General features: G+C 62.2%; 5 protein-coding genes across 7 annotated transcripts; 2 read left to right on the top strand and 3 right to left on the bottom strand.

The window, feature by feature from the left end:
* The first annotated feature begins 3,965 nt into the window (after nt 1-3,965).
* On the top strand, nt 3,966-22,183 carry DNPEP (aspartyl aminopeptidase). The gene is made up of 15 exons (XM_073304822.2): nt 3,966-4,070; nt 5,193-5,274; nt 7,575-7,663; nt 7,892-8,005; nt 8,549-8,674; nt 9,110-9,240; nt 9,743-9,827; nt 10,070-10,177; nt 12,214-12,291; nt 12,542-12,625; nt 15,629-15,789; nt 15,915-15,954; nt 16,438-16,539; nt 20,024-20,191; nt 22,061-22,183. Exons 1-15 carry the CDS (start codon nt 3,966-3,968, stop codon nt 22,109-22,111), a joined length of 1,524 nt encoding a protein of 507 aa, XP_073160923.1. The 3' UTR covers nt 22,112-22,183.
* Nucleotides 22,184-36,342: 14,159 nt separating this feature from the next.
* PTPRN (protein tyrosine phosphatase receptor type N) lies at nt 36,343-84,622 on the top strand. Of its 3 annotated transcripts, none has more exons than XM_073304823.2 (23): nt 36,343-36,454; nt 48,813-48,863; nt 49,370-49,483; nt 49,670-49,775; nt 51,471-51,732; nt 52,097-52,436; nt 58,154-58,270; nt 58,518-58,552; nt 64,406-64,755; nt 65,471-65,557; nt 65,939-66,018; nt 66,375-66,439; nt 75,551-75,763; nt 75,932-76,141; nt 77,138-77,285; nt 77,615-77,688; nt 77,944-78,021; nt 78,759-78,878; nt 79,010-79,176; nt 82,368-82,421; nt 82,752-82,816; nt 83,079-83,152; nt 83,668-84,622. In XM_073304823.2, exons 1-23 carry the CDS (start codon nt 36,346-36,348, stop codon nt 83,737-83,739), a joined length of 2,991 nt encoding a protein of 996 aa, XP_073160924.2. In that variant the 5' UTR covers nt 36,343-36,345; the 3' UTR covers nt 83,740-84,622. The 3 variants fall into 3 exon arrangements, 2 of the variants coding, with proteins under 2 accessions (XP_073160924.2, XP_073160926.2); XM_073304825.2 differs by having other exon boundaries at nt 51,489-51,732; XR_012154178.2 differs by lacking the exon at nt 82,752-82,816.
* Nucleotides 84,623-85,897: 1,275 nt separating this feature from the next.
* LOC140895360 (dnaJ homolog subfamily B member 2) lies at nt 85,898-101,631 on the bottom strand. Its single transcript, XM_073304827.2, is given in 11 exon segments — nt 85,898-86,578; nt 87,701-87,916; nt 88,177-88,247; nt 88,975-89,059; nt 89,062-89,079; nt 90,135-90,224; nt 91,538-91,657; nt 93,522-93,575; nt 96,430-96,539; nt 97,140-97,239; nt 101,521-101,631. Coding segments are annotated over 11 exon segments (957 nt in total). The 5' UTR covers nt 101,603-101,631; the 3' UTR covers nt 85,898-86,567.
* A 5,477-nt stretch (nt 101,632-107,108) lies between these two features.
* LOC140895902 (uncharacterized) lies at nt 107,109-113,659 on the bottom strand. Its single transcript, XM_078847978.1, has 6 exons — nt 113,588-113,659; nt 112,993-113,113; nt 112,368-112,478; nt 111,709-111,814; nt 109,819-109,889; nt 107,109-109,099 (listed from the first exon to the last, which is right to left on the bottom strand). Exons 1-6 carry the CDS (start codon nt 113,657-113,659, stop codon nt 108,561-108,563), a joined length of 1,020 nt encoding a protein of 339 aa, XP_078704104.1. The 3' UTR covers nt 107,109-108,560.
* Nucleotides 113,660-121,246: 7,587 nt separating this feature from the next.
* LOC144929123 (dnaJ homolog subfamily B member 2-like) lies at nt 121,247-132,556 on the bottom strand. Its single transcript, XM_078847979.1, has 4 exons — nt 132,492-132,556; nt 126,836-126,945; nt 122,745-122,798; nt 121,247-121,374 (listed from the first exon to the last, which is right to left on the bottom strand). The coding sequence occupies exons 1-4, from the start codon at nt 132,554-132,556 to the stop codon at nt 121,247-121,249; spliced, it is 357 nt and encodes a 118-aa protein (XP_078704105.1).
* Nucleotides 132,557-136,437: the final 3,881 nt, after the last annotated feature.

Below are 136,437 nucleotides of genomic sequence, written 5' to 3' on the forward strand. Positions count from 1 at the left end.
GGACTCCGTCACTCGGCTGTCCGACATAATAATTGGGCAAAGCCATATGAAGTAATGCAGGATTTAAAAGAAAGCCCAGGGGCCTTTCTACAGCGTATTCGGGACACCATTCGACAGAACACTAATGCAGACCCCGATGATCAGGCAACTGAGTCAATTATTAAGGGAATTTTTACGAGCAGAGCAGCCCCTGATATTAAGAGAAAGTTACAGAAAAAGGAGGATTTAATGGGTATGACCATGGCACAAATTTTAGAGACTGCAAACCGAGCTTATAGTCTGAGAGAGACAGAGAAGGAGAGAAAGCAAGTGAGATTGATGGTAACAGCGGTACAGGCCGGCACTAAGAGAAGTGGCCGGGGAGGAAGGGGCCGTGGACGCGACCGTCCGGGCCTGCAGGAGAGACGACTGGGTCGCAACCAGTGTGCCCTGTGTCGACAGGAGGGACACTGGAAAAATGAGTGCCCAAAGAGGAAAGAAAAGGGGGGTGCCCCTATGATGGCGATGGTGGAGCAGGAATAGGGGTGTCAGGGGAGACGGACCACCCTACCCCCGGAACCCCGAGTAAAGATGCGGGTGGGAAGCTCAGAAATAGATTTTTTAGTGGACTCTGGAGCGGCCCGAACTGCCGTAAATCAGCCTCTTCAGTTGCCAGTAGCAGATTCCCTTACTGTGGTGGGAGCCACAGGCAGGGACACCAAGTGCCCAGTGTATGCCCCAGCGGAATGTGCTTTGGGAGACAGGACTATATCCCACAAGCTGGTATACCTCCCTGAGTGTCCAACCCCTCTGCTGGGACGGGATCTACTTTGTCGCCTCGGTGCCACCCTGCATTTTACTGAGGACGAAATAACCCTTACCTTACCCCCTGAGAATGCCTGGATCATGACCCTTGCAGTTGAGCCCTCAGCCATGCAAGCCCCAGAATGGAGCCCGTGGGAAGACCAGGTGTACCCCCTCGTGTGGGCATCAGGGATTCCAGGAAAGGCCACCCACCAGACCCCTATTACTATTCAGCTCATACCAGGGAAAGGCCCAGTGCAAGTAAAACAGTATCCAATCAAGAGGGAAGCCAGAGAAGGTTTACAGGAAACTATAAATCAATTCCTAATGTATGGTATTCTCCGGGAATGTCAGTCAGCCTGGAACACTCCCATTCTACCCGTACAGAAGCCTGATGGCACGTATCGGCTGGTACAGGACCTAAGGGCAGTCAATGTACGGGTTAAGACTCTGCACCCTCTTGTCCCTAACCCGTACACCTTATTGGCTTCTATAGGGGGACAGTATACCCATTTTTCAGTCCTTGATCTGAAAGATGCTTTCTTTACCATCCCAGTTGCCACCCCATCACAGGAGATCTTCTCCTTCGAGTGGGAGGACCGAAAAAGGGTTAAAAAGCAACTTTGCTGGACAGTGTTGGCCCAGGGATTTAAAAACTCTCCCACCCTTTTTGGCCAGGCTCTGGCCAGGGACCTACAGGAGTGGGATAATGAGGAGGCTCTCCTTCTGCAGTATGTAGATGATTTGTTAATTGCCACTGTGGGCCAAAAACCCTGTCTTAAAGCCACCGTGAGCCTCCTGAATTTTATTGGACTTCGGGGATATCGTGTAGCACGGAGTAAGGCTCAAATTGCCCTCCCAGAGGTACGGTACCTCGGGTTTCACATACGGCAAGGGGAGCGTCAGCTTTCAAGCGAAAGAAAGGAAGCTATCTGTCAAGTTCCTACCCCAAGTAACCGTAAGCGGCTCAGGGCATTTCTGGGTATGGCAGGCTTTTGCAGGATATGGATCCCAGAGTTTGGACTGTGGGCTACACCCCTGTACGACTGTGTAAAAGGAGCAGATCATGACCCCTTCTATTGGACCCCAGAGGCTGACAGGGCATTTAAAATCCTGAAAAGAAAATTGATGGAAGCCCCGGCTCTGGGCCTGCCAGATCTCTCTAAGCCATTTCAGTTGTATGTACATGAACGAAGGGGGGTGGTCCTAGGAGTGCTCACACAGCTGTTAGGAGCATGGACGCGTCCTGTGGCTTATTTTTCTAAGCAATTGGATCAGGTTGCAAAGGGTTGGCCGGCATGTTTACGGGCGGTCGCAGCTACTGCCCTATTGCTTGAGGAAGCGAGAAGCTAACATTGGGAGGGGTTATGCAAATCTATACTCCCCATATGGTCCGAGCCTTATTGGATGCAAAGGGAGGGCTTTGGCTCACCCAGGCTCGGATTGCTCGGTACCAGGCTAAGCTGTTAGAGAACTCTGAAGTCACCTTACAGCCTTGCCCCTCCCTTAACCCAGCCACCCTCTTGCCAGAAACAGAGGAACAGGAACATGACTGTTTAGAGATCATAGATGTCCAGTACTCCAGCCGTCCGGATTTAAAGGATGTACCCCTCCCAAATGCAGATTATGAGTGGTACACTGATGGTAGCAGTACTGTAATAGATGGGCAAAGGAGGGCGGGTTATGCTGTTGTGACCTTCATGACACTGTGGAAGCTGAAGGTTTGCCTGCTGGGACCTGTGCCCAGCTTGCCGAACTAATAGCCCTGACCCGTGCACTTGAACTGTCAAAAGGAAAGCGGGTCAACATTTTTACTGATTCAAAGTATGCTTTTGGGGTGCTGCATGCTCATGCTGGCCTATGGAAGCAAAGGGGAATGCTGACAGCCCAAGGCTCCCCAGTCAAGTACGGGCCCCAAATCCTCCGGCTCCTAGAAGCCGTACAACTCCCCTCGGAAGTGGCGGTGGTACACTGTAAAGCCCATCAAAGGGAAGATCAAGATGTGGCCAGAGGTAATGCCCGGGCAGATAGAGAGGCTAAGCATGCTGCCACCCTGCCATCCCCTCAGGCTGAGAACGCCCATATGCATGCCCTTATCCCATCAGGAGGGGAGCTTCCAACCCCTCAGTACTCTGGGGAGGAGAGACAGCTAACCGACAAACTCAGTCTCCGGGAAAAGGAGGGATGGCTCCATTCCAGCAGCCCCCTCCCTCCCGCCGAGCCCCCTAAATCCCCTCCCCCAACAGCCCCCCTCTGTCCCGTGTCCTCGGTCCAGGCAAACAGGCCGCCTGGCCCCCTCTCTCCTCAGCCCTTTGTCCTCCCACTGCCCAGACCCGGCTGCTCCCAAGCTGGGCTGGGCCTCCCGGTCACCAGACCCCGGGTCCCCCATCTCCAGGCCGGTGTCGGGGAACATGGGGTGGCCCTGGGTGGTCTGTGGGGCAGGCCAGGGGGCCTATGTGGTGTGGACATGGGAGGCAGCCCGGGGGGGGTCGATAGGGTGGTGGGAAGATATGGGGCAGGCTGGGGGGTATATAGGGCAGTGTGGGGACATGGGGCAGGCTGGGGTGGGGTCTATGGGGTAGTGGGGGGACATGGGGGGCAGCCCGGGGGGCTCGATAGGGCGGGGGAGAGACATGGGGCAGGCTGGAGGGGGGGTGTGGGGCAGGCTGGGGGGTATATAGGGCAGTGTGGGGACATAGGCCAGGCTGGGGTGGGGTCTATGGGGTTGTGGGGGGACATGGGGGGCAGCCCGGGGGGCTCGATAGGGCGGGGGAGAGACATGGGGCAGGCTGGAGGGGGGGTGTGGGGCAGGCTGGGGGGTATATAGGGCAGTGTGGGGACATAGGCCAGGCTGGGGTGGGGTCTATGGGGTTGTGGGGGGACATGGGGGGCAGCCCGGGGGGCTCGATAGGGCGGGGGAGAGACATGGGGCAGGCTGGAGGGGGGGTGTGGGGCAGGCTGGGGGGTATATAGGGCAGTGTGGGGACAAGGGGCAGGCTGGGGTGGGGTCTATGGGGCTGTGGGGGGACATGGGCAGCCCAGGGGTGGGGGGCAGGCTGGGGGCCCCATCTGGCAATGGGGAGACATGGGGCAGGTCCGTGGGGCGAGGGGGGCCGGGGGGGCTCCACGGGGCGGGGGGGGGCTCCGGGGGGGGCGATGGGGGCGGTCCATGGGGCGGATCTATGGGGCCCGGGGCTGTGTTTGCTCCTCCCGGCCCGCAGGGGGCCCCGGAGCCCGCCCCGCTCGGCGCCGGTGTCCGGGGCGGAGCCGGGGCCGGGATCATGCAGGTGCCGGGGACGGAGCCGACCCTTGGGGACCCCCTGGCGCGGCCCCGGGGGGTCCCACGGGGGGTTCGGGCTGGGCGCGGTCCGGGCGCGGCCCCGGGGGGTCCCACGGGGGGTTCGGGCTGGGCGCGGTCCGGGCGCGGCCCCGGGGGGTCCCACGGGGGGTTCGGGCTGGGCGCGGTCCGGGCGCGGCCCCGGGGGGTCCCACGGGGGGTTCGGGCTGGGCGCGGGCTGGGTGTGGCCCCCGGGAGGGTCCCACGGGGGGTTCAGGCTGGGTGTGGCCCCCGGGGGGGTTCGGGCTGGGCACGGTCCGGGCACGGCTCCCTGGGGGTTTACACGGGGGGGTTGGGCTGGGCGCGGGCTGGGTGTGGCCCCCAGGGGGGTTCCACGGTGGGTTCGGGCTGGGCGCGGTCCGGGCATGGTCCCTGGGGGGTCCCACGGGGGGTTCAGGCTGGGCGCGGGTTGGGTGCGGCCCCCAGGGGGGTCCCACGGGGGGTTCGGGCTGGGCGCGGGCTGGGTGTGGCCCCCGGGGGGGTTCGGGCTGGGCATGGTCCGGGCACGGCTCCCTGGGGGTTTACAAGGGGGGGTTGGGCTGGGCACGGGCTGGGTGTGGCCCCCGGGGGGGTCCCACGGGGGGTTCGGGCTGGGCGCGGTCCGGGTGTGGCCCCCGGGGGGGTCCCACGGGGGGTTCGGGCTGGGCGCGGGCTGGGTGTGGCCCCCGGGGGGGTCCCACGGGGGGTTCGGGCTGGGTGTGGCCCCCGGGGGGGTCCCACGGGGGGTTCGGGCTGGGCGCGGGCTGGGTGTGGCCCCCGGGGGGTCCCACGGGGGGTTCGGGCTGGGTGTGGCCCCCGGGGGGTCACACGGGGGGTTCGGGCTGGGCGCGGGTTGGGTGCGGACCCCAGGGGTGTTCGGGCTGGGCACGGCCAGAGGCTGCCGTTGGGACGAGGTTGACTCGCGACCCGTTGGTGCCGGGTTGGTCCGTGGGCGATGCGCTCGGGGGCCCGCCTTGGGGCTGTGTGCCATGGGGCTGTGTGAGCCCGGTATCGCCTCACCCGTCAGTGGGGGGCCAGGCAGGGGGTCCCTCCGTCCCTGTTCGCCGCAGTAACGCGCCCCTGTGCCCACCAGGCGTCCGTGGCCAAGGACTCCGTGCAGGCGGCGGCCCAGAAGTTCCTGAACTTTGTGAATCGGGGCCCCTCCCCCTACCATGGTAAGGGGCTGGGGGAGCCTGGGGGAAAGGGGGTTGCGCCCGCGGCGGGGCCCCCCTGAGCCTGCAGCTGCTGCCCTGTCCAGGCTGTCACCCCATCGACAGAGAGCTGCCCCCTGGCAGTGCCTGTTGGAGCTGGACGGCAACACCGAGCTACCCACACCCCTCCGGGGGCCCCTTCGCCCCCTCCCGGCTCAAGCCTCTATTCCCATGGGGCTGGTGGGGGTAGCAGACACTCCCCAGCTGGTGGGGTAGGGGGAGAGACTGGCCAGACTCACCAGGGTGTTAAACCTGGGACACTGCTGCCCACGCCCGGCTCCTGGGCACCGGGCCCATTTCTCACACTGCCCTGGCACGGCTCCCTCCGCACCCCGGTGTCGCAACGCCTGTTCTCCTGCCCCAGGCTGCCCCCCTCCGCCCCCCGCCTCTCTCCCCTAGGTGCCCGCTCCCCCTGCCCGGAGCCAGGGCCTGCAGCCAGGCAGGGGACGCGGCAGGGCTGCAAGGAGCCAGCGTCCCCACTTGTTTATCAGAAGCCTGCGGGACGCGGCAGGGTGGAGTCCCCCCATCCCCCCCCGGGCAGCAGCCGCAGAGTGTGCAGTCTGGGGGGGTGGGGGGGAAGGTTTGGTGACAGAGCAGGTTGGGAATTCCAAGCCGGGGGGCTCCCAGTGCCAGCTGCCCAGCCCTGCTGAGTGCATGAGGATCCGGGGTGGCGGGGGTTTGGGGGGGAGGCTGTTTCCTCCTTGCTCCCCACTCCCTGACCCGAAGCAAAGTCCACTCCCAGACTCTTATCAGCACAGGCAGGGCCGATTCCCCAGGTGCTTGGCACCCGAGCCAGGTGCTGTGCGGGGGGAGCTGCCCTCTTAACCGCCTGCCCCGACTGGAGAGTCTGCACTCCCCTGCAGAGGACCCTGCAAAATCCCTCCCCTCCAGACAGTGGGGCTGTGGGGCTGAGTGGGGATGGCCCAAGGGGGCGGGGGCTGCGATGCCCATGCGCTGCTCTGTATGGACCCTTCTCACACCCGCTCAGGCACAGCACCCTGGCGAGGCACCGGCTGGCAGAGGAGCAGAACCACTTTCCTGCCGTCGGTGCCCACTGCCCCCTACGGGGGAGGGGCTGGCATGGCCCAGGGATGGGCTCAGTCTCCATGCTGCCCATTGTGACGGACTTCCCCGGGGTGCAACCTGGAACTGGGGTACTGCGGAGTCCTCTGTCTCACCAGCCTGGGCTCCCTATCCCACTGTGATGCTGTGACAAGCTGCAGACCCCTCCAGGTCCTGCACTCACACAGCCATCCCCAGGCAGGCACGCGCTTTGCTGAGTTACAGGAATGCTTCTCCTACCCACTCATGAACCCTCAATAGAGAGGCCCCAGCCAGTGCCCCCCAGCTTCCCAGCTTTGCGCCCCAGAACTGTACCATCAAGCCCTGGGCAGAAGCCTGGCCAGTGTTAGTTATGACCCAGTCCACCCCTACCTCCATGTGGAGGTGTCCTGCACCAGCCCCTGTTCCTGAGCAGATTTCCCTGCGCGCACTGTCTTAGGTAAAAAATACAAAACAGATTTTTTGACGACAGAAAGGTAGATTTTAAGTGATTCTAAGCAATAAGGGGACAGATCAGAGTAGATCACCTAAGAAGCAGAACCAAACGGCAAGCTGCGAGTTATAAACTAGAGAGGATTTGACCCAAGCATCCCACTGGTACAAGCGGCTCACCAATCTTCCATACACAGGCTGGGATTCCCTCCTTCCGCTGGGCCCCCTGCCCCCACACAGTCCTTGGTTTTCCAGGCATCTTTCCAGGAGCTGAGTTGAGGGGGGAGTGATGCCAGTGATGATGTCGCTTCCCCCCTTTTATGGCTTCTTCCAGCTTGCTGGAAAGATCCTTTGCTAGGAGTCCAACAGTCCCTGTTGTGTAGTCGCTCTCCGAGGGGTTTCCACTGTACCCAGTTCCTGTGAGTGTGTGTTCCCCTCAGTGGGCCGTCAGCACCGGTTGGCCTTTTTATTGTTGCACCTGAAGGGCTGCTGGTGGATGTTTTTAAGCTCCCGGCAGGTTTCAGAGGCTCACACGGATACAATTCGGACTCCAGATACAATGACAGCGCATACAATCCAACGGGAGAGTCATGGGCAACAGATCAAGACTTTTAAAATGACACCTCACAAGGCAGACTTCGTACCAAACGCATCATCGTCCTATCGCTGTGGCAAATCTGGGGAGGCCAGGGTGTTGCTTTGGGGTGCAGAACGGTAGACTTTAAGTGACTATAAGCAGTAAGCGTGGCGGTTTGTGTGGTTCCCCGCAGTGGTTGCCGAATGCCGGAGCCGCCTGCTGCAGGCGGGGTTCTGGGAGCTGAAGGAGGCTGAGCACTGGGACATCCAGCCCGAGCACAAGGTAGGGTAGGGGGCTGCCTAGGGCACGGGCTGGGGACATGGGGTGCTCTTGTTGCCCTGGCCTGTGGCTTTGGGGGCACAGTGCATTTGTGGGGGGAGGGGGCAGCTTGGTGGGGTGGGCCCAACTTCTCCCCACCTCCAGGAAAGGGCTGAGGGGGCCCTGGCCCCGAAGCCATTGGGATGGGCTTAGGCCAACACCACCACTGCTGCCTCTCCCCTTTTCTCTCAGTACTTCGTGACCCGGAACCACTCCACCCTGATCGCCTTCGCCGTCGGGGGCCGGTACCAGCCTGGCAACGGCTTCAGTCTGATTGGCGCCCACACGGACAGCCCCTGCCTCAGGGTGAGGGACCCCTCGCACCCGGGACGCCAGCTGCCTCCTCCCGCCCCGCCCCGGTTCCCCTGGGGCGCCTCCAGCCTCACCCGGCCCGCCCCGCCCCGGTTCCCCTGGGGCGTGTCCAGCCCGACCCGACCGGCCCCGGTTCCCCAGCTCCACCCGTGCTGGTTCCTCTGGGGCGCGTCCAGCCTGACCCACGCTGGTTTCCCTGGGGCTCCGTCCTTGCCTGCCCCATCACCCGCCACTCCCTGGCCTCTGCCTGGATCCCTTCCCCCGGGTCCCTCTGGAGCACCCCCTACCCTGCCGGGTGCTGGACACCCAGCCCTGCCCGGCTCTGGGGCCTCACCCAGGCTGGGATTGCCGTGGGGCAGGATCTCATGGAGCCTCGCTCTCCCGCCCCCAGGGCCTGGCTTCATGCCCATCCCAGAGCCCCGTCCTTGGTGGCCTCCCCACTGCTGCTGCCAGGGCCCGGGGGGCTGAGCCAAAGGTGCCCCCTCATGAGCAGTGCCCGGCCCGCTGGCTGGTGATGGGCTGCTGGCTCTCGCACAGGTGAAGCGTCGCTCCAAGAGAGGCCACGTGGGCCTGGTGCAGGTGGGCGTGGAGACCTATGGAGGTGGGATTTGGAACACGTGGTTCGACCGGGACCTGACTGTGGCCGGGCGGGTGATCGTAAAGGTGAGCCTGGGCTGGGCTGGGAGCCGCTCCCGGCCCGCAGCTCCGTGTCTGCAGGTCACAGCTCGTGGTGGGATCCACTCCCGTCCACGCATCCCGGATCCTAGAGTCCGTCTGTCCATCTGTCACACCCACGCTCCCCCTCGGAAGTCAGCAGGTTCCGACTCCCTACCCCACGCGGGGAACACACACCTCCCCCGTCTGCAGGGATATGGGCAGGGGTCCGGCACTGCCGCCCTCTTCACCCCACATGGTGGGCAGCTGGGCAGGCAGGTGCAGAGGGAACGCCCCAGGCAGGCAAAGACCCTCACCCCATGGATTAGATCCTTCCAGCCCCCATCCCTGCCCTTCCCCTGGAGGAGGGCTGACTCCTGTGGGTGGGCATGGGGAGGTCCCTGGGAAGGGCTCCCTGACCCGCCCTCCCTGCTGTGCTTTCAGGAGCTGGCTGCGGGGCGGCTGGAGCAGCGGCTGGTGTGGGTGGAGCGGCCCGTCCTGCGCATCCCCAACCTGGCCATCCACCTGCAGCGCAGTGTCAACGAGAGCTTTGGGCCCAACACGGAGCAGCACCTGTGAGCCGCCCCCCGGGGCTCGCCCAGAGCAGGAGGGTTCAGTGGGGCAGGCGTCCCCATCCCACGCCAGAGCATGGGCACTAATGTTCCCCGTGCTCTCCCCAGGGGCCTGGCCCGGCTGTGTGCCGAGAGGGCTCCACGGCCTGGCGGAGCTTCCTGCTCTTGCCCTGTGTGGTGGGACCCTCTCCAGCCAGCTCACAGCCCAGGTGTTCCCGGAGCACATGCTGCCAGGTCTGGGGGGCTGCCTGGGAGGCGCAGGGTACCGTGGGGGGCACAGAGATGGGGGGTGGATCGCAGGCCTGGGGCAGGGCTTCCCCCTCAGTCACTCCCAGGGCATCGGCGTCTGACACCCCTTTCTCTGCCAGTTGGCTGGTGAGCCCCCGGGGAGCAGGGCAAGGGCGCGCCCGGGGAAGGGCTTGCTCTGGCGATTGCCCCAGGATGTGGGAGCAGCCGAGCAGGGTTGGAAATGCCCAGGTGACCAACCAAGCCCTTTTCCCCGCAGGGTGCCCATCCTGGCCACTACCATCCAGGAGGAGCTGGAGAAGGGGGCACCCAAGGCTGGGGCTCCCTGCACTGCTGATGCCCAGGTGAGGCAGGAGGTCCCCTGGGGGTGTCAGAGCCCAGCTCCCCATCATGTGGGTTTGTGCACCGAGTGTCCCCTGCTCGGCATGCCGGGGGGCCCTGGGACAGGGGAAACCCAGCCAGGAGCTGCAGTGTTCCTGGGAGAGTCGGGGGGACTGGGGCCGGGCGGTGCTGCCCTGCGGGGACGGGGGTCTCGTGGCCTGTCCACAGCATTCACCTCCCCTGGGGGGCTCTGCTCTCTCCCCAGACGGAGCGGCATGCCCCCGTCCTGCTATCCCTGCTCTGCTCCCAGCTGGGCGTGAAGCCGGAGCAGATCGTGGAGATGGAGCTGTGTCTGGCGGATACGCAGCCAGCGGTGAGTGACCAGGACCCAGCCGGGGGGGCCAGGCAATGGCAAGGCAGCGGCTTCTCCCTCCAGCCCCAGGCTGACTGGCACAGGGCTGAGGGTAAAATCTGCTGCAAGGGTCCCTGCCCTGCTGGTGATGAGCTGCCTGGGTTGGGAGGAGGCAGGGACCATCCTTCATGTTGTCACAGATCCACAGGATCGGGGCTATGCCCCCAGCTTTGGGTCAGTCCCTTGGTGTGATGGGCCAGACCCCCCAGGGTCCCACTCTTTCCCTGGGATGACCCACGCGGCCTCCCCACCTCCTAGGCTGGACCTGTGGGCGCCAGCCTCCTGCTGCACCCCGCCCAGCAAGTCCAGCTGAGACACCTGGGAGGGAGCAGTGCGCTGCTCAGGAGGAGGGTGCCTCCCCCAGCCCCATAGAATCAGAGATCAGGGCTGGAAGGGACCTCAGGAGGTATCTAGTCCAACCCCCTGCTCAAAGCAGGACCAATCCCCACTAAATCATCCCAGCCAGGGCTTTGTCAAACCGGACCTTAAAAACCTCTAAGGAAGGAGATTCCACCACCTCCCTAGGCAACGCATTCCAGTGCGTCACCACCCTCCTCGTGAAAGTTTTTCCTAATATCCAACCTAGACCTCCTCACTGCAACTTGAGACCATTACTCCTTGTTCTGTCATCTGCCACCACTGAGAACAGCCTAGATCCATCCTCTCTGGAACCCCCTTTCAGGTAGTTGAAAGCAGCTATCGAATCCCCCCTCATTCTTCTCTTCTGCAGGCTAAACAATCCCAGCTCCCTCAGCCTCTCCTCATAAGTCTTGTGTTCCAGACCCCTAATCATTTTTGTTGCCCTCCGCTGGACGCTTTCCAATTTTTCCACATCCTTCTTGTAGTGAGGGGCCCAAAACTGGACACAGTACTCCAGATGAGGCCTCACCAATGTCGAATAGAGGGGAACGATCACGTCCCTCAATCTGCTCGCTATGCCCCTACTTATACATCCCAAAATGCCATTGGCCTTCTTGGCAACAAGGGCACACTGCTGACTCATATCCAGCTTCTCGTCCACTGTCACCCCTAGGTCCTTTTCTGCAGAACTGCTGCCGAGCCATTCGGTCCCTAGTCTGTAGCTGTGCATTGGGTTCTTCTGTCCTAAGTGCAGGACTCTGCACTTGTCCTTGTTGAACCTCATCGATTTCCCTAGGGAGGAGGTGGAGTCTCCATCCTTTGAGGTGTTTAAGGCCCGGCTTGACAAAGCCCTGGCTGGGATGATTTAGTTGGGGTTGATCCTGCTTTGAGGACTAGATACCTGCTGAGGTCCCTTCCCACCCGGATAGTCTGTGATTCTAGGAGGCACACTGGACTGCTGCAGACACTGCATCTGTGTGGCCAGGGTTGCGACTAGGCTGCCTGCTCTGCTGCTGATGGTGACGTGGGGTCCCTGCTCTTGACCTCCCCGCGGGGCTCCACCGTCCCCCACTGTCCTTCCCGCACCAGCTCCCTCCTGGGGCCAGTGTGGCTACTGTGCACTTCCCCTGGGAGCAGCCTCTGCTGCGCCCCCCCAGCCTTCAGGGCCTGGTGTCTGCACTCCTCAGGCCGAATGTCTGCGGCCCCCAACCTCTGGGAGTGAGCGCTCGGGAGCCTGGCATGGAGGGACGCCCGCGGCTCATCCACACGTGCCCTGAGGTCCCAGCCAAGCCAGTCCCCAGCTTGTGCCCGCCTCGGAGGCTGCCCCCCACTCCCTGCAGCAGAGCCCCCAGGGCAATCCCCAAGCAGGGCTGGGGTCAGTCCTCAGGCGGTGTGCAGCTGGGGCAGGAGCCGGGCTCCCCAGGGTGCCGGTACCCCTGCAGCCCCGCTCCTGGAGGGTGGGACTTGCCCAGGGCGTGGTGGGGCAGCGCCCAAGCACCTGGCTCTGTGCATGCGTGCAGGGGCCCAGCCGGGGCGCCGGTGGGAACTGGGCCCAGAGCCCTGCTAGGATGGGACTGCCCGGCTCCACCAGGTCCCCCAGCCCGCATGACGGACTCCGTTTGCTCGCTCCCTTTCAGACATTAGGTGGCGCCTTCGATGAGTTCATCTTCTCCCCCCGCCTGGACAATCTGCACAGCTGCTACTGCGCCCTGCAGGTGAGTGGGGGCTGCCCCGGGGAGACTGTGCCCCACCCCAACCCCGACTCTGCGCTCCTCTCTGGGGTCGCGGCTGCACCCGTCTCTGGGGGGCGGGGTGTCAGCAGGGCCCTGTGGGGACTCCCCTTCTGGCAGGACGGCGGCGGGGCCAGGCACATGTCGGGGTGGAGGGGCTGTTTGCCCGGCGCTTGCTCGGCCGGTGGCTCTGTGGGCTCTGCCCCAGGAATGCCCCATGTTCTGTCCCCTGCAGGCCCTGATCAGCTCCTGTGAGGCTCCCGGCTCCCTCTCCCGGGAGCCCAACGTCCGCCTGATCGCGCTGTACGACAACGAGGAGGTGAGCGGACGTGGGGCGGTGACGTGCTCCAGCTGAGAACTGAGCTGGGGGCGGGGAGATTGGGAGGGGGGAACCTGCACTCTTCCCCCTCCTGAAGCACTTCACAGCACAGCGCCCCCAGCAGGGCAGGGACTGGGAGGAGCAGATCCATCTTCTCTCCCCCCCACCTCCACCCCAACCCCCACGTCCGGAGATTCCCAGGGCAGCCACTGCCGGTGCCTTTCCCTGCACCAGCCGGGCAATAGCCCAGGCACACTCATCCCATGTTGGGTGTCACGGACCCCCAGGATCAGGGCCAGGGCCCCAGCGGTGAGAGAGGCCCCCAAGGGGTCTGTCTCCGCCTCCAGGAGAAGCCACGCAACTTCACCGCCTCCTGGGGCTGGACCTTTGGGCCTGTAGCCTCCCTGCACCCCCACCATGAGCTCCAGGCAGCAAGTCCCCCTGAGACAGACCCCGATGGAGACTTGTACCATCTTGGGGGGCAGCACCCCCTCCCCCAGGATCTGCAGGGACACACAGCCAGCGCAGGCCAACAGGCGGGTTAGTCACCTGGACCAACACAGGGACACCTTAGCTCAGCCCAGAGAATTAAAGGTTAAAGCATCGTCCGTTCTGGTCAGCCAGCGCCCATCCCAGCTGTAGTGAACCCCACTGTTCAGACTCCATCTGTCTCTGTCTGGCCTCCTTGGGCAGAGTCCAGGTGAGCCCTGACTCCTGCCAGCAGCCTGCTCTGATCCCCTACCTCACTCCTCCCCCATCCTCTGTCCTCAAACTGGAGGATGTTCCCCAGCCTCCCTGGGGGGAGGTCAGGAAATCCACCCCCTCTCGGGCGCTGGTTGTGGGTGCCAGTGTCCTGTGACTGGCTTTGCCATTGTGTCTTCTGGGATTCCCCATTGATATGGGGTCAGGCTCCACCAGTGTTTTTTAATGACCCATCCCTGCTCAGACAGCCAGGCGACATGCACATGGATGTCTCTTAGCCTCCCTGAGAGCAAACCGTCCTTCCCCTCCACTACTCCTGGGGGAATTCTGTGCCAAAAAATTAAAAATTCTGTTCACAATATTTTAAAATTCTGCATATATAATACACATACACAATATAATCACAGCAGTTTCAATTATTTTTGGTAATTTATTTCAAAATACTTGTCAGCAAGTATGTCTGTAACAATACAGACAACAAAAAAGATTCAGGAAATGTTTTTTGACAAATAGATTCCTTACTAGGCATATTAATGCAGGACTCTGAGTAATAATTCATTTAAACTACAATACAGAACTGTATTTCCCACACCCCTCAGAAGCAGTGTAAAGGCTTGGGGGAGTCAGAGGTAACGGAGGAGCTGAGGTAGAGGGAAGTAAATTGCTGGGAAGGAGCCTGGGTGTGAACTTGGAGGGTTGTTGAGTATGGGTGTGAAAAGTATGGAACAGGTTTTTTGAGGGGGCGGGGAGAGACTGTTAGGGAGCTTCCCCCATGCAGACCCTGGCTAACCCCTAGCCTTTCCCATTCAGTCAGGCACATGTGCCGCTGTCCCCATGTGTTCTTGCACCCCTACTCAGACACCCACTCCCCACATCCCCATGTGGTCCTGCACCCCTCCCCCTGTCCCCATGTAGCTCTGTACCTCCTCCCCTTCCCCATGTGTCTCTGTGCCCCCACTCAGCCACCCCTGTGCCTATGTATCCCAGTACTCCCTCCCCCGTCCCCATGAGTCTCTGTGCCCCCCAGCCACTCCCCTGTTGCTATGTAGCTCTTTGCACCCCCTCCCCCCTGTGGCCCTGTGCCTCCACTCCCATTTAGCCCCTGCCCCAGTCTGTCCTCCCCTGCTAGCCCTCATGAGCCCCTGTATGACCATCCCCCAGGCACCCCACGCTGTCCGTCTCCGCAAAGCTCCTGTCTCCTGACCTGGCCTGCTGTGGAGAAGGCAGACTCTTTTTCTTCCCTCGCTGGCTGGGAGCTGCTGCTGTGTTCTGTCACCACAGCACTCTCTGGTGGGCAAAACATGGAAGGGCAGACGTTATTTTCTGCGGGGAGCTGCTGCTCTGTTCTTGTGACACAGCGCCCTCTGGTGGGCAAAAGGCAGAACTGCAGCAACATTTTGGCAGAAGCTTTTTTCTGCACAAAAAAATTTAAAAATATATGCATGGCTCATCAATTACGCACACATGCATCAAGTTCTGTCCCTAGGCAGGGCCCTGCACACCTGGCTGAGTCCCCAGGCGTGTCTGCCTTCTCTCAGTGGGTCAGTTGTGTTGCTGATGGTCCTTAATGGGCCACCCAGCAGGCTAGGCAGAGCTGACCCCAACTTGTCTGGGGTGTCCCCCAGAAGCAGAGCACAAGTTTGAAATACAGACAGTACAGAGCCAATATTTGTAACTTTAAATACAAAAATGATACCCACAGACAGACAGCATCATCCTAACCAGCAAGTCATAACCTTGTCTTAAACACTATATTTGACCCCCTTTGTACAAGATTTGGTGCCACTACAGGACCTTGGTTGCAACGATGGTCTATACGGTCCCAGTTCATGTCAATAACGTCACTGGAGGGAGCCCAGGGCCGGGCTAGCAGGGGGCTGCGGGTCGGGAGTGAGGGGCACTGGCAGGGCTGTGGGGGAGCCCAGGGCCGGGCTAGCAGGGGGCTGTGGGTCGGGAGTGAGGGGCACTGGCGGGGCTGTGGGGGAGCCCAGGGCCGGGCTAGCAGGGGGCTGCGGGTCGGGAGTGAGGGGCACTGGCGGGGCTCTGGGGGAGCCCAGGGCCAGGCTAGCAGGGGGCTGCGGGTCGGGAGTGAGGGGCAGGAGGCTGGCGTTGCAGCCGCAGAGGGAGGTGCGTTCCCACGGAGTGGGGATCTGGCTCCTGCTGGGACGTGGGGCCAGGAACAGCCTGGGGGAAACGGGGCGCCGTTCCTGTGTGGTCCTGGGGCAGGCCGCGAATGGGCTGCCCTGGGGGTGGGTCCGAGGCCCCCTGCTGCCAGCCGCGCTGACCAGGCCCTCCCTGCAGGTGGGCTCGGAGAGCGCGCAGGGCGCCGAGTCCCTGCTGACGGAGCTGGTCCTGCGCCGCATCTCGGCCACACCCCAGAACCTGACGGCCTTCGAGGAGTCCCTGGCCAAGTCCTACCTGATCAGCGCCGACATGGCCCACGCTGCCCACCCCAACTACCTGTGAGTGACCGGGGGGAGCGGCACGGGAAGGCCTCGCGGGGGGAGGGCAGTTTGCCCCCAGGGCTGGCTGGGGAGCAGATGGGGCCTGGGGGCAGCCCAGGACTAATGCTCCGCTTCTGTTGCAGGGACAAGCATGAGGAGAATCACCGGCCGGCCTTCCACAAGGTGAGTGCAGCCCCCTCCCTGCGGCAGGGACTGGGGGCTCCCTCGGGGCGGGGGCTGGGGGGAGCTCTCCCTGCACCCCCTGACAAGGGCCAGGCTCTTCAGATCCAGGGCCCTTCCCCAGTGCTTGCCTTGCTCCGGCCAGCTGGGGATCAGCTGGGGCCCCCGATCCTGGCTTGGCACGAAGCCCCCGTCTGCTGGCTGCTCTGAGACCGCCGCAGCCTGTGCTGAGCCTTGAGCCAGCCCCCCGCGGGGTTCCTGGGTGTGTGGCCCAGCCGGCGCCCCATTGGGCTGCAGAGCACGGGCGCTCCAGGGGATTGGGGAAGGACCTCAGCCTTGCCAGTCATGGGACACCAGTGCCGCACCCCTGCTCAGGGAGGCCGAGGGCAGGCAGCTTTGCTGGGAACTGGGGCAGGTCCCGCTGCCAGGGGGTGCTGCTCTCCCAGCTAGGGGTCAGGGCCAGGCTGAGTCTGGATGTTTGCACAGGGCCCCGTGATCAAGGTGAACAGTAACCAGCGCTATGCCTCCACGGCTGTCACCGAGGCAGTGATCCGGGAGATCGCGGGCCGCGTCGACGTCCCCCTGCAGGTAAGTGCCCTGGCCCTGGCCAGCCTGAGCGCCGCCAGGGGATCCCACTCTTGTGGGCTGTGGCCATGAATCGGTCACACCCCGTGGTCACTGGCAGAATGGTCTCCCTGCCTGGGGAATCTCCAAGTCAGGGAACCACAGGGTCTGGTCTGTGCCCAGCCTCCCAGGAGTGCCCCAAGGCCCCCCCACACTTCCACAGGGCCAGCCTTTGGCCTGCACCACTCCCAGACTGCCTTCGGGCACCGGTGATCCCTGCTCTTTTCATGGCTTCCTGCAACAAGTCCAGCCAGGCCAGACACCCGCAGGAGGCTTTGTTCTCCCCTTTGGGGTGCAGTGCTCCAAGCCAGTGTCTGCAGTGAGGTCAGGCAACCCTGGGGGTGCAGTGCTCCCAGTCAGTGTATGCAGTGATACCTGGCAGCCCTGGGGGTGCAGTGATCCGAGACAGTGTCTGCAGTGAGGCTGGACAGCCCTGGGGTGCAGTGCTCCCAGACAGTGTCTGCCGTGAGGCCTGGCAGCCCTGGGGGCTCAGTGCTCCCAGACAGTGTCTGCAGTGAGGCCTGGGGGCTCAGTGCTCCCAACTGGTTTCTGCAGTGAGGCTGGACAGCCCTGCAGACATCCCAATCCCTGCTCTGTGACTGAACCAAGGGAGCCTCGAGCATCTGGGACAGGAGTTTGTTCAGCCCTTTTCTTCAAAACCCGCAGTGAAGGGGATTCCCCAGCCCCCCTTGGGAGCCTGCTCCGGAGCGTGACTCCCCTGAGCATTGGAAAGCTTTTCCCGGTCGCTAACCTCAGTCCCCCTGGCTGCAGGTTCAGCCCACTGCTGCTTGTCCTGCCTTCTGGACACGGAGAACAACCGGTCCCCGAGCTCTTTCGAACAGCCCCCAACGAATTGGAAGCCAGTTCTCAGGCCCCTGCAAGCTTCCTTTCTCCACACTGGGCATGTCCAGGCTCTTTAGTCTTTGCTCACAAATCAGGGTTTCTAAACCTTTGATCAGGTTTGTTGCTGGGCACTGGGCTCCCCCCATCTTTCCTCACGGGCAGCGCACGGAGCTGGGTACAGCGCTGCCGCTGAGGCCTCACCATGCCAAGCAGAGCAGCACAGGGACCTCCAGTGTCTACACACGATGCTCCTGTTCGCCGTTGCATCGCTTCCATTGTGACCCCCAGGCCTTTTCAGCAGTGCGACCACTGAGCCAGTTAGTCCCCAGTTTGTACTTGTGCATCTGAGTTTTCCTCCCTACGCGTGGTACTTTGCACTTGTCTCTATTGAATTCGTCTTGTTGATTTCAGACCAGTTCTGCAGTTCTCAAGGTCGCTTTGGATTCTAATCCTGCCTCCAAAGTGCTTGTGACCTCTCCCAGCTTGGTGTCCTCTGCACATTTCATAAGCATCCTCTCCACTCCATTATCCACGTCATGACTGAAAATATTGAATAGTGCCAGACCCAGGGCTGACCCCTGCAGAACCCCACCAGATCCACACTCCCAGTTTGACAATGAACCCTGGATAACTACTCTTAGGGTATGGCCTTTCAGCCAGTTGTGCACCCCCCGGATAGTAATTTCATCCAGACCACATTGCCCTAGTTTGTTTAGGAGAATGTCACGTGGGACTGTGCCAAAAGCCTTACTGACATCCAGATATATCCCGTCCACTGCTTCCCCCAGCCACTGGGCCAGTGACCCTGTCAAAGGAGGAAGTTCAGTCGGTTTGACGTGATTTTCTTGGCAAATCCATGCTGGCTACTCCTTATAACCCCAGTAGCCTCCAGGTGCTGACAAACTGATTGTTTCATAATTTGTTCCAGGATCTCCCCAGGTCTGGAAGTGAGACTGACGGGTCTGTAACTCCCCAGGTTCTCTTACTCCCCTTTTTACATGTCTTCCCTTCTCCAGCCCTCCAGGAGCTTTCAGAAATAGTTGCTCACCGTTCCGATTGCTTCGGCTAACTCCTTAAGTAGCCTCGGCTGAATGTCACAGCCCCTGCCGGCCTGGATAAGCCCAACTCCTCCAAATCGTCACGAACCTGCTCCTTCCCTCTGCTGGCTTCGTCCGTCCCCCTTGTTGCTCACAGTGATTGTGTGGAGTGTCTGGTCACCGTGAACCTTTCTAGTGAAGCCTGAAGCAAAATAGACATTAAACACCTCAGCTTCTTGAGCACCAGTTACTGGTGCCTTCCCCGCTCGGCAGAGGACCTGCCCTTGCTCCGAATGTGTTCGCAGCCCCTCCTCGTGCTGCTTGTCATGCCCCTGCTCCGTGAGCTCAGCCTGTGGCTCCGGCGTGGGCTGTTCCATGCTCCTTAGTCATCGGTTGGGTTCTACTTTTTGTAGGGTTCTTTCCTGAGTTCCTGGGGATGGAAGCCCCCCGTGCCCTGCTTCCCTAGCTCCCCTGGGCTGGCCTCCCCTCCTGCCTAGCCTCTCTTCGGACCCCTTCTGCCTTTGTTCTCCAGCCCGGCCTGCCGAGAGGCGTGCAGGGCAGTAACTTGCCGTAGTCAGTGCTCGGTCACTGAGGTTTCCGTTCAGAGATGCTGGTTCCAGCCCAGGCAGCCTCAGTGGCTGCCCCCGAATGCCTGGCCTGCTCTCCGTGTCCCGGGGAGCCCCCGGTTCTTCCCCACCATGGGGGGGCGCTGCCAAGGGGATAGGCCCAGAGCTGGAATAGTCCCAGGTTCCAAGGCCAGAAGGCACTTGGGGGACCATCTCTTCTGACCCCCTGTACGGCACAGGCCGGAGAACAGCCCCACGGTCGTCCTAGAGCAAGCTCAAAACATTCCCACACTCGTCTGCAGGGGGTGCTGGTGCACGTCCCTTGTTGCCCCCCGCTCCCCCCCCAGTGGGATGGCAGGGCTGGGGGACGCCCCTCGTCCGTGGGTGTCTGTGCGGCGGCTCTGCCGCTTACACCCCATGAGGGGACCCGCAGTGCTGGCTGCAGAGCCGAGACCCCCAGGGCTGAACGCGGTCCGAGGGAGAGGACACCCCAGCCCGAGCCAAGGGCCGGCAGGGAGGGAAGCGATGGGGCCAGATGCTCCCATTCCCCAGGGGCTGGTTCACCCTGCACTGCCCCTTCCATGCCATCCCCTCCCTCCTTGCTCGCCGTGGGGTTTCTATAGCAACCAGGAGGGGTCTGCGTGCCCCCCCACCCGAGTCACTGGGGTAGCAGGGCAGCCCAGGGAAGCCCCCCAGATGAATGGCTGCCCGGCGAGGAACCTCTGCTCCCCTGCTCTGTTGCCCCCTCCCCTGGGGCAGCCTGGGGCGGGAGGGGGCAGCGCTGAGGGGCTCACAGCCCGCCTGCTCCAGGATGTCGGGTCTGCACTGAGCCCCGAGGGTCGTTATCTGGGCTCGTCAGTGGAATGCCAAGGCCATGGTTAGCTGGGAGCCCAGCCTGCCTGGGGCTGCTCCCCAAGGCACTCATGGGGGCTGAGGAGTTGGGGGAATGGTCCTTACTCTTCCCCCCACCCCCCGCCCCCCCTGTTCTTCTGCCCGTCCCAGGAGTTCATGGTGCGGAACGATGTGCCCTGCGGGACCACCATCGGGCCCATCCTGGCCTCCCGCCTGGGGCTGCGGGTCCTGGACATCGGCTGCCCGCAGCTGGCCATGCACTCGATCCGCGAGATGTGCTGCACCTCCAGCGTGCTGCAGAGCATCACCCTCTTCCAGGTGAGAGCACCCCCTGCGCCCCACCCCCCTGCAGCCCATCCCCCCACCCCCCTGTCCCCCCACAGCCCACCCCCTGTCCCCCCTGCACCCCTACAGCTCCAGGGACTGCAGAGCATCCCCCTCTTCCAGGTGAGAGCACCCCCTGCGCCCCACCCCCCTGCAGCCCATCCCCCCACCCCCCTGTCCCCCCACAGCCCACCCCCTGTCCCCCCTGCACCCCTACAGCTCCAGGGACTGCAGAGCATCCCCCTCTTCCAGGTGAGAGCACCCCCTGCGCCCCACCCCCCTGCAGCCCATCCCCCCACCCCCCTGTCCCCCCACAGCCCACCCCCTGTCCCCCCTGCACCCCTACAGCTCCAGGGACTGCAGAGCATCCCCCTCTTCCAGGTGAGAGCACCCCCTGCGCCCCACCCCCCTGCAGCCCATCCCCCCATCCCCCTGTCCCCCCACAGCCCACCCCCTGTCCCCCCTGCACCCCTACAGCTCCAGGGACTGCAGAGCATCCCCCTCTTCCAGGTGAGAGCACCCCCTGCGCCCCACCCCCCTGCAGCCCATCCCCCCCACCCCCTGTCCCCCCTGCACCCCTACAGCTCCAGGGACTGCAGAGCATCCCCCTCTTCCAGGTGAGAGCACCCCCTGCGCCCCACCCCCCTGCAGCCCATCCCCCACCCCCTCTGCCCCCCCACACCCCACCCCCTGTCCCCCTGCACCCCTACAGCTCCAGGGACTGCAGAGCACCCCCCTCTTCCAGGTGAGAGCACCCTCTGTGCCCCACCCCCCTGCAGCCCATCCCCCCACCCCCTCTGCCCCCCTGCACCCCACCCCCTGTCCCCCTGCACCCGTACAGCTCCAGGGACTGCAGAGCATCCCCCTCTTCCAGGTGAGAGCACCCCCTGCGCGCCACCCCCCTGCAGCCCATCGCCCCACCCCCTCTGCCCCCCCACCCCCTGTCCCTCCACACCCCACCCCCGAAGCCCTTCCCCCCACCCCCTGTCCCCCTGCACCCCTACAGCTCCAGGGACTGCAGAGTATCCCCCTCTTCCAGGTGAGAGCACCCCCTGCGCCCCACCCCCCTGCAGCCCACCCCCCACCCCCCTGTCCCCCTGCACCCCACCCCCGTCCCCCTGCACCCGTACAGCTCCAGGGACTGCAGAGCATCCCCCTCTTCCAGGTGAGAGCACCCCCTGCGCGCCACCCCCCTGCAGCCCATCGCCCCACCCCCTCTGCCCCCCCACCCCCTGTCCCTCCACACCCCACCCCCGAAGCCCTTCCCCCCACCCCCTGTCCCCCTGCACCCCTACAGCTCCAGGGACTGCAGAGCATCCCCCTCTTCCAGGTGAGAGCACCCCCTGCGCCCCACCCCCCTGCAGCCCACCCCCCACCCCCCTGTCCCCCTGCACCCCACCCCCGAAGCCCATCCCCCCCCACCCTGTCCCCCTGCACTCCTCTGCCCCCGACCCATCCCCCCGCATCCCTTCCATCTCAGGGTGCTTCCGGGTTAAGTACCAGGGTCCCCTGCAGCCCCTGGGTCCCCACCCCACACATGTGCTGACGCTCTGTGGACATTCAGCCAGGTCCTGCTGCCCTTGCCCCCCCTCCTCCCCCCGCTCCAGCCCCTCCCTGGCCATTTTCATCCCTGAATGGTTACCATAGCAACCTGCAGTGGCCTTGAGTCAGTGATTGGTTACTATGGCAACATCATCCAGCACGAAGTGAGTAGCTGGTTGCCATGGTAACGCTTGTATAACTGAACGGGGAGCAGCTGTTCCTCCCCCAGCCCCCCCCCCCCCCCCCCCCCCCCCCCCGGGCTCCCTGGCTGGTCTGACCCGGCCCTGGCCCCAGCCCTGATCTCTGCCTCTCTCCTTCCAGGGCTTCTTCAGCCTCTTCCCCGAGGTGAGCCGCGGCCTGCTGGTGGACTGAGCAGCGTGGGGTCGGGGGCTGAGCCGGGCCCTTCCCGAGCCGCCCGGGGGCTATTAAAGTGCATTCACCATTCACGGAGTGTGGCTCTGGGTGGGGTAGGGGAGCGGGAGTGATGTCATGAGCTCCCGCGGGGGCTGCGAACTTCCCCCCAGGAGTGCCCGGTGGGATAACTGGCGTCCAGACCCCCTGAGCTGCTGGCCTCTCCACCCTGCCTAGGGTGGGAAGTGGGCGCCCCCCCCTATCCTGGCCAGTTTCAGAGGAGGGGACCCCCGCACGTGTGTTTTGACCCACACAACCAGACCCTGGCTGGTTCATCAGCACCTGGTCCCACCTCGGGGGGAGCAGGTGTTAGTGGGGACCCTCCCCCTCAGGAAGGGGCAGGAGGGGAAGAGAAGAGCCCCCTCCCTCCAAGCCCCCAGAGGGGGAGGAACTGGGGGAATCACAGACTGAACCCTCTGTGCAGAGCAGGGACCCCCCCCCCCACCACCACCAACCCCCTTTGGGGTGGCAGAGGGAGATCGGCCTGGCCTGGCTGCTGCAGACCTGACAGCTGCTCTCTGGGCCGGCTTCACCCGGGGGTCCTGGCAATTTGGGGAGCGGTGGGGGGGGGCAGCCCCTCTGGATTGTGGCAGCTCCTGGAGCATTTGAGCTTTCACCGAAACCAAACCTCGTTCCGAACCTGCAGACCGTTGGAGTGGCTGGACCACAGCTGCCAGGGCAGAGCCTTCTCCCACCCCCAGCCAGTCCCAGGGGCTCAAGGCGGGGCGCCTGGCTGCAGAGGTGGCTGCTGCTGGGGCTCCCACCCCTGAGCTGGCCGGCAGTAGGGAGGCGCAGTGGGGAATGGGACATGACTGGCACTCGCTGGTCCGCTGGCTGGAGCCCCAGCACGGGGCCGTGGCTTCCTCTCTGGCTTCAGCCGCCCTGAGGGGCTGTGCAGGGCCCCCTGCCTCCCTCTGGGAACGCCAGCCTGTCCCCTCCCCAGAGCCCAGCTGGGACACAAACCCACCCCTGCAAACCAGGGGCGTCACCGTGCAGACACAGGACTAGCTGGACCCGAAGCGAGACATTCAGGCAGGAAAGAAGTTTTACGGGTGAGAGGAATTTACTTGGAACTGCTCCCCGGGGGCACGGCGGGTTCTCCATCCCTGACCTTAACATCCAGAGGGGCTGTGTCCCTAAACCAGCTGCTCTAGGGGTGATTGCAGGGCAGGTCGCTGGCCTGTGCTGTGCAGGGCTCAGACTACATCCACAGTGATCCCTTCCAGCCTTGCGATCTGTGTCTCTGTCTCTTTAACTCTGGAACCTAATGATGACAGGTGAAAGGACAGACTTGTTAGCTGCTGCTCCTGGCGGCAGAAACCTCCAGCTCCAGTAGGGCTGCTGGGGGACAAGCTGCGACTCTAAAGGGGCAGGTCCCAAAACGTTCAGTCCCTAATACAGGAGAGGGGGCAGCTGGGGAGAAGGGAGCGAGGGTGCCTCTGCTGGGGGGGAATCGGAAGGGCCCTGGGTCGTTTTGGGGGTCTCAGACAGGCAGGGGTTGCACGTCCGGAGGGGAACGTTTGTTTCGAACTGCCCTGGGAGCCGGTCCTGGTGCAGCGTCAGCGTGGGGGGCTGCTCGCCCTCGGCTTGTGGCTTGGCCCCCCAGGGTCAGAGCGAAGCGGCACCCTTGTCCGTGCCCCCCAGCCCCAGGGGAGTGGTTTAGCGGAGTACCACTGGGCACGGGGCCCCTCAGGGACAGAGCGGGTGAGGGCCCTGCTCTGGCCGTGCCTCCAGGCTGAGCTGGCAGGACGGGCGAGCCACGGCTTTTGCTGTGCATCCTGCTCCCAGAATGAGCATCCCCCTCCCACGTGGGGGGGAGCCCCCGGTTTAGAGCCCCCTTGGGCCGCAAGCTGGGTCGATGTCCCAGCAGCCAGGGCTTGGCAAAGGGCTCTCTCTCCTTAAGGGCCGAACGTTTCCCCTCTAGAGACGCAGCCTCGTCCCCTTGGGGCCCGGAGGTTTCTGCTCTGTGATCGGGCAGGGATGGGGTGAGCCGCAGCTACTCCCCTCCGCCTGCTCTCCTGGCTTCGCTCAGCCCCAGCTGCTGGGAGCGGCCCTCGGGCGGTGAGCTCTGGGCCCTGGCCTGCAGGCTGTGGGGCAGGGAGAAGAGGCCAGGAGGGTGGCTGCCTGCTCCTTGACCCTTCTGGCCTCTTGGCACCAGGTTTGATCCCCGGAGCATGGCTTGCTGGGAAGCCTCATCCGCTGGCTGCTTTGCTTGCCCTGACCTGCCCCAGCCCAGCGCTGCACTCGCGAAGGAGCCGGGGGCTGTAGGTCACTGCTACGGTACCGGCCCCCGGGCTGCGCAGGGATCTGGACGTGGCCGTGACGCTCTATGAAATCGGCAGCCGCCTGCAGCCGGGGCCGTGCGGACGCTCCGCCGTAACAGCCAGCAGCAGCTGCGGGCAGACGCTGGTCTCCTTGGTCCGACCTCCGGGCGCCAGGAGCGTTGCCTTGTGTCCGAAAACAGGAGCGTCCGACTCCTTGCCTTGGACAAACCCCTGGCCGGCGAGCTCAGGGGGGCAGGGCCTGGCTGTTCTGTGAGCGGCTCTGGCCACGGGTATCAACCTCGTCCTTCAGGCATAAACCCAGCGGTGGCGGACGGGGCGCCCTGCCTCGAGTGCCCCTCGCCGCCCACGGTCCTGAGCAACACACCACTCGGGGGGCCAGGCTCTTGGGGGTGCGGATTGGCAGTGTCTCGCCCCTGTGCCCCCAGGTGCAGGGGGCTGCATTGCCCACTGCCAGGGGCGTTTGCCAGCCAACAGCCTCCATGTTAACTGCTGAGCTGTGGGGCGACCCCCAGCCCAGCTCAGCTGCTTGTGGGGTGCCAGATCAGCGCAGGCCGGAGCAGCCAGACACGGGAGCTGAAAGACGCTCCTGGCTTTAACTGCTCCTTTCACCCTGCAGCGTGGGGTGGGGCAGCAAGGATGGGAGGGAGCTGCTGTAGGCCGAGACTCTCCCTCCTGTCTAACAAAATTCCTTGGTCCTGTTAGACAAAAGCCGTGTTCGGCGATTCCTCCCCTCGTAGGGCACCGGCTCGGCCCGGAGGGGCCACCCCTGAATGGCTCTGCCAGCCGCTGGCTCTGAACCTGCCTCCAGCCACGTGCCAGTATTCGGACATGACCTGCCTGGCTTCTCAGCCCGCCTCTGCCCCTGCCCGTGCTCGGCCATCGCCCGTGGCCAGGCCGCGTCCCAGCCCTGGAGGCGAGGAGCCGTTGGCTAATGCTTGTAGCGGGCCAATTAGTTCCGTAGAGCGGCCGCTCGGCTCCAGGGAAGCTGAGAGGCTCTTTCTGTTTCCGGCTCTAAACTCCTCACGTTGATTCCGCTCGCCTTGAAAAGGGCAGGACCTCCCTGGGGCAGGGTCGGGTGAGGGGTCCGGCTTTGGGGTCCTCTGAGCTAGGGGTGTCTGAGCTACATTCCCCTAGAAGCACCGTGTTCCCAAATCAATTGGTTCTGCTTTGGGCACCCGCCGGAGCTCCAGCTGCGGCTCAGATCAGGCCCCAGCCGGTCTCAGTCGCTCGGCATTTCTCCCAGCCGCCCCTCTGGGGGCGCAATAAAGGCAGAGCCTGGCTTCTAGACCAGCCTGGCTTGGAGACTGGCACGTACTTGTGCACCAAGCCCAGGTTATGGTTATGGAACTTGAGCTGCCCCAACGTGCTGTGAGTTCAAACCCTCCCTGGGGCAGATATTGGCAAATGATCTGTAGACAGCTGCCAGTGCTCCCGGTCCCTGTCCCCCCTGCAGTGGGCAAGCCCTTGCCCAGGGAGGTGGTGCTGGCCTGCACTGGGCGTGGGGCCTGCTAGAATCTGTATGAAGATCCAGGCCTGAGGTGGTCTGTGGTTTAATAGGGATGAGGCTCTCTATTTATATCACTGCCTACGAGCCCTCATCATGCAGCAGAACCCCCGTCCGCCGTTCAGACGGAGAGCAAAGGGGCAGGTCCTGCTCCAGCAAGCTGACGCTCTGAGGAAGAGACAAGAGATGGGGTGGACAGCTAGGGAGTGCCAGGAACAAGGAGCTTGGCAGCTTGGCAGGCTGTGGGCTCAGCACACTGCAGCCTAGCGAGGTCGTTTCTGTCGGGCTCTTGGCAAAGGAGCGCTTTGAGGAAGGTGGACGATGAGGTAGCTTTGGGGGTGTTTATGGGGTGCACCTCTGTGACCCAGGAACTGCTTGGAGCCAACTGGCAGGGGGCATGAGGGGTGCACAGGGGTTTGCAGGTGTCCTCTGGGTCTGATGGCTTTAGAATAGTGTGCCGCAGGCTGGCATGGGGGCTCTCCCAAGAGCCCGTAAAGCTCTGGTCACCACAGTCAGTGTGACAGGTAGGTACAGCTAGTCACAAAGTGATGTATCTACCCTGGAAGCCGCGTTCTTAAGGTGTGCGAATTCAGACGGGTCACCAGCAGGTGACAGACAGGTCCTGGTTGGGCAGGGGTAGGAGACACTCCTCTCCCTGGCGGGTCCTTGTCCACTGTGTGTCTCACAATGTCAGTCTGTCCACACAGGGAACCCCCCGGCTCATCAAACCTGCAAAGTTGGCAAGAGACCACAAAACCAAGTTATTGACATAAACTCTGACCGTGTAGATCATTGTTGCAATCAAGGTCCTGCAGTTGCACCAAATCTTGTACAAAGGAGGTCTAGGACGGTGTCCATGGAGAGGTTGTGATTCGCTGGGTAGGATGATGCTGTCTGTATGTGTGTACCATTTTGTAGTTGACGTTTGGATATTGGCTCTGCACTTGTATCTCAATGTGTTTGATTCTAAGTAGCCTCAGGGAAGCATTTGGTCAGCTCCTTGAGCAAGGGCAATTCTCAGTAAGTGCCCAATCAGGAAACACTTAACTGACAATGGACTTTGGGAGACGCCAATCCACACCTGAGCCTTCCTGGGAAGGTTCAAACTCACATGTAAACAATGGCATCCCGGCCTGCAAACTGAGTCATGCTCGGACATGTGACTCGCCCATGTGACTCCAGACTCCATCTTCCTGCTGTGATCTTCCACAGTCAGAACAAAGGGGTCCTTCCACAGGGCAGAGGATATAAAAGGCCCTGAAAACCCCTCCATCTTGTCTTCAATCCTGCTTCTGACCTCTGAAGGAACCTTGCTACAAACTGAAGCTTTGAACCAAGGACTGAAGGACCCATCCCAGCTGGGGATGTTCTCCAGAGACTTGATTTAAACCTGCCGTTTATTCCATCACTGCTACAAGCCTGAACCAAGAACTTTGCCGTTACTGTATGTCATTGATTCCTTTAACCAATTCTAGCTCTCATCTCTATTTCTTTCTTTTTGTGGATAAACCTTTAGATTTTAGATTCTAAAGGATTGGCAACAGTGTGATTTGTGGGTAAGATCTGATTTGTATATTGACCTGGGTCTGGGGCTTGGTCCTTTGGGATCGAGAGAACCTTTGTTCTTTTACTGGGGTGTTGGTTTTCACAACCATCTGTCCCCATACCGAGTGGTGCTGGTGGGGATACTGGGAAACTGGGGTGTCTAAGGGAATTGCTTGTGTGACGTGTGGTTAGCCAGTGGGGCGAGACCGAAGTCCTCTCTGTCTGGCTGGTTTGGTTTGCCTGGGTGGGCATAGAAACCCCAGCCCTGGGCTGTGACTGCCCTGCTCGAAGCAATTTGTCCTGAATTGACACTCACCGTTGTGTCCCGCCAGAGGCAGCATCGTTCAAAGGGGTAGGAGACACTCCTCTCCCTGGCGGGTCCTGGTCCACTGTGTGTCTCACAATGTCAGTCTGTCCTCACAGGGAACCACCGGCTCATCAAGATTGCGAAGTTGGCAAGAGACCACAAAACTGCCAGGAAGAAACACACAACGGGAGGGTGGCCTGTTTACGACAGGTCAGCGAATCAGGCTGGTGTCTCAGGGGGCTGCAAGGAGACACTTCGGTCCCTGCAGTGAGGAGCCAAGCTGAGAGCATGGCAGTTCGTGGATGAGGGATCCCAGCTGTGGTGATGAGCCTCGCTGCTGAGCAGTACTACAGGACGTGACGGTAGCAAGTCGAGGTTCTGGGGTGCGTGGGTAGCCAGTGTGTGTGTGTCAAACAGAGCAGTGAGCCCAAGGCGTCCCTGGCATGCCAGGGGCTGTGCAAGCCAGGGGCATCCAGTGGACCAGGAGCTGAGCACTGCGGGGCCGCTTGCAGGGCTTGAAGGTTGGTGTGTGCGCATGGCTAACCTGCAGAGGGACAGCAGGGCCGGTGAGGCCTGGAGGGCTGGCCTGGTGGGGTTGGGGGCTGACCCCTGGCAGGAACAGCCCGGGAGGGAATGGGAGACGATGAGGGGGCGGCAGTATTCTGCAGGCCAGGCAAGTAGCTGATGTTTGATGCAATGGAGAGGAGCGAGCTGGGGAGGGGGCAACAAGAGGGGTGATGTGGTGAACGCGGCGGGCCAGGAGAATGCCTGTCGCTGGGTGGGGCGAGGGAACGTGGGATCAGGCCGGAGAGACGCACGATGCAGGCAGGGAGATGCTGTCGCGTTAGCAGGGGCCTGGCAATGCCGCCTGCGGCATTAGGCTCCGAACCTGCTCAGGGGGGAGGTGCTGAGGAGCCGTCGCGGCTAATGGGTTCTTGGACGCTGTCGGCCGGCTCGGCAGGATTAGAGAGTCAGCGGGAAAGGTCGAAGGCCGATTTCAGCGGATACGCGCACACCCACAAAAACACATCGCCAGCGCGCGTCCCTGGCAGGCCCAGCTGGGCCCTGGGGGAGAAACTCTGCCGGAGAACGGACCCCAGTGTTAGCGGAGGCTGGTCCCCTCAGACAGAGCCACGGGATGCCCACAACGGGCGTGGGAGTGAGCTGCCACTCGCAACATCCAATAATTATTGTCTGATTCCCGCATTGCCCGTCCTGCCCTGCCCCATTGTCAGCTTTGCCCTGTCCTGCCCCATTGCCCATCCTGCCCCATTGCCTTACCCTGCCCTGCCCCATATCCTGTCCTGCCCCATTGTCAGCTTTGCCCCGTGTCACGGAGTCCCTGGGCGATGCTCTGGAACTGCTCCCCATGAAGCCAGTCAGGACTCTGGGGTAGTCGCCTTTCTGTGAGCAGCCTGTCTTCAGGACACACAGCTCACCCGGCTTCCACCTTCCTGGGTCTGACCTCGGAGCATTCAGCATCCTCTGCCCCTCCGTGTGCTTCCCCCCAGCGAGTCCGCTCAGGCGGGGCTCCTGGGGAAGCCAGAGGGTCCTGCACCCCAACTTCGCAGTCAGACGTGACTCTCAGCCAGCCAGTAAAACAGAAGGTTTATTAGACGACAGGAACATGGTCTAAAACAGAGCTTGCAGGTGCAGAGAACGGGACCCCTCAGCTGGGTCCATTTTGGGGGGCAGTGAGCCAGACAACCACGTCTGCACTTCACTCCATGTCCCAGCCAGCCCCAAACTGAAACTCCCTCCAGCCCCTCCTCCTCTGGGCTTTGTTCCTTTCCCGGGCCAGGAGGTCACCTGATTCCTTTGTTCTCCAACCCTTCAGCTCTCACCTTGCAGGGGGGGAAGGGCCCAGGCCATCAGTTGCCAGGAAACAGGGTGTTGGCCATTCTCTGTGTCCAGACCCCTGCACACACCTGCCCTCTAGGGCTTTGCAATGATCATACACCCTTACCCCACCCCCTAGATACTTAAGAACTGCATAGGGGAAACTGAGGCACCCCCACAATATTCGGAGGAAACATTAAGAACAGGCCCACTTCGTCACACCCCGTCCTGCCTGTCACGGAGTGTGGGGGAGTCCAGGCCCTGCACCCCTCTTCCTGGGTTCCACTGAGACTCTCAGCCAGCCAGTAAAACAGAAGGTTTATTGGACACCAGGAACACAGTCCAAAACAGAGCTTGTGGGTACCCCCAGGACCACTCAGTCACGTCCTTCTGGGGGAGCAGGGAGCTTAGACCCCAGCCCTGGGGTTCCCTGTGTTCCTCCACCCAGCCCCAAACTGAACTAACCCCCCCCAGCAGGCCCCCTCCTGCAGCCTCTGTTCACATTCCTGGGCAGAGGTGTCACCTCCCCGTCCCCCTCCTGGCTCAGGTGACAGGCTCTCAGGTCTCCCATCCCCAGGGCACATTCCCAGGTCAACACTCCCCCCTCCCTGCTGCGTCACATCTCTCCCCCCTTCGAGACTGAACTGAGCGGGGTCACGCTGACCAGTGACCTGGGGAAGTTCGGGGCCCCCTCTCCGGGACAGCGCATCCGCTATCAGGTTGGCACTTCCCTTCACGTGGACCACGTCCATGTCGTAATCCTGCAGGAGCAGGCTCCATCTCAGGAGTTTGGCGTTGGCTCCTTTCATCTGGTGCAGCCAGGTCAGGGGAGAGGGGTCGGTGTAGACGGTGAAGTGTCGCCCGAAGAGATAGGGCTCTAGTTTCTTGAGGGCCCACACCATGGCCAGGCACTCCTTCTCGATGGCCGCGTAGTGTTGCTCCCGGGGCAGCAACTTCTTGCTCAGGTACATGATGGGGTGTCTCTCCCCCTTTTCATCCTCCTGCATTAACACCGCCCCCAGTCCCGTGTCTGAGGCGTCGGTGAACACCACAAAGGGCTTGTCAAAGTCTGGGTTTGCCAGAACTGGGCCACTGACCAGAGCCTCCTTCAGCGCCCGGAAAGCCACCTGGCACTGCTCGGTCCAGACCACCTTGTCTGGCTTCCCCTTCTTGCATAGCTCAGTGACGGGGGTGGCTATGGCGCTAAAGTGGGGCACAAATCTTCGGTAGTATCCTGCCATCCCAATAAAGGCTTGGACCTGCTTTTTGGTGTGGGGAGCGGGCCAGTCTCTGATCACCTCCACCTTGGCTGGTTCCGGCTTTAGGCGGCCGCTCCCCACCCGATGGCCCAGGTAAGATACTTCCGCCATCCCCACCTTGCACTTCTCCGCTTTTACAGTCAGCCCAGCCCCCTGGAGTCAGTCCAGCACTTGTCTAACCTGGGACACGTGGTCCTCCCACGTCTGGCTAAAGACACAGATGTCATCAATATACGCCACGGCAAAACTCTCCATCCCCCTCAGGAGCTGGTCCACCAGGCGCTGGAAGGTGGCCGGCGCTCCCTTGAGGCCGAAAGGCAGGGTCAGGAACTCATAGAGCCCCAGAGGGGTGATAAAGGCCGATTTCAGTCGGGCATCTGCATCCAGCGGCACTTGCCAGTAGCCCTTTGTAAGGTCCATGGTGGTGAGGTACCGAGCTCCTCCCAGCTTGTCTAGGAGCTCGTCCGGCCTGGGCATGGGGTAGGCATCAGATACAGTGATGGCATTGAGCTTCCGATAGTCCACACAGAACCGGACCGACCCATCCTTTTTGGGGACCAGCACCACCGGCGAGGCCCAAGGGCTGGCAGATGGCTGGATCACCCCCAAAGCCAGCATGTCCCGGACCTCTCTTTCCAGGTCCTGAGCAGTTTTCCCTGTGACTCGGAAGGGGGAGCATCTTATCGGTGGGTGTGACCCTGTCTGCACCCGGTGGACAGTCAGATTAGTGCGGCCAGGCTGGTTGGAAAACAGCTGTCGGTACGGATGCAGCACCTCCCTGACCTCAGCTTGCTGGGCAGGGGTTAGCTGATCCGAGAGGGGAATTGTTTCCAGGGGGGAACCAGCTCTGGTCCCAGGGAATAGATCTACTAAAGGGTCATCTCCCTGCTCCTCCCACTGTCCACACACGGCCAACACCACATTCCCCCTGGCATAATATGGCTTCATCATATTCACATGGTACACCCGGCGGTGGTGCGCCCGGTTTGACAGCTCCACCACATAGTTTACCTCATTGAGCTGCTTGACGACCTTGAAAGGGCCCTCCCAGGCGGCCTGTAGTTTGTTCTTTCTCACTGGGATGAGAACCATCACCTGATCCCCGGTGGCGTAGGCACGGGCCCGTGCCGTGCGGTCATACCAGACCTTCTGCTTCCTCTGGGCTCTGGCCAGATTCTCCCTGGCCAGGCCCATGAGTTCGGCCAGTCTCTCTCGGAAGATCAGGACATACTCCACCACTGACTCTCCATCGGGAGTGGCCTTCCCCTCCCACTCGTCTCTCATCAGGTCCAGGGGGCCCCTCACCCTCCTGCCATATAACAGTTCGAAAGGCGAAAATCCGGTAGACTCCTGGGGCACCTCCCTGTATGCGAACAGCAGGTGAGGTAAGTACTTGTCCCAGTCCTGCGGGTGCTGGTTCATAAAGGTTTTCAGCATCATCTTTAGCGTCCCGTTAAACCTCTCCACCAGCCCATTGGACTGGGGGTGATACGCTGAGGCCCAGTCGTGCCGGACCCCACATTTCTCCCACAAGCACCGGAGCAGGGCCGATATGAAGTTGGAGCCTTGGTCTGTCAAGACTTCCTTGGGGAACCCCACTCGGCTGAAAATGGTCAGGAGCATCGGCCACGGTGTCGGCTTCAATGGAAGCTAAGGGCACTGCCTCGGGGTAGCGGGTGGCAAAATCTACCACCACCAGAATGTATTTCTTCCCCGACCGGGTCGTCCTGCTGAGAGGCCCCACGATGTCCATGGCCACCTTCTGGAAAGGCTCCTCTATGATGGGCAAAGGTCTCAAAGCCGCTTTCCCCTTGTCCCGGGCCTTCCCCACCCTCTGACAGGGGTCACAGGATCGGCAATACTGCCGGACCGTGGTAAAGACCCCGGGCCAGTAAAAGTTCTGTAGCAACCTCTGCCGGGTGCGCCGGATTCCCTGGTGCCCTGCGAGGGGGATGTCATGGGCCAGGGACAGGAGCCTGCGGCGATACTTCTGGGGGACCACCAGCTGCCTCCTGATCCCACAGGACTCTACTTCCCTTGTGGGAGCCCATTCTCGGTACAGGAACCCCTTCTCCCACAGGAACCTCTCCTGGCAGCCTCTCCTCATGGTCCGTACCACACCAAGGTCGGCCAGGTCCCTGAGCTTCCGCAAGGAGGGATCTTTCCTCAACTCGGCCTGGAACTCAGCGGCTGGGGCAGGGACGGGGCCCGGTTCCCTCTCGCTGGCCAGGTCTGAGGCCTCCGCCTCTCTGAGCCGTGCCCCTCGGCGCTCCCTCCCCACCAGGGTAGGGTCCTGCGCCTCCGGTGTGATACCCTCCCCGAGGTCAGGGCGCAGTGCCCCTCGCCGGCTCTGGCCACGCGTCACAACCAGGGCGGCCTGGGGCTTGCTTGGCCAGTCCTCTAGGTCTCCCCCCATCAAAACTTCAGTGGGCAAATGGTGGTGTACCCCCACATCCTTGGGGCCCTCCCTGGCCCCCCATTTCAGGTGTACCCTTGCCACGGGCACCTTAAATGGGGTTCCGCCCACCCCTGTCAGGGTCAGATAGGTGTTGGGCACCACCCGATCTGGGGCCACCACCTCGGGCCGGGCCAGCGTCACCTCCGCGCCCGTATCCCAGTATCCATTGACCTTCCTCCCATCCACCTCCAGGGGAACAAGGCACTCTCTCCGGAGGGACAGCCCCGCACCCACCCTGTAAACTGAGCACCCTGAGTCCAGAGCCTCCAGCCCTCTGGCGGAGCTGGCCTGGGGTACTCTTCCCTCCGGGGCAGGTGGTAAACTGGTAGGCCCCCTTTCCTGGGTCGTCTGCCCCTCGTCCAGCTGGGTCCCTACCCAGTTAACCCTGGGTAGGTTGGGTCTGCTCAGTCTGTCCCTGAGCCCGGGGCACTGGGACCGTACGTGGCCTCTCTGGCCACAGTGATAGCAGCTCCGGTCACGTTGGTCCCCTCGAGCGGGTCGGAGGGGCACTGATCATACAGTTGCTCCAGTACGATTAGGTCAAGCAGGTCCTCTTTAGCTCGGGCCCCAGCTGTCCACTTGCGGGCATATCCCTGCATCCGGTTGGCCCGTTGTAGGTAGGTGACCTCAGGCGTTTTACGCTGACTCCGGAACCTTCTCCGGTACATCTCGGGGGTCAGCCCAAACTCACGGAGCAGGGCCTGTTTGAACAGTTCATAGTCCCCTGCCTCCGGCCCTGTCATCCGGCTGTACACCTCCACGGCTTTGGGGTCCAGTAAGGGGGTGAGGAACTGGAGCCTGTCTGCAGGGTCAACCCTGTGCAGCTCACAGGCATTCTCAAAGGCCGTCAGGAAGCTATCCATGTCCTCCCCCTCCTTCCGCTGGGCCAGGAAGCACTTATCAAAGCTCCTTGCAGTCTTGGGCCCCCCCGCACTCACCGCAGCCGGGGCCCCACTGCTCTTCAGCCTGGCCAGCTCCAGTTCATGCTGTCTTTGTTTCTCCTTCTCCTGACGCTCCCTCTCCTTCTCCTCCTGCTCATGTTGACGTTGTTTCTCCTCATGTTGACGTTGTTTTTCATGATCCTCCAGCTCCCTCATTTTCATCTCCCTCTCCCATTCCAGCCGCCTCCGCTCCAGGGATGGGGAGCTCCGCTGGGAGGATCCCCTCCTGGGTGCCGGGGTCAGGGTGCCCTCGGTATTCGCTGGGCTTCCCCCAACCCCTCCCCCAGACATAGGTAGGAAGGGTCTCGGGATGTCCTCAACAGCAGTCTGACCCCTCCCAGCCCAGTCAGGCCCCAGGGCCCACGCTGCGTCCACCGGGCGGCTTCCCTCAGGGACAGGGATCGGGTCATCCAAGCGATCCCTCTCCTCCAGCTGGGCAATCAGCTGTTCCTTGGTGGACCTCCCGATGCGCAGCCCCCTCTGCCTGCACAGCTCCACCAGGTCGCTCTTCAGGCGTTTAGCGTACATCTCCCTGCTGGCCACTCGCAGGCCGGGCAGCTTCCCACGGTTTCCAGGAAAAGCCCCTCGTGTGCCAGTCCTTCTCGAGGTCACCGACTCTTTGCCAGGGTCGAGCTGCAGACTCCTCCGCCCCTGGGACCACTCGCTGCAATCCCCCGGGGGACCCTGTTACTGCAAAAGTCCTTCTCTCTGGTCACACATTCCTAGGGGTTAACCGCCCCCCGAAACCGTCTCTCTCTGAATCTTCAGCACGCCTGGTCCCCGTCAATTCCCCTTCGTTTTACTGCTCCCCAGTCACTTACTGCAGGAAGCGCCGTTCACGGGGTGCAGTAGATCCCACCGCTGCCACCAGTTGTCACGGAGTGTGGGGGAGTCCAGGCCCTGCACCCCTCTTCCTGGGATCCACTGAGACTCTCAGCCAGCCAGTAAAACAGAAGGTTTATTGGACAACAGGAACACAGTCCAAAACAGAGCTTGTGGGTACAACCAGGACCCCTCAATCACGTCCTTCTGGGGGAGCAGGGAGCTTAGACCCCAGCCCTGGGGTTCCCTGTGTTCCTCCCCCCAGCCCCGAACTGAAACTAAACCCACCCAGCAGGTTCCCTGCTGCAGCCCCTGTTCACATTCCCGGGCAGAGGTGTCACCTCCCCGTCCCCCTCCTGGCTCAGGTGACAGGTTCTCAGGTCTCCCATCCCCAGGGCACATTCCCAGGTCAACACGCCCCCCTCCCTGCTGAGTGACATCCTCACACTGCCCCATTGCCCTGCCCCATTGCCTTACCCTGCCCTGCCCCATATCCTGTCCTGCCCCATTGTCAGCTTTGCCCCGTCCTGCCCCATTGCCCTGCCCCATTGCCTTACCCTGCCCTGCCCCATTGTCAGCTTTGCCCTGTCCTGCCCCATTGCCCATCCTGCCCCCTTGCCTCGCCCTGCCCCACTGGCTGCCCCACCCCATGGTTTCCTGCACCCCCCAGACAGGGGCAAGCAGGCTTGGGAAGCCCCCTGGTCCCACTCCTGGGAGTCCAGACCCCAACCATCCCATTGGCCCACCTGGTGTGAGGGCATGTCCCAGGGCTGGGCTGTGATTGGTCTGTTACGCAGGGGGCGGGTCTCTTGTGCCCTCCGCCTGGGCTGTGGTTGATGTCATCGGCAGTGGGCGTGGCTCCTCGGAGAGGGGCGTGTCCTATGGCCAAGTGCGCTTGGGGCAGCCCCAGGGTTTAACCCCGCTTGCGAGAGGCGGTTGGTCCCTGTGTCGAAGGGCGGGTCTCTAGCGAGCACCGTGATTGGTGTATCCCAAAAGGGGCGGGGCTATTCGCAAGGGGCGGGCCCCTGCACAATTAACTTGAGCCAGAGGGGCGTGTCCGGGACGCAGGTTGCGATTGGCTCCCCGCTTGGGGGCGTGTCCGAGCGGCAGGCGGCGAATGGTGGTTCCCGAGGGGGCGTGTCCGGGCGCCGGGCTGTGATTGGCCCCTCCCGCGGGGGCGGGGCCGGCGCTGGGGCGGGGCGCGGCCGGCCGGCGGGGGGCGCTGCGGGCCCGGCATGGTGCGGCGCGGAGCGGCCACGATGGGGCGGCGGCTGCTGCGGGCGCTTCTCTGCCTCCTGCTCGTGGCCGGCCGCCTGCTGCGGGCCGGGGGCGCCGGGCCCCACGGTGAGGGCCGGGCCGGGACCCATGGGGGGGGCTGAGCCGGGGGGCGCCGGGACCCATGGGGGGGGCGGGGCTGGGCTGGGGGGACCGGGACCCACGGGGGGGGCTGGGCTGGGCTGGGCTGGGGGGCGCCGGGACCCATGGGGGGCTGCGCTGGGGGGGACTGGGCTGAGCTGGGGGGCGCCGGGGGGACCGGGACCCATGGGGGGGCTGCGCTGGGGGCCCCGGGGGGACTGGGACCCATGGGGGGGCTGCGCTGGGGGGGGCTGGGTTGGGCTGGGGGGCCCCGGGGGGACTGGGACCCATGGGGGGGCTGCGCTGGGGGGGCTGGGTTGGGCTGGGGGGCCCCGGGGGGACTGGGACCCATGGGGGGGCTGCGCTGGGGGGGGACTGGGTTGGGCTGGGGGGCCCTGGGACCCATGGGGGGGGTTGGGCTGGGGGGTGCCGGGGAGACCGGGACCCATGGGGAGGGGCTGGGGGTCGGGCCGGGCACCGGGGAGCCAGACTGGCGGGGGTGGGCTGGGGAGAGCTGAGCTGAGCTGGGGGGACTGGCCCGGCCAGGACCCACGGTGAGACCTGGGCTGGGGGAGGGCTATCGGGGCAGCGTTGGCTGGGAAGCCGGGACGGGGGTCCGGCGGGGACTGGGGCTGGGGGGAGGTGGGTTACAGCCAATGGGGGCTGTGTGAGGGTCGGGTGTGGTTGCTCTCTGGGCACCCAGCGTCTTCTCTCTGCTGGACCCCCATGCACGGGGTGCTGCTGCTCGGACCCCAACTATCGAGGCGGGGGGGAGAGAGAGAGAGAGGTCGTCTCTCTCCCCCCGGCCTGTGGACTGGGCCCCCAGCAGTGCATGGATTGGGGGGGCCAGCTGTCGCCTATGCACTTGCCCTGCGTACCTGGGCTGCGATGCTCCATTGTGGCTTTTGGGGGGGGTCACTGTGTGCATGTGGTGGGGGAGAAAGTGGGATCCCCTCTGTGATGTGTTGAGAGTCCCAGGGCTGCACCCCCCAGGCTCCCTGCACTGCTGTTAGCTTCCTCTCGGGGAGCAGAGTCAGTTCGGTGGTGATTTCCCTCCCAGGCCCCTGGGCTCTGCACCCCGGCTCATTCCACACTCTGGTTTCCATCCCAGGCTGGGCAGAGCCCTGGGAAGTCGCTGGCTGCCCAAGCAGGAGTGACCCCATGGGCTGCACCTGGAAACCCTAATCCTGCTCCCCTGAGGGCTGGGAGCACGGGCAGCACTGACAGGGATGAGGGTTGGGGGGCCAGATCCAGCCTGAGTCTTTGCAAACAACCCCCAAGGAATGCAGCTAGGAGCACAAGCAGAGCCCAGACTCTGGGGGTGGGATGAACCTGCCCCCCCACCCCCCAATTCCAGGTATCTAGCTGGACCCCCCTGCTCCCAGCAGGACAATGATGTCATCCCTTTGCGTGGCTGCCTGTCACGAGGCACGTCATGGAGCTCGCAAGCCCAGCCCTGTGGACCCCCTTAGCTCATCGCTCGCCCTGCTCCTTAGGATGCTCTGATCTTCTGTCTCAGGCATTATTCCTCCTCTGCTCAGCTGCAGACGTTGCTCGGTCCCTGCCTGCCAGCGCTGGGGGAATGCCTCCCCTTCTTTGCTGACGCCATCCCAGCTGCTTCCTTTTCCAGCCGGGCTGCCGACCCCCTGCCCTTCGGTTTCCAGCGCGCCTCTCCTGTCCAGGGCCCCGTCGCCCTGCCCAAGGCTTCTTCCCCTTTGTGGCATCAGCTGCGGGGTCCAGCTGGGCGCCTGCACACAGAGATACGCAGGCTGGTGCCTTCCCTCGCCGGGCGAGGTCCCTGGAGCCCAAGGGGTTTCGTGGCAGGTGCCGGTGACGCTGCTCTCGGGGGATGTGCCAGACGCCCCCTGCCCAAGCAGCCTCTCCTCTCCACCCCCCAACCTGGGGCTCTTGTGCCCCAATGGTGAGAGCCGAGCTAGGGGGTGCCAGGCCTGCCGATATTTGGGTTCCCCGCAGTAGTGGGACTGAGCTGGGCTTCCTGTGTTTCCCAGGCCTGCTGCTCAAAGGGCCCAATCCGGAGTCCCCTCCACGATGCTAGGGATAGAGCTGGAGATGCTCGGTGCGTCTCTGTCTGCCCGCAGGGCTGGGCTGTCCCCGCCAGGCCCCTGTCTGGGCTGGGTCTCGCGTGGGGGCTCTCCTTGTGCCCCAGCGGGGTTTGTTCCTGCACCGCCCAGCTCTGCTCCTTCCCGTAACACACTGGCCAGTAGGTGCCAGGGGGCTCCCCCAGGCCTGCCGCTCTCCCCTGAGGGCTGCCCGCTGCCCAGGGAGCGCCTGTGAAATGGGGTAGGAGCCAGTGCCCTGAGTGTATCTAGACCTGTGCTGGGAGCTCAGGCAGGTGGTGCGTCTGGGACCCCGGGACTCAGCGCCCCTGTGTGGAGCCACCTGCAGCCCTGCTGGGCTCTGGCTGCTCCTGACCGGGGGGTGCCTCAGCCCTGAGCCAGGGGAGGCTGTTTGAGGGGAGCAGAGAACAATGGGGATGCTGCCTGAGAGGAGGTGGCAGAGATGGGGGACAGAGGAGCTGGAGAGGAGGGCCGGCCGGAGCTGGGATCTAGAGCGCTTTGCAGCCAGGGCAGCTCTGAGCTGGATGCAGTGGGTTTGCTGGAGGCACGGGCGTTGCTCACGGCAGTCCCTCGGCGCAGGGGTGCGGCTGGAGGCCAGGCTGTGCGGGGACCCGTGCTGGGCTTGGGAAGGCTCCAGCCTCTGGTGAGGGCAGAGAGAGTCCGGTGGCGGCTGGGGCCCTGATGGTGAAATGTTCCATGTCTGGTTGGCCCTGACGCCCCCCACCCACCCTGCTCTCTGGGGGCAGAGCTGGGCAGCGAGAGGAGTGACGGTGCGTCCTGTCTTAAGGGCATATTTGGCACATGCCCCTGGGTAAAGAGTGGTCTCTGCCCAGCACCCCAGGGTTCCTTAGAGCCCTCGGGAAGGGGGGGTGAGGCTTTGGGGCATTGGAGGGGGGGTGTAGAGGGAGGGAGTGCTTGGGCAGACCCAGGGTGCAGGGGGCCAGCTCCAAAGCTGCCCTGCACTTTATCTTCCTCCTCCGGGACCTTGAAGCCTCTAAAATCCAAATATTGTGGACATGACGCCCAGCAGGCTCGAGTCGGCCTGAGTAGGCCGGGGGCTTGGCGTACCCAGGCTGTGTAACCAGGGTGCCCACCGCATGCCTGGCTCTGCCCCTGCAGCGTCTTCTGGGGCCATTCCTCCTCCCCTCAGGACAGGGAGGGACCAAGCCGTGTTGGCTCCCATGGGAACGATCATGGGCCCGTCGGAGCCTGGCACAGAAGGTGCTGTGGGCCCCACCGTTGGTGTGGGGCTGGGCTGGGGGTGTGACTGGCGGCTGAAATTGCTCTCATGTCCTGTAGTCAGTTCTGCTCCCCTGGTGATGCCCTGGGGTGTGTGGGGGAATGAGGGGCCGGGGAGCCCAGAGGATGCGGTGGCCTCACTAGACTGGGGGCACCTTGTCTCCGAGCAGGGCACCCGGGACCTTATGGAGGTCGGGGAGGTGCTGTCCTAGTGACACCGAAGGGCAGTGGGGCTCCGTTACTCCCGGCTGACCCTGAGCCCCTGCACAGAGGGCGTGAGCAGGCTGTGGGTGCAGGCCTGTGGCCTTCAGCCCGACCCCCTTCCAAAGCCCCGGCTGGGCTGGTGGCTGTCCCGGGCTGGCCGTGTGAGAGAGGTGGGCGTCTGGACAGCTTCAAGGACTCGCCTCTGCCATCGATCGCCCGTGGGAGCTGCCCACAGGCCCTGTGCGCCGGGACAAGCCAGCGTGGGGGTGGGGGGGCAGGGCTGCTAGCTCCTCCCCGGCTAGCTGTGAGGTGACTAGAAAAGGGGCATCTTCCGGGTCATGCCAGCCTCTCCCTGTCCAAGATGCGGCCTGGCACCCTCGCTCTGTCTTTGGGCTGGCACAGGCCCCGGGGCTGCGGTGGGAGGCTGGAGCCAGCATCCCTGGGGCAGGACAGGCCCGAGTGCTGCTCCCGGAGCCCCGTGTTGCTCCCCTGGCGGAGATGCTGCGGTGGGGGGCGGTGAATCCCCGCCCTGGGGTGGAGGCAGGTGGCCGTACAGAGCGCGGTCAGCCCAGCAGCCCTGTAGCCCCCTCCTGCGCTGGGCTGCCATGGGCGGATTCTCCTGCCTCGGGAGGCCGCTGACTCACTGCTGAGGATGTCACAGCTGATGCCCTGCGTCTGCCTGTGACTCACCAGGCCCCGGGCACCTGGGCTGCTGCACGCTCCTGTCTCTGCTCAGCTCTGCCCTGCCTGCTCGCGAGGGTCCCAGGTCCGATCGGGTCCCAAACGGGGCTCGCTCCCTCCGGGGGACCTGCCCCTCTCCCGAGCCATCTGCTGCCCTGCGTCTCGCTCACGTGGGGCAGCCATCTCCTCTTCCACCGGGAGCTCGCTGCCACCACGTCTGTATGGCTAGGCTGCCCCAGCCCCGCAGCAGCTGGGTGCCCACCTGGCACAGGAGCCTTCGGAGGGAGCTGTCCCCTGGGCAGGGAGGAGGTGACTGACTGCGGGGGTGCACCTGTATTCCGGTGGGGTTGGGCTTCTCCTGGGGGTTTCTGCGGGGGCTGAGGGCAGTGCCCCGGTGGGGGCTGGGGCAGAGTCTCTTGTACTTGGCCAGGGTGGGCATGTAGCTCTGTCTTTAGCTCTGTGTTTTACTCTGGCTTGGAGCACCTAGGTCACTTGATAGTTCGCTGGGCTGGCTCCGGGGGGCTGTGTTGGGGTGGGGGGCCTGGGTGCAGCGTGTGTCTGGGCTGTTTGGGTTGCGGGGGATGTAAGGGGAGATCCCTGCAGTACCCCAGGCCTGCAGCTGTCTCAGGGACTCAGTGTCCTATGGATCCCCCGTGGTTCTCCCTCCCTGCAGTGGTGGTAGGAGGGGTGGGCAGGGCTCCCCTGTCTGTCTGGGGATTCCCCGGCTCCTGGCGTGGCTTCCCCTCCCCCCTCGGCTAGAGCCGGGAAGGGCCCATCTCCCTGGTGGGTCAGCGCAGGCTGTCCCCGTGGCCACCTCCCGATGCCCTGCTGGCAGCTGCCAGCCCTCCCCAGTCTCCTTCGTAGCCTGTGCCCCCCTCGTGCCCCAGCTCTCTGGGGGCAGGGGTGCAGAGAGCTGGGCCCTGGCCTGGCACGGGCAGAGCTGTGGTGAGCTGGGGGCTGTGTCAGCAATGTGCCAGGAGCCCAAGGGCCACCCCAGTGGAGCGGATTGCAGCCCCAAACCCCCCAACCTGGAGAGTGTTGTGGCCTGCAGATTGGCCAGGCTGGAGCATTGTATTCTGGGATTTGGGGGGGCACCCCTATGCTGGAGAGGAGGCGACTTTGCGGGGTGCTTGGTCAGATCGATTTGGGGCCCCCATTGAATGTTCCTGGTTCAGGAGGCGTGAGCGGGCAGCTGGGTCGCGCCCTGTGCCAGCCCCCCACGTGAGCTCAGGAGAGTAGCTGGCCCTCTTCCTGCGCAGCCAGCTAGCGGCCCCATCCGGGGCGTGCCTGCCGGAGACACGGGAAGGGACCCGCGGGGACGGGTGGAAACGTGGCTGGGAAGCGTCCGTCAGAATGGCTCTGGGGCTGGCCAGAACCCCGGGATGGGAGATGGCTGGGACAGATGGGTCGTCCCCAGCCCTGCCTGGGGCTGGGGCTGGATTTTGATGGGTCCAGCAACAGGGCTCCGGGAGTCGGAGGCGCCTGCCAGCTCGCTCCTCCTGAGGGTCCATCGCAGGCCCTGCTGTGCAGCCTCCTCCCACAGTGCCCCGGTCACCGTCCCTGCCCCAAGGGGCGCCGGCTGGGGGCGTCAGGAGGCGCATGGGACGCCGCAAGCTGCTGCTCTTCGCAGAAGGCCTCCCTGCAGGCGAGCCCAGGCTGGGCCAGTCCGTCCTGAACCCGCGGCAGCTGCTGGCACCCCAGGCCCTGCTGCTGGCTTTGGTTGGTGGGAGGCTGGGCCTGGCCAGCTGGGGTCTGCAGAAGCCATCAGGCCACCGGCCCCGGGGGGCCCTGACTGCCTGGGCTCCTCCCAGCCTGAGCTGTCTGCCCTAGCGTGAGTCGCGGCATCGCACATGCACCCAGCGCTGCAGTCCCCTCGTGCAGCACGTGCTGGCGTGCGGGGGCTGCGTTAATGGTGACACGGGAACCAGGGCTTGGATGTTTTAGCGACTGAGTAAATCCCTGGCAGGCAGCAGGGGCTGGATTGGCCCCCCCGGAGGCTGACGCTCTACCGCCCGGGGTCAGGTCCGAGCTCCAGCCCAGGCTCCCCGGGTGAGACCCTGCCTGGCTCCGTTCCTGGTTCCCAGCTGTGCAGTGGGGTAACGAGCCCTTCTCCCGCCCTGTGTGCCTTGCCAGCTCCGGAGCAGGCCGTGTCCCTGTGTGTACAGGGCCTGGCGCCGTGCGCTGGGCTGCTGTTGGCAGAGTGCAGGCCATGACGGAACGGCCAGTCCCAGGAGAGCAGGGACTCGGCGCGGGATTTAGGGGGCTGCGATCCAGGGCTGTACGGGGAGGGGAGCAGGAGCAGGGAGGGGATATCCCCTGGGGAGACCTGCCCCCGGCGGCCGTAGGTGGTGGTTGGAGGCTGCGGAAAGGTGCCCCCCGAGGAGTGGGAGGCTGGCGGAAGCGCTGGCCGGCAGCAGAGTGAGGTTCAGTGTGTCGCGAATGTTGACGTGGCCGTGGTGGCTCAGCCTGGGCGGGGAGAGGCGAGCAGGTGCCAGGGGCTGGACGCTGAAGCTGGGCAGACTCCAGGCTCACCAGGGCGGGTGGCCCTGGTGGGTTGCGATTCTCCTGCCCTGGTGCCTTCACGCCGCCGTCCCGCTGCTCGTTGGCAGCCTGGCTTCCTCCGCCCCGCCGGGGAGGGAGCACCGCGGTTCAGGGCAGCCGTTTGTTTGCTGGGGCTGTGGTAGCGTGTCGGGGCCCCGTGGTGCTGGGCGCTGCATGTCGCTGAATGGAAGGGGGGTCCCTGCCCCACAGGGGTCGTGGCTGGGCCTATTGTGGGGCCCTGGTTTGTTTCACATGGGGCTGGGCAGTTCAGCACCATGGGCAGCTCCCAGCAGGCGGGTGGGGGGGGCTTGGCTCCTTTGCCATGAGACAGGCCTCGTGTGCGGTGCTTTGGGACCTGATGCCCCCGGGGCAGACGGGCCCTGCGCTGATGCCCCCGGGGCAGACGGGCCCTGCGCTGATGCCCCCGGGGCAGACGGGCCCTGCGCTGATGCCCCCGGGGCAGACGGGCCCTGCGCTGATGCCCCCGGGGCAGACGGGCGCAGCAGGCCTGTGGTGTGTCTCCTTTTGGAGAGGGGTGAGCCGCCAGGGGTCAGCACACACAGGAGACCCTGGGCGATTGATCCAGGGCAGGGTCACTCGCGCCAGCCCTTTCCAGGGGGCTTGCTTGCTCCCTGGCACTGGAGCTGCTGCCCCTTCCCTTGGGGAACGTTTCCCCAGCCGGCTCTGGCTCCTGGCCAGGGGCAGCGGGCCCCCAGCCCTGCCCCTGGAGGGATTCCCAGCCGGATCCCTCTCCCTGGGAGCTGCAGCTTGAATTTCCCATTGCTCCCGTGTCCAGTGCCCTGGCTGTGTCTGTCCCTCCCGCCCCTGCCCTGTTTAGCCCCTTGGAGGGCAGGCCCTGTCTGTGGGGATGGGGCCCTTCTGCTGCATGTGGCAGCAGTGCCGGGTTCAGTCGGGCTCCCAGGCGAGAGCCCGTGTGTGGGGCTGGGTGTCCCGGGCAGAGCAGCCCCAGCCTGGCGCCCAAGGCCGGCGGCAGAGGGGCGCTTTGCTCCAGGCCGGCCAGACCCCTCCCGCCAGCTTTCTCATTCCTGCCTTGCTGGCCCTTCTCTGGCTGAGTCATCGGCTGCAGCTGGGCTGAGGGAAGCGGTGGGGGGGGGGGAATCTGCCCATCAGGCCCATGTTGTGCCCCCCCCCCACTCCTGACGCTGCTCTTGTGAGGGGGCAGAAGGGAGTGGGCTGGGCTGGCAGCTTCTGCGGCGGACGGCAGCTGGTGCGTTGTCTCTGCCCCTCCCCATCCCTGCGTCAGGCAGGCCCCCTCTCCTCATGCTGGGCCAGCAGGCTACTGAGTGACGTGCGTGGGCCAGGCTGTGGGAGCAGCCCTGCAGCGACCCGAGCCTGGCTCCCCTCCGAGGTCCAAGCCCCCTGTGTCCCCACGTCTCTCCCCGGCCTGCTCTGGCTTCCCCATCTCTGTCCTGTCCCCTCTTCCCACCCGCCTTTCCCTGCAGCTTCACATGCTTCCCCCTTTCCAAGCCCGGGCCTGCCCTCCGCCAGCACCTCCCCACGCCACTCCTCCTTTGGCTGCATGGGGCAGGCCCTGTCCGGCCTGCCTGGCGGTTCCTTGGACACACTGGCGAAGGTCTTGTCTTGGCTGTCCCCTGCCCTACGGGGAGATGTGGGGGTTGAGCCCCCCAGGGCCAGCCACAGGTCTGATGTCCCCAGTCCTGCTGGGGGGACAGTTATCACACCCTTCATTTCTCTCTCACCCTCTGCCCTGTACTGACCTCCCCAGCCTGGGGGGAGGGGATGGGGGGCAGCTCTCGAGCTGGGTTGGGCTGAACCCTGGAGAACAGGCTGCAGGGACCATCCTGCCTCGGGGCCTCGGACAGAGCAAGACACAAGCTTGCCCAGTTGGGGGCTGGGGCCCCCCTCGCTGGGCACTGGCACCAATCACAGGGTCAGAGCTCTGCCCCCAGGTTTGGGACCGTCTCTTGGAGGACCCGTCTGTGTGCCAGACCCCTGAGGCGTCTCTTCCTCCAGGGTCAGCCACATGCCCTCCTGCGACTGAACCTCTGGGGCTCCAGCCCCCCTGCTTCCCATGGTGGGCTCCAGGCAGCGAGCCCCACTGAGACCGACCCTGGGCAGAGACTTGTCCCCGCGCAGGGATCAGTGTGCCTCGCCCAGCGTCTGCAGGGCCACGCAGCCAGTGCAGGCGGAAGTCAGGTTTGTTACTCAGCGGGACGCAGCACAGGGAGGCCTGAGGTCAGGCCAGAGGAAGGAAGGTTAAAGCACCGGGCACCCAGGTCAGCCAGAGCCCAGCCGCGCCTCGGTCAGTTCCCAGGTGAGAGCCCCCAACTCCCCCCTTCCCCGGCCTTGTTCTCCAGCTGGGGGATTGTGCTCCGCTTCCCTGCAGAGCGGGGGTGCGCACAGTGGGTGTCGTGGGTGTCGGTGTCCTGTGACTGGCTTTGCTGTCGTCTTCCCGGGGTTGGGCTGGGCCAGTCCTTGTTAATGCCCCATCCCGGCTCAGGCAAACTGTCCTCCCCGACTGTACCAGTGCAGCATATCGGGGCCCCCTGCCCCTTGGGGACTGAACGGAGCAGGGTCGCTCTGAGCAGTGACCTGGGGCAGTTTGAACCCACCAATGTTCAGTGGTGTCGCGGCATCTTTCCCCTGCCCTCGGTCACTGTCCCGTCCGGCACTTCCAGGCCTCTCCCAGCTCCGTTGCTAATCACTGAACCTTACGCGGCTCAGAGCAGGGTCACGTCCTCCCTCCGGTCGGGTCTGGCTGACGGCACCAGCAGGGCATGGGGGGGTTCCTGCGGTCCCCCAGCCCTTTTGCCACCACAAAACCTTTGGCTTTGGTCTGCCAGGGTGTGAGCGGGGCAGCGACCCCCCCACCTCCATGGGCCAGCCGTCCTGGCTGCAGTACACAGTGTCCTTGCCCCTAGGCTGGGGTAGGCCGTGACCCCAGGAGCATTTGGTCTTGCCCCAGGGGCTGAGGAGGCCGGGGTGCAGGGTTCTCCCTCACATCGGCAGGCCCCCGAACGTCAGGGCTATGCCTATGCGAGGAGCCCATCTCCCCTCTTGGGGTTAACCTGCTGCCCTCACCCCCAGGACAGAGCCCTCCCCCCATGGGCCAGGTTTCGGGGTCTCTTGGGGAGACCCTGCTGTGGCCACCCTCGGACCAGGCGTCTCTGGTACCAGCAGCAGTCTTACAGCGGCTTTACCCTTCGCTGCTGCCCCCCGGTCTGCGTGACCCCTCACCGGGGTCGGTTGCTCCCCCACCTTTGGGTTTCCCTGAATCCTGCTTCTGGGGTGCCTGCTCTGGGTCCCTTTCCATGGACCCAGGCTTAGGCCAGTCCCCTTGGGTCTCTTTCCATCCCCAGACCTACTGTCCCCAGACTCCTCTGCCAGCCGACCTGCCCTGCCAGACCCTCGGGCTTCCTGGCCACTGGCCCCATGCTCAGCTCGTGGGGACAGATCTCAGACCTGCTCCAGCCCAGCCGGGTTACACTGATCCTCTGGCATGGTGACACTGACCCCAGGCGCAGAGATTCTCCCTGCAGGGTCGGGGCTGACATCTTTGCACACCCCAAAACCGTCTCCCATATGCCCCAGGGGTCCACTCCAACCTACGCATGGAGCCTTTGTAAACAGCTCCTAGTCCCCATCTCCACCCATCCGTCTGGCCGTGCGCCCCATGGCTCCGGGGCCAAGTTGGGGGTGAGATAGTGTAGCCCATCCACAGAGTCAGCCTGGTTCAGATCACAAGCCAGTGAAGCAGGTATCGATATCTCCCCTCTTAAACTGGGGCAGCAGTTTGGTATCTAGGCTGCCCGTGGAATTGGTATCCTGGGGCCTTTCCTCACTCACCCCTTGGTGGGATCTCTTGCCCCTCGGCTTCTCCAGCTCCAGTTCAGGCTTTTGCTGGTTCTCTTGGTTCTTCCACTGTTCTTCCTCATGCTCTCGCTCCCTCTCGCCGTCAGCGAGCTCCTTTGCTCTCCGCTCCAACACCCACCACTTCAGATCTATTGGTGGGGAGCCTGGTTGAGCTTAATCAGTTGTGCCTTGTTGAGCTTACCCATGTAAACCTGTGCAGGGAGATGGTTATGCGATGCCCTTCTTAGGGAGGTGGTTATAGGACATTTCCTTTGACTACCCTTGTTTTACTTCTGCAAGTCACTTATTGTAAAATACTGCTAGTGCATTCAGCATCCCACTGCTGCCACCAACAGTCATGGATCCACAGGATCAGTGCTATGACCCCAGCCTCGGAACAGTCTCTTGGAGCAACCCCTTCCATGCGCCAGACCCCCTGGGGGTCTCATTCTTCCTTCAGGGTTAGGCCTTGCGGCCTCACCGGCTCCTGAGACTGAACCTCTGGGGGTCCAGCCCTCCTGCTTCACGCTGCAAGCTCTGTTCAGCGAGTCCCACTGAGACGGACGCCGTCCACTCTGCAGGGGTTACCGCAGCTCAGCCAGTGGTTGCCGTGGCTCTCGGGCAGCCTACGTCACAGGCCATCTTTGGGCGGTGCTTTAACCTTCAGTTCCCTGTGCTCCCCTAAGTCCGCTCTGGTCAGCCCAGAGCCCAGCCCAGCTGCAGTGACTCCCTCGGTCCAAGCTGCGTCTGTGTCTCCATCTCACCGTCCTGGTCAGAACCCAGGTGAGAGCCCCTGCCTCCTTCCAGCCGCCAGCCCTTTGTCCTGGGGGATTGCGCCCAGCCTCCCGGCTGAGAGGTGGGGAAATCCCCCGTCCCCCATGCTGTTTGCTCGAGGCGAATGTCCTGGTGACTGCATTTGCTGTTCTCCTCTGGGATTCTCCACTGACCTGGGCCAGTCCCTTGTGATGACTGAGGCTAAGAATTAGGGATAGTTTTAGTAAAGGTCAGGGACAGGGTCATGGGCAATAAACACAAATTCAGGGAAGCCCGTGACCTGCCCCTGACTTTCACTAAAAGTAGCCCTGTCAAAATAGGGAGGGAGGAGAGTTCAGCACCCACTGCTCCTGGGGCTCCAGGGTCCCCCACTGCTGCTGCGGTGAGTGGGAGCAGGTCCCCTGCGCAGTGGCTGGGAGCTCTGGGGTCCCCCCACCGCCCGGGGAGGCGAGGAGCTCCAGGGTCCCCACAGCAGGGCTGGGTCTGGAAGCTGCAGGGGGCCAGCTGGGAGCTCCTGGGTCCTCCTGCTGCCCAGTGGCTACCAGCTGCGGGCAGGGGCCCCCCCAGCTGATAGCTCTAGCCCCGGGCAGAAGGTGTCACAGAGGTTGCTGGAAGTCACGGATTCCATGACCTCCGTGACATAATTGTAGCCTTAGAGATGACCCATCCTGGCTCTGAAGGCTGGGGCCACCCACACCTGTCTCTTAGCTTGCCCTGAGGGCAAATGGTCCCCCTCCGCCCCCACTGGAAAACAATGCAGCATATAGGGGAAACTGAGGCACACAAGATCATAAACATTTCCCATAACCTTTGTCACAGGCAGCTAATGGAGCAGGGGGGAGTGGGGGGTCAGCATGCCGTGTGCCCACGCAGTGCATGTTGGGGGTGGAGTCGCTGGGGGGGGTCCTGCCCCTGGAAGGCTCCCCCCACTCCCTCCCTACATGCTGGCTGTTTGTCTGTTTGGGGGACGCTAACTGTCCCCGTGTCTGTCCCAGGCTGCCTGTTCGACAGGAGACTCTGCTCCCAGGAGGAGGTCTGTGTGCAGGGTAAGTGACCTGGGGCCCTGGGAGGGGGGGGCCGGCCCCCTATCGGCTCGGTGTCGGGGAAGGGGGGCAGTGCCCTGTGGCTCGGTGGGGTGAGGCTGAGTCCTGCCGCGACCTGGGGCCTTGCTGTGGTGATGCCCCAGCCGTGAAAGGCGACCCCGGGGGGGGGGAACTGCTGAGGCTGCAGCACCTGGTGCAGGGGGGGCCCGAGGGGGCAGGTGGAAGACAGGTTAGGGTGGGGTAAAACTGCCCCCAGCTCCCCTCCTCCACCAGTGACTTTGGGCTGCCCCGTGGGGCCGGTGCTGGCTGCAGTGTCCTGCCCCCACCACCACCTTGGGCGGCCGGTGGCTGCTCCGTAGCAGGGTGAATGAGGGGGGGGAACCAGGGGCCAGGCCCACGGCCCCCCCTCCCCCCCAGCCTGGCCCACCGGAGCTGAGCTCACTGCCCCTGGGCTCCCCTGGGCCCAACGCTGAGCCCCCAGGCTGGCACCCTCTCTGCTCTGCTCCTAGATGGCCTGTTTGGGCAGTGCCAGGAGAGCGCGGCCCGCGACAGCCCCTACTTCCAGGTCACCTCGCCCGTACTTCAGCGCCTGCAGGACGTGCTGCACCGCCTCACGGCCCAAGGTGAGCCCCGGCGGGCGGGGGGCTGGGAGCAGGGTGGGACCCAGGTGGCCCTGGGGCAGGGGCAGGTCAGCCTGGGCGGTCGGTGCCAGGATGGCCCGTTTCCTCTCGCCACGGCGACTCCCTGGGAACTGGCTCCCGCCCCTTCGTCTCTGTGCTCTGACTGGCTGCCTCTCTCCCCGCGGACAGGGCTGTCGTGGCGGGATGACCTCACGCAATACGTGATCGCCCAGGAGATGGAGCGGATCCCCAGGCTGCGTCCGCCCCTCGCACGGGAGCCCGCGGCCAAGGAGAGGTACGGCTGGGCTGCCCGCCCCGCCCCAGGCCAGGGGCACCCCAGAGCCTGTGCCACCCTCCTCCCAGCAGCTCCCACCCCACACGCAGCCCTACCAGGGTGGCACGAAGGGCGCAGCTGGGTGTCATGTGCCCGCTCTGGCTGGGGCTCCCCCCCGTTGGTGGGCATTGCTTGCTGCGGCTGAGTGAGCTGCTGGCACCCGCTGGGGAAGCAGCAGCCAGACCCGCGCCCTGGGGAGAGCTAGGCACAGCAGGGGATCTGTGATGGGAGCGTCTGGCTTACCCCAGCTGGCCCCCACAGGGCTCCGGTCCCGGGGCTTCCCCAACCCCTGCTGCCCAGGGCCACCCCCAGCATTCAAAAAGAGAGCCCCTCTCCTGCATCCCACAGCAGCTTCCTGTGTGACCCCAGGAGCTGGCTGGTCAGGCACAGGAGCCTGCTGTGACGGGTCGATCCCCTCCGAGTGATGTACTGGGGTCCCACTGAGCCCGCCTGTTCCACCAGCCTGGGCTCCCTCACCCTGTCCTGCTGAGCCAGGCCCTCAAGCCCCCTCCAGCAACACGCAGGCAGGGACATGCCCAGCTGCAGAAAGACACAAGCACTGAGATCTGCTCTGCATGGGAAGAGTCAGCTTGAGGATTGCCCAGTACTGCACCCCAAAATTGTATTGTCTTGAGCTGCACAGAAATCTACACAGTGTAAGCTCATGAAAATCACCCCCTCCCTCGATGTGGAGGAAGATATGCACAGCTTTTAGGAGCCCCCCCCATGAATTGCTCAAACTGGTTTAAAGAAAACAAAACAAGTTTATTAGCTACAAAAGAGAGATTGTAAGTGATGATAAGGGATTGCAAACAGATCAAAGCAGATCACTGAGCAAATAAAGCAAACACGCAAACTAAACTTAACACACTAAAGAAACTGGCTACAAGTAGTCATTTCTCATCCTAAATGTTGTTTTAAGGAGGTTGCAGAGTTTCTGCTCTTGCTTGCAGCTTAAAACTCCAGGTATTTCTGTCACAGGCCAGACACCTTTTCCGGCCCGGGCTCAGCTCTTCTCCTCCCCTCAGTCCTTGTTTTAGATGTTCTCGGCCATCATCCTGGGTGGGGATTCAGTGAAGAACTGACCCTGATTAACTTCTCAGCCTTAAATAGGATTTACATATGGCAGGAATCCTTCGTTTCCCAGTTTGTTCCCCACCCCCTACTAGTGGAAAAATACCAGCAGCCCAAGATGGAGTCCAGTACCAGATGACATGATCACATGACCCTGCCGTGTCAAAGCAGCTTCTCAGGAAGTTGGGAGGTTAGCACCTTCAAAGTCCTGTCGTTCTCCCTGATGGCCCATCCAGGCTGATGGTATTCTGTCTGGTGGGCGTTCCCCCGATGAAAACCCACTTGTAATTGTTACATAGTCAATATTCCTAACTTCAGACACAGAAATGATACAGGGATACCCACTGGATAATCCCATTCAGTAAATCGCAGCCTTTCCAATGAGAGCTCACATGAGCCATCTTGCATAAAACATATCTTTGTTATGCCATATTCACATCATAACAATCTCTCTACGAAGAATATGGGGCATAGGGTCATGCCTGCAGCCTGTGTTTCCAGGGGCCCCAGGCCCCTGCTCTCCTGCTTCTCGGGGGTAGTGGGGAAGAAGGGGGAGCCCAGCCCCGCCATGTCACTCTCCAGGGCTGCTGTGTCTCTAAGGTTCTCACCACTGCGTGCCGCTCCCCGGATGGCCCTGTTCCCATCACAGCCCAGCCAGCCGGGCAGTGCCCTGCATATGGCTCCACGCCTGCTGCCCGCCAGCACCGAGAAGGCCCCACACCTGGAACCACAGCCCCCGCTACCCCCCACCCTGCTGCAGCGATACCTGGAGCTCCTGTTGCTGGGCCCCCCACCTGAGCTGGGCTATGAGGAAGGACTGCTGCATCCCTATTCGTACCACAAGGTGAGTGGGGGGCAGGCCACCTTCCTCCGGCCCTGACGCGAGCCCAGGAGGCCTTGGGTGGGTGGGGCAGAGTGGGACAGACAGACGCAGATCAGACAGACACCCTAGGCAGGCCCAGCCCCCCATGTTCCTGATGGACACAAGATTCTGTCTCACCAGCTTGTCTAAACCGCTGTGCAATGTGGCTGTTAACCAGTGGCCACACCCCGCCCCAGAGGTGGCTGCATCTCCGCACTGGGCGAGGGGTCCCTCTTCTCTAGGGTTTTGGGGAGGATGTTGTTAGCACTGTAGCCCATGGTAGATTGCTCTCCAGGGGGGCTGTTCCTGGCACTGAGGGTGTGATGGTTCTGTGCTTTGGTTACAGTTTGGCTACCAGGATGGTACACAGCAGCTGAGCCCTATCCAGGGCAATTCGGCCAGGCAGAGCCCTGAGCTCCCTGCTCTCCTTGGCAGGGCCCCTGCCCAGGCCTCCCAAGCCCTCTTTGGGGCCAGCCCCATCCCTTCCTATGGGGGGCAGCCAGGGCTGGATGGAGGGCACCTCTTCCAGGACCTGGGCATGTTCTACTCGCCGAGAGAGAAGGCGATCCGGTTGGCCCCTGCCAGCACGAGGGCCCAGCACAGCCAGGGGCTCCCCCGGGACTACGCCGAGCCCGATGAAGAGAACAGACAGCAGCAGCCAGCCCTGGGTCCCCAGGTGCAGTCAGGTAACCCCTGCCTTCCAGCCAGTCACCCACAGACTCCTAGGACACCTGGACCGGCCCAGCCAGGGGTTTGTCCAGCTTGTTCTGACAAGGGAGATTCCCCAGCCCCCCTTGGGAGCCTGCTCCGGAGCGTGACTCCCCTGAGCATTTGAAAGTTTTTCCTGGTTGCTAACCGCAGTCCCCCTGGCTGCAGGTTAAGCCCATTGCTGCTTGTTCTCCGTGTCCAGTAGGCCGGACTATTGATCTCCGGCCTTTTCGTAACAGCCCTTAGCATATTGGAAGCCTGTTCTCAGGCCCCCCTCAGTTGCCTTTTCTCCAGACTAAACATGCCCTGGTTTTTAACCTTTCCTCAGAGGGCAGGTTTTCTAAACCTTTCATCAGGTTTGTTGCTCTCCTCTGGACTCTCTCCAATTTATCTGCATCTTTCCTAAAGTGTGGTGCCCAGAACGGGACACAGGAGTCCAGCTGAGGCCTCGCCAGCGTTGAGCAGAGCGGGACAGTGACCTCCCATGTCTTCCATACGACGCTCCTGTTAATGCACTCAGATGAGACTCGCCTGTCTCACAGCTGTATCACATTGCTGATTCTTCTTCAATTTGTGATCCAGTGTAACCCCCAGCTCCTGTCCAGCAGGGCTATCACTGAGCCAGTTAGTCCCCAGTTTGTGCTGAGTTTTCCTCCCTACACGTGGTACTTTGCTCTTGTCTCTATTGAATTTGTCTTGTTGATTTCAGACCAGTTCTCCAATGTCAAGGTCGCTTTGGATTCTAATCCTGCCTCCAAAGTGCTTGTGACCTCTCCCAGCTTGGTGTCATCTGCACATTTCATAAGCATCCTCTCCACTCCATTATCCACGTCATGACTGAAAATATTGAATAGTGCCAGACCCAGGGCTGACCCCTGCAGAACCCCACCAGATCCACACTCCCTGTTTGACAATGAACCCTGGATAACTACTCTTAGGGTATGGCCTTTCAGCCAGTTGTGCACCCCCCGGATAGTAATTTCATCTAGACCACATTGCCCTAGTTTGTTTAGGAGAATGTCACGTGGGACTGTGCCAAAAGCCTTACTGACATCCAGATATATCCCGTCCACTGCTTCCCCCAGCCATTGGGCCAGTGACCCTGTCAAAGGAGGAAGTTCGGTTGGTTTGCCGTGATTTGTTCTTGGCAAAGCCATGCTGGCTACTCCTTCTAAACCAGTTAGCCTCAAGGTGCTCACAAACTGGTTAATATTTTGTTCCAGTATCTTTCCAGGTATCAAATTCCCTGGGTCCTCCTTGTTCCCCATTTTACAGACAGGGGCTGTGTCTGCCCTTCTCCAGTCCTCTGGGCCCTCACCCGTCCTCCAGGAGTTCCTGAAGATAATTGCTAAGGGTTCAGAGATGGCTTCAGCTAGTCCCTTAAGTAGCCTGGGATGAATGCCTTCAGGCCCTGCCAACCTGAATACATGCAACTCCTCTAAATAGACTTTAACCAGTTTGTCCCCTATTTCGGCTTGTTCCTTCCCCCTTGTTAGTGATAAATATGTTGAGTGTCTGGTCATCATGAACCTTTCTAGTGAAGACTGAACCCAAATAGGCCTTAAACACCGCGCTCGTCTTGATGTCATCCGGTATTAGCTCTCCTTCCCCACTAAGCAGAGGACCTGCACTTGCTTCTGTCTTTCTCTTGCTCCTAATGTATTTAAAGAACCTCTTCTTGTTGCCTTTTATGTCCCTTGGTATCTGTAACTCATTTTGTGCCTTGGCCTTTCTGATTTTGCTCCTACTAGACTGTGCTGTTCCTTTGTGCCCCTCCTGAGCAATTCATCCATGTCTCCGCTTTTTGTAAGATTCCTTTTTGAGTTTCGGGTCATTAAAGAGCTCCTGGGGGAGTCACATTGGCCTCTTACAGTTCTTCCCATCTTTCCTTTGCATCGGGCTCATCTGCAGTTGTAACGTGACTATTGTCTCCTGGGAAAACTGCCAGCTCTCCTAAACCCCTTAGAGTCTCTGCCCATGGACCTCACCTCCCATTCTCTGCGTTAGTTCACGTCTGGTTTCTGGAATCCATTGTCCTCGTTCTGCTGCTCTCTCTCCTCCTTTCCTCGGAATCATGACATCTCTCCTTTCATGATCACTGTCACCCAAACTGCCTCCTCCTTCAGATTTGCTACCAATTCCTCCCTGTTGGCCAGAATCAACTCTACAAGGGCTGTCCCCTGGGTTACTTCCTCCACTTTCTGAAACAAAAAGTTGTCCCCCAGACATTCCAAGGATTTATTAGAAATGTTGGTGTCCCGGATCCCCACGATCGGTGCTATGCCCCCAGCTTTGGAACAGTCTCTCGAAGGAACCAGTTGGTGGGCCAGGCCCCGAAAGGGTCTCACTCTTCCTCCAGGGGAAACCATGCGGCCTCACCACCACCTGAGGCTGAACCTCTGGGGCTCCAGCCCCCCTGCTTTGCAGCGTGAGTGCCATTCAGCAAATCCAGCTGAGACAGACCGAGGCAAGACTCCCCGGGATTAATGCCCCTCACCCAGCATTGGCGGCTACAGCGCTGTTGAAACAGTCAGGTTTTCGTTCACTGGCACACAGCACAGGATGTCCTTCGGTTGGGTCAGGGAAAGGCCGGTCAAAGCATCCTCCCCCTCCCTTCTGGTCAGCCCAGAGCCTGGCCCAGCTGTCGTGAGCGCCAGGTTCACCTCTCTGGCTCTGCCCGACCTTGCTTACTTGATCCTCCAGCAGCCAGCTCTTCTCCCCCTCACCCCTTGCCCGTCCTCTGTTCTCGAGCTGGGGCCTAGTGCTCAGCCTTCCTCCGAGGGCGGGGGGAACCATCCATCACGCTGTCCTGCTGTGACTCGGGCGTGGGGACCAGCCTCAGGGCAGGTACAAACCCCACATTGGCTGTGAGTTCCATACTGAGAGTTCGCCAGCCAGTTAAGTGTGAATGCCTTGGGCATGCTCACTGCCCAAACGGGGCGTGGGATCCATTCTGCTTGGGTACCTCCATCTGTCTGCCTCACCTCTGTGCCAGATGCTCCCTGACACCAAGGATCGCAGCCCTATTCCTGCTACACCCAGTCCCAAAGCACCAGTCACTTATCTCAGGTGCAACTTGTCACGGATTCCCAGGTCGTGCCCACTCTTGGCCCCGTGCGGTTCCTGGGGGGAACCCCTGCCAGTGCGACAGCCCTTCTCAGAGGCCACTCTCTCTCTCGGGGGTTAAGCCCCTCCATCTCCTGGAACCGCACCTTTCTGAGCATTAGCACACCTGTCTCTGCCATGGGCCCCGTCGCTCTGGACCCCTGGGACCTGCACTCCCAGAGGGAATAATCCCCCCCCCGCCCCGCCTTGGTCTCTAGACCAGAGTGACTCTCAGCCGGCGTAACACAGGAGGGTTTGAGCATCTGAACACAGCACAGGAAACTCTCTCCAGCCTCCGGCCTGGCCTCCCTCAGCCCAGCACATCCCAGTCTCTCCTGCATCCAGGGGGGTTCTGCCTGCCCCCTCCCTCCAGCCCAGAGCCCCCCTGCTTTGCAGCTGAGATCACCAGCCCCAAGCCCGCCCCCATCCATTGTCTTCTCTCCAGGTAAACAGGGTCGCCTGGGCCCCCTCTCCCTGCTTCTGTGCTCTGGCCCCTCTGGCTGGACCTGGCTGGTCAGGTCACCGGGGTCCCCTCTTCTCAGCCCATTGTCCTCCCGCTGGCCAGACCCGGCTGGGACTCCTGAGCTGGGCCTCCCGGTCCCCAGTCGCTGGGGTCTCCGTTCTCCAGGCCATTGGCCGGGGTCCCAAGTTCCCTCGCCGGCCCTGTGTCCCAACAAACTCCCTCTCCCATCCCCTCGTTAAACCCGTAACACCCAGGGAAACTGAGTCCCACCCCCTCTGCATGCAACCCACAGGAAAACCAAGAAAACACTTTGTCACACAACTAAGCTGGGGTCTCTCACCAAAGTCAATGCTTGTAGCCAAGCCTCTAATACGCGATCTACTGATCTATTAAACAGGCAAAGGAAACGTGTTATTTACAAGGTTAAAGCAGGTAACCATAGCTACACCAATGGTTACCATCTTAAGTTTCCAAAGGTAATAGAAACTGCGGTAATAAGCAAGGTCTGTATGACCTTCAGTGCTAACCCCAGCTAAGTGGCTGGGGGTCATTTGCTGATGCCTAGAAACCTTGCCCCGCAGGGTCCGAGCGGCCCAGAGATCCGGCTCCTCCTGGGGCGGGGCTTTTATTCCCTTCCTCCCATGTGCTCTGAGCTGGCAACTCAACTGAGGGGAGGAATCCACTTGCACGACTCGTCCCCAGTGGGAGGGAAGAGCAGAGCGACAGGCTTTTGTCCTTTCACATCCCTCAATAGTCCGTCAGGCGTCAAGGGGCCTTCCCTGGTGGCAGGACCTAACACCTGCTGTCGGAGACCGGCCCTTCGCACGAGTTACTGTCTCTCCTGGCTGGTGATTGACACACTCCCAGGCTCACAACACAAATGCTTAACTACCACCGTACCGTATGGGATGCACTTGCGGTAAGTGAGATTGATGCTGGCAGCCACTCGCCGGCAATCCATAAACACGAAGCAGAACGCCCTCCTCAGGCTTCTAATGCCTGTTTTACCAGCACTAATGCACAGGGGAGCCAAGCCGGTTCCAGCCACGGATTTGAACCATGGGGATCTTGCCGTGAGCTGGTACCAGTTCAGCCAGTGTCACGCCGTCTCCCCCTGGGTTTGTGGTTGCTAGATGTCAATGGCCCAGTGACTGGATTTGCCATTGTCTTCTCAGATTCACCATTGATTTGGGGTCAGCTTTGGACAGTCCTTTTCCAGTGACTCAGCCCGGCTCAGAAGAGCTGGGCGCCATTCACTCCTATGTCTCAGTACAAACAGTCCTCCCCAACCCCGCTCCCCCTGGGTAGCCATGAGAAATATAGGGGAAACTGAGGCACACATCAGGCTCATAAAATATTCCCATTTGTCACAGTTGGGTTTTGCCGTGTGATTTTTCCAGCAGATGTCAGGGTAGTTAAGTTCCCCATTACTACGAGTCTTAAACAGCTCTTGCATAAAGCTGCGAGTCTGTCACAGATTCCGTGACTTTCCGGGGCCTCCATGACTTCCGCAGCTGCCAAAGCGGCTGACCCCAGGGCCGCCCGAGCAGCAGCAGCCCCTGGGGGTCTCAGGGTGTCAGGGGACAGTCAGCCTCTTCTCCCCCCCCCCCCCCCCGCCTCCAAGCAGGGGCCAGCTATCAGCCCTTGGGGCAACCCAGCGCAGCAGCACCCCCGTGGCCCCAGGAGCTGCTAAGTTTTAGTCAACGAGTATTTATAGTAAAAGCTATGGACAGGTCACTGGCATGAATTTTTTGCTTATTTGCTTATTGCATGAGACCTGTCCATGACTTTGACTAAATCTTAGCCTTAGTCATGCAGCTCCCTCTCCCCTTCCTCCTCTGGGCCCCGGGGTGGGGGCTCTGCCCTGCCCCAGCAGGTGGCTCCTGTCCCTCCCCCCCCCCCCCCCCCCCCCGGATCCTGACCTCTCTGGCCCAGCGAGGGCAGACACTTGGCTGAGGTGTCCCCTCCCGACCCAGGCCACGATTTCTCTCACCTAGCAGGCATTCCCTACTCCTCCCTGTCGCCTCCATTGAGTCCAGCCCCCTGCCAGCTGGCAGGTGCCTGGCGCTGGGCTGCCTGTTGCTCCGTGGGCAGGATCCCAAAGCGAGCGCTGTCTCCCTCCCGCAGATGCAGCCCTGCAGAGACTGGTGGCGGTGCTGGCCGACTACGGGGTGGGGCTGCAGGACCTGAGTCCCCAGCAGCTCGGCAGCCTCTCCACCCTGCTGCAGCTGCTCCAGCACCCCGGTGAGTGGGGCTGACTTTGGCAGGCGGGAGGATGGGCAGTGGGGCGGGGGGCAGAGAGGTGAGAGATGCCAGCACTACATCTACTGTGGGATGTGCTGCCGGTTCCCCCCAGGAGGGGGGGAGTACGTTGCCCCATCCTCGAATCTGCCTGATTCCTCCCCCCGCACCCCGGGTGCTTTCTTTGTGCCTGGAGCAGTGCGTGAGCCTTGGTTGTGCCAACACAAAATGTCCTTTTCTCTCCCGGCAGGTGGCTTTGGCCAGGAGGCTCCGGAGGCCAAGCGGGTAAGTCCGGCCATTCCCTGCCGCACAGGGCAGCATCCCAGCCCCATTCCCAGGGCTGTGCTGAGACTCGAGAGGCCTGTTGCTGGGGGGGTCTGTCATGGCGATGCTCTGGAACTGCTCCCTACGAAGCCAGGCAGGACTCTGGGGAAGTCTCCTCTCGGGGAGCAGCCTGTCTGCAGGACACACAGCTCCCCCGGCTTCCCCCTTCCTGGGTCTGACCTCGGAGCATTCAGCCTCCTCTGCCCCTCCGTGCGCTTCCCACAGCCAGTCCACCCAGGCGGGGTCCTGGGGGGGGGGGGCCCAGAGGGTCCTGCCCCCCAACTCCGTAGTCAGACGGGACTCTCAGCCAGCCGGGGAAACAGAAGGTTTATTAGCCGATAGGAACATGGTCTAACACAGAGCTTGTAGGTGCAGAGAACAGGACCCCTCAGTCAGGTCCATCTTGGGGGCAGGGAGGCCAGACCAGAGGTCTGGGCCTCCCTCTCTTTTCCCCATCCAGCTCCAAACTGAAACTCTCCAGCCCCTCATTTGGTTTGCCTCTTTCCCAGGCCAGGAGGCCACCTGATCTTTGTTCTCCAACCCCTTCAGTTGGCCCCTTTGCAGGGGGGAAGGGCCCAGGCCATCAGTGGCCAGGGAACAGGGTGTCGGCCATTCTCTGTGCAGACCCCATCACACTGGCCCTCTAGGGCTCTGCCACAATCACACCCCCTGATCCCCCCACCTAGATACTTAAGAAAGGCATAGGGGAAACTGAGGCACCCCCACAGTATTCGGAGAAAACATTAAGAACAGTCCCGCTTCATCACAGCGTCCACAGCCCCCAGTGGTCAGGAAGGGTTCACAGAGTCAGACATCTGAAGGCCAGCAGAGACCGTTGTGGCCACCTAGCCTGAGCCCTGCCCTGAGTTCAGGCCTGTCTGAGCGAGAGCAGGTGGCTTAGAAAAACATCCATCCTGGATTCAGAAACTGCTGGTGATGGACAATCCACCCCGGCCCTTGGTGAGTTGTTCCAGCGATTAATCACCCTCCCTCTAAACACTGGTCTGACTGCCAGTCTGCATGTGTCTAGCTTCAACCTCCAGATGCTGGGTTGTGTTAGATCTTCCGCTGCTAGGCAGACAAGCCAGTGAGCAAATATTTGTTCCCCATGAAGGTACTTACAGACTGGGATCACGTCATCCCTGAAGCTTCTCTTTGTTAAGCTACGTAGATTCTGCTCCATGAGTCTGTTGCTCGAAGGCAGGTTTTCCAGTCCTCTAATCCTTCTCGTGGTTCTTCTCTGCCCCCTCTCCAATTTATCAACATCCTCCTTGAGCTGTGGGCACCAGAACTGGACACACGATTCCAGCAGCAGTCGCACCAGTGCCCAATACAGAGGTAAAATCACCTTCCTGCTTCTCCTCGGGATTCCCCTGTTGATGCAGCCCAGGATCGCATTAGCTCTTTTGGCTGCGTTGGTCACACTGGGATCTCGTGTTCAGCTAAGTATCCGCCGTGACTCCAAGTCCTTTTCAGAGTCCCTGTCCCCCAGGATCGAATCCCCTATCCTGTAAGTACGGCCGACGTTCTTTTCCTAGATATCTGACTTCACCTTTGGCCTTATTAAAATGTGTATTGTTGTCTTGAGCCCAGTTTACCAAGTGATCAGATCACTCTGTATCAGTGACCCGTCCTCTTTGTTATTTCCCACTTCCCCCAATTTCTGTGTCTGCTGCAAACTTTATTAGAGATGGATTTTATGTTTTCTTCCAGGTCAATGATAAAAACCTTAAATAGCGCAGGGCCAAGAACTGATCCCTGCAGGACTCCTCTGGAAACCCACCCGTTTAGTGACTATTCTCTATTTACAGTTATATTTTGAGACCAATAAGCTAGTTATTAATCACTGAATGTGTGGTCATCTTAACTTTATATCCTTATCGTTTCTTAATCAAAATGCCCTGCGGCACCGAGTCGGAAGTCTAAGTAGATTACATCCATGGTATTACCTTTCCAACCACACTTGTAATACCAACCAAAAAAGATATCAAGTTAGTTTGACAGGATCTATTTTCCATAAAGCTCCGCTGATTTGCATTAATTACATTGTTACCCTCCTTCAATTCTTTATTAATCAAATCCCATTATCAGCTGTTCCTCCATTATTTTTCCTGGGATTAATGTTGGACTGACATGCTGTCACGGAGTCCCCGGGCGATGCTCTGGATCTGCTCCCCATGAAGCCAGGCAGGACTCTGGGGAAGTCTCCTCTCTGGGAGCAGCCTGTCTGCAGGACACACAGCTCCCCCGGCTCCACCTTCCTGGGTCTGACCTCGGAGCATTCAGCCTCCTCTGCCCCTCCGTGCGCTTCCCACAGCGAGTCCGCTCAGGCAGGGTCCTGGGGAAGCCAGAGGGTCCTGCCCCCCAACTCCGCAGTCAGACGGGACTCTCAGCCAGCCAGTAAAACAGGTTTATTCGACGACAGGAACATGGTCTAACACAGAGCTTGTAGGTGCAGAGAACAGGACCCCTCAGCTGGGTCCATTTTGGGGGGCAGTGAGCCAGACAACCCCGTCCGCCCTTCCCTCCATGTCCCAGCCAGCCCCAAACTGAAACTCCCTCCAGCCCCTCCTCCTCTGGGTTTTGTCCCTTTCCTGGGCCAGGAGGTCACCGGATTACTTTGTTCTCCAACCCTTTAGCTCTCACCTTGCAGGGGGGAAGGGCCCAGACCATCAGTGGCCAGGAAACAGGGTGTCGGCCATTCTCTGTGTCCAGACCCCTGCACACACCTGCCCTCTAGGGCTCTGCAACGATCATACACCCTTATCCCCCCACCTAGATACTTAAGAACTGCATAGGGGAAACTGAGGCACCCCCACACTATTCAGAGGAACCATTAAGAACAGTCCCACTTTGTCACACATGCCTATAATTACCTGGGCCATCCCACTTACCCTTTTTAAATAGAGGCACATTTGCTTTCTTCCAGTCTGCTGGAACTTCGCTGGTGTTCCAAGAGTTATGGAAAAATCAACATTAATGGTTCAGTGAGCTCCTCATCTAGCTCTTTTAAAACTCTTGAAAGCAAACTGTCCAAAGCTGCTGAGTTTAAAAATGTCTGACTTCACTAGCTGCTGTTTAACATCCTCCTGAGTTAGTGTTGGAATGTAAAGTATTTCATCACCATGTGATATGACTACATCATTTTCCCTCCCCCAAATACAGAACAAAAATGTATTGAACTTCTGCCTCTTCTGCATTATTATTGACAATTCCACCACTTCCATTTAGTAATGGACAGATATAATTGTTAGGATTCCTTTGTTTCTAGTATACTTAAACTCTTTATTATCCTTAACTCTGCTGGATGTACATTATTCATGGTAAAAAGAAAAGGAGGACTTGTGGCACCTTAGAGACTAACCAATTTATTTGAGCATGAGCTTTCGTGAGCTACAGCTCACTTCATCGGATGCATACTGTGGAAAATACAGAGGATGTTTTTATACACACAGACCATGAAAAAATGTGTGTTTATCACTACAAAAGGTTTTCTCTCCCCCCACCCCACTCTCCTGCTGATAATAACTTATCACAAGGTGATCTAATGTGCATACACATTGTAAGGAGAGTGATCACCTTAGACAAGCTATTACCAGCAGGAGAGTGGGGTGGGGGGAGAGAGAACCTTTTGTAGTGATAAACACACACTTTTTTTCATGGTCTGTGTGTATAAAAAGATCTTCTACACTTTCCACATTGTGCATCCGATGAAGTGAGCTGTAGCTCACGAAAGCTTATGCTCAAATAAATTGGTTAGTCTCTAAGGTGCCACGAGTCCTCCTTTTCTTTTTGCGAAGACAGACTAACACGGCTGCTCCTCTGAAACCTCTCATTATTCATGGTGTCCTTTTGCTTCCCTTATTCATTTTCTACAGTGCCGAGCTTCTGATGTATAGTTCATTAGTGTCAACTTCTCTTTTCTTCCCTGTTTTATATTTTTAATAGCTGCCTTCACTTCCACTGTAAGCCAAGTTGGTGGGTTTTTAACCAGTGCAGTCTTCTTTCTTGAATTGTAGCTTTTTGAGCATCTAGTAAAACATTCTTAAACCATTCACAATTATCATTCACACTGTTCTGTTTGAACGCTTTCTCCCAGCTGATTTGGCTCGTAATTGTTTTGAGCTTTATGAAATTGTCCCTTGTTAAACCGCTGGGTATCTATGTTTTACCGGTTCAGACTTTATTCTGTTGGCACGTAACAAATGTGATCAAGTCCTAACTTGTACCTAAGCTGCAACTAATTTTTATATCTTTGATCATTCCTCTTTGCCCCTCTGGGTGAGGCCTAATGCAGAATTCCCCCATGTTGGATTCAGCACTGGCTTGAGTTAGGAAATTCTGTAATGTTTAGAAGTTCTGAGGATATTTTAGTCCTGGCAGCACGAGACAACCAGTGTGTGTCCTTCAGACTGAAGTCCCCCCATGATCATGTGGCTCTCTTCCCTAACTGGGTGCCTGAGAAGCCAGTCACCCTGTTCCCTAGTGGGATCTGGGGCTCTGCAGCAGACACCAACCAACACCCCATCTTGTGCTTTCTCTCTTAGGCTATTGAGCCATAAGCATTTGATATCGGAAAGAGGTCATGCTATTTTTGACAGTGCCACTCCCCCTCACCTTTGGGCCACTTGATCCTTCCTCAGTCGGTTGTAACCATTGTTTTTTGCCATGCCAGTCACCCAAATCTTCCCGCCAGTCAAAACAACTGGATCAAATTTATGCTCACAAATGAGCAATTTCAGTTCCTCTGGTTTGTTCGCCAGGCTCCTACCCTTGGTGTCCAGGTAGTTAAAGAATTTCTGCTCTTCATGTCCTCTGGTGTCTTGGCGAGGATGTTCTCAGCATCACAACTCTGTTCTCATTTCCTCCCCGTTGTCATCTTCCCCTTGTTAGTTTAATCCCTTCTTGACTACTCTAGCCAGCCTGTCCCCAAAGAGATTGGCCCTCTTTCTGCGGAGCTGGAGGCCAGCCAAACTCTGCAACCCTGTCTCCTAGCACCTAGCCAGCAGTTCACCCCCAGAATCTTCTATTCTGTCCTACTTTGCTTGTAGGACAGGCAGGATCTCCGAGAAGATCGCTTGGATGTTCTTCAGGGAACTGGAAGGGCCTGTGTAATCTGTGTGAGATCCCACCGAGCTCTGTCATGAGAGCGGACCGTCCCCGTTGACTGCAGAAACCTGTCAGATCTTAGCGACATCTTGCAGCCTGGTTCCGGGAAGGCAGCACATCGTCCTGTGGTCCTCCTGGCCCTTGTAGATCTTCCTAGTATAGAATCCCTGACCAGGATCGTCCATCTTCCTCGGACAGTTGGAGAGCTTTTTGTGGGCAAGCTTAATTTTCTTCCCGGTTGGGCCAAGCAGCCTTCCACAGGTGTGTCCTGTACCGCCCTCCATTCCCTTGGACCAGCTGGCTCTTCAGAGGGGTCTTCACAGTCCAGTGCCCCAGGGGCTGGGCCTCCGGGCCCCAGGGTGCAAACAGAATGGGTTTGCTGAGAGCAAACTAGCCCGAGTGTGCTCTCTCCATCTGCAAATATTTATTGGCACCCTGTTACGGGGAGCGGCAGGCTGAGATTCGAGGGCGACAGCAAAACTCCAGGGTGAGTCTTGCACAGCATCTCCTGCCACCTGTCCCAGCCAGAGCTGTCTGCCTCCTCTGAGAGGTCTTGCCAAGGTCACGAGGAGACTGGGATTCTGGCCAAGGGCTGGGTGAGGGGAGGTCACTGGAGCTGTGAGGCCCCATTTCCCCAGGTGGGGCAGACTCTGCCATGAGCCAGGCCCGGCTGCCCCGTGGGTAACGTGCCGCCCTCTGCCCCAGGTGACAGAAGGGGAAATGCAGCACGGAGAGGAGCCGGAGCCGCCCCCCTCCACGGTGCCTCCCCCTGAGAATCCAGCCAGCGCCTCCTCCTGGACGGAGGGGCCGAGATGGGAGGAGGCGGCTGGCCCGGCGTGGGGCAGTGCCAGGCCTCCGGCGGTGTCCCAGGCTGAACCGCAGGCCCCGGGGCAGGCTGCGCCCAGGGACCCCGCCGCGGGCGACGTGCTCCGTCTCCACAAGCCAGGCCCAGTGGAGAAGAAGAGCTCCACGGAGCCGAGGGGCCATGGCGGGAAGGGGGAGCCGCTGGAGCCCCGGCCTGCTGAGGAGTACGGCTACATCGTCACCGACCAGAAGTGAGAGCTGCGGATGGGGGCTGGGCTGGGGGGTGAAAGGGCCAGAGCATGTGGCTTCCTGGCTTGTGTGGCTGCCCTGCCTGTTGCCGTGGGGGGGGCAGCGTTCCCGGCTCTGGCCCCTGCCCCGGTGGCCGGTCTGCGGACGATTCTCCGGGGTGCCTGCAGGCAGGACCTTGTTCCTCAGGCAGGGGGTGGCACCTGGTTCTGACTGTCGGGGTTCTGGCGTGGCCCCTTGTCCTGCCCCCCGGGGGGGCTCTGCAGGGTGCGGTGCGTATGGGGAGCTTGTTCCTCGGGCAGCGATAACGCCTGGTTCTGACTGGTGGGAGCAGCCCAGGGGCCGTGCGACGTGCGGGCCGGCAGCCCCTGCACACGATGGCCACACATGCAAGCTGGGTAAATGCTCCTAACCCCCAGCTCACACGTCCATGCACCAGACTCCTCCCCTCCCTCTGGAGATGGAGAAAGCACCCCCCGCCCGCCTGGCATGCCCGCCTAGCTGCCCCCTGACCCATCTCCACGCCCCTTCCTTCCAGCTCCTCTGCACGGCGGGGGCCTGGCAGGGCTGGGACCCCCCGTTGCTGGCTTGCTCAGACACCCAGCCGGCCACCCTCGGGGCCCTTGACCCGCCTCGGATGCTGGGGGAGGTTGTGAGCGCGGCGTCTCCTTGGGGCTCCCAGCCCGTCCGTGAGCTGTGCCCATCTCTGCTCCCCTCCAGACCGCTGGGCCTCGCTGCCGGCGTCCGGCTGCTGGAGATCCTGGCCGAGCACGTCCACCTGTCCACGGCCAGCTTCATCAACATCAGGTGGGGCCAGGGGCCGCCCCAGAGGGGGCGTCAGCAGAGTGTCCAGTGTGGGTGGGGGGGGGCAGAGCAATACATCCTGGGAAGGGTGTGGCATCCCTGGAGGGGGTGGGGTGATAGGGGCACTGTGGGGGATGGGCTGGCTTGGGGTGAGTGCAGTGGGGGGCAGCATGGGGCCAAGGGGTTGAGGTCTCACCCCAGTTCATCTGCAGTTGCTGGCCCCTCTTTGCAACACGTCAGCAGCTGCCCTGCCCCCAAACTCCGTGGCTCGGTTAGGCCAGGCACAGGGATCCGGGGTGGGGTCTGGGTGGGGGGCATGGCCCCCTTGGCTGGGGTCTGGCCCCTCCCTGGCTCGTGACACCCAGGCCTCTCTGCTCCCTGCAGCGTCGTGGGCCCTGCTCTCACCTTCCGGATCCGGCAGAACCACCAGAACCTGTCGCTGGCAGATGTGACCAATCAGGCCGGTGAGTGGGGTGCGGCTGGGGGCTCTGGGGGCTAGGCCTGCACCACCTAGGTGAGGGGCGGCTGCGTGGGGCACAGGCCAGGGCCCCAGTGCATGGAGTGGGGGGCTCAGGTGGGCGGGGCTGGCCCCGAGGCGAGTGATTCACTGATCCCTTCGCCCACGGCCCCTCCCAGATGTGAGTGCCTGCTGTGATCTGCGCCCCACGCTGCAGGGCAGGCAGCGGGGGGTGGGCCTGCGCCCAGATGGGAGCTGGGAAGCAGGGCGATGCCCCCATGATCCGGGGCAGGCCCTCGGCGATTCACCCCACTTGCGTCTGCTGGACCCGTGAGCTCCCCCCGACCTCTCCGCTCTCTGCAGCGATGGTGAAGTCGGAGCTGGAGGCCGAGCTGGGGCTGAAGATTGTGCAGACGGGCGTGGGGCAGGTAAGGCAGCGACCCTGCCGGAGACGCACGACGGGCTCCCCACTGAGCAGCTGAGTGACTGGGGGCATGGCCATGCCCCAGTACCAGCGTCCTGGGGGTTGGAATCTTGGGCGGGGAGGGGTAAGGCTGAGTCTTGGTGCAGCAGGGCGTGGGGCTGTGTGACGAAGCGGGACTGTTCTTAATGTTTCCTCTGAATACTGTGGGGGTGCCTCAGTTTCCCCTAGGCAGTTCTTAAGTATTCAGGCGGAGGGATCGGGGGGTGTGATTGTGGCAGAGCCCTAGAGGGCCAGTGTGATGGGGTCTGCACAGAGAATGGCCGACACCCTGTCCCTTGGCCACTGATGGCCTGGGTCCCTCCTCTGCAAAGGGGCCAACTGAAGGGGTTGGAGAACAGAGACCAGGTGGCCTCCTGGCCCAGGAAAGGGACAAAGGCCAGACAAGGGGCTGGAGAGTTTGAGTTTGGAGCTGGCTGCGGAAATGGAGGGAGGCCCAGATGGGGCTCTGGCCTCCCTGCCCTGCAAGCTGGACCTGACTGAGGGGTCCTGTTCTCTGCACCTACAAGCTCTGTTTTGGGCTGTGTTCCTGTCGTCTAATAAACCTTCTGTGTTACTGGCTGGCTGAGAGTCCCGTCTGACTGTGGAGTTGGGGGGCAGGACCCTCTGGCCCCCCAGGACCCCGCCTGGGCGGACTCGCTGGGGGAAGCGCACGGAGGGGCAGAGGAGGCTGAAGGCTCCGAGGTCAGACCCAGGAAGGGGGAAGCCGGGGGAGCTGTGTGTCCTGCAGACAGGCTGCTCCCCGAGAGGAGACTCCCCCAGAGTCCTGCCTGGCTGCGTGGGGAGCAGTCCCAGAGCATGGCCCGGGGAGGCCGAGACAGGCTGTCTCCTGGGGTTGCGGGGCCAGGTGTGTGGCAGGGGCCAGGGCTGTTTCCTGGGGCTGGAGCAGCCTGTGCAGGGACCCCAGCTCCTCCACTTCAGGGTTTAGTGCCAGGAGATCAGACCTTCTTCCTGTCCATCTCTGGGTCTGGGGCTCCTGGAGTGCAGCAGGGGATGGGGCCCTAAACCATGGCCAAGCTGTGGGGCGGGGGGGCAGGCTTTGGCGCTGTGAATGGCCTGAATCCAGCCCTGGCTCCCACATCCCTGCCTAACAACGGGTGTTGAGCCTTGGTCCCAGGCAGGCCTGGCAGGGTTGGGGTGCAGCAGGTGCTGAGCCCCTGGTGGGGCATTCGGAGGCATGGAGCTGGCTCCTGCCCACCGTGGCCCAGCCCCAGCTCTCCCCGGGCGGGGCGGAGGGAGGGGGGTGTGGTGTGAGCTGGGAGCACCCCTGAGCGTGCAGAGGGGTGGGGGATGCCTGGGGGCCAGGCCACTCACCAGCCCCTTTGTGCTGGTCTCCAGCAGGAGGTGAAAGGGGGTTTCCTGCTGCTGAGCCGGGCCCCCCTTCGTAGGGGGGCTGAGCGTGGGGCTGCTTGGGCTGAGCTGGGGGTGCCCTGGCCATGGAGGCAGCCTGTCTCCATCAGCAACCCGTGGAGCCCTGGGCCTTGCCTGGCTTCCCCGGCCCTCCCGGTGACCCCCAGCGCGAGGCCCCCAATTCCCTTCCCCAGCCGCTCGTGACTGCGATGGGGCTGTTTGCACCCCCAGCGACGGGGGCTGGCATACAGGTAACCCCAGCCCCCAGGGGTGAGGCCTGACTGGCATGGGGCAGGGCCCCCCAAGGGCCAGGGCCTGGCAGCCCCCAGCAGCGGGGCGGCACTGTCGCCCCATTGCACAGGCTGGAGCCAGGGAGCTGGGACTTGAGCCCAGGTCTCTGGGGTACCGGGCTGGTGCCCTTCCAGGGGGCCATTCTTCCCGTCATCCCCCGTGGCCCTGTTCCCACCCACTCTTAGAACATAAGTGACACGAGTTTGCGGTTCTCAGCACAAACCTCCCTCAGCTCTGTTGGGAGTGGGGGAGTACAGATGCCCCCTCATAAGTGAAGCTGGGGCGAGCCCCACAGTCCCATGGCCATGAAGCCAGTCCCCCTGCCCTGGCTGAGCTCCGGGATGTACCCCGGGCCCCTCTGCTTGGCACCATGCTCTGAAGCAGGGCTCTAGCCCTGCCCCCCCATTGATTGAGGTGAAAATCCCACAGGATGGGGGCTGGCCTCAGCAGAGCCTTGAGGAGTGGGGCAGGACTCGGGGCAGTGTGTGCAGTGACTGGCACAGCCAGCCAGCCTCTGACTCTCTGGGGAACGGGACAATTTCCCTTGCGGCAGCACGGACTACGGAGTCCACTAGCCCCTGCCCTGGGAAACACCCCTGGCTTATGCTGGGAGGGAAGGGGCCGAGGTGCATGTCCCAGCTGGGTGGGGGAGAATCAGTTTCTGGGGGGATGCTGATCTCAGCGCAGAGACGTCTCCTGCAGAGGAATGGCTGCCGTCACCGCTCCCCTCCGCACCGGGCACCACGTGGGCTGAGGGCTCAAAGGAGGGGCCTGGGGGATTTGCTCTCTGGGCACCAGGATGGTGGGGGTGGAGATGGGGCTGGATGAGTTCTCAGGCTCCTGTCCTGGGGCCAGAGATTTGGAGCAATGGCCAGAATATCCTGAAATGAGGCACGGGGGGGGGCTGCCATGGCAAAGGGGGTGGCCTGGGCAGACTGGCACTTGGGATACATGTCGATGATCCGCACCTACCCCATGGGGCACAGATCACTTACATTAAAATGAAACTTCCCTGCCATGGCCAGCTGCCTGCATGCTGCCAGGTGTCACTGAGGCAGAACCCCATCTCTGTCGGGGTTCCCTCCCCCTGGGTGTGGGCTTTGAGCCCCCGGGGCCATTCCTGCCCCATGGTGTGATACTGCTCTTCTGCCAGGCCTGGTTCTACCTGTGGCTTTTCGACAGTCTGCTCATCCCTGGGACGAGGCGGCCTTGCCCTGTTCCTGTGTTGTCCAGCCCCAGCCCCTCCTGGCCTGCTGGCTCTCCCCCATTCCCGACCCCTGGTTCCTGGGCCCTGATTCTGTGGGTGGTGCGAATTTGCCCCTGGCCCAGCCTAGCTCTGCCTGCATCACTGGGGCCAGGCAGGGCTGTGCGGGGATCTCAAGCAGCCTTTGATGTGGACGTTAGTGTCTCAGACCAGGGCTTATTCTGCTTTGGGGCAGGGCTGTTTGCGCCCTGGTTGGGGTCGTGCCAAGGGAGCGATGCCGTAGCAGTGGGTCTTGTTTGCGGTTGGGGTTAGTTTCTGACCCACCTCGTGCCCTCTGGAGGGGTTGGGCCGAGGTGGCGCTCTGCTCAGGGGGCGGTGAACAGGGGGCTGGGAGACTGGCCTGGCTCTGCTTGGTGGCAGTGTGTGTGTGGGGGGGTGGCCTGGTCCCTGTGGCAGGGGCCCCGCCCGGTTCTGCACCAGGTGGCAGGGTCTGTATTCCTGCAGGGTGGGGTTTCGCCCTGGTCAGTGTGGTCAGTGGTTGGAGCCAGCCCTGCATCTCGCTCCTGGCCCGGGGCCCCGGGCTGGGGGCTGTGGCCCCGGGGGCTCCTTTGGGATGGAGCCAGCCACCTGCTGAGTGCTCTCTCCGTGCTGCCCTTGCGAGGCCAGGGCCTGGCGCTCAGGGCTGTGTTGTCGTCATGTGGCTCCGGCTGTTTCTGAAGGGCCCTGATTAGCGCCCTGCAGCCTGGGGCTTGCTGTTGTGGAAGAAAACAGACTCCATTCTCAGGCTGGAAGCAACAAAATCAGAGACCGCTTTATCCGAGCAATTGCAAGGGAAGAATACAGCGGGCAGAGAGCATCTCTGCCTCGGTTTCTTCAAAGTACAAGCAATATCTTACAAGCATTTATACGTTTTAGTGGCATGCATTAATTAAAAACATTTGCAGTTTGTTTATGTTATAAGGGCCAGTCTCCTGCCCCTTCCTGTATTTTTTTACTTTTGTTTTTAAAACATTGCTATTTTAGGGCTGGGTCATGCTGACTTTACTCTGCTATCTTCCCACCCGCTTCTGACGTGAGTCCTGCTTCTACAGGTCCCGATATTAGGCTAAGACTTACCATGACAGTTACTCTGTTTCTTACAACCAAGAGGCCTATGTTTAAATCCTTTACCCCTGTTTCCACACTGTGAAGTTGGAGTGGGCGCCGGTCCCGCGTGAGCGCCGGTGGGCTCAGGCCAGGTCCACACAGCGGGTGATCCGTCGGAGTGGCCAGGGCACGGTGTTGAGGGACGTGGCTTAGAGGCTCGGTGGGGCCAGCCCTGCTTTACTGCTTTTACCCAGCCACTGATTTGGCTAAAGCATCAGCGAAGCTGGACATGAAGCCACTGGTGGCCTGGGCGCTTGGTCCAGTGGTTAATCGCCTGCCCTGTTAACAGGTTGTACCTCATTTCCCTTTGGAATTTGTCTGGCTTCAGCTTCCAGCTGTTGGCTTTTGTTCTGCCCGGCTCCACTAGATTAACGAATCCGTTAGCACCTGCTGCTTCCTTCCCATGAAGGAACCTTCACACTAATACAGACTTTCTCCCTGAGAAACAAACCTGACCAATCCCTGCCTCACAGGTGCTCTGAGAAACAAACCAGAGCCACTACCTGGGTGTGGGGATGCCCAGCAACAAACCCGGGGCATCGAACCCAGGGAAAGGAGCTTCTGCCTTCACGGATTTTAAAGACGCTCCTGGCTCAATCTGGGTCCCTGGCACAACCCGTCTGTTACAGCTGCACAGAATGGGTCGCGAACCCCAGAGACCAGAGAGAGGCCAAACAAGAGCAAATGGCTAGAAGCTGAAGCCAGACAACTTCCGGTTAGAAATTAGGCACCCATTGTTAACAGTGCGGCTGATTAACAAACTCCCATGGGCAGCGGGGGCTTCTCCAGCTCGCCGTGGCTTCACATCCGGCCTGGTGCCTTCCTGGCAGCCGCTTTACCCCAGCCAGGCTATTGGGCTCACTACGGGGTGCCTGGGGGGGAATCCTTGGGTCAGGGCTGTCCAGGAGCTCAGGCCAGCTGATCTCGTGGTCCCTGCTGGCTGCTGGGAACAGGATCCAGTCCAACTCCCGGGGATGACACGGCGGTGGCTCACACACCACCGTGCTCTCCCCTGGAGGAGGCTGCAGGACAGCTGGCTGCTGCTCCTGCCCGCCCTGACATGGGTGTAGCTGTTTGGACCTAGAGCGTCCCTGCTTTGTGCAGCGGGGTAGCTGGCCTGGCTGGGTCCTGGGGGCTGTGCCGCTTGGAGGGCTCCCAGGCTGTGCCGAGGATGGGGTGTGAGCCCCTTGGCTGGTGGGAGGTGGGACATCGGGATCTCTAGCTCCCACCCTCCTAGGGAAGCGGTGGTGGGAGCCCTGCAGTGCACCAGCCCCTGAGGGTCACACTCACTGGGGTCAGCCCCTTGGCTTCCCCGCCTCCTGGGTCGGAGCCTTCAGCACCCCTGGGTCACACCGTGAGCTCCCCTCAGCAAGTCTACTGGGTTGAACACCTGAGGGAGCCTTGCCCACCCTGAGGGAGCAAAGCACCCCCACCTCCCTGACTCTGCAGTGACTCTCCGCCAGCGGGCTACAACCAGGAAGGTTATTGGATGTCTGGACACAGTGTAGAGTCCTTAGGTTAACACAGTGACAGCAGCGTCCAGCTGGGTCAGCCTGAGCCCAGAACCCTCCAGCCCCTCTCCCGTCCCCGTGGAAGAGCATCCTGCTTCCAGAGGCCCATACGTAACAGCCCCAAAGGGCCCTCCTTTTTCGTGTCTCTGGGTGAACGTGGTCACCTGGCCCTCTTCTTTAGTCCTTTTGTTCTCCATCTAGTCCCAGCTGGCTAGTTCTCCAACTAGTCCCAGCTTGGTGCCCCCCCCGCCCCCCGGCATTAGTGGATAGATACCAAATGGCCAGGCCATGGTCTGGGCCCAGACTCCAGACAGCTTTTTCCCCTACCTAGTTAACTGTGCAGCACATAGGGGAAACTGAGGCATGCACAGTCCTCAAACAAAATATTATGAAAAATTCCCACTCCGTCAAGGGGTCTGTGGTGTGAGGGGAGAGGGCCCTTCCCCCAAGGATTGTCACCTTGGCAGTGCATCAGCTGCCCGAGGATCACCCCAGCTCCCCAAATGGGGCAGGTCTCAGGGACTCCACTGCCCAGCGCAGCCTGAGGGGAAGGCCCCAGAGTGGGCACTGTGGTGCTCCGGTGATGGTGCCCCGGGAACGAGAGCCGGCTCGTTGCCAAGGGCTGAGCAGCTCTGGGTGAATCCTCTCGCTGGGCGCTCCATTGCTCGCTGCAGGGCCCTGCCTGCAGGGAGCCTGGTCTCTGTCTGGGCACAGGGGCAGCACACCTGGCATCTCACCACTGGGCCCAGTGGGGTGGGGCCAGCGACGGGAGCAATGCCAGGCTGCGGAGAGGACAGGCAGCCTGGACTGGGTGCTAGGGCCAGGGAGATATCTCAGGGGCTGCGGTTGGGGTGTATTAAAGGGGGGCTGCAGTGACGGAGGTGGGGCAGGAACAGCAATGTGCGAGGCCTTGGGGGTTGGGGGGAGGGTGTGATGCTGTCACGCGGGCGATGCTCTGGAGCTGCTCCCTACGAAGCCAGGCAGGACTCTGGGGGAGTCTCCTCTCGGGGAGCAGCCTGTCTGCAGGACACACAGCTCACCCGGCTTCCACCTTCCTGGGTCTGACCTCGGAGCATTCAGCCTCCTCTGCCCCTCCCTGTGCTTCCCACAGCGAGTCCGCCCAGGCAGGGTCCTGGGGGGGCCAGAGGGTCCTGCCCCTCAACTCCGCAGTCAGACGGGACTCTGAGCCAGCCAGTAAAACAGAAGGTTTATTAGACGACAGGAACATGGTCTAACACAGAGCTTGCAGGTGCAGAGAACGGGACCCCTCAGCTGGGTCCATTTTGGGGGGCAGTGAGCCAGACAACCACATCTGCCCTTCACTCCATGTCCCAGCCAGCCCCAAACTGAAACTCTCTCCACTCCCTCCTCCTCTGGGCTTTGTCCCTTTCCCGGGCCAGGAGGTCACCTGATTCCTTTGTTCTCCAACCCTTCAGCTCTCACCTTGCAGGGGGAAGGCCCAGGCCATCAGTGGTCAGGAGACAGAGCGTGGAACATTTATGTACCCTGGCCCTTTGCTCTGCAACAATTACACCTCCTTATCCCACCCCCTAGAGACTTAAGAACTGCCCAGGGGAAACTGAGGCACCCCTACAGTATTCAGAGGAAACATTAAGAACAGTCCCGCTTCGGCACAGATGACACAAGCCTGAGGGGGGCAGGGGGGCGGTTGCTGGCAGTGATGAGGCAGGGGAGCTGGGTTCGGATTTCGCTGGGGGCTGACAGTGGGCAGGGGAGGTGGACAGGAGGGGCTGAGGGGGGAGCCCTCAGAAGAGGGACTTGGAAGCTCAGGGAGTCAGGGGAGAGGAGCCCAGCAGCATGGGTCCTCCCTCTGCCCTCCTGCTGCCCCACCCTGCCCCACCCCCGCCTCCTGGGAGGGCAGATCAGCTGGGCCTGAATCCTGAGACAGAAACAGCCGAGCGGATGCGGGGGCTGGCTCAGGGGGGGGCGGGGAATGGGGCAGGGACCTGTCCCCTCTCGGGGGCGCTGGCTCCCGGCCCCAGGCTGGGGCCTGGCTGGCTCAGGGGGGGCGGGGAATGGGGCAGGGACCTGTCCCCTCTCGGGGGTGCTGGCTCCCGGCCCCAGGCTGGGGCCTGGCTGGCTCAGGGGGGGCGGGGAATGGGGCAGGGACCTGTCCCCTCTCGGGGGCGCTGGCTCCCGGCCCCAGGCTGGGGCCTGGCTGGCTCAGGGGGGGCGGGGAATGGGGCAGGGACCTGTCCCCTCTCGGGGGCGCTGGCTCCCGGCCCCAGGCTGGGGCCTGGCTGGCTCAGGGGGGGCGGGGAATGGGGCAGGGACCTGTCCCCTCTCGGGGGCGCTGGCTCCCGGCCCCAGGCTGGGGCCTGGCTGGCTCAGGGGGGGCGGGGAATGGGGCAGGGACCTGTCCCCTCTCGGGGGCGCTGGCTCCCGGCCCCAGGCTGGGGCCTGGCTGGCTCAGGGGGGGCGGGGAATGGGGCAGGGACCTGTCCCCTCTCGGGGGCGCTGGCTCCCGGCCCCAGGCTGGGGCCTGGCTGGCTCAGGGGGGGCGGGGAATGGGGCAGGGACCTGTCCCCTCTCGGGGGCGCTGGCTCCCAGCCCCAGGCTGGGGCCTGGCTGGCTCAGGGGGGGGCGGGGAATGGGGCAGGGACCTGTCCCCTCTCGGGGGCGCTGGCTCCTGGGGCCTGGCTGGCTCAGGGGGGGCGGGGAATGGGGCAGGGACCTGTCCCCTCTCGGGGGCGCTGGCTCCCGGCCCCAGGCTGGGGCCTGGCTGGCTCAGGGGGGGGCGGGGAATGGGGCAGGGACCTGTCCCCTCTCGGGGGCGCTGGCTCCCGGCCCCAGGCTGGGGCCTGGCTGGCTCAGGGGGGGCGGGGAATGGGGCAGGGACCTGTCCCCTCTCGGGGGCGCTGGCTCCCGGCCCCAGGCTGGGGCCTGGCTGGCTCAGGGGGGGCGGGGAATGGGGCAGGGACCTGTCCCCTCTCGGGGGCGCCGGCTCCCACCCGGATCTGGAGTGACTCCAAGCTGCGGCCATCTGCTGGCAGCGGGCTCTCGTCCCCCGGAGGGGTGCTCCGGGCCGGGGCCGGGGCCGGGATGGGGGGGCCGTCCCTGCGCGGGGCTCCCTCCCCAGCGTCAGCCGCACCCGCCTCGGCCCCGGGCATCGCTGCAGCTGGCATTGCGCCGTTGCCACGGTAACTCCAGCCTGCTCCCCGGTGCCCCGCTGAGCCGGCCTGTGTGCGCTCCTGCCCGTTCCCATGGTTACCTCCCCAGGCCGGAGCAGAAGGGACAATGGGGCTCCCCCTTCCTGGCGGGGCTCCCCCGCCCTGCTCCTCCCCCGCTGGCGCATGCAGCCTCGAGACCCGCAAGCTGCGGGGGGCTAGCCGGGGGGCTCAGGGCCTGCCCCTTGCTGGCTCTCGGCCCTGAGCTCTCTGCAGAGCCCGGGCCCTCCTCCCGCTGTCTGGCCCCGGGGCGTCTCCTGACTCGGGGGGTCCCCCCCGCCGCGCAGGGTGCAGGGGCTGACTGCTGCCCGGTGGGCCCCGCGGTCACCCCCGGCCCCCTGCGCTAACGGTGCCCCCCCCGCCCCCAGCGCAATGAGGCCGCCCCGTTCCCGCACCCCTCGCACTTCGGCGACACCTTCCACTCGGTGCTGCTCACCTTCCTGGCCCTGGCCTGCGTGGCGGGCGTGGGCATCGCCGCCGGCATCGCCGCCTGCCTGCGGCAGCACGCCAAGCAGCGCGAGAAGGACCGGCTGGCGGCCCTGGGGCCCGAGGGCACCGGGGACAGCACCTTCGAGTACCAGGTAGGGCCCGGGCAGCGCCGGGGGGGGGCGGGGGGGGACACAGCGGGGACCGAGTCCTCGGGGCCTGAAACGGCCGGGGCTTGGCTCGGAGGGGCGGGCTGGGCGGGGGGGTGGGGGATGCTGCGGGCTCAGTGCCGAGGGGCAACTGATCTCGCCCCCGCCCCCCAGGAGCTGTGCCGGCAGCACATGGCCGCCAAGTCACTCTTTGGCCGCGCGGAAGCCCCCCCGGCCCCGGCAGAGAACTCCCGGGTCAGCAGCGTCTCGTCCCAGTTCAGCGACGCCCCCCAGGCCAGCCCCAGTTCTCACAGCAGCACGCCGTCCTGGTGCGAGGAGCCAGTGCAGTCCAACATGGACATCTCCACCGGCCACATGATCCTGGTGAGCTGCGGGGCGGGGCGGGGCGGGGCGGGGGGAGAGGGGCGTGGGGGGGGGCGTGCACTGCCCCCTGCTGGAGACGGTGAGCCCCGGGGTGTGTGTCCCCGTCCCCGTGTGTGTGTGCACTGCCCCCTGCTGGAGACGGTGAGCCCTGGGGTGCGTGTGCACTGCCCCCTGCTGGAGACGGTGAGCCCTGGGGTGTGTGTCCCCGTCCCCGTGTGTGTGTGCACTGCCCCCTGCTGGAGACGGTGAGCCCTGGGGTGTGTGTCCCCATCCCCGTGTGTGTGTGCATTGCCCCCTGCTGGAGACGGTGAGCCCCAGGGTGTGTGTCCCCATCCCCGTGTGTGTGTGCACTGCCCCCTGCTGGAGGAGATGAGCCCCGGGGTGTGTGTCCCCATCCCCGTGTGTGTGTGCACTGCCCCCTGCTGGAGACGGTGAGCCGTGGTGTGTGTCCCCATCCCCGTGTGTGTGTGCACTGCCCCCTGCTGGAGGAGATGAGCCCCGGGGTGTGTGTGTGCACTGCCCCCATCCCCGTGTGTGTGTGCACTGCCCCCTGCTGGAGACGGTGAGCCGTGGTGTGTGTCCCCATCCCCGTGTGTGTGTGCACTGCCCCCTGCTGGAGGAGATGAGCCCCGGGGTGTGTGTGTGCACTGCCCCCATCCCCGTGTGTGTGTGCACTGCCCCCTGCTGGAGACGGTGAGCCCTGGGGTGTGTGTCCCCGTCCCCGTGTGTGTGTGCACTGCCCCCTGCTGGAGACGGTGAGCCCCGGGGTGTGTGTCCCCGTCCCCGTGTGTGTGTGCACTGCCCCCTGCTGGAGGAGATGCCTCCTGCTGCTGGCCCAAACGTCCCCGCCCCAGGGGCTCCCTCCCCTGCCCGTGTGGCCTCTTCTCTGCGTCCGGCCCCAGGGAGGCTGCCCTCCCCACGGCCCGTCGCCCTGCCTGGGTGGGCCCTGCCCGGCTGCGCTCCCAGCCGGCGCTGACCCGCGAGCCGCCCCCACAGGCCTACATGGAAGACCACCTGAGGAACCGGGACCGGCTGGCCAAGGAGTGGCAGGCCCTGTGCGCCTACCAGGCGGAGCCCAGCGTCTGCACTGCCGCCCAGAGCGAAGCCAACCTCAAGAAGAACCGCAACCCCGACTACGTGCCCTGTGAGTGCCCTGCCCCCTCGGCGCGCCCCCCTCCCAGCGGGCTGTGACCCAAAGAGCTGCCAGCCCAGCCGGTGTCGCACCAAGGGTCCTCGGGGTATGGTGGGGTCTGACACGGATAGAGGGGGCCATACAGGCTGGGGGAGCCCAGCCAGCGGGGGCATGGGGGTGTGCCGACCGGCATGGCTTGGACAGGGAGAACCGGTTCTCTCCCCTGCCCCCAGGAGCAGAGCCGCGGGCAGATCTGAGGCCCAGCGGATCCCGGGGTGCATGGCCCATGGCCCAGCCCCGTCTTGCTCGCTCACGGCTCCCCTTGTGCGGTGATTTCCCAGACGACCACGCCCGGATCAAGCTGAAGGCCGAGAGCAACCCATCCCGCAGCGACTTCATCAACGCCAGCCCTATCGTAAGTGAGAGCTCGCCTGGGCCCCATGTGCCGGCCCTGCCCCCCAGCCCGCCTGCCCCGGGGCGACCGGGGTGTTCCTCAGAGCGGGGTTCTCCCCGTTACACTCGTGTACGCACCCCTCTCCCCGCCCTGTACCGACACTCGTGTGTGCCTGCTCGCCTGGTGCCACCTGAGGTGTCCGTTTCCTGGGGGGCCCCCGCTGCACCCCCATCGTGCTGTTGAGGGAAGTGTCTGACGCGCTGTCTCCTGGCCCAGATTGAGCACGACCCGCGGATGCCAGCGTACATCGCCACGCAGGGGCCCCTCTCGCACACCATCGCCGACTTCTGGCAGGTGAGTGCTGGCCGCCGGGTGCTGGAGCGGGACCCTCCCCACCCCTGGCTTTGCGGCGTTAGCCCCGGCTGGGCACAGAGGTGCCCACAGCAGGGTGCTGTCCAAAGTTCCCTCTAATTTTTGGCAGGCCGCGTGCACACAAAATGTCTTCTGTGCAAACTGTTGTGCGTCTGTGCGTGCGGGGTTTCACCGTGTGCCCGGGGCTTCGGTGCTGTGTGGGCACACACGCGCACAGCTTGGAGGGACCGGTGGCCCTGTCCCATCGGCACTGCCTGGCAGGGGGCTCCCCTTGCATCTGCCCTTGCTCGGCTCTGAATCCCCCTCCTGTCAGTGGGCAGGCTCCCTGGAGCGCTGGGTCACAGGGCCTCAGGCAGGCATGTGTGAGGATGGCGGGTGAGCATCATCTGGGCCGGACCTTACTGTGCCCTGGGGTGCCCCGGTTTCCTGAGCCAGGGGCAGGAAGCAGCAGGGAGGTGCCCAGTGCTGGCTGCTGGGGGCCTGCTGGGGCTGCTCCCCCAAAGAGAGCCCAGTCCCCTTGCCAAGAGGACCCAGAGGAGTCTCTGGACAGGCTCAGCAGGTGCAGGCTGGGACCCCAGGCTTTGGCCGCTGAGCTCTGCCCTCCCTGGGCTCCTCGCAGTCCCCACTGGCTCTCCCAGCAGAGCCCCTTCAGCCAGCACCCCTGAGCCTGGGCCCGGCCTGCCGGCACCCGCTGCTGACGGCATGTGCCCTGCGTGCAGATGGTGTGGGAGAACGGCTGCACGGTGATCGTCATGCTGAGCCCGCTGGTGGAGGACAGCGTCAAGCAGTGCGATCGGTACTGGCCCGACGAAGGCTCCTCCCTCTACCACATCTACGAGGCAAGTGGCGGGGTGGGCGGGGGCATGGCCCATGGGGTGCAGCGGGCAGAGCGCAGGCCCGGCTGAGCGTGCAGCCCCCGGGACGGAGCTGGGGCTGGCTGGGCCGTGACTCCCTGGGCCTCTCCGTGCAGGTGAACCTGGTCTCGGAGCACATCTGGTGTGAGGACTTCTTGGTGCGCAGCTTCTATCTGAAGAACGTGCAGTCGCAGGAGACCCGCACTCTGACCCAGTTCCACTTCCTGAGCTGGCCAGCCGAGGGCATCCCCACCACCACCCGCCCCCTCCTGGACTTCCGCAGGTAAGGGGCAGTCTCCTCCCAGCCTGGCTAGGAGTGGGCCGGGCCGCAGGCTCAGGGCAGATGGGCTGGCAAAGCCAGGCCTGCTTTGGGAGCCGTCAGGGAAAGCACCGGCCTGGGTCCCAGGGGTGGCTCTGGGAGGGGCTGGTGCTCAGCCCTGTAGGATGCCCAGTCAGCTGGGGCCCCAGGGGCAATCAGGGCAGCCAGGGCGCGTGGATGCCCACTCGGAGGGGGCTGTGCTTGTAAGTCCCTCGGGGCTCCGTGGGTCTGGGAGGCTGGGGAGCGGTGTCACGGAGTCCCCGGGCGATGCTCTGGACCTGCTCCTCATGAAGCCAGGCAGGGCTCTGGGGAAGTCTCCTCTCGGGGAGCAGCCTGTCTGCAGGACACACAGCTCACCCGGCTCCACCTTCCTGGGTCTGACCTCGGAGCCTTCAGCCTCCTCTGCCCCTCCCTGCGCTTCCCACAGCCAGTCCGCCCAGGCGGGGTCCTGGGGGGGCCAGAGGGTCCTGCCCCCAACTCCGCAGTCAGACGGGACTCTCAGCCAGCCGGGGAAACAGAAGGTTTATTAGACGACAGGAACATGGTCTAACACAGAGCTTGCAGGTGCAGAGAACAGGACCCCCTCAACTGGGTCCATTTTGGGGCCAGTGAACCAGACAACCCCGTCTGCCCTTCACTCCATGTCTCCAGCCAGCCCCAAACTGAAACTCTCTCCAGCCCCCCCTCCTCTGGGCTTTGTTCCTTTCCCGGGCCAGGAGGTCACCGGATTCCTTTGTTCTCCAACCCTTCAGCTCTCACCTTGCAGGGGGGAAGGGCCCAGGCCATCAGTGGCCAGGAAACAGGGTGTCGGCCATTCTCTGTGTCCAGACCCCTGCACACACCCGCCCTCTAGGGCTCTGCAACGATCATACACCCTTACCCTATCCCCTAGATACTTAAGAACTGCCTAGGGGAAACTGAGGCACCCCCACACTGTTCAGAGGAAACAGTCCCACTTTGTCACAAGCGGGTGTGCCGACTTGCAGAGCTGGAGCTGGGCCAGCATGGGCCGGCCGTGAGAAGTGGGGAGGGGACCCTGACAATGGTCCTCATCCCAGTCTCTGCCTGTGGGCGATGGGGAAATGGCGGAGGGAAAAGGCCCTGAATGTCCTGGGGCAAACTGCCCCCGAGCAGCATGGGGCTCTGGCCAAAGGGCATGGGAGTGCGGGCGGGGGACGGTGCCCTGCCCTGCCGTTGGCGTGGGATGCGGAAGCGGGAGGAGTTCTGAACGTTCTGGCAGAGAAACCAGGCCCTGGGCGAAGGGCCCGGAAAGACTAGGGTGGGGGCCAGCTCAGCTATTGCAGCTGGGGCAGAGAGAGCTGCTCCCTGCGGGAAGCCCTGTGGGGGAACAGGGAGTCTGGGGGGGCAGGGGATGAGACCCTAGTTCCCCACTGCAGATGGGAGCCCAAAGCCTGGTTTGACCTGGGCCTGCGTGCACAGGGGCCTCCCACCCTGCAGCGAAGGGAGGTGAGTCCTGAGTTCTTGGGCTTTGTTGGCCCCAGCCAGAGGGTCGCAGTCCCCTCTTGGGGGCTGCATGGCTGGGGGAGGGGATTGCTGGGGGGCAGGACACTGGGCTCTCCAGACCCAGGGCTCAAGGAGGATTCTGGACTGGGGGGGGGTGCAGTGGAGCAGGCCCTCCTCTGGGATCCCGATGGCTGGGGGGTCTGTGAGGACCCCTGCCCTGGCCCCAGGGCTGGGCCAGAGGAGGCCTGCAGCCAGAGGAGGCCTGCAGCCAGGGCTTTGGCTCAGTGCTTGGGGGGCGCTGCAGGAGAGCTAGACCCGCAGGGGGGCCGGTCTCCGCGGGTGGGGCACGGTTACTGCGCTCCAGGCTGGCAGGGAGGTGATTTCCAGCCCCTGCCTGCTGGGCTGGGCCCTGGCGGGTGTGGCTGGTGGGTACCTGGGCTTGAGGCATGTCTCCCCCCATAGAGAGCAGGCCCGGTTCTCGTACCAGCCTCTTGCTGACGAACGGTGCCGCGCGTCTCGGTTAGCTTGGGGCAGGAGTGCAGGCGGGGGGCTGTGGCCATGGGTTCCCCCCTGCGCCCGCTGTGGCATTGGGTGTGGGGAGGAGAGTGGGCGCAACCCACGGCACTCAGAGCTGGGGGAAGCAGGGCGGGTCGCGGGCACCGCCCCTCCCTGGCGTCCCGTGGGGCTGACGGTGTTACCGGCTCCCTGCCAGGCGGGGTCTGCAGCCAGCCCGTCTCTGGCTCTAACTGCTGTCAGAGACGCGTCTTCCCCAGGCCCCCCCCAGCGCCAGGCGTGGGGGTCTGCGTGCGCCACATCACCGGGCTGGACCGGAGAGGAGCACCCGCTGCTGCGCCACCTTGGCCTCGGGGGTGGGGCGGGGGGCGGGCTGTGTTTTGAAGCCTCATGTTGGTTGTGGCCGTCTGTGCTGCCCCCGGGCCCCTCTGTGGGGCAGGGCCCCACAGCCCGGCTGGGATCTCCGCGCGCGCGGTCTGCCCCCTTCTCTCTCTCGTGCAGCTGCCAGTGGCATTTTTGTGATTTGCAGCTAGTAATCTGGGTCCAGTTGCATAGTCACAAAAGTGAGCATTGGCAGCCGTGTCTGCTGCATGGAGCCCGGGCCCCTGGACTCCCGCCAGCGCCCCACTTCGGTGCAGAGCGCCGGGCACGGGACGCTGCTGTGGGCCTGTCTCCAGCCCCCGCCCCACGGGGCTGCTCCCCGGCAGAGACCGCGGGGGGGGGGGGGGGGGTTGCTAGAGCCCACGTGCTCCAGGGAGCTGGGCTGGAGGATCCGCGCCCAGGGCCGGGGCTGGCTCCCCTCCCCACCCGTCTGTGAATGCCCTGGCCCCCTCTGCTGCGTGCGGCCTCCTGCAGAGACGCCCCAGCCAGGCCTGTTGGGAGCCGGGACCCCAGCCCTCCCGGCCGGGGCAGGGGAGAGTGTGCCCGTCGCTGCAGGAACGGCCCCCGGGGTGAGGCGGCTGGGGCTGAGCAGCGGGCAGAGCACATTGCCGGCCCCACCATGGAGAGCCCTCGGCTCTGGGTCCTTCCCACTGGGTCGCCAGGCCCCAGGACGTGACCCCTGACCAGCCCTGTGTGTGCCCCGGGGCAGGGCTCTGCTCTGGGCTGCGGGGGTCTGGAGGCAGGGCTGGCTGGCTGGGCGCTGGCTGTTCTCACCTGCTCTCTCCTTGTCCTTGCAGGAAGGTCAACAAGTGCTACCGGGGTCGCTCCTGCCCTGTCATCGTGCACTGCAGGTAACGGCCCCTCCGTCCGCGTTGAGCGCCGCTCGGCCCTGCCCGGGGGGCCACGGCTGCCACCCTGCCTAGGGCAGTCTCCATCCTAGCAGGGGTTCGCTCACGCTGCCCCCTCCGCCCTCCGTGGGACGCCCCACCCAGGCTGGCCTGGGGCCCGTTCCCCTGCCAGGGCGGGCGAGGGAAGAGCATATGCAGCACAGTGGGGACCCCCGAGAAGCCTACAGTGGCTCTCCCCTCCCCCCACCACCCCCATACTGCTGGGAGCCAGGTGTCCCCCCTGTGCAGTGGGTTGAGGGCGCGTCCCTGGAGCTGCGTCTGTGTCTCTTCCAGTGACGGGGCGGGCAGGACCGGGACCTACATCCTCATCGACATGGTATTAAACCGAATGGCCAAAGGTGAGTGCGGCCGTGGCCCCCCCAGCCCCCCTGCGTCCAACACGCGTTGGAGCCTCATGTCGCCTGGTCCTGGCGCCCAGCCCCGGCCCCGTTCTCCCTGGCCCCCCCATGCTGCCCTGCCCTCGGCACCTGTCCCTCTGGCCGTCCCCTAGCTCTGCCCCTCGTCTGCTCTGCCCCGCATCCTCCCCTCCACATCCCCGCATGTGCTCCGGGGCCCAGCCCTGGCTGCGGGCCCCCTGACCCCTCGTGTGCTCTGCCCTAGGCGTGAAGGAGATTGACATCGCTGCCACGCTGGAGCACGTCCGCGACCAGAGGCCCGGCATGGTGCAGACTAAGGTGCGCCCCTTCCCCGAGCTAGGCCCAGGCCAGCACCCCCAGCAGGTCAGCCCCGGGGCCAGCCCAGCCCCCCTGCAGGGAAGGGGCAGGGCCCCCCTATGGGGCAGTGGCGGGCGGGCATACAGCCCTTCTCCCCTCTGACATCGCTCGCTGCACCCAGACAGCACCTGGCCCCACAGCCGCTGTGCCCCCACCCAGGCACTGGCTAGTGCTCCCAACGGGGGCAAAGATCCTGGGCCGCTGGCTTCCTTCCCAGCACGGGGGGCACAATGGGGCTGCCCCTTCCCAGGGCGGCGGGTTCCTCCATTCTGCTGGGGCCAGCCTCCAGGAAGCAGGGCCCTGGCGCTGGGCAGCCCTGGCACTGGGCGGCCCTGCCCATAAGCTGGGTGGGCACTGGCGGCTGCGGGCAGCACAGGGGAGTGATGGCCGGGGGGGGCACAGCCCTGCCCCCTCACACTGGGCAGGCACTGTGCTCCCCTGGGGTGGGTCTCACCACCCTGCTCTCCCCTCGGCAGGACCAGTTTGAGTTTGCGCTGACGGCCGTGGCAGAGGAGGTCAATGCCATCCTGAAGGCACTGCCCCAGTGACCCGCTCACCTCGCCTCTGGCCCCCTCACGCCCGTGTGCTTTGAGCGCCCGCCTGCCGGGGCTGCTCGCCCGTGTAACGTCGTGTCTGTGATGCTGGTCGTCTCCCCCGTCCGCCCTCGCCCCCCTGGGCTGCCCGGGCCTCGTCTGGCTGCCACCTCCTGCTGGGAGCGGCTGGGCCCGGAGGAGGATTCATGCTGACAGCAGGCACAGGCAGCCTGAACCCGCGGGGGGACGGGGGCTGCACCGAGAGGTTAAGATGGGACCATGCTGCCCCCCCCACAGCTGCCCCTGCATGCCCAGTGCCCACCTGCCTCCTGTGTACAGGTGCCCACGCACTGCCCCTGCCACGGGCTCCTCCCCGTGTGTGTGTCTAGTCACGCTGCCCCCGCCCAGCCCCCCAGGTACCCAGGCCCTGCCCACGGCCAGGGAAGGTCTGACCCAGCACGGGGCGGTTCTGAGCTCTGCCAGGAGCCTGCAGCTGCTGGGCCGGGAGGGGCCTGGGAGCAGCCGCTGCCTTTGCTTCTCCTACCCCCAGGAGCTCTGCGCCCTTCCTCTGGGGGCGGGGGCCCTGCAGCTCTCGCCAGGCTGGCCCCAACCTGCCCAGCTCCTGTCCCTGCCCCTGCCCCCCCCCCGTTCCCAGGGCAAGAGGTGATGCAGCTGGAACAATCCTTGCTGGGCTGAGGGCCCCCCTGCTCTGCTGATGCCAGGGGCCCACCCAGCCAAGCCCTTGGGTGTGGCAGCCCGGCGGGGGAACCCTCCCCTCCCCCCAACACCCCCTGTGTGGGTCAATCAGCATCAGTTGAGCAGAAGAGAAATTTCTAGAGAAATATAATTTTGTATCTTGATGTGAATAAAGTTCTCGTGTCGCGTTTGTGCAGCTGCAGCCCAGCCTGGCCTGTCTCTGTGGGTGGTTCCCTGCCTGGGGCTGTGCCCTCCCTGCACCCTCCAGCCAGGACCGTCTCTGGGAGGGGGTTACTGTGCTGAGGGCAGGGTTGTGCCCCTCTGTGACAAAGTGGGCCTGTTCTTAATGTTTCCTCCGAATAGTGTGGGGGTGCCTCAGTTTCCTGGCCACTGATGGCCTGGGCCCTTCCCCCCCCAAAGGTGAGAGCTGAAGGGTTGGAGAACAAAGGAATCAGGTGACCTCCTGGCCCAGGAAAGGAACAAAGCCCAGAGGAGGAGGGGCTGGAGGGAGTTTCAGTTTGGGGCTGGCTGGGACATGGAGTGAAGGGCAGATGTGGTTGTCTGGCTCACTGCCCCCCAAAATGGACCCAGCTTTTTGAGGGGTCCTGTTCTCTGCACCTACAAGCTCTGTGTTAGACCATGTTCCTGTCGTCTAATAAACCTTCTGTGTTACTGGCTGGCTGAGAGTCACGTCTGACTGCGGAGTTGGGGGGCAGGACCCTCTGGCTTCCCCAGGAGCCCCGCCTGAGCGGACTCGCTGGGGGAAGCGCATGGAAGGGCAGAGGAGGCTGAATGCTCCGAGGTCAGACCCAGGAAGGTGGAAGCTGGGTGAGCTGTGTGTCCTGCAGACAGGCTGCTCACAGAAAGGCGACTTCCCCAGAGTCCTGACTGGCTTCATGGGGAGCAGCTCCAGAGCATCGTCCGGGGACTCCGTGACAACTGTGCACAGAATTTTTATTTTTTGGCACAGAATGCCCTCGGGAGTAGCACTTCGCACCCCAGCCTGAGCAAGTCCTTGGATAATTTGCAATTATGGAAAGAAACACCTTGAGGGCAAACATGTGAGAGGAACAGATTTAAGTTTCTAGTTTGACATATTTAAGAACAGGCTCACTTCATCACACCCTCACTGCACCCACCCCCCAGGGTGGGGGAGGCAGCAGTTTGAGCAGATGCCAACTTGCTCCATACCCCGCCGCCAGCAGCCGAGAGCTGGGGGTTAGAGCTAGGCAAGGGGCCCCGGGTACCCCCCTGCACCAGTCCTGCCAATGGGAACAACCTGGACCTACCCTCCCCCAGGGAAAACTCTGCTTGAGACTGGGGACCCAGCCTGGTGACTGGCCCAGCCCCAGCCCCCCCAGGGCAGAATTTCCCAGGCCTGCCCTGCCCCTCTTGTAGGAGCTTAATCACCCTCCCGCCCCACACAGGGCTCCAGCCCCTGCCCTCCCCCCTCAGAGAGCCCCCCTCACACACCGCCTCTATTGCAAACAGTTTATTGACTGACAGCAGGGTCCGCTCCCTGGTGGCTGGCGCAGCCCCACAGCAGCAAGGGGGTTGCACAGCAGGACCCGCAGGGCACAGGCACCCTCCTTCCACCCCCCTGCATCCGCAGCCTTAGAGCAGCTCCTGCCCAGCTGTAAGGGGAAGGGGGGGTGGGGAGGCTGCTGGAGTAAGTCTCCTCCCCCTGTGCAGGCCCTGAAGGAGAATCCTCCATCTCTTCCAGCTGCAGCTCCCTCCCCCATGGGGGTTGGGGGGGCCCTTACTCCTTCCCCTGGGCTGCCTCCATCCCTGCAGTCAGCCCTCTTCCAGCTGCAACCCCCAGCAGAGCAGGACTGGGCTGGAGGTGCCCAGGGCTCTGTCCCCCAGCCCCCCTCCCACCGGGGCCCCCTGGCACAGCTGCCCTGCAGAGCTGTCAGGGCCCCACGGGCAGGGCATTGCCCCGTCAGGCCCCAGCACAGATGCCGTGCCCCCTCCTCACTAGCTACAGCCGACTACACACTGCTCAGCAGACAGTGACAGGAGAGACCCCCCACTACGCAGCCCGGGGGTACTGGGGGGGAGGGGGGGAGTGCGGAAACAGAGCGATGTCCGGGTGTGACCAGCCTCCCTGGGCGACTGCACATGGCAGGGTCCCCGCGGCGCGTCCCTCAGAACACACCTGGGGAGACAAGCAGAGGGGAGGGGGACGGACGACACGGATGAATCAAGCCTTGTGAGCGTGACAGCCAGGGCACGTGCAGGCCAGGGCACCAGCGCCCCTCGGGCTGGGGGGCTCCAGCCCCATTCCTGGGGCAGGACTCACCCGAGGCTCCTGCCAGCCCGGGTGCTCTGAGGCGCAGGAGGGAGGGGTGCTGGGCCCTGATGCCCCAGCTGGGTGGCCCCTGGCCCTGTGGAAGTGGGACAGGGGTTACCTGGGGGGCAGGGGTGTCAGGCAGGGGCTGCAGCCAGAGCAGTGGAGGTGGGGGGTGGGGTAAGCAGCAGGATCCAGAGCAGCAACAGTGAGGGCAAGAACGAGCACCCAGCCCCTGCCCCCCAACACCCCTGTTACCTTCCTTGCAGCATCCCCCGCCCCCCGAGGGACACCCTACCCCGCCTCCTCTAGAGCAGCCCTGGCGAAGGACCTGAGCCCACACCCCTGGGCAGCCCTCCCCTGCCAGGCCGTGACCCCTACACCCCTCCCAGACAGCCTGGCCCAGCAGGGGGGTTCTGGGAGGAGACCCTAGGGGCAGACCAGCTCCCACTGAACCTGGGCAGGTCCTCGCACACAGCTGAGCCAGGAGCAGTGCTGGCCTGGGGGAGGGACACCCCCTGCGGGGGGGATGGGGGGACGGACGGACATGGCATGGACAAGCAGCTGAGTGTATGACGGTGCCAGGGCCCCACGCGACCCCCCCAGGACGCCCCAGGGGAAGCGTTGGGTCCGCGCCCTGCGGGGGCAGCTCCTCGCTCTGCAACGGCACACACCAGAGGGAGGCTCCTCTCCAGCCCTTTACTGAGCCCCCCGGCCCCGCTGGGTTCTCAGGCAGCCCGGCGCCTCTGCTCCCCTGGGGCTGGGATCCTCCAGCTGCCCGGGCCCCCAGCCCCAGCCCGGTTCACAGCAGGCGACAGTGGGGCTGCTTCGGCTTGGAAGCAGGCTCTGTCCCCGCTGCTGGCTCGGGCGCTGCCCCCTCCTGCCCGCCCCCTGCCCCCGGGCTCTGTGTCCGGCTCCCCTCGCTGCACCGGCTCCCCCCTTGCGCCTCCTGCTGGGCGCCGCCCTGCTGCCTGCTGGCGCCATGCACACCTGCTCTGTGCTGCCCCGCGGCCTCCATCTCAGACAGGCTGTAGGCCATGGCCAGCTGCAGATCCTCGTCCTCCTCCTCGCTGTCCGTGTACAGGCAGACCGGGGACGAGCCGCGGGGCCGCGGCGGTGCGGGGGGCGAGTGCGAGGCCCGGCCCGGCAGAGCCTGCTGCTCCCGGCGGCTCAGCTCCAGCCCCAGCGCCATGTCGTCAGGGACACCTGACGGGAAGGAGGCACAAGGGTCAGGCCCCAGGCACGCTGTCCCCGGGCCTGGCCTGGCCGTGGGAGGAGGGGGCTGTGCCCCCCGGAGACACAGTTCCTAGGCCTGTCCCCGTCTGCCCAGTCATCTGATCTGGGTCTCAGTGCCGCTGTCTGTGAACTGGGGAGAACCCTGCCCCACCGCCTCCCAGGGGGCAGGGCTCAGCCAACATACAGGGGGCACCCTGGTCCCCAGAGACCCCTCCCACCCCACTCCTCACCGTTAACGTGGATTGATTTCAGCTGCCCGTCCTCTTCCACCTCCACCCGCTCCTGCCCGTTCTCCACAATCCTGCAGAGAAAGAGCCAGCACAAGTCACCCAGCCGGCCAGGGCGGCACCCCACGGGGCAGATTCGGGATGGGGTGGGGCACTGTGCGGTGCCATCTAGGGACTGTGCCAGGCTACGGGCTCCATGTGCGTCGGGGGCAGCTGCCACCTCCATTCTGGTCTTCTGACCTCGGGCACGAGCTACGCTTCCCGGGGTGCAGGCTGTTGATTTAAAGTGCTCTCCCACCCAGCACTGCGGCGACAGGTGGCCTAGCAACAAAGCCTCCTGGTAGGACGCTGGGCTCCCCGGCTGGGGCTGATCGAGGCGTCACCCGCAGAGGGGCTGGGAGGTTATGAAGGGCAGACGCTGCGCTGTTCGGGGCCGGGTCTTTGGCCATTGACAGCAGGTCAAACAGCAGCTGCTGCAGGAGCCAGCAGAGATGGGGGGACCCTGCCTGGACACAGCTGGGCCCCAGGAAGGGTGGGCTCTGGCGTGGCGGGACATGGCACTGGCTGGCCCCATGGAGAGTTCTGGTGTGGGGGGACACCATACTAGCAGGCCCCATGGAGGGCTCTGGCGTGACGAGTGGTGAGGCACCAGCCTGGCTGGCCCCATGGAGGGCTCTGGCATGGGGGAAGGTGGGGCACCAGCCTGGCTGGCCCCATGATCTGGTCCCCTGGAGCAGCTGCCGTGTTGCTGGGAGACTGGCTGGCTTGGCCATGGCCCAGTCCCCAGTGGCCCCTCCCTACCTCTTCGTGGTGATGCGTTTGCCATTGACGAAGGTGGTGGAGGTGGAAACCGAGCGGAAGCCGATTCCGGGGTCGGTGCCAGGCTGAAGGACGAGGAGAAGAAATCTGAAAAACAGGGTGACAACCTCACAGCAGGAGCCCCCAGCCTGGGCCAGGCCCCAGGGAGCCTCAAGGGATCACAGGGGTCCTTGGCCAGTTGTGAGAGGATGACAGGGTGGTAACGGGTCAGCCAGGGGGATGCACTGCAGTGAAATGTCTGTCCAGGAGTCACAGGGTGTGATGAAGTGGGACTGTTCTTAATGTTTCCTCTGAATACTGTAAGGGTGCCTCAGTTTCCCCTAGGCAGTTCCTAAGTCTCTAGGGGGTGGGATAAGGGGATGTGATTGTTGCAGAACAAAGGGACAGGGTACATAAATGGCGACACTCTGTCTCCTGGCAACTGATGGCCTGAGCCCTTCCCCCCTTCAAGGTGAGAGCTAAAGGGCTGGAGAACAAAGGAATCAGGTGACCTCCTGGCCCGGGAAAGGGACAAAGCCCAGAGGGGGGGGGCTGGAGGGAGTTTCAGTTTGGGGCTGGCTGGGGACGAGGAGTGAAGGGCAGACGGGGTTGTCTGGCTCACGGCCCCCCAAAATGGACCCAGCTGAGGGGTCCTGTTCTCTGCACCTACAAGCTCTGTGTTAGACCATGTTCCTGTCGTCTAATAAACCTTCTGTTTCCCCGGCTGGCTGAGAGTCCCGTCTGACTGCGGAGTTGGGGGCAGGACCCTCTGGCCCCCCCAGGACCCCGCCTGGGCGGACTGGCTGTGGGAAGCGCAGGGAGGGGCAGAGGAGGCTGAAGGCTCCGAGGTCAGACCCAGGAAGGTGGAGCCGGGGGAGCTGTGTGTCCTGCAGACAGGCTGCTCCCCGAGAGGAGACTTCCCCAGAGTCCTGCCTGGCTTCATAGGGAGCAGCTCCGGAGCGTTGCCCGGGGACTCCGTGACACAGGGCAAGACTGTTCTTGAATCGCCATAGCCGAGGGGAGGTGGTTTGGGCCAGCCAGGGATCTGGCACCGAGGGGAGGAGGAGCGACTCGGGAGAAAGCTGGAGCTGGGACCACACAGGTGCGTGCGGCAGGTGCCCAGGGAGGACGGTGCTGGCAGCGACAGGCAGGCTGCCACCTACCTGAGGATGCCGGGAAAGACGAGAAGAAGGAGCCTGGTCCGGGGTGTCCAAGGCCAGCTCCCCGCAGTTCTGAGAACGGCAGCATCTCATCTGGAAGGCAGGGATCGTGGCGTGAGCACAGCCCGAGACTCTCCCTCGCAGGATGCCAGGCAAGGCCGCGCCAGCCACACAACTCCAGAGTGCAGCCAGTCCACCCTGGGGGCAGGACACCCATGGGCCCCAGAGCAGCAGGCCCCAAAGGGGGCTCTGGGGGGCGGTCTCCGGAGGCCTATGGAGCTGGCTCTTCCGTGTGTCCAGCTGCTGAGTTGCAGGAAGAGAAGCTGAAGATCCAGCAGCCCCCGGCTAGAGTGGCTCTCCTGCCCCGGGCGCTGAGGGATCAGGCCCACACAGGGGGCAGGGCCTGGGTGCTAGTCGCTCTGACAGGGCCACACGCTGCCGAGGGCTGGCAGCCAGCGGGCACTGCTCTGGCCTCTCTCAGTTCACGTGTCCTGAGGCTCCCTGCAGCCCTTGGGAGAGGATTCCCGATAGGCAGCCTACCTGCCCCCCTCATAACGGCAGCATGCTGCTTCCAGCCGCCCCCTGCCAGCACCCGCAGCGAGCCCTGGGCCAGCAGCTAGGGCACGGCCCTGGGACTCGAGTTCAATTCCTACCACAAGCCTGGGCCCAGCACCTAGGCCAGCTCCATCAGTCGTCGGTGTCGACCACCCACCGCCAGTCACGGCTCTTCACCCTTCCTCACGGATCAGCCCCTCCCACGCACGGATCCTTCTGTCCTGTGTATTCAGCCCAGGAGCAAGCGGGGCTGCCTCCCGCATCATGGACGCTCTCCCCCAGCGTCATCCCCGGCTGCATCGGAGCCAAGCCTCCCCAAAGCGACCGAGCCCAGACCACCAACACTTCCCAGCCTCTCTCCTTCAGCTACCGGCCTCCCTCGCTCCTCCCCTGCGTCCTCTGGCACAGGGACCAGCGTCTGCTTGGACCGGGCCTGCTGAAAGCGTGGGACAGTCCTTGGATGGCGTCACCGGCCTCCGCACCACCGGCACGGCAGGCACTGGAGGAAGCTGCTGCTCCAGCTGTGGGGCAGGGAGCCGACGCGGTGGAAGGCACCGTACTAACCGGAGGGGTCACAGCTGCTCCTCGGCTGGCGACTCCTGCCCCTGCTGTCACCCAGAAGTTCAAACTCAGCCCCTCCCGAGCCAAAAGCCCAGGCCACGCCACTTGAGTCAAAAGCGAATCTCCATGAGCTTTCAGCAGTACAGGACCCGTGACACACAACATAGCCTCTGGGGTCTCTCACCAATCCCCACTTCTCTGGCCACAAAGAATCAAAACGTGCACTGGGTTGGGCCCACTCTCCCCTCCCTCCTCCAGGGCCCCCAGGAGAGCTGTGGGCCAAAACTCACCAAAGAGCTCAGAGAAGGGATCCCGCCCGCCGAAGAACTCCCGGAAGACGTCGTGGGCGCTGCGGAAGGAGAAGGTGAATTCGGGGACTCCTGCGCCGGCTCTTGATCCCCCAGGCCCTGCTGGGGAAAAGCAGACACAGGACGCTATCACCGAGATCCCAGTCTGAACCGCGTGAGAGAAGCAGGCTGGGGTCCCCGCCCGCTGGAGAGACGCGCCAGGTTAAAGGTGCTCTGTTAGCTTGGGGCTGTGAAAACTACAGGTCCCAGCATGCAATAGGACATGACGCGCTCCCAGGGCCGCTCTCTCTCGGGTTCCCCTGCAAATATTTGTAGTGGGTGCAATTTGCCCCTGGGTCAAGAGCCGGCACCCAGCCCAGGGCAAGTTCCACCCCGAACGCCTGCAGCTCTGAGGGGTGGGTGGAGCACAGACACACCACACCACACCGGGGGGGCCGCGAGCCCCACGGGGCCGCACCTGGGGGGGCTCGGCCGCGCAGAGGGTGGGAGGCCCTGCTCGGGGGGGCCGCGAGCCCCGCAGGGCCGCACCTGGGGGGGCTCGGCCGCGCAGAGGGTGGGAGGCCCTGCTCGGGGGGGCCGCACCTGGGGGGGTCGGCCACGCAGAGGGTGGGAAGCCCTGCTCGGGGGGCCGCGAGCCCCGCGGGGCCGCACCTGGGGGGCTCGGCCACGCAGAGGGTGGGAGGCCCTGCTCGGGGGGGCCGCACCTGGGGGGGCTCGGCCGCGCAGAGGGTGGGAGGCCCTGCTCGGGGGGGCCGCACCTGGGGGGGCTCGGCCGCGCAGAGGGTGGGAGGCCCTGCTCGGGGGGGCCGCACCTGGGGGGGGTCGGCCACGCAGAGGGTGGGAAGCCCTGCTCGGGGGGCCGCGAGCCCCGCGGGGCCGCACCTGGGGGGCTCGGCCACGCAGAGGGTGGGAAGCCCTGCTCGGGGGGGCCGCACCTGGGGGGGCTCGGCCGCGCAGAGGGTGGGAGGCCCTGCTCGGGGGGGGCCGCACCTGGGGGGGGGTCGGCCACGCAGAGGGTGGGAAGCCCTGCTCGGGGGGCCGCGAGCCCCGCGGGGCCGCACCTGGGGGGCTCGGCCACGCAGAGGGTGGGAGGCCCTGCTCGGGGGGGCCGCACCTGGGGGGGCTCGGCCGCGCAGAGGGTGGGAGGCCCTGCTCGGGGGGGCCGCACCTGGGGGGGCTCGGCCGCGCAGAGGGTGGGAGGCCCTGCTCGGGGGGCCGCGAGCCCCGCGGGGCCGCACCTGGGGGGCTCGGCCACGCAGAGGGTGGGAAGCCCTGCTCGGGGGGCCGCGAGCCCCGCGGGGGCCGCACCTGGGGGGGCTCGGCCGCGCAGAGGGTGGGAGGCCCTGCTCGGGGGGGCCGCGAGCCCCGTGGGGCTGCACCTGGGGGGGCTCGGCCGTGCAGAGTGGGAGGCCCTTTTCGGGGGGCCGCGAGCCCCGTGGGGCCGCACCTGGGGGGGCTCGGCTGTGCAGAGTGGGAGGCCCTTTTCGGGGGGCCGCACCTGGGGGGCTTGGCCGCGCAGAGAGTGGGAGGCCCTGCTCGGGGGGGCCACGAGCCCCGGGGGGCCGCACCTGGGGGGGCTCGGCCGCGCAGAGGGTGGGAGGCCCTGCTCGGGACGGCCGCGAGCCCCGTGGGGCTGCACCTGGGGGGGACTCGGCCGCGCAGAGGGTGGGAGGCCCTGCTCAGGGGGCCGCGAGCCCCGTGGGGCTGCACCTGGGGGGCTCGGCCGCGTAGGGCTTTGCCGTCTTGCTCATGCCCACGGTGTGCGGGCGAAGCGTGGCTGTCCCTTAGGCTCCCGGCGAGAGCTGGCAGGACAGCACCCCGTTGTGGGCACACGCCACGCAACAGCAGAGGCTGGGATTGTCAGACTTTATTCCCCTCAGCCCAGATTTCAGGAGCAAGGTCCCCCTCCCTCCCCGATTTCAGCTCCCCCAGGCCAGGCTCCTCCCCCACAGCACGGCCAGCTCACCTGCTCCCATGAGGCCTTCCTTGCCATAGCGGTCGTAGATGTCACGCTTCTCCTCTGCGGGGAGAAGAGGAAGAGTTAGCCGGCCCCCACCGCTCCAGCAGGGCTGGGCTGGGGAAGGGGCGGCCCCTAGCTAAGGGGGAGCATCTCCCGCTGCGTGGGCAGGTGGCATCGCCAGCTCTCGTGCCATTGGGAGTACTCCTAAAGCCCAGCTCTTGGAGTCATGGGATGGGGCAAGACTGTCAGCTGCTGTTTCCTCCCCTTCCTGGCTGCAGAGCAAAGCCTGGGGGGACGGCAACCCCCAGGGCTCAGACACAGGGCGCAGATGAGAACCCAACACTTCCTTTGAAAAGTCTGGGGATTTTCGACCTAGTGTCGTTGCTCTGGGACCCTTGGGGCTGGTGTGGGGGGTGGGTGGGGCTGTCCCTTGGCCGGCTCTTTAGGTGTCCCACTCCAGGCTCACGGGGTCTCTAAGCAGCGTCGGATCTCAGCGGCTCCAGGCGATGTGATCTAAGCCAGCCCCCCTAGATCCATGGGATGCATGGGGCTACCCCAGGTCTGGGGGCTCAGCAGCGAGGGCCAAGCTCCGACAGCTCGCCCGGGATAAGAGCGAGTCTGTGGGGAATGAACGAATCTAGCGAGTCGTGCGCAATGCATGGGGCTGGACATGGCCAGAGAGTCCTGGGGACCCCTCCCCGCACCCCGACTACAGCCCCCAGGGAGAGAGGCAAAGGAACACGAAAAGGTGCGTGTGGCTCTGAGAGCAGAGGGTTAACAAGAGCCTCTCCCGCAAAGAGAGGTAGAGAGGCGCAGACTGGCCAGACTCCCCCCCCCCGCCTTCCCCCTGAGCAGCTCAGGGGGCGCAAAGGGGGCTCCGGAAGCTCAGCGTTCCCTAGTGCAGGGACCGGGCCTGGCCCGGGGGGGAGGGGTGGGGCAGAGCGCACCTGTGCCGGGGATCCTGGGCAGAGGGAGGGGCCCATTGACCACAAGTAGGAACAGCCGCGGTCTCTGTGCACCCCTGCCCTGCACCGGGGCAGGATGCAGCTGGGCTGGAGGCTGCTTGCAAAGGGGCAAGAAACCAGGGCAGCAGCTCTGTCCTGCCTACAGCCCAGGGGCACACACACAGCTGGGCGCGACGGGGACACCGTCCATACAGAGCACAGCAGCTCCCCTAAACGCCAAATGGGGGAACCGGCTGGGCAGGATCTGGGGATCCCCATGGATCACACGCCGACTAGGTCCACAACGGGACGCGGCTACGGGAAGGCTGCTCGTGCTGGGGTGTGTTAACGGGAGCGCCATCCGTAAGGCACAGGAGGTCATTGGCCCGCTTTGCTCGGCACTGGGGAGGCCTCAGCAGCAGGGCTGCGGCAGGGCTGGGGACCGCACGTCAGGGAAGATGTGAACCAGTCGGAGAGCAACAAACCTGATCAAAGCTTTAGAAACCTGCCCTGTGAGGGAGAGTTAATACCTGGGCGCGTTCAGTCTGCAGACAACACGACGGAGACCAGGCTCCAGGTCCGTGAAGGGCTCTTCTCTAGAGGAGGGGGATTAAGGGTCTGTCTATGCTGCACTCTAAGGCTGGGCTCTGACCCCGGCTCGAGCCCACGTTCCGTCCACACACACACCAGTCAGACAGCTCAGCAAACCCTCAGGGGGTGAGTCACAGAATCATAGAATATCAGGGTTGGAAGGGACCTCAGGTGGTTATCTAGTCCAACCCCCTGCTCAAAGCAGGACCAATCCCCAATTAAATCATCCCAGCCAGGGCTTTGTCAAGCCTGACCTTAAAAACTTCTAAGGAAGGAGATTCCACCACCTCCCTAGGTAACGCATTCCAGTGTTTCACCACCCTCCTAGTGAAAAAGTTTTTCCTAATATCCAACCTAAACCTCCCCCACTGCAACTTGAGACCATTACTCCTCGTTCTGTCATCTTCTACCGCTGAGAATAGTCTAGAACCATCCTCTTTGGATCCACCTCTCAGGTAGTTGAAAGCAGCTATCAATCCCCCCTCATTCTTCTCTTCTGCAGGCTAAACAATCCCAGCTCCCTCAGCCTCTCCTCGTAACTCATGTGTTCCAGTCCCCTAATCATTTTTGTTGCCCTTCGCTGGACTCTCTCCAATTTATCCACATCCTTCTTGAAGCGTGGGGCCCAAAACTGGACACAGTACTCCAGATGAGGCCTCACCAATGTCGAATAGAGGGGAACGATCACGTCCCTCGATCTGCTCGCTATGCCCCTACTTATACATCCCAAAATGCCATTGGCCTTCTTGGCAACAAGGGCACACTGTTGACTCATATCCAGCTTCTCGTCCACTATCACCCCTAGGTCCTTTTCTGCAGAACTGCTGCCGAGCCACTCGGTCCCTGAGTCGGAGCCCTAGGGCCCTGCTGGGCGAGGTCCAAGCCCTGTCACTTTGCAGTGTGGACGCAGCACAAGCCCCAGCCCCGGGTCAGAAGGGCTGCAGAGTGTGGTGTGGCCGCCTTAGCCTGGCTGAGAGAGCCGGGCCCGGCCCTGGTTTGCCGCACAGTGGGGATGCTGGAGTCCACGGCCCAGCCCCGGGTCTACACTGCAGGGTGGACACCCCAGTCGTGCTGCACGTCCACTGCAGGCTGCACAGGAAGTGCCGGGTTTGATCTGCCGCACGGGGCACTTGGGGCAATTGCGGGAAAAGTTTCCAGCACTCCGGGGAGCTACACTGAGGAGCAGGCTTCCCGGGGGCCACTGAACCCCCATCCCTGGAGGTTTAAGCAACAAACCCGTCAGGGCTGGGCTACGGCCACTTGGCCCTGCCGTGGTGCAGGGGCTGAACTAAGCGACCCCTTGAGGTCCCTTCTAGCCCCATGGCTACAAGCACCAGGTGTCCCGAAACGAAGCGGGAGGGGAGACACCGGCCCCTTACTGTCCGACAGCACTTCGTAGGCCTCCGCGATCTCTTTGAACTTCCGCTCGGCGTGCTCCTTGTTCTCCGGGTTCTTATCCGGGTGCCATTTCAGCGCCGCCTTCCTGTACCTGCACAGTGCCCAGGGATAGTCGGTGACCCCACAGCTCTGCCGTCGGCAGGTGCCATCCCCCCCCCCCCCCGTGCCAGCCAACCCCGAGACCAATCGATGGTGCACAGCCACCCGTGCCAGGCTGGACCCCACCGCACCAGGTTCCCGCCAGCACCCGGGCACAGCCTGGTGTCCAGGGGCTTCCTTAGAGAGCTGCTCTTAGCTCCTGGGACACTCCCTTTGCCCTTGAACAGCCCCCCACCATCTCACCCTGCCCCCCCCAAGCAGGGCCTGTGATCACAGCGCAAGATCGGGGAGGGAGATGGGGCAGGTTGCTGGGGGGGGGGTGCAATGCCAACTGCCCACGGATGGCCTGTCGCCGCCTTCGCCCAGCCGTGGAAGCGAGGCCCGAGGGGAAGGGACTTGGCCAAGCTCGCAGCTGATCAGTGGCAGAGCAGGGCCGGATCCCAGGGTTCCCGAGCACGAGCCCAGGGCCCTCCCCACTAGGCCCCACTGCCCCTTGAGCGCTCGTCCAGCCCCACTCTACCCTGAGGGGGGCCCCGGCAGGGCAGCAGCTGCTAGTGGAAAGCAAAGTGACTCGGGCGGGGGCAGGACTTACGCCTTCTTGATGTCGTCCGAGGAGGCGTTTCGGGGCACGCCCAGCACTTCGTAGTACTCCACCATGGCGCCTGTCCGTCCGTCAGGGGCCGGCGGTGCAGCTGGGGAGGAAGGGCAACGTCAGGCATACCTGGAGATGCCCGGGGGAGCAGAGCGAGCGGCCCGGGACTGTGCTGGCTGCTCAGGACAGAGCATCAGCCAGAAACAGCCGCCCGTCCCCAGGTCCGGAAGAGCAGCAACTGGGCTGTCTGTCCCCTGCCAGAGAGGGCCAGCCCGGCAAACGCAGAGACCCACTGGGGCCCAACAGCGCTACCAGATCCGGAGGGGGACGTCCCACCCCCTTTGCTCAGGCAGCAGGCAGAGTGGGGACACTGGGCCCCATCTGCCCTCAGTCCCTGCCTCCCAGCCGATGGGCTGTCGTGCCGAGCAGCGTGTCTGAGCCAGGACGGGGTCCCCCGGCTCGCCCCCTCACTTTGACACTGCCGCCCCTCCTCGGGCTCAGCCTCTCTGCCCCTGCCCGGGCAGCGGGAATGCAAGGGGGTTATTTGTGGCACAGAGGCTGGCAGGCCCCACCCACGTCAGGCGCCGGCAGCCAGAGCCCCAGGGGCACTTGTCTCTGTCACAGCCCGAGCGCAGGGACGGCACCAGCTGCCGAGTCTTCAAGGGACCCTGCCTCTTGGCACCCCAGAGGGTCCCAGCCCTCCCAGAGCCACTCGGGGGCAGGGCTATGCTCCACCTATGCAACTGCAGGACCTCAGCCCCACTGGGCCACCCCCTCCTCACCCGAGTCCCTCGCCCTTGCTGAGCCGAAGGGAGGTGCCTCCCCGCGGGAGGTTTGCTTCTGCTCCTCTCCATGTCTGACCCCCCCCATTCTCCCTCATGTCTGACCCCCCCCATTCTCCCTCTCCACCATGGGGCTCCCCCCACACTGACCTGCCCACAGGGAGACACCCCAGCAGCCAGGGCCAGCCACCCCACACCGGCTCTTCAGGGAGCAGCAAAGGGGAGGAGCAGAGACCAGGCTGGCTGCTTGTCCCACCCCAGTCCCTCAAAGCACCCAGCTGCCCTCAGGGTCTCACCCCAGGGGGGTGGGGGGGGATGTTAATCAGGTGCCCGGGAGAGCTCCCTGTGGTGATGACTGGGGTAGCTGGGGTGGGGAACTCTGGGGCCGGCATTCGGGCACCCCCTCAGCACATGCCCCCACCCTGCCCGGCCTCCGGCACTGGGGGGGTGACGAGGGGGGGGTCCCTGCTAGAACCCGCTCCGCAGCCGGTGGGGGGGGGCGCGGGGGCACTGCCGGCGTCAACCCATACCAGGGAGCCCAGGACCACCCTCCCCATGTGCCTGGGCAGGGCCCAGCCCGACGGGCCCCGGGGGCCATCACCACAGAACACCGCCCCTCACCACGGGGGCCCGCCCAGCTCAGCATTCAGGCCCCCGAGGAAGTGGCCGGATTTATGCAGAGGGGCCGAGCGCCCCCAGCCCCCATCGCTCCCCCCCTTCTGCAAGTCTCTAGAGCCCAGGGTTTTACAGGCAGTTTACTCCCAGTGGGAGTTAGGCACCGACATCCCGTTACAAACCTGGCCCTTGATGCCTAACGAGGGAGCTGGGGGGCTGGAGGCCAGGCCTAGGTGGGAGTCTCAGCCTTGGCCCGTAGGGGGTGCTGCAGATGCCCTCCCCGGCTGGACGGGGTCAATGTGGGCAGGGAGGGGGGGGGGGACTGCGCAGTGAGCAGGGGACCAGAGAACAGGGAATCTCACCCCGGGACAGAGCGGGGCCCAGCCCCTCCCTAGTCAGCCTGTCCGCATTAAGGAGCTTAGCAGCTACTATGAACATCTAATCCCGCCGCCACCCGCCACCCGGGAGGAGTAAGAATAGCTCTGCCGGGAGGGGAGGCTGCCCGCCCCCGTCAGTGACCCACACCGGGGTCGAGGGCAGCGGAGGGCGCCTGGCTCCTCAGGAAATCGGGCCATTTGTTTACTTGGGGGCCCTGGCCTCAGTCACAGCTGTGAGCTTTCCCCACGGCAGCCAGTTCCACAGGTTAGTTCTACGCTGCAGCCTCCTCCTGGCTGGCACTCCTGCACCCCTGAATCCATTTGACCTGCAGCTGCCGTGGTCACGGCCCCGGCCTCTGAACCCCTCCACTGGCTCCCCATTTCCAGACGCATTACATCCAGGTGCCTCACCGTTGCCTTCACACCCTCGCCGCTCCCGGCTCATCTCACACGGCCCCCCACCGCCCCCACACCTGCTCCCGCAGCCGGCCCCTCGCCTGGCGCACTGACTCTGCCCCTCTCAGCCCCACCCTGCTTGCTGCCCTTCTCTGGGCCTTTCCCATTTCAGGGGGGACAGGCCCCGAAGCAGACAGCACGGTGGGGAGGACGCCTGCTGCCCCATGCAACACCCCTCTTCTGTTCCCTTTATCCAGGGGGCTGCTTTGCACCCTCCCCTCCCCTGCACATTCAGCACATGCCGGACACTAATTCGCTCTCCCCCCCACCCCGCCCCCCGCTTGTGGTCAGCAGTTCCCAGGGCCGCCTCGAGCCCCAGCTCGGTTCTGTTGGTAAATAAGGGATTTTGCAACCCCAGCGTGTGATTTTCTGCCTTTGAAAGCAAAAACACAAACTTCAATTCTCACTTTTCCTGGGGTGCACCGGGGGGGGGGGGGGGGGCTCCGAGCCCGGCCCAAGGGTGCTGAGCAGGCACAGACCCAGGGCGACCCCGAGGAGGGGCAAACACCCAGGGCAAGGGAGACCAGGCGAGTCACACCTCCCCCTGGACCCCAGGGCTCCCTGCTCCCCCGCGCCTGGCCCTGGGTTCGAAACCGGGCGCAGCGCCGGGCGTCCTGCTGCCAACCCAGGGAGCTCATCTCTGGCCAGATGTGGGCAGGGGTCTGGTGTGCGAGGGCCCAGCCCGCCCTGTGCCCCCGACGTGCCCGGGCCCCAGCCCCGCGCGGGAGGGGCCCTGAGCCACCAGCAGCCCCAGGCTCCGCGGGCCCAGGCTGGCGTCCCGCCCCCGGCGCGGAGCGGCCCGGGCACATCGGGGGCACAGGGCGGGCTGGGCCCTCGCACACCGGCCCCTGCCCCGCCCCCGCCTCTGGCCACACCCGGCCCAAGCCACCGGCCCCCAGGGCTGGGGCCCGATTCCGGGGCCCGATCCCGTCGGGGCCCAACCCCTGCCCCAGCCGCTCCGCAACCTCCTGACCCCGGGGGTCTCCCCAGGCCCGACACCGCCGCAGGAGCGGCCCCCACCGCGCCCCCCGGGGGATCCCTGCCCTGCACCCCACTGCACCCCCCCACCGCGCCCCCCGGGGATCCCTGCCCTGCACCCCACTGCACCCCCCCACCGCACCCCCCGGGGATCCCTGCCCTGCGCCCCACTGCACCCCCCCACCGCACCCCCCGGGGATCCCTGCCCTGCGCCCCACTGCACCCCCCCACCGCGCCCCCCGGGGATCCCTGCCCTGCACCCCACTGCACCCCCCCACCGCACCCCCCGGGGATCCCTGCCCTGCGCCCCACTGCACCCCCCCACCGCACCCCCCGGGGATCCCTGCCCTGCGCCCCACTGCACTCCCCAGCACCCCGCCCCCTGGGCCCCCCCCACCGCGCCCCCCGGGATCCCTGCCCTGCGCCCCACTGCACCCACCAGCGCCCCGCCCCCCGGGCCTCCCCACCGCGCCCCCCGGGGGAGATCCCTGCCCTGCGCCCCACTGCACCCCCCCACCGCGCCCCCCGGGGATCCCTGCCCCCCACGGCGCCCCCCAGCGCCCCGCCCCCGGGCCCCCCCCACCGCGCCCCCCGGGGATCCCTGCCCCCCACGGCGCCCCCCAGCGCCCCGCCCCCGGGCCCCCCCCCACCGCGCCCCCCGGGGATCCCTGCCCCCCACGGCGCCCCCCAGCGCCCCGCCCCCGGGCCCCCCCCACCGCGCCCCCCGGGGATCCCTGCCCCCCACGGCGCCCCCCAGCGCCCCGCCCCCCGGGCCCCCCCCCGCGCCCCCCGGGGATCCCTGCCCCCCACGGCGCCCCCCAGCGCCCCGCCCCCGGGCCCCCCCACCGCGCCCCCCGGGGATCCCTGCGCCCCCCAGCGCCCCGCCCCCCGGGCCCCCCCGCGCCCCCCGGGGATCCCTGCCCCCCACGGCGCCCCCCAGCGCCCCGCCCCCGGGCCCCCCCACCGCGCCCCCCGGGGATCCCCGCGCCCCCCGGGGATCCCTGCGCCCCACGGCGCCCCCCAGCGCCCCGCCCCCCGGGCCCCCCCCCCGCGCCCCCCGGGCCCCCCCCCGCGCCCCCCGGGGATCCCTGCCCCCCACGGCGCCCCCCAGCGCCCCGCCCCCGGGCCCCCCACGGCGCCCCCCAGCGCCCCGCCCCCGGGCCCCCCCCATACCTCCCCGCGGCGCAGCGGCCCCGCTCCCCACGCTCCGAGCGCGGCTCAGCCCAGCTGCAGCTGCGGGCCTGGGGCGGGACATGAACTCGCTCCCGGCCCGTCACACCCCTCCGCTGTGTGACGGACAGCGCCTAGCGCCAATGGGGAGCCCGGGCCGATTGTGACGTCAGGGCTCTGCACTCTGAACTGATGAGGTCACGAAACACAAGCTCAGAGCCCCGCCCCCCCTTGGCCCCGCCCCTCCCTCGACCCCCGGGGCTCCCGGGCACGGCCCCCCACCCACTGGCCCCCCCACCCCGGGGGGCTCCCCTCCCGTGGCCACGTGGATGGAAATCAAGGCCTGGGTCACTCCTGGTTGGGGTTCAGGCTGGCTGCCAGGGCACTGCTGCGAGGAAGCTCACAGCACTGGGGTTCCAGCCGGAGGGTGCAGCTTGGAGGTGGGCGCCTCGCCTCCCCCGTCCAGCCAGCCCCAGGCACCCAAAGGTGAGGAGCCAGGGGGCGGGGGGTTGCCAACTTTGTGACCCAACAAAACTGAACTCCCTTGCCCCGCCCCTTCTCCAAGGCCCCGCCCCACTCCCTTGCGCTCTCCCCCACCCTCACCTTTTTCACCTGGCTGGGGAGGGTCCCTTTTCGACGGGTGTTCGGTTGAAAACTAGACATCTGGCAACCCTCCAGGCTTGCCTGCAGCCATTGCGGCTCACTCAGGTCCCCTTTTCCCGCCATTCTCCCCCACCCCGGACAAGGAATTGGCTGGTTTTTTAAAGGAAGGCTGCAATTCCCACCTAACGCATCACCTGACTCCAGCAGCTGGGAGCTTAGGAAAAACACCAAACACAAAACATCTTCTGTATTTTCCACAGGATGCATCCGATGCAGTGAGCTGCCCCGATGCAGCACTGGGTTGAGTCCCAAGTGCATGAGCTGGGCTGGGTGTCCCCTGCCCCCCCCCCAGTGCAGCTCGGATCATCTAATGGCCCCTCACCAAGGCTGATCCAGGCCCATGGAGCCCAAGGCAGTTTGCCTGTGTGACCCTGTCTGGTCTGTGCAGGTGCTAGACCCCTCTGACCCTTTGGGGGGCAGCTGGGGGTAGCTCCTCGGCCACGTTCCCCTCCCACTCTGAGGGGCAGCACCACATACCCAGTGTGAGGGCTGGGCCAGACCAGGAGGGCTTTACGCGGGCACAGCCCCACTTGAGGGAGGGCTGCGTAAAACCACGAGGCAGGTGCTCTGGGCTGGCCTTGGCAAGAGATCCCCCAAGAGAAGCCAGCAGCCATGGTGATGAGAGGTCAGGAGAGCTCGCCTGTCCGGCCCTGACGGGGCTCGCCTCTGCAGGGAGATCCGTGGATTCCAGCTCCATGTCGCTTCCTCTCCCGCTCCCACCTAGAGGCGGTGTGCGTTTCCCGTGGCACCCAGAGCCCGAGAGCATGCGCCCTGCACTACGGATCCAGGGTGTGCATTCTACTGCCCTTCAGGGGCAGGGAGTGTGAGCTCCGCACTAGTGCATCGAAGGGCCGGCGTGTGAACCCCGCACTAGTGCATCGAAGGGCCGGCGTGTGAACCCTGCACTAGTGCATCAAAGGGCCGGCGTCTGAACGCAGCACTAGTGCATCGAAGGGCCAGCGTGTGAACGCAGCACTAGTGCATCAAAGGGCCGGCGTGTGAACGCAGCACTAGTGCACCGAAGGGCCGGCGTGTGAACCCCGCACTAGTGCATCTAAGGGCCGGCGTGTGAATGCAGACTAGTGCATCGAAGGGCCGGCGTGTGAACCCCGCACTAGTGCATCGAAGGGCCGGCGTGTGAACCCCGCACTAGTGCATCGAAGGGCCGGCGTGTGAACGCAGCACTAGTGCATCAAAGGGCCGGCGTGTGAACCCCGCACTAGTGCATCTAAGGGCCGGCGTGTGAATGCAGACTAGTGCATCGAAGGGCCGGCGTGTGAACCCCGCACTAGTGCATCGAAGGGCCGGCGTGTGAACCCTGCACTAGTGCATCGAAGGGCCGGCGTGTGAACCCCGCACTAGTGCATCGAAGGGCCGGCGTGTGAACGCAGCACTAGTGCATCGAAGGGCCAGTGAATGTAAGCACTGTGCAGTTACCCCATGGGTGGATCCTACGGCACTCGGGGCCTGGGAATCCTGGGAATTGCAGTAGGGAGACCCTGATACTGGGGAGCCCAGAGAGCCTGGGCTCTGAGACGGTGAATCCTGGCACTGCTGTGCCAGGCCCAGGGCTCCCCAGGCCCAGCGGGGTCGGTCTGTGTCCAGGAACGAGAGACATGGAGGGGAGCGGCAGAGTCAGCAGACAGGCCCCAGCAAATGCTGGAAAGTGGCTGTTGTGGCTATCAGGTGGCTGCTGAGCACAGAGCAACTGCTGACCCCCGCCTCAGGGCAGCCGCTCGGAGGGAGGGGGCAGCCGCTCGGAGGGAGGGGCCAGCTGAGCTGACTCTGCACTTTCCCGCTGGGTTATGGTTGGGCCCCACCATGGCTAGCAGGGAGCCTGGTGGGGATGAGGCAAGTCCCAGGACCCAGAGGGACCGAGGGGGGGAATTAGCCCAGTGCTGTGCTCGGCCCAGCTCCTGGTGTCCTGGCCAGTGGGGAGTGTGAGGTTGCACTCTCTATGATTTTATGAAAATATGCTAATGAGTGTGAATATGACGTAACTGGAATATGCTTCATGCAAAAGGTGGCTTGTAAGGTGTCATTACAAAGCTTCTAATCTACTGAGTGTGGTCATCCCATTTGTATGAATGTATCGTTCTCGTATCTGAGACTGGAAATATGAAATATAACTCTGAGGACCTATTGTAATGATGCAAAGTGTGGGCCATTAATGGTGGTTTGGAATCTTGATGGCTCCCATTAACCAGGACAATTGACTGCAAATGCCTCTGATGAAGTGAGCTGTAGCTCACGAAAGCTTATGCTCAAATAAATTGGTTAGTCTCTAAGGTGCCACAAGTCCTCCTTTTCTTTTTGCGAATACAGACTAACACGGCTGTTCCTCTGAAATCTGTTTACTTGTAAGTCTTCCTGTCTACTGTGGGCTGGCAAGTGGGTAATGAAGTCTTACAGTGACTTGTGATCATGTCACCTGACCTGGAATCCATCTTTAACCTGCAAAAAGAAAAGGAGTACTTGTGGCACCTTAGAGACTAAGTACTCCTTTTCTTTTTGCGAATACAGACTAACACGGCTGTTCCTCTGAAACCTATCTTTAACCTGGTGCTTTTCCATGAGAAGGAGGGGTGGGAACCCAGAGAGGGACAAAGGGTTCCCGCCTTGTGCAAAAGCTCTGTGAGGGGGTGGAACAGGACAAAGGGGGCTGCAATCATGAGGAATCCCCTAGCTACCACCTGAGCTGGAACAAGGGCTGTACCGGGGAAAAGATTGGGCCCAGTCTAGGAAGGCGTCCAGTCTGTGAAAGAAGCTTATTGTAACATCTCTGAGGGTGAGATTTTATCTGTATTCAATTTTCTTACTGTATTAGCCTTAGACTTGCGTGTTTTATTTTATTTTGCTTGGTAATTCACTTTGTTCTGTCTGTTATTACTTGGAACCACTTAAATCCTACTTTTTATATTTAATAAAATCACTTTTTACTTATTAATTAACCCAGAGTATGTATTAATACTTGGGGGGGGGGGGGGAACAGCTGGGCATATCTATCAGTGTTATAGAGTGCGAACAATTTATGAGTTTAGCCTGTATAAGCTTTCTACAGGGTAAAACGGATTTGTTTGGGTATCTGAGTGCGGGAGACAGGAGCACTTCTTCAGCTGTTTTCAGTTAAGCCTGCAGCTTGTGGGGGACGTGGTTCAGACCTGGGTCTGTGTTTGCATCAGGCTGGTGGGTCTGGCTCCAGCCAGGCAAGGGACTGGAGTCCCGAGCCGGCAGGGAAAAGGGACATCAGGTGGCAGGGGTGGTTTGGAACAGAACGGCAAGGCTGGGTCAGCCCAAGGGTCCCTCCGGCCCTGTGCCCTGTCTCTGACTGTGGCCGGGGCCAGGTGCTTCCGGGGGAATGAACAGCACAGGGCAATTATCATGTGATCCATCCCCTGTTGTCCAGTCCCAGAGTCTGGCAGTCAGAGGCTTAGGGACACCCAGAGCAGGGGGTTCTGACCCTGCCCATCTTGGCTAATAGCCACTGATGGCCTTATCCTCCAGGAACGTATCTAGTTCTTTTTTGAACCCAGTTATAGTTTTGGCCTTCACAACATCCCCTGGCAATGAGTTCCACAAGTTATCTGTGCGTTGTCTGAAGAAATACTTCCTTCTGTTTGTTTTAAACCATCTGCCTATTAATTTCATTGGATGACCCCTAGTTCTTATCTTATGTGGAGGGGTAAATAACACTTCCCTATTCACTTTCTCCACACCAGTCATGTATTTATAGACTTCTATCCTATCCTCCCCCATTACCCATCTCCTTTCCAAGCTAAACAGTCTCTGCTTTTTACTCTCTCCTCATACAGAAGCTGTTCCATCCCCTAATCATTTTTGTTGTTCTTCTGTGTACTTTTTCCAATTCCAGTATATCTTTTTGTCTCATTCTCTCTCCCTTTCTTAATGATTCCCAACATTCTGTTGGCTTTTTTGGCTGCCGCTGCCCATTGAGTGGATGTTTTCAGAGAACTATCCACAGTGACCCAAGATCTCTCTCTTGAGTGGTAACAGCTAATTTAGACCCCATCATTGTATATGTCTAGTTGGGATTCTGTTTTCCAATGTGCATTACTTTGCATTTATCAACATTGAATTTCATCTGCCATTGTGTTGCCCAGTCATCGAGTTTTGAGAGATCCCTTTGTAGCTCTTCGCAATCTGCCTGGGTCTTTACTATCTTGAGTAGTTTTGTACCATCTGCTTGCAAATTCCCTGTTCACCCCTTTTTCCAGATCACTTATGAATATGTTGAAAAGGGCTGGTCCAGGTACAGATGTGACGAAGTGGGACTGTTCTTAATGTTTCCTCCGAATATTGTGGGGGTGCCTCAGTTTCCCCTATGCAGTTCTTAAGTATCTAGGTGGTGGGGTAAGGGTGTATGATCATTGCAGAGCCCTAGAGGGCAGGTGTGTGCAGGGGTCTGGACATAGAGACTGGCCGACACCCTGTTTCCTGGCAACTGATGGCCTGGGCCCTTCCCCCCACCCCTGCAAGGTGAAAGCTGAAGGGTTGGAGAACAAAGGAATCAGGTGACCACCTGGCCCAGGAAAGGAACAAAGCCCAGAGGAGGAGGGGCTGGAGGGAGTTTCAGTTTGGGGCTGGCTGGGACATGGAGTAAAAGGCAGACGGGGTTGTCTGGCTCACTGCCCCCCAAAATGGACCCAGCTGAGGGGTCCTGTTCTCTGCACCTGCAAGCTCTGTGTTAGACCATGTTCCTGTCATCTAATAAACCTTCTGTTTTACTGGCTGGCTGAGAGTCCCGTCTGACTGCGAAGTTGGGGTGCAGGACCCTCTGACTTCCCCAGGAGCCCTGCCTGAGCGGACTCGCTGGGGGAAGCACACGGAGGGGCAGAGGATGCTGAATGCTCCGAGGTCAGACCCAGGGAGGTGGAAGCAGTGTGAGCTGTGTGTCCTGCAGACAGGCTGCTCACAAAAAGGCGACTGCCCCAGAGTCCTGACTGGCTTCATGGGGAGCAGTTCCAGAGCATCGCCCAGGGACTCCGTGACAACAGACCCTTGGGGGACCCTGCTATTTACCTCTTTCCATTCTGAAAACCGACCATTTATTCCTACCCTTTGTTTCCTGTCTTTTAGCCAGTTATCAGTCCAGGAGAGAACCTTCCCTCTTACCCCATGACAGCTTACTTTGCTGAAGAGCCTTTGGTGAGGGACCTTGTCAAAGGCTTTCTGAAAGTCCAAGTACCCTATAGCCACTGGATCCCCCTGGTCCATGTTTGTTGAGCCCTCAGAAAATTCTAATGACTCGGTGAGGCCTGATCTCCCTTACAAACGTCGTGTTGACTCTGCCCCAACTTATGTTTGGGGAGTGGGATGCTCCACACGTGACCCATGGATGGGAGAGGGTATTGGAGGCAGAGCAGCCCTCTAGCCCCCTCACAGAGTTCCTCTCCACTGCCTGGGCTCTCCTGGGTGGGGTCTTGTTCTGGAACGCACACGGGCTTGCTTTGGTGCCTCCTGTGCACAGGAGAGAGGGGGCAGCAGGAAGCCTTGCCAGGGACTGGCTGTAGCTCTGTGTGCTGATGGACAGATCGTGCTCGCAGCTGGATTCATCTCGCACGCAGCAGGCGGGGTCTCGGGCTTTCCGCCCTCCCTGGGGGAAAGGATCCCCCAGCTTGGTCCATCTGCCTGCTGGCAGCTTTCCCTGCTATTCAGAAGGAGCGTCTCCCTGGTTAGTTTCACTCTGCTACTCCCACTACTCCCCGTGTACATGCTAACACTAGCGGGGCTCCTCCTCCAGCTCTGTGGAGCCAGCTCTCACGTCCACCCTGCTCTCCTCTGGCCAAGCTGCAGGTTTGGCTCCTTTAGTGTCTCCACATAAGCCAATTGCTCCAGCCCCTCGATCATTTTTGTTGCTCTTCTCTGACCCCTTCCATCTGCTCCCAGGACTAATGCTGCTAGCCAGGGTCCCACAGCACACCCTTCTGACACTGGTTTCCAGGGAGTAGCTGAGAAAAGCCTCTCACCTGGGCATGCAGATCACAGATGCCCCTCAGCAAGGGGCATGCAGCTGAACCCCAAGCCCCCGGAGGGGACTAACCAATGCGCCTTCTCTTGCCCTGGGACTATGGTCCTCCCAAAGCGCTGCGCCTCCACCCTGGACAGATGGTCCCAGAGAAAGAGACGGGGAGCGCCAAACAACCCCAGGGCCACGGGGCCCCGAGCAGCTCCCAGGGCAATGGGGCTGGAGACCAGGCAGACCCTGGCCCGGCGGGCTTTGCTCTCGCCCTGCCTGAGTGGCTCCTGACTCAGTGAATGATAAAGACGCAGGCTCGGAGCGCTGATGTTGACCTTTACTAGCCACTGCCTGGTGCAGTCCCAGCAGATCCCCGCGTGCTGAGGGCTCCCCGTGGCCACCGTCACAGGAGGACACACACGACCGACTCCATCTCGTCGGGAGCAGACTCGATCTCGGCAAGCGCTGACTTGAGGTCGCTGAGCGTGAACCGGCTCTTGTCCGGCACCGACTCGCTCTCGTCTGGCACCAACCCGCCCCCCATGGCTCCAGGAATGCTCCCCACCTTCTGCAGCTCGGCCGCCCTCTCCTCCCCCTCCTTTGCGCTGTCTCCTCCGCCGGGGCTCTCTGCTCCCTTGGCCCGGCTCTGAGGCGCCAGGGCAGCGCCCGCCTCCTCGCTGGCCCCCTTGCGGGCCCGCCGCGTACTGACCCGTCTCTTCTTGGAGCCGCGGGCGTCCACTCGATGCTGCCCCATGTCCTCCAGCTCCGACAGGCTGTAGGCCATGGCCCGGTGCAGATCTTTGTCCTCCTCTTCGGGGAGCACATAGGAGGAGGCCGTGCTTGGGGGGCGCTGCGGGGTGGGGGAGTCGGACGCAGAGCTCAGGATGTCGTGCTGTTCCTGGCGGTGCAGCCCTACCTGAGGCTCCACACTGTTGGCTATGTCTGTAAGAAAAGCACCCGAACCAGAGTAACGGGAGAGGGACCCGGCCAGAGCGTCCCCAGGACCCGGGGCCAGCCCCCAGCCAGGGAAGCAGGGGCCCAGATTCAGTGTCCAGATGGGCCTCGGCTCCTTGCCCCAGTGTGGCATTGCAGGTTCTGGTAAGAGGGATCCACAGCCCCAGAGAGCGAATTCCTCTGTGCTCAGACGGGCACAGTGTGGGCAAGTGGAGTTCCCCACAGCCCCTGCCCAGAACCCCCCACCCCACCTCCAGCTGGGGGAGCTCCCTGGCGCCCCTCTGCTGACACTGCCAATAAGGGGCCAGTTAGCCCCAGGTGCGAGGGACATGTCCCCCAGGGCCAACGGCCGAGGGGAGATTGCCTGTCTGGCAGCACCAGGTGGGGATGCAGCGTCGGGCCATGTCCCAGGAGCCCCGTCTCTGCGTCGGGCGCTCCCCTCTCCCGCAGACGCTCCCGACGCCAGTCTGCTCACCCAGCATTGGGCGGGGCTAGCCCGGGCTACTTACTGAACTGCTCTGGTTCCCATTTTCTGCACCAGGCAGACTCTACATTCCAGGCCCCTGTGGGCTAAGTTCCCTCTCCCGTCAGACTTCCCCCCAGTCTCCCTGGTAATTGCACCGGCCAGGGTAGGCACACAGCATGGCCTCACAAGTTACCGGCCCTGCGCAACCCCCATCCGGAGGCCCAGAAGCTCTGCTCCTCACCATTCACCTCTGTAGCTTTCAGCTCTCCGTCCTCCTCGATTTCCACCCGCTCCTGGCCGTTCTCGATGATCCTGGGGAACAGAGGAGGGGGTGCTGTATGCGTGGAGATGACCATTTCTATTCCTGATATTATCACTGTGGTGCATTTGCAACAAGTCTTGCACAAAGTGTCTCATGTCCGGTGTCAATGGAAACACTATAATCTATCGAGTGCGATTATCCTGGTGAAATCCACCTATCAGATTTGTATCGGAAGTGAGGAATATGGGCTGTGTATCTCCAGCCGGTGTTTTGTTCGTGGGTGATGCCTCCAGATGGGTTTACAGCAGGGCCAGACAGCTGTGTGTTCATGGCCCATCAAGGACACTTGGCTCACAACAGGCCGTTGAAGACACACATCCTGCACCGTAAGCCTTTCCTGAAGACCCCTCAGAGAGAAGATGGGCAGTGGCAGCCCCTGGGAGTCAGCAAGCCACGTGAGGGATGTGATCTGCCCATGTGCCCCTGGACTCCATCTTGGGCAGTAACTTTCCATGCATCAGGGCTGTGGGCTTTGTTTGGGACAGGACATTTCCACGCACACGGCAAAGGATATAAAAGACCCCTGAGACATCTCCATGTTGCCTCTTTCCTGTCCTAGTTCTATGGACTGTGGATTTACAACTCAAAGGAGCATCTTGAATGTAGACCGAAGACCTGCCAATCTATGGGAAGGTGCCAGAGAGACTTTGCAAGCGACCCGTCTGTTGCATCCCTGCTACAGCCCTGTCTAAGGACTTCGCCATCACTTGTCCGTATATGATCTGTTACCCATTTGTAACTCTCTGCTTTTCTTTCCTGAATAAACCGTTCGTTAGCTCACTAAGGATGGGCTGGCAGGGTGATACGTGGGTAAGATCTGAGATTCATACTGACCTGGGGTAAGTGTCTGGCCCTTTGGGATTAGTAGAAACTCACATACAGGGAAATGGTTTTTCAATCGTCCCTCGCTACATGGGACCGGGTAGTCTGGCTGGGAGCCAAGGGCTGGACTGCGCAGAGGGGACTGGCGGGGAGGACTCGATGCAGCGCTTTCGTTATGGGCCTGGGGCATCTAGTTACAGAGCAAACCACCAGCTCTGGTGTACCTGCCCTGAGCGTGGCATTGTCAGTGTGGCACATCCCGGGCACAGAGCATATGGGTCCAGCAGAGAGGAAACTCACTCCTCCTCCCCATTTCCCACCCACACGGCCCGCTCTAAGAGACACCCACGCACCTGCTCCCCCCCCCCCCGCCCGCCCGCACACCCTTCGCTTGTACATTGCCACAGGCCCCCTGGATCCCGGATTCTCTGAGCACGTGAGCACTTTGCCCCATGCCCCAGGCAGTGGGAACCCCAAGGAAAGGAAACCCGCCAGCCCTGGCCACACACACTCAGCAGGTGGGGAGGCTGCTGCTACCCCTGGGCACCCAGCACTGCCTCCCACCTCGCAAAATGCGCAGCTGTGAGCATACTGTGCCCCGTTCCCTCAGGGCCGTGCCCCATGGGAGCTCACACGTTCCACGCACCCGGAAGCTGCTGCACCCTCCCTCCGTCCCCCAGCCCTCCAGAGCATGAGACAATGGCACTGGGAATGCATCCAGAGTCAGGGTCATTTGTGTGACTCCGGGGATTGCTGGGCTCCCCCTCACCCTGCAGGAGTTCAGCTCAGGTTCACTCCTGAGACGGGGCAGGGAGCCACTGCTGAAAGCAGGACACCAGCCTGGCTGGCCCCATGGAGGGCTCTGGCATGGTGGGTGGTGGGACACGGGACTGGGGGCTCCATGATCTGGTCCCCTGGAGCAGCTGCCGTGTTGCTGGGAGACAGGCTAGCTTGGCCACTGGCCAGTCCGCGCTGGCTCCTCCCTACCTCTTCGTGGTGATGCGTTTGCCGTTGACGAAGGTGGTGGAGGTGGAAACTGAGCGGAAGCCAATTCCGGGGTCGGTGCCAGGGCTGAAGGACGAGGAGAAGAAATCTGAAAAACAGGGTGACAACCTCACAGCAGGAGCCCCCAGCCTGGGCCAGGCACCGGGGAGCCCCGCGGGATCACAGGGGGTCCTTGGCCAGGTGTGAGAGGGTGACGGGGTGGTAATGGGTCAGCCAGGGGATGCACTGCAGGGCGGGTGTGAAACTGGGATAGGAAATATCTGTCTAGGAGTCGCAGGGCGAGAGTGTCGTTTGGGCCGGGCCGGGCAGGGGAATGGAGGCATGGGGAGGAGGTTTGGGCCGGGCAGGGGATCCGGAGTTAGGGGGAGGAGGTTTGGGCTGGATGGGGAGCTGGAGCTAAGGGGAGGAGGTTTGGGCCGGGCCGGGCAGGGGAGCTGGAGCCGAGGGGAGAAGGTTTGGGCTGGGCAGAGCAGGGGAATGGCGCTAGATGTGCAGGGCTCAGACAGGGCCAGGACTCAGAGGAAGGACGGGGGGGGGGGAAGCTGAGGACAATGGGGCTGGGCTACAATTTGGAGCCAGAGGAAGAATCCGTGGCGACGGGGAGCCCAAAGCTGGTCTGCTGGCACCCCCTGCCCCCTTACCTGACTGCTCTGGAAAGGCATAGGAGCAGAAGGAGTAGGCAACAGAGGGGCCCCCCCGTCCGTGGCCCCGGGGCCCTCCGGCATGCAGATCTGAGAACAGGCCCACATCATCTGGAAAGCAGGACATGGGTGGGTAATTCGGCCCGGTAGCTAACGGGAAGGGCAGGGGGAGGGGTCACCGCCACTAGGGGGCTCTCCGGGGGGGCCGTGATGGGAGCACAGCCTGGAACTCTGCCCCCGCCCGCCAAGGACAGACACAACAGAGCCACCCAAACCCGTAGCATGGAGCTGCTGGGACTCCTGCTGCAGGCCGCGCTCCAGCCCTGGGGCTCCTGCCCCCGTCCACGGAGAGCCCAGGCTCTGTGGGGCAGGGGCCTTGCTTCGGTGCTCTTGAAGATTTGGGGCGCTGTGTCAGTACTAATATCACGCTCCAGCAGGCATGAGCCAGGTAGGGCTGAATGGCGGCCGAGTGCCGGCTGGGAGATGGCTGCACTGCTCCTCCTCCCAGCAACGGGGCGGGCGCAGCAGGCTGGCGCAGGGGGTCATTTCATTCAAGGATTGCAAGGCCAGAAGGGACCATCGCCCAACCCCCTGCATAGCCCAGAGATGTCCGTGTCACACCCACCGCTCCCCGCTGGGCTGCAGAGTCTCCTGGAGCCGCCCCGTCTTGGACTGAAGACACTGAGCGAGATCCCTGGGTGAGCTGGCCCCAGGGCTAGTTCCCCGCACCGTTTGCACCTTCCTTGCTAGTCTGAATCTAGCTCACTTCCCCCCTTGCCAGTGGATCCCCCTCTGCCTTTGGGGGCAGGACCACAGAGGCCTCTGAGAGCTGAGCTCTTGGTCCCATGTAGGTACTTCTCTTCCAGTGACTTGAGGGGCTGTTCAGAGTCGCTGATGGTGTGAAAACTAAGGTCCATTGTGGTCATCCAGGACCATCAAATCTTCTGTCTGGTGCTAACTCCACAGGGGAGCTGGGCTCTTCCCTGCCAAGAATCTAAGCCAGCTGGGAGCTGGGTCTGTCAGAGCCCTCTCTCCTCCTCCCTGCTCAGCTCCAAGCGCCATTTGTCCTGCAGCTCTCTGGTCTGTACAGTCCAGGGCGAGCTAGCAGGCGTGTAGTGTGCCAGAGGGGGCCTGCAGCCCGGAGATAGCCCTCAGCAAGAGGGACTGCAAAGGCCGACGGAGACACACCCTGCGCTGTGGGGCCAGGAGCTGATACTTACTCTGGCTGAGCGAGAGGGTAAAGCAGCCCTGCCGTGCACAGCCCAAGCGCACACGGAAACGTGCCCACACATGGCTGTGAAAGGCTCCGACGCTGCACAGGGCCCGTGGGTTACGTCCTGGCGCCCTTGTCGAGGTTATGCCATGGACGTTCTGAGGGCAGGAGCGGGTACAAAGCTGAGCCTGTTCCGGGAGGACTCTGGGTGCAGGGCACGTGCTGAGAACTGAACGCCAAAGCCGTGTTTGTCTGCGTCTCTGGGATGCAGCTGAGGGGCAGGTTCGGGCAGTCCCAAGAGGCATTACTGCTGCCTAGGGGTGGGGAGAAGGCACCTGCTCCTGAGAAGGGAATGGGGCAGGGAAAGGAGTTGGCCATGGATTGATGGCTCCAAGGTGGGAAGGGGGTTTGGGGGTGCAGGATTTGGCTGCCTGAAATCTCTCAGCTCACAATGATTTGCTGACTAATTTCTTCCCAGCACAGTGGCGTTTATCTAGGGCGACATACAGAGCAGCACAGACAGGAACAAAGCAAGGTCCCTGCCTGGAGGCGCTTCTAATATGATCTGCACAAGCAGGATAGAGCATCAGCTCGGAGTGGGGACAAGTGGGGGGACCACACAGGGAAGGGGTGAAACAAGGGGTGGGATCTGAGTTACTACAGAAAATTCTTTCCTGGGTATCTGGCTGGTGAATCTTGCCCATATGCTCAGGGTTTCAGCTGATCCCATATTTGGGGTCGGGAAGGAATTTTCCTCCAGGGCAGATTGGAAGAGGCCCTGGAAGTTTTTCGCCTTCTGTGACGATGTGACTCAGCAGGGAGGGGGGAGTGTTGACCTGGGAATGTGCCCTGGGGATGGGAGACCTGAGAGCCTGTCACCTGAGCCAGGAGGGGGAGGGGGAGGTGACACCTCCGCCCAGGAATGTGAACAGAGGCTGCAGCAGGGAACCTGCTGGGTGGGTTTAGTTTCAGTTTGGGGCTGGGGAGAGGAACACAGGGAACCCCAGGGCTGGGGTCTAAGCTCCCTGCTCCCCCAGAAGGACGTGATTGAGGGGTCCTGGTTGTACCCACAAGCTCTGTTTGGGGCTGTTCCTGTTGTCCAATAAACCTTCTGTTTTACTGGCTGGCTGAGAGTCTCAGTGGATCCCAGGAAGAGGGGTGCAGGGCCTGGACTCCCCCACACTCCGTGACAACTGGTGGCAGCGGTGGGATGTACTGCACCCCGTGAACGGCGCTTCCGGCAGTAAGTGACTGGGGAGCAGTAAAACGAAGGGGAATTGACGGGGACCAGGCGTGCTGAAGATTCAGAGAGAGACGGTTTCGGGGGGCGGTTAACCCCTGGGAATGTGTGACCAGAGAGAAAGACTTTTGCAGTAACAGGGTCCCCCAGGGGATTGCAGCGAGCGGTCCCAGGGGCGGAGGAGTCTGCAGCTCGACCCTGGCAAAGAGTCGGTGACCTCAAGAAGGACGGGCACACGAGGGGCTTTTCCTGGAAACCGTGGGAAGCTGCCCGGCCTGCGAGTGGCCAGCAGGGAGATGTACGCTAAACGCCTGAAGAGCGACCTGGTGGAGCTGTGCAGGCAGAGGGGGCTGCGCATCGGGAGGTCCACCAAGGAACAGCTGATTGCCCAGCTGGAGGAGAGGGATCGCTTGGATGACCCGATCCCTGTCCCTGAGGGAAGCTGCCCGGGGGACGCAGCGTGGGCCCTGGGGCCTGACCGGGCTGGGAGGGGTCAGACTGCTGCTGAGGACATCCCGAGACCCTTCCTACCTATGTCCGGGGGAGGGGTTGGGGGAAGCCCAGCGAATACCGAGGGCACCCTGACCCCGGCACCCAGCAGGGGATCCTCCCAGCGGAGCTCCCCATCCCTGGAGCGGAGGCGGCTGGAATGGGAGAGGGAGATGAAAATGAGGGAGCTGGAGGATCATGAAAAACAACGTCAACATGAGGAGAAACAACGTCAACATGAGCAGGAGGAGAAGGAGAAACAACGTCAACATGAGCAGGAGGAGAAGGAGAAACAACGTCAACATGAGCAGGAGGAGAAGGAGAAACAACGTCAACATGAGCAGGAGGAGAAGGAGAGGGAGCGTCAGGAGAAGGAGAAACAAAGACAGCATGAACTGGAGCTGGCCAGGCTGAGGAGCAGTGGGACCCCGGCTGCGGTGAGTGAGGGGGGACCCAAGACGGCAAGGAACTTTGATAAGTGCTTCCTGGCCCAGCGGAAGGAGGGGGAGGACATAGATAGCTTCCTGACGGCCTTTGAGAATGCCTGTGAGCTGCACAGGGTTGACCCTGCAGACAGGCTCCAGTTTCTCACCCCCTTACTGGACCCCAAAGCCGTGGAGGTGTACAGCCGAATGACAGGGGCGGAGGCAGGGGACTACGAACTGTTCAAACAGGCCCTGCTCCGTGAGTTTGGGCTGACCCCCGAGATGTACCGGAGAAGGTTCCGGAGTCAGCGTAAAACGCCTGAGGTCACCTACCTACAACTGGCCAACCGGATGCAGGGGTATGCCCGCAAGTGGACAGCTGGGGCCCGAGCTAAAGAGGACCTGCTGGACCTAATCGTACTGGAGCAGCTGTATGAACAGTGCCCTTCCGACCTGAGGCTGTGGCTGGTGGACAAAAAGCTCGAGAACCCCCAGCACGCAGGGCAGCTGGCCGACGAGTTTGTGAACAGTCGGTCAGGGGGTAGCCGGGAGGAGCCCCAAAAGAACAGGCCCCCCCCGATGCAGAGAGAGAGTCACCAGGGGGCCTCCCAGCGGGGAAATAGGGAGAACCCCCTCCCAAGGGGAACGCCTGGCGTCGGGCCCCTCCGACCTGCTCGAGGGGACCAACGTGACCTGAGCTGCTATCACTGTGGCCAGAGAGGCCACGTACGGTCCCAGTGCCCAGGGCTCAGGGACAGACTGAGCAGACCCAACCTACCCAGGGTTAACTGGGTAGGGACCCAGCTGGACGAGGGGCAGACGACCCAGGAAAGGGGGCCTACCAGTTTACCACCTGCCCCGGAGGGAAGAGTACCCCAGGCCAGCTCCACCAGAGGGCTGGAGGCTCTGGACTCAGGGTGCTCAGTTTACAGGGTGGGCGCGGGGCTGTCCCTCCGGAGAGAGTGCCTTGTTCCCCTGGAGGTGGATGGGAGGAAGGTCAATGGATACTGGGATACGGGCGCGGAGGTGACGCTGGCCCGGCCCGAGGTGGTGGCCCCAGATCGGGTGGTGCCCAACACCTATCTGACCCTGACAGGGGTGGGCGGGACCCCATTTAAGGTGCCCGTGGCAAGGGTACACCTGAAATGGGGGGCCAAGGAGGGCCCCAAGGATGTGGGGGTACACCACCATTTGCCCACTGAAGTTTTGATGGGGGGAGACCTAGAGGACTGGCCAAGCAAGCCCCAGGCCGCCCTGGTTGTGACGCGTAGCCAGAGCCGGCGAGGGGCACTGCGCCCTGACCTCGGGGAGGGTATCACACCGGAGGCGCAGGACCCTACCCTGGTGGGGAGGGAGGGCCGAGGGGCACGGCTTAGAGAGGCGGAGGCCTCAGACCTGGCCAGCGAGAGGGAACCGGGCCCCGTCCCTGCCCCAGCTGCTGAGTTCCAGGCCGAGTTGAGGAAAGACCCCTCCTTGCGGAAGCTCAGGGACCTGGCCGACCTCAGGGTGGTACGGACCATGAGGAGAGGCTGCCAGGAGAGGTTCCTGTGGGAGAAGGGGTTCCTGTACCGAGAATGGGCTCCCACAAGGGAAGTAGAGTCCTGTGGGATCAGGAGGCAGCTGGTGGTCCCCCAGAAGTATCGCCGCAGGCTCCTGCACCTGGCCCATGACATCCCCCTCGCAGGGCACCAGGGAATCCGGCGCACCCGGCAGAGGTTGCTACAGAACTTTTACTGGCCCGGGGTCTTTACCACGGTCCGGCAGTATTGCCGATCCTGTGACCCCTGTCAGAGGGTGGGGAAGGCCCGGGACAAGGGGAAAGCGGCTTTGAGACCTTTGCCCATCATAGAGGAGCCTTTCCAGAAGGTGGCCATGGACATCGTGGGGCCTCTCAGCAAGACGACCCGGTCGGGGAAGAAATACATTCTGGTGGTGGTAGATTTTGCCACCCGCTACCCCGAGGCAGTGCCCTTAGCTTCCATTGAAGCAGACACCGTGGCCGATGCGCTCCTGACCATTTTCAGCCGAGTGGGGCTCCCCAAGGAAGTCTTGACAGACCAAGGCTCCAACTTCATGTCGGCCCTGCTCCGGTGCTTGTGGGAGAAATGTGGGGTCCGGCACGACTGGGCCTCAGCGTATCACCCCCAGTCCAATGGGCTGGTGGAGAGGTTTAACGGGACGCTAAAGATGATGCTGAAAACCTTTATGAACCAGCACCCGCAGGACTGGGACAAGTACTTGCCTCACCTGCTGTTCGCATACAGGGAGGTGCCCCAGGAGTCTACCGGATTTTCGCCTTTCGAACTGTTATATGGAAGGAGGGTGAGGGGCCCCCTGGACCTGATGAGAGACGAGTGGGAGGGGAAGGCCACTCCCGATGGAGAGTCAGTGGTGGAGAATGTCCTGATCTTCCGAGAGAGACTGGCTGAACTCATGGGCCTGGCCAGGGAGAATCTGGCCAGAGCCCAGAAGAAGCAGAAGGTCTGGTATGACCGCACGGCACGGGCCCGTGCCTACGCCACCGGGGATCAGGTGATGGTTCTCATCCCAGTGAGAAAGAACAAACTACAGGCCGCCTGGGAGGGCCCTTTCAAGGTCGTCAAGCAGCTCAATGAGGTAAACTATGTGGTGGAGCTGTCAAACCGGGCGCACCACCGCCGGGTGTACCATGTGAATATGATGAAGCCATATTATGCCAGGGGGAATGTGGTGTTGGCCGTGTGTGGACAGTGGGAAGAGCAGGGAGATGACCCTTTAGTAGATCTATTCCCTGGGACCAGAGCTGGTTTCCCCCTGGAAACAATTCCCCTCTCGGATCAGCTAACCCCTGCCCAGCAAGCTGAGGTCAGGGGGGTGCTGCATCCGTACCGACAGCTGTTTTCCAACCAGCCTGGACGCACTAATCTGACTGTCCACCGGGTGCAGACAGGGTCACACCCGCCGATAAGATGCTCCCCCTTCCGAGTCACAGGGAAAACTGCTCAGGACCTGGAAAGAGAGGTCCGGGACATGCTGGCTTTGGGGGTGATCCAGCCATCTGCCAGCCCTTGGGCCTCGCCGGTGGTGCTGGTCCCCAAAAAGGACGGGTCGGTCCGGTTCTGTGTGGACTATCGGAAGCTCAATGCCATCACTGTATCTGATGCCTACCCCATGCCCAGGCCGGACGAGCTCCTAGACAAGCTGGGAGGAGCTCGGTACCTCACCACCATGGACCTTACAAAGGGCTACTGGCAAGTGCCGCTGGATGCAGATGCCCGACTGAAATCGGCCTTTATCACCCCTCTGGGGCTCTATGAGTTCCTGACCCTGCCTTTCGGCCTCAAGGGAGCGCCGGCCACCTTCCAGCGCCTAGTGGACCAGCTCCTGAGGGGGATGGAGAGTTTTGCCGTGGCGTATATTGATGACATCTGTGTCTTTAGCCAGACCTGGGAGGACCACGTGTCCCAGGTTAGACAAGTGCTGGACCGACTCCAGGGGGCTGGGCTGACTGTAAAAGCGGAGAAGTGCAAGGTGGGGATGGCGGAAGTATCTTACCTGGGCCATCGGGTGGGGAGCGGCCGCCTAAAGCCGGAACCAGCCAAGGTGGAGGTGATCAGAGACTGGCAGGCTCCCCACACCAAAAAGCAGGTCCAAGCCTTTATTGGGATGGCAGGATACTACCGAAGATTTGTGCCCCACTTTAGCGCCATCGCCACCCCCATCACGGAGCTATGCAAGAAGGGGAAGCCAGACAAGGTGGTCTGGACCGAGCAGTGCCAGGAGGCTTTCCGGGCGCTGAAGGAGGCTCTGGTCAGTGGCCCAGTTCTGGCAAACCCAGACTTTGACAAGCCCTTTGTGGTGTTCACCGACGCCTCAGACACAGGACTGGGGGCGGTCTTAATGCAGGAGGGTGAAAAGGGGGAGAGACACCCCATCGTGTACCTGAGCAAGAAGTTGCTACCCCGGGAGCAACACTACGCGGCCATCGAGAAGGAGTGCCTGGCCATGGTGTGGGCCCTCAAGAAACTAGAGCCCTATCTCTTCGGGCGACACTTCACTGTCTACACCGACCACTCTCCCCTGACCTGGCTGCACCAGATGAAAGGAGCCAACGCCAAGCTCCTGAGATGGAGCCTGCTCCTGCAGGATTACGACATGGACGTGGTCCACGTGAAGGGAAGTGCCAACCTGATAGCGGATGCGCTGTCCCGGAGAGGGGGCCCCGAACTTCCCCAGGTCACTGGTCAGCGTGACCCCGCTCAGTTCAGTCTCGAAGGGGGGAGAGATGTGACGATGTGACTCAGCAGGGAGGGGGGAGTGTTGACCTGGGAATGTGCCCTGGGGATGGGAGACCTGAGAGCCTGTCACCTGAGCCAGGAGGGGGAGGGGGAGGTGACACCTCCGCCCAGGAATGTGAACAGAGGCTGCAGCAGGGAACCTGCTGGGTGGGTTTAGTTTCAGTTTGGGGCTGGGGAGAGGAACACAGGGAACCCCAGGGCTGGGGTCTAAGCTCCCTGCTCCCCCAGAAGGACGTGATTGAGGGGTCCTGGTTGTACCCACAAGCTCTGTTTGGGGCTGTTCCTGTTGTCCAATAAACCTTCTGTTTTACTGGCTGGCTGAGAGTCTCAGTGGATCCCAGGAAGAGGGGTGCAGGGCCTGGACTCCCCCACACTCCGTGACACCTTCCTCTGTAGCATGGGGCACGGGTCACTTGCTGGAGGATTCTCTGCTCCTTGAAGTCTTTAAACCACGATTTGAGGACTTCAGTAGCTCAGACATAGGTGAGAGGTTTTTCGCAGGAGTGGGTGGGTGAGATTCTGTGGCCTGCGTTGTGCAGGAGGTCAGACTAGATGATCATAATGGTCCCTTCTGACCTTAGTATCTATGAATCTACAAGGGGAAGTGCTGAATGGTTGTGTGGGGCCATGGGGGGTGACCAGAGGCCGTGAGCATCCCACTGGGGCTACAGGGAATGTACAGCCTGAGCAGTGACCGGGGCCGTGGCCTGGGCTGGGCCACAGCCCAGCTCCGTGGTGGAACATGAACCGGAGGAAATGAGCCCTGTCTCCTGTCTCTCTGTACCGGAGCCTGATCTCGCCAACGGCAACGATGCCTGGGGGCTCTGCCACTGGCCCTCAGCACCGAGGGGTGGGAGAGTTACTGAGCCAGACCTTTCTGCCTGGTAACATGAGTCCTGGTTTGGTGCTGGACCCAAGCCATGAGTCACCTGGAGCCTGGCAGGGTGAAATCTCAGGGTGGGAGGGTGTCACACCCACTCCTGTGGAGAGTCCAGTCACCCCCGGCTCTCCCGAGGGGGCGTGACACTCGGGGCTGGGCCAGGGCGAGATCCATCGGGGCTGAAGGGATGAGCTCTCCCACTGGCTGTTCCAGCAGCGCTCCCAGGTCTGGTTGTATTCCAGCTGACAGGACCTGCGCAGGCAGGACATCAGGCCCCCAGCTCACTCCCCCAGGGCAGCAGATGGGCCGTGGGGACGGCTGGGCCCACCTCACCTCAGGAGGAGGCCAGACTGGGCTAATGCTCACCAAAGAAGTCGGCGAAAGGATCTCGGCCCCCAAAGAACTCTCTGAAGACCTCGTCTGCGCCGCGGAAGGTGAAGGTGAAGCCCGGAGCTCCGGCACCACCCCGGGGATCCCCGGTCCCTGGGGGAAAAGCAGACACTGGCCATTACAAACCTGCCTTCCCAGGGAAGGAGAACAGGAGGTCATTGGGGGCTGGCAAGGCTGGAATCCCCAGAGCTCTGTAGCCAGACGGAAAGACCTTCACCCAGAACTGTGGCCTCTGGACACTATGGATCTCAGGATGCAATGCCTTCGGTGTCCGAGGCGGTTCCCATGGGGATCTCTGGTTGGGAGAGCTTCCCTGACCATACAAAGGGTCAGCCCAGCCCTTAACGCCCATGGGGAGAATCTCCCAGGGGGTCTGGAGCCATCCGCCCTGCCCCCACACTCCGCTGTCTGAGCACCAGTGTCTCCGAGGAGGCTGGTGGGGCTGGGCCCAGCTCCAGGAAGAATTAAGTGACTCCACTAAATTCGCACCAGGTAAGGGAGAGCTCAGATTTTTTCTGTGTGCCCCACTAAAATGGTAGCTGCAGTCTCAGGACCATGCTGTACCTCGGGAGGCTTTTTCAGAGGAATGGCTGGGGCAGGGCACCAAGAGTGCTGTGACGAGGTGGGACTGTTCTTAATGTTTCCTCTGAATATTGTAGGGGTGCCTCAGTTTCCCCTAGGCATTTCTTAAGTCTCTAGGGGGTGGGATAAGGGGGTGTAATTGTTGCAGAGCAAAGGGCCTGGGTATATAAATGGCTGACACTCTGTCTCCTGGCAACTGATGGCCTGGGCCGTTCCCTCTGCAAGATGAGAGCTAAAGGGTTGGAGAACAAAGGAATCCGGTGCCCAGGAAAGGGACAAAGCCCAGAGGAGGAGGGGCTGGAGTGGGAGTCAGTTTGGGGCTGCCTGGGGACATGGAGTGAAGGGCAGACGGGCTTGTCTGGCTCACTGCCCCCTAAAATGGACCCAGCTGAGGGGTCCTGTTCTCTGTACCTACAAACTCTGTTTTAGACCATGTTCCTGTCGTCTAATAAACCTTCTGTTTTACTGGCTGGCTGAGAGTCCCGTCTGACTGCGGAGCTGGGGGGCAGGACCCTCTGGCTTCCCCAGGACCCTGCCTGGGCGGACTCGCTGTGGGAAGCGCACAGAGGGGCAGAGGAGGCTGAATGCTCCGAGGTCAGACCCAGGAAGGTGGAAGCCGGGTGAGCTGTGTGTCCTGCAGACAGGCTGCTCCCCGAGAGGAGACTTCCCCAGAGTCCTGCCTGGCTTCATAGGGAGCAGTTCCAGAGCATTGCCCGGGGACTCCGTGACAGGTGCTTCATGCCGAACCAGGAAGGAGGCCCCCTAAGCCAGGGCGTGCATACAGACCCCGGGCTGGAGAACCGCACCCACGGATAGACCAGTCCCTTGGAATCCAGTGCTGGTCCGCGGGAAAGGCCACTTCTCTTGAGTGGGTCACTCACCTGCCCCCGTGAGCCCGTCCTTGCCGTAGCGGTCGTAGAGGTCGCGCTTGCTCTCTGGAAAGAAGAAGGAGCAAGAGGTCACCCAGCCCATCTTCAGCCAAGTGCGGGTCTCATTGCAGACACAGTGGCCCTTTCACCAGGCTGACCCTCAGCCCCAGCAAAGGGCCAGAGGGTGCCTGCCCGCAAATGGGGAAGCAGCCAGAGGAACAGACATGGGACTGCCACAGGCTTGCCTGGGCCAGTGCCTATGTCAGGGCTCCCTGCCCATCTAGTAAGGGACGGGAGAGCAGGTTTCCAGAGGATCCCCAGGGGGCTGCAGAAACAGTGATCAGTTCTCAACTTCACCTGGGGAGGGCCTGCTCCTCTGACCTGTGTGACCCCGGAGTCCGCGGCTTGGGACAGCGAGGCAGCCTTGGCATCAAGGGAGCCATGCAGGCCTGTAAGGCGGTGAGCGCACCAGGCAGAACCCAGACTGGCAGCGGAGGGAACCGGTGAACACACCAAGCAGAACCCAGACTGGCAGAGGAGGTGTGACGAAGTGGGACTGTTCTTAATATTTCCTCTGAATACTGTAGGGGTGCCTCAGTTTCCCCTAGGCATTTCTTAAGTCTCTGGGGGGTGGAATAAGTGGGTGTAATTGTTGCAGAGCAAAGGGCCAGGGTACATAAATGGCCAATGCTCTGTCTCCTGGCAACTGATGGCCTGGCTCTTCCCCCCTGCAAGGTGAGAGCTAAAGGGTTGGAGAACAAAGGAATCCGGTGACCTCCTGGCCCGGGAAAGGGACAAAGCCCAGAGGAGGAGTGGCTGGAGAGTTTCAGTTTGGGGCTGGGGACATGGAGTGAAGTGCAGACAGGGTTGTCTGGCTCACTGCCCCCCAAAATGGACCCCGCTGAGGAGTCCTGTTCTCTGTACCTACAAGCTCTGTGTTAGACTGTCTAATAAACCTTCTGTTTTGCTGGCTGGCTGAGAGTCCCATCTGACTGCGAAGTTGGGGTGCAGGACCCTCTGGCTTTCCCAGGACCCCGCCTGGGTGAACTCATGGTGGAAAGCGCACGGAGGGGCAGAGGATGCTGAATGCTCCGAGGTCAGACCCAGGAAGGTGGAAGCCGGGTGAGCTGTGTGTCCTGGGGACAGTCTGCTCACAGAAAGGCGACTACCCCAGAGTCCTGCCTGGCTTCATAGGGAGCAGTTCCAGAGCATCGCCCGGGGACGCCGGGACAGGAGGGAGCTGACAGGCTGTTGGGTGAGCAAAAGGCGGGACAGTTTGGGTAGTGTCAGGTACCAGCCAGGGATGAGGCTGGGCTGTGGAACAGACGGGCTGGTGATGCTGAGAGAAGATGGCAGCACACACGGGCATGACCGACACGGGAAAACCCACAGGTACACGCTGCCACCCCGCAGGACTGTAGAACGAGACCAGTCTCCCAGCCCCGGTGCTCGGTGCGTGCGGGGAAGTTAAATGTCCCGATCTCTGCCGGGGAATGAAATCACCAAACAGCCAAATGACGCTGGCGTTCCTGTCCTTGCAGACCACCTCCTGCCCAGAACATGGCGACTCCCGCCCGGGCCTGCTTTGGAGAGCTCCAGGGCAAACCCCAGGGGACTCGGAGCTGCACAATAGGAACCATCCGGGGACTGGGCTATGTCTGCACTGAAACTGCTGCCCCACGTCAGTGCAGACACGGCGGGGGGCTCCCTTCGCAGTCGCTAACCCACCGCCCCGGAGGCGACAGCAAGGTTGACGGAAGAACTTCCATCGGCCAGCGCTGGCAACCGGAGGGTGAGCTCGGCACAGCGACGTCTCTCCGGGGGGTGGATTTTTCACACGCTGACCTCAGTTTTCAGTGGAGACCAGCCTGGGGATCCTGAAGAAGGGTTAATGGGGCTTCATCCTAGCTCAGCCCAAAGACAGCTAACGAGGGACTTGCCCAAAGCCGGCAGCTATGGGGAGGGTGCGGCTGCTGGGAAGGGACAGGGATTTAGGGTGTGCCAGGGCTGTGACTAGGGCACAAGGGGAGAAGATGGAGGCTGACTATCCGGAAGCAGCTCCTGTCTGAGGGAGGGGCTGGGCTCTGGAACTGTCCCCAGGGCGAGGGGTGGGAGCCCCCACCTTTGGGGCATTACATGTGGGCATGTTCAGAGGGGAGCAATCCTGCACCTCAGGGGTCATCACAGGGCTCCAGGCTCCCAGCCCCTGCTCAGCATGGGATCAGGGGCACCACAGTAGCCAGACGGATTCCTGCATGGGACTCCTGGGCCGGGGGCAGAGAGGAGGCAGGAGGCATTGCTCCACCAGGCTTCCCTTCTACCGTCCCAGCCTGGCAAACGGCACCTTGCCCCGTCCTAGGGGCGGCAGCTACGCAGGAGAGGTGATGGCAGAGGGAGAGCCACGGGACGCCTGAGGGCCCAGCTGGAGCAGCGGGCGACGGTAGATTACGGAGTCTCTGTTGAGTGCCTGTGTTGAAATGTTGGCAGCCTGGCGCAGGAGCTTGGCGGGCCCAGGGCAGCCCGTTGTGCTGCATTCCAGGCAGCTGCCCCGCCGGGGCCAGGCAGTGGACACCTCACTGAAGGGCCACCACTGACAGCTGTCAAGCTGCCTGGAATCGCCTCGGACTGACTGGTCCACACCCACAGCCTGGGTCGGCCCAGCGAGATGGAGTTAAGCCAGTCTCAGCCCCGGCGTAGGATCAACGGTAGAACGATTCCATTGACCCAGCTCCCGCCCCTCGGGGGACGGGTGTGGATTTACACAGCGATGGGAAACCCCCTTCTGTGGCGATAGCAAGTGTCCATGCTACAGCCATTTCGCTGCGGCATTTATAGGGGGGAGCTGGCCGAGCCCCCCAGGACAATGGCCTTTCTACACAGAGGCCGCAAAGGGAGGGCAAGCCTGCCTGGTGGAGCTGGATCTTCCCAGCCTGTGCACACGGTGCAGAGCCCCGGGCCCGCTGTGGGTGCGGGGTCTGGCTCTGTGCAGGGGGTTCACCCCAGGAGCAAAGGGCTTGGGGAGAGAGCGGGGACGCTGTCCAGCCGGAAACGCTGATGAACCTCAGATTAGCTCAGCCCGGGGCAGCGGGTGTCTCACGGCTTTCGTAGTTTTTAGGGATCTGTGACTCTCGAAGGCTCTAAGGCTGATGTCACTGGAGTTAGGAACCTCGCCTGCACCGTCTGGGTTCTTTGCTTTCTTGCCACGTTGTCCCCAAGGGGGCTGAATGGGAAGGCAAGAGTGCCCGCAGCCCCCGTGGAGCTCGGCGGGAGGGCAAATGAGCACTGGGGGGTTCCGGAGGGCTCAGACATGGATTTTGAGGTCTAGGATGGCTGGACAGTGGTGGGAAGAAGCTGGATGAGAGGTCTGGGCCCTGGAGTGCGCCCTTTAGACCCATAGCTAGAACTAGTGACTAGACTCTCCCCAGGCCCTGCAGGCTTGGAAGCACCTGGCAGCCAGCGACTGGGGCGGCTGGTGAGAGGACAGCGGCACACTGGGCCACTGGGTAACACAGTTGTCCCGTCTACGGGTGAGACACACAGCGCTGGAAGCAACCCAGCGGGCAACAGAGAGAACAAACCCTTCTTCCAAGCGCAGCAAGAGGACGTGAGAGCCTGCTCTGACCCATGGCCACCCTGCCCTGTGCAGGGAGTGTGCCCCCACTGCCTGGACCCACACTGAGCCCGCAGGGAGGGGAGACGCCGGCCCTCACTGCCAGGACCCACACTGAGCCCGGAGGGAGGGGAGACGCCGGCCCCCACTGCCTGGACCCACACTGAGCCCGCAGGGAGGGGAGACGCCGGCCCCCACTGCCAGGACCCACACTGAGCCCGGAGGGAGGGGAGACGCCGGCCCCCACTGCCAGGACCCACACTGAGCCCGGAGGGAGGGGAGACGCCGGCCCCCACTGCCAGGACCCACACTGAGCCCGCAGGGAGGGGAGACGCCGGCCCCCTCTGCCAGGACCCACACTGAGCCCGGAGGAAGGGGAGACACCGGCCCCCTCTGCCAGGACCCACACTGAGCCCGCAGGGAGGGGAGACGCCAGCCCCCTCTGCCAGGACCCACACTGAGCCCGCAGGGAGGGGAGACGCCGGCCCCTTACTGTCCGACAGCACTTCGTAGGCCTCCGCGATCTCTTTGAACTTCCGCTCGGCGTGTTCCTTGTTCCCCGGGTTCTTATCCGGATGCCATTTCAGTGCCGCCTTCCTGTACCTGCACAGGTCCAGAGAGACAGCAGTAAGCAGTGATCCCTGAGTGTGCTGGTCACCAGGGGCTGCGCCCTGTCGAATCATCCCCTTGTCCCCTCCTTCCCCAAAGCTCTGCTCCACCAGAAAGCAGGGCTGGATCTTCCTAGAGAGCCGGGTTCAGCTCTGGAGATGCCCCGGCAAGCGCAGCAGTGCCCCGGTCCCTTAGGCTGCCCCACGTCTCCAGTCAGGCCTTGCCCAGCCTGATCCGTGCGTCCGGATCAACCCCATGGACGTCACCTCTGCTCCATTTGGACACGGGGGACGACTTTCTTCCTGCTGTGACTCCTCACGGGATCCAGAGCGGCTACCGAACACCCTTGCCCCACCCCCTGCGCCCCCCTGCCCCGAGGCCCCGCCCCTGCCCAGCCTCTTCTCTGAGGCCCCGCCTCCTGCTCACACCATTCGTCCTCCCTCCATCGCTCACCCTCCCCCACCCTCCACCACTTTAACAGGGCTGGGATTGGGAGTGGGTGAGGGCTCTGGAAGGAGGGGCAGGCTCCAGGATGGAGCCACAAATGAGGGGTTCAGGATGTGGGAGGGGGCTCTGGGCTGGGGAGGGGGTTGGGGTGCAGGCTCTGGGAGGGAGTTTGGGTGTGGGAGGGGGCTCAGGGCTGGGGCAGGGGGTTGGGGTGGGGGCTCTGGGAGGGAGTTTGGGTGTGGGAGGGGGCTCAGGGCTGGGGCAGGGGTTGGGGTGCGGGAGGGGGGTCAGGGCTGGGGTTGGGGTGTGGGAAGGGCCTCAGGGCTGGGGCAGGGGGTTCGGAGTGCAGGCTCTGGTCAGGCAGTGCTTACCTCAGCCAGCTCCCAGGAGCAGCTGATATGTCCAGTTCCTAGACGTAGGGGCAGCCAGGGGGCTCTGCGTGCTGCCTGCACCCGAGGGCACTGCCCCTGCAGCTTCCATTGGCCACAGTTCCCAGCCAATGGGAGCTGCAGAGCCGGCGCTCAGGGCGGGGGCAGCGCACAGAGCCTCCCTGGCCACCTCTGCACCTAGGGGCCACAGAGACATGCCACTGCTTCCAGGAGGTGTGTGGAGCTAGGGCAGGCAGGGAGCCTGCCTTAGCCCTGCTGCACCGCCAACCGGACTTTTAACGGCCCGGACAGCAGTGCTGGTCGGAGACACCAGGGTGCTTCCTGGCTCGGGGGGCAGGCAGTGTCTCCTGGCTATGACTCCCTGCTCTGGACATGTTTCCCGCCCTGGGGTTTGTTCGGACAAGCTGCCCTTTGATGGTGGTCGTGGGTTTTTCCCTGAAGTGCCAGGAGGGGCACAAGCACCCTTTAAGGCAGTAGTTCTCAAACTTCTTTGATTGCACCCCCCTTCTTTGTGTCTGTAGGTGTTTGTATCCCCCACCCCACCACATCAGTACATATACCGATAAACCAAATCAATATGCGATTCTCACTAACTATTAAAACCCGTAAGGCATTGGCTCAGACAGAGCCACTGAAGTAGAGAGTCATGGAAATGTTACTCCTGCTTAGGGGCATCACACTGTTGTCACTAGTGTGCTGGGGGCTTTTTGGAGCAGATCAATTCCCTCCTGGGCTGGGTGACTGAGACCAATCCGGAGGGTTCCCTTCTACCTGGAGCCGAGATTGGGCTTTGTTTTTGACGTAAGCTAGGGCAGAAAAGGCTGTTTCATATTAGCAGGTTGATGTGAAAGGAATTAAGAGATTCATTGCAGCTTCGGGTAACACTGGATACCCCGGCGATTGATGGCCAGAACTCACTTAGTGGGGTGGAAGCAAATATTGTCTTCAGTGATGGGTCACCTGACAAGGTTGTCAAACCCGGTCATATTGATCGAGAGTCAAATCCTCAAAACATTTCTGAAAGGAGCTATTGAGCCTGCGAGATGACGAGCCGTGATTGGTTTTACTGTTTCAAGTTCAAGCTCGTTCTCCTCCCAAAACTCTGCCAACACTGGAAACATTTCTGCCATCCCACCTTCCAGGCACTCCTTCCAGTGAGTACATTTCTTCAAGAAGTCGTCAATTTTATCATTTAATAGCAGAAGGTTCAAGGTGGCACCTTGAAGTGAAACATTCAGCTCCTCAGAAATGTCTGCTAAATATGCTAGGTTTGAAAGCCATTTGGAATCAGACAGAAGTTCTGCGTAAGGTGAGCCGGCATCAAGAAGGAACAAGTGGAGTTCATCTATCAGCTCAAATACACGCATCAGGATCTTTTCTCAAGGTAGCCCCCAGATTTCTCCTGTTCTGACCCCATCTCTACATAAACTTGAGAACAATCTCAAGTTCAGGGAACAAGACTTAACAAAGTTCACTATTTTGATTGCAGTTAGCAGAACACAATCAAGTTCTGGTTTGAGTGTCTTGGAAGCCAGAGTTTCCCTGCGTGTACATACTGCGTGAAAATAACATGCGGCACCAATCCCCAAACTTGCTTTTACTCCAACTTTTCCCCCCATAGCACGGGCCCCATCTGTACATACACCAACTCAGCATAACCACTCCAGTCCTTCTTCATGCATGAAGTTGTCAAGATTGCAAAATACTTCTTGTCCCATTGTCTCTCCTTGAAGAGAATTGCAAAATAATAAATCTTCTTACAGCTTCCTGTTGCAGCAGTAACTGACGTACACAAGCAGCTGAGCTGGATTAGAGATGCCTGTAGACCCATCGAGTTGTAAGGCGTATTTGGGGCTATGTTTAAACCATTCGATCAGCTGAACCTTCATGTCGTTAGCAATATCATCAGTGCGACATGCCACTGTATCATTGGACAACGGAAGGGCTAGAAGTGGAGTTGCAAATTTGTCACTGTGCATAATGCAACACATTGCTACTGCGACCGGAGAATGATGATTCGCCCACTGTGTGGGGCTTTTTTACATTTAACAATTAGGTAGGAAACTGTGGGAAGCCATTTGTGCTTTTTCTGGGGTTGGTTGGTTGTTCATAACATCCCATCAACCTTTAAGGTCTCATTCTTTCCGCTGGAAATGCATTGTTGGCTTATCGGCATGCGTGGCGTCTTTAGGCTGCAGATGCTGCTGCAGCTTTACGAGTTTTAAGCTATCTTGTGCAAGCTCTTCTGAGCACAGAACACACCGTGGGTGCGCCACATTTCCAATCAGCAAGTGGGGGAAGCCGTATTGTGTGTATTCCTCTCGGTATTTCCTCCACTTGACTTTATGCCATGTGTAGTGAGGCGGATTGGCCGCCCACAGACCCGGAGGGCAAGGGACCCCTCACTGAACCCTGGTGGGCGGAGCCACACCTCGCTCAACCCTCCCACCAGAAGTCAGTGGGCGGGACTAGAAGTATAAAAGGTGTGCCAGAGAACTCAGTTGGGAGGCAGCCGCCGGAGATGTCAGATGCCTCCTGTGAGCTCCTGAGCCGGGAGGCTGCTGCAGACAATGAGGGAGCCGAGGACTGGCCAGGGCCATTTACAGACCCTCTTCCCCAACGACTAGGATGACCCTCTCCCGAGGCAGCTACGCCCAGAGGGGGAGCTGGGAAGTGGCCCAGGGGTAGCCGACTCTGAGTCAGCATGTTACAGTCAGGATCCCCGTGACCCAGCGCCAGACCGCTCTCCCACTGCTAGGACTCTGGGCCAGGACGCAGTGGAGTGGGTGGGCCTGCATCCCCCCTGCCACTCCCAGCCGTGGGGGGCAGCCTCCCCCTCCCTTAGGCAAGACGCCTGCACTTGTCGGCCCCCCGCCAGATCTAGGGGGCCCGACTGTTTGCTGCCCAGCCTGTGGGCCAGCCTGAGCCAGAGACTCTTCACTGCCCCGCCCTGACCAGGGGCTGGACTCTGTAACCATGTTTGTCATTCGGCCCCGATCACAGACCTGCACCCACATCTCCCGACGCCCGCTGATTCCCCACGCTGGGCGACCCCTGGAGACACAGTGGGGTGGATTGGCCACCCACAGACTTGGAGAGAGAGGGGCCACTCCCCCAACGGACTACACGTCACAGCCTTATCTGTACCACGCTTCACTGTTTGTGTGGCTCGCTTCTCAATATCTCCCACCCGCAGCGGGGCTTCACTTGGATCTGTTTTGGCTTCTTTGTTTTTCACTTGAGCTAGTTTTTTTGTTTTGTTCTTTTCTGTTGCACGAATGAGCCAACGATCCATTGTAATAACAGCACAAGTAAAACTGTGCTTGTGGTCCATGCTTACAACGAAATGTGCACAGCACCTCACAGCAAACGGATTAACATACCGATGGCAACAACTTCGTATAATGCTGTGCAAGCTTAACAGAAATCCATCAAAACGCACAGGGCCTTCTAGAGTAGCATTTCTCAAACTGCGGGTCCCGACCCAAAAGGGGTCGCAACCCAATTGTAGGGGGGTCGCGGTATTGCCACCCTTACTTCTGCACAGCCTTCAGAGCTGAGCGGTGGGAGAGCGGCAGCTGCTGGCCAGGCACCCAACTCTGAAGGCAGCGCCCCGCCAGCCGCAGCGTAGAAGTCAGGGTGGCATGGAACATACAACTGTAGGAACACAGCCGCGAAACTGGCTCTTTACCCCCTGACCAACCTGCAAAAAATGTGTGATTTCTCCGCGATTTAAGTAGATGCCTGTTGATTGCTGTGAGCAAAATGTGCGCAGTAAGGGTTTGTTTGTTTTTTCCCTAAAGCTTCTCACACAAGCCAAAACAGCCCCCCAGTTTGAGAACCTCTGCTTTAAGGAATGACAATAACTCTGCCATGCTACGGCACCCCAGCAGGGACCAGGGATGGTTCGTGCTGGACACCACGGGAGGATCTGCCCAGGAAGGAGGGCCCTCTCCCCTCAAACACGTGTCAGTCTCCTCACGTGGCTTTCTACAACCCCGGGCCACGGTAATGATGGGATCTCAGGGCCCAGCGTGGCGGTGAGCGAATGGTGGCTAGGTGGAACCACAGCCCTGCTGCAGAGGGCCTTGCCTGCTCCCACTGACGGGTGTTTGGACCCTGATTTCAGGAGCAGCAGGCTCGAGGTCAAAGGCAGGGATCCCATGGTAACTCCAACTGCAGGGGGTCTGGTCACCTTTGCCCTCCCATCGCCCTCCCTGTCTCTATCACAGCTCAGTGGGGAAAGAGCAGCCCCTAACGGGATACCTAGGCACAGCACAGGGTACTACAGGGGAGCCAGCTCCCAGCCACTCCCACCCCACCACGTGTCCCGGCTCACACCACACACTGGCAGACACCCCCTCTCCACCTCCACCGCCCTCCTGGCCCTGCAGCCACCTCAGCATCGATTCCTAGATTCCAAGGCCCGTTGGGACCATCTAGTCTGAGCCCTGCAGGGCACAGGCCGAGAACTGCCCCCTTTCCCGACAGGGCGGCATGGTCCCTGTAGCGAAGACTGTATGTCCATGGTTCTGTTACGTGACAGTGGGACTCAGTGCTGCCTTCTTCCTTTGTGGGCCACAGAGCTCGCTAGACGCCCTAAGTCCAGAGCCCCTGGGGGACAGCGCGGGCAAGCACAGAGGAACGGTGCCATCGGGATGTGTAGGGATGGGGCTGCAGTTGCTCCAAGGAAGCGGGACTTACGCCTTCTTTATGTCGTCAGAGGAGGCGCTGCGGGGAATGCCCAGGGCTTCATAGTACTCCACCATGGTGGGTGGGGTCCTGTGCCGAGGCCAGCAGGGAATCTAGGGGGGAAAGGCAATGAATGGCACTGAGAAGAACGGCCAGCCTGCAGGTCCCAGAGTGAGCCACCTCCTCACTCAGACCTGCTGCAGCCCGTACCTCACGTTGAGCAGACGACCTCGGCCAGATCCCTCTGTTCTCTCTTACCCGCACCATCCTAACCGAGCCTGTATGGTCCGTCTGTCCCAAGTCCTTGTCCATTTGTCCAGCTCACACAGGTTCTGACCTCAACCCAGCCACTGTTCAGAAATCCACCTGTGACTCTCTCACCCCCCTGCCGCTTGGTGCAGCCCCCGAATGGCACCTCTCACTGATGCGCCCCACCCCGCCCCTCTGCACTGTCCTCCCAACTCTGCAGCGTTATTACAGTATGTTAGAGCAAATCACAGTGTCCGAGACACTGCACCAGGGTGTATAAACCTCAGCCACACTGACAGTGAGAGGGTAAAAGGAAAGGCCAATTAGCCCTTAATTAAGGGTTAGATCCAGCTGGAGAGAACCAGCCTGGCTGGTTCCTATAAAGGAAGGACTGAGGGCCATGGGGTGGGGAGTCCTAGTTCTCTCTCTAGGACAGGAACCCAAAGGGGTGTTTGGGAAGGTGGCTGTACACTGGGACTGTCTCTAAAGGGAGAAGGAGAAAGACAGTGGGGGAGAAGCCCTGAGGGTGGGTGGCTTGGGAGGTGCTGGGGAGAGAGCCGTGGGGGCAGGGCTGGGTAGCAGAGCGAGGGGGAAGTTTGCAGAGGCCAGGAGAGGACTGGCGGACGGAGCCCAGGAAGGGAGGGAGTGTTTTCATTCCTCTCAGTTGGGATGTTGTCACCTCAGAGGGGGCAGGGCTCTGAGAGCGGATCTGTACTGCCCCGGGCCTGTGCTTCCCAGCTTGAGCTCAGGTGCTAAGAACAGCAGTGTTGCTAGGGTAGCATCGTGGGCAGGTACTGGGGCAATCCACCTGCGTACAAAGTGACACGGACGCCCTGGGCATGTACGCAAACAGCTAGCTTGTGCTGCCCCCGGCTAGGCTGCTCGCTTTAGGATGCGGCCTTCAGCAAAGCTAGTGGCTGTCTGGGCCGGGGAGCCCTCCCCCGGCTGCGGAGTCAACATACCCTGGAGGGGAACTCACTGCAGGGTCGGGAGCAAGAGGCAGAGGGACTGTGACGCTGGCTCTCGCCACAAGGAGGTGCTCTACTATGGTGAGTCTACGACAGGTGCCTTACTGGAGAGGCAGGCAGCTGTGGTTTCTGCCCAAAGGACGGGGGCGCCGAGGGGTGGGGGCAAGGACTGATGGGGTTACAGTACGGTAGTCGCATGGCCCCTCTGTTTCGGCATCGGTACAGATAGTAATACCAATCTGCACCAACACGCCGCCGGAAGGAGGGGGCCGAATAAGGAGGCAGGTGGCTTTAGGCCCAGAGCTGGGAGGTCCCTGCCCAGTTGTGGAGGGAGGCCAGGGAAACATGTGGCTGAGGCTGTTGTGGATGCAGACACATGGTACCTAAGTCCTCATAAGAACAGCCGCACGGGGTCAGACCAAAGGTCCATCTGGCCCAGTATCCCGTCTTCCAACAGTGGCCATTTTCTGAAAATCTAAGTACACTATATCCCCCCCTTGTCCACATGCATGTTGACCCCCTCAAAGAATTCTAGTAGATTGGTGAGGCCTGATTTCCCTTTACAAAAACTATTTTGATTCCCCCCAACAAATTACGTTCATCTCTGTGTCTGACAATTTTGTTCTTTAGTTTCAACCAGTTTGCCCGGTACTGAAGTCAGGCTTACCGGCCTGTAATTGCCAGGGTCGCCTCTGGAGCCATTTTTAAAAATTGGCGTCACATTAGCTATCGTCCAGCCATTTGGTACAGAAGCCGATTTAAATTATCGGTTACAGATGACAATTAGTCTTCCTGCAATTTCATATCTGAACTCCTTCAGAACTGTTAAGTGAACCCCATCTGGTCCTGGTGACTTATTACTGATTAGTTTATCAGTTTGTTCCAAAACCACCTCTCACTGACCCCTCAATCTGGGACAGTTCCTCAGATTTATCACCTAAAAAGAATGGCTCAGGTTTGGGAATCTCCCTCACATCCTCAGCCGTGAAGATCAATGCAAAGAATTCATTTAGTTTCTCCGCAATGACCTTATTGTCTTTGAGTGCTCCTTTAGCACCTTGATCGTCCAGTGGCCCCACTGGCTGTTTAGTAGGCTTCTTGCTTCTGATGTACTTAAAATGTTTTTTGCTATTACTTTTTGAGTCTTTGGCTAGTTGTTCTTCAAATTCTTTTTTGGCCTTCCTAATTATACTTTTACATTTCATTTGCCAGAGTTTGTGCTCCTTTCTATTTTCCTCATTAGGATTTAACTTCCACTTCTTAAAGGATGCCTTTTTGCCTCTCCCTGCTTCTTTTACTTTGTTGTTTAGCCACGGTGGTACTTCTTTGGTTCTCTTACTATGTTTTTTAATTTGGGGTATACATTTAAGTTGAGCCTCTATGGTGTCTTTAAAAAGTTTTCATGCAGCTTGCAGGGATTTTACTTTTCGTGCTGTACCTTTTAAATTTTGTTTCACTAACCTCATTTTTGTGTAGTTCTCCTTTCTGAAATTAAATGCTACAGGGTTGGGCCGCTGTGGTGTTTTCCCCGACACAGGGATGTTAAATTTAATTATATTATGGTCATTATTACCAAGCGGTCCAGCTCTATTAACCTCTTGGACCAGATCCTGTGCTCCACTTAGGGCTAAATCAAGAATTGCCTCTCCCCTTGTGGGTTCCAGGACCAGCTGCTCCAAGAAGCAGTCATTTAAAGAGTCTTGACACTTTATCGCTGCATCCCGTCCTGAGGTGACATGTTCTCAGTCAATATGGGGATAGTTGAAATCCCGCATTATTATTTTTTTAAAATTTTTATAGCCTCTCTAATCTCCCTGAGCATTTCACAGTCACTATCACCATCCTGGTCAGGTGGTCGGTAATATATCCCTACTGCTATATTCTTATTATTTGAGCAAGGAATTACTATCCATAGAGATTCTGTGGTACAGTTTGGTTCAGTTAAGATTTTTACTTCATTTGATTCTACATTTTCACATATAGTGCCACTCCCCCACCAGCATGACCTGTTCTGTCCTATATTTTGTACCCGGGTATCACTGTGTCCCATTGATTATCCTCATTCCACCAAGTTCCTGTGATGCCTATTATATCAGTATCCTCATTTAATACGAGGCACTCTAGTTCACCCATCTTATTTAGACTTCTAGCACTGGTACATAAGCACTTAAAAAAACTTGTCACTTTTTAGCTGTCTGCCATTACATGATGCCATTACATTACATCCCCTCCTGAACAGGGAGCTGCAGCCTCCCCAGAGCCACAGTGAGAGGGGATAGTCCTTTCCCAATGCCTTGATGCCTTGGCACACGCAGCCCCCAATCACAGTGGCCAACTCCTAGGGTTTGCAGGGTGTCCCACACTCATTTGCTGCCCATTCCCTCCCCTAGGCCTCTCTCAGCCCTGCTTTCTGCCAGCTTTGCCCCCTCTTGAGACCCTGGCTCTCAGGTCACACTGGCCTGTGTCTGTCCAGGATCTCCTGCCCATAACTCCAGCTCACTGTATCGTCCATCCCTGCACATCCTTCTCGCTCAAACCCTTTCCTGATCCAGCCTTTCTCCTGCAGGATTCTCTCTCTCCTCCACAGGGGCCCTTTTCTTTGTGTCCTCTCTATTCCTCACCCCTCCCCAGTATTTCCGGGGTGTGTGTGTGTTGCTGTCAGCCTGGTTGACTCAGCTTCCCTCCAGGCCCCATTGTGCAGCAGCGCTAGCCACAGACCCTCCAGGCCTATCTCCCTGCCA

Source organism: Lepidochelys kempii, chromosome 11 (assembly GCF_965140285.1).
Source record: "Lepidochelys kempii isolate rLepKem1 chromosome 11, rLepKem1.hap1, whole genome shotgun sequence".
Classification (NCBI taxonomy): Eukaryota; Metazoa; Chordata; order Testudines; family Cheloniidae; genus Lepidochelys; species Lepidochelys kempii.

Excerpts from the sequence above, each read along its gene's own strand:
- DNPEP (XM_073304822.2), top strand. The coding sequence starts at position 3,966 with ATGGGGCCCGGGGCTGTGTTTGCTCCTCCCGGCCCGCAGGGGGCCCCG. Across the intron at positions 12,292-12,541 it reads GCTGCTACTGCGCCCTGCAG|GCCCTGATCAGCTCCTGTGA; the intron begins GTGAGTGGGGGC and ends TGTCCCCTGCAG. Across the intron at positions 12,626-15,628 it reads CGCTGTACGACAACGAGGAG|GTGGGCTCGGAGAGCGCGCA; the intron begins GTGAGCGGACGT and ends CCCTCCCTGCAG.
- PTPRN (XM_073304823.2), top strand. The coding sequence starts at position 36,346 with ATGGTGCGGCGCGGAGCGGCCACGATGGGGCGGCGGCTGCTGCGGGCG. Across the intron at positions 58,271-58,517 it reads GCAGCTGCTCCAGCACCCCG|GTGGCTTTGGCCAGGAGGCT; the intron begins GTGAGTGGGGCT and ends CTCTCCCGGCAG. Across the intron at positions 78,879-79,009 it reads CCCTCTACCACATCTACGAG|GTGAACCTGGTCTCGGAGCA; the intron begins GCAAGTGGCGGG and ends CTCTCCGTGCAG.
- LOC140895902 (XM_078847978.1), bottom strand. The coding sequence starts at position 113,659 with ATGTGTGGGCACGTTTCCGTGTGCGCTTGGGCTGTGCACGGCAGGGCT. Across the intron at positions 112,479-112,992 it reads CTGCAGCCCAGCGGGGAGCG|ATGATGTGGGCCTGTTCTCA; the intron begins GTGGGTGTGACA and ends CCTGCTTTCCAG. Across the intron at positions 109,100-109,818 it reads GAAAGCTACAGAGGTGAATG|ACATAGCCAACAGTGTGGAG; the intron begins GTGAGGAGCAGA and ends CTTTTCTTACAG.
- LOC144929123 (XM_078847979.1), bottom strand. The coding sequence starts at position 132,556 with ATGGTGGAGTACTATGAAGCCCTGGGCATTCCCCGCAGCGCCTCCTCT. Across the intron at positions 122,799-126,835 it reads CTACGAAGTGCTGTCGGACA|AGAGCAAGCGCGACCTCTAC; the intron begins GTAAGGGGCCGG and ends TCTTCTTTCCAG. Across the intron at positions 121,375-122,744 it reads GGACGGGCTCACGGGGGCAG|GGACCGGGGATCCCCGGGGT; the intron begins GTGAGTGACCCA and ends CTTTTCCCCCAG.